This window comes from Canis aureus, chromosome 5, assembly GCF_053574225.1.
Source record: "Canis aureus isolate CA01 chromosome 5, VMU_Caureus_v.1.0, whole genome shotgun sequence".
NCBI classification, from domain to species: domain Eukaryota; kingdom Metazoa; phylum Chordata; class Mammalia; order Carnivora; family Canidae; genus Canis; species Canis aureus.
In genome coordinates, this window is record NC_135615.1 from 15,766,717 (window position 1) to 15,910,895 (window position 144,179).

The following is a 144,179-nucleotide window of genomic DNA, read 5'->3' on the forward strand; positions in this document are numbered from 1 at the left end:
GAGGCTCTGTGCATTTCTTCTTTCCATCTTTCCTCACATTGCTTAACAGCTTTTTGTTTATCTGATGTTATCTGGCTTCCCAGTCAAAGCAGAAATATCATTGCCTCCCAGATGTCCCTAACTGCTTTCTCTTCCATCCACCAGCACTGACTGCTAGCATCTCTTGCCATATTTGCAGTACCCTCTTTGAAACTTCATGGGAACTAGATTATTAGGCATTTTAAGAACTTTCTCATAAATTAGGCTTGAACCGGTGAGTCAAACTCAAGTAATGGATATTCCTACAAGTATGTGCGAAAGATAAACATTTAAGTGAGCATTATTTATCTCTAAGGGAGTTAGTCTGGTAGTCCTCTTTGAGTCTTCAGTACCAGTTTACACTCCTTAACCCCTGAGACTTCCAGAAAATTCCAGCATTATTGGAGAAAATGCTTGACTCCTTTCAGGATAACATCTTTATTTGATTGTACTGGTTTTAAGAGGTGATAATTTTATTTTATTTTTTTAAGAGGTGATAATTTTATGTTTAAAATCAGTTCTGCTTCTTTATGGTGCTCTCCTGCAATATTCAATGAATATTAGAGGTAGAAGAAGAAAAAAGAAAGAAAATGAATTCTTTCTTATTTAGAAGCAAAAATACTAAATAATTAAATATACATGAAAGGAAAAACAAACTATTTTAACACATTGAGATACTTTAACAAGTCTAAGGTACTTTCTATGTAAAAAATCATAAATTTTTATAATAAGATCTGTTATATCCCTATTTTCTAAGGTCTGGAGTTAAACCCATATTTCTGAATATCCCAGAGACAATCAAGATAGAATCCAGGCCTCCTTTCCAAATCCTATGATTTTGGAGCTCACCATCAGATTTGATATATTAACATGAATAGTCAGAACAGGGTCTGGTTGCCGTAGAAGGCCCAACACTCCCGACAGAGGGGCACATAACATGTGCTCTCCATCCATTATAAGAAAGAGACTCACACCATGGCTCTCTGCTGCTTCACAATTACAGAGTCTTCTTTGGGTGTACAAATCTTCTCTTTTATTCATGGAAAAAGGTAAACACTTCTGGAAAGCTAATATGAAACTTTGGCAGTCATATTGAATTCATTATGGGGGAGTCTGTGAGAAACTTTACAGGAAGTCTTCCAGGGGAAAAAAAAAAATTAGAGTCCCAGGGCAGTGAGACAAAGTGGGAAAGACCTCAGGAAGAGGAGGCAAGGAAGAGAGGAGGCAAGACTCTGACTTTGTGATGATGCGAGCCCTTTACTGTGTGTGGATGACTGTCTGCCCTGCCCACTGTCTTCTCCTATTCATGGACCAGATGGGGGTGGGGCAGCAGAAGGTGGAGCTGAGGGGTTGGGGTGGGGAGTGACAGGCTGTGTCTTCAGAAATGTAAGCAAAACTCCGAGCCTCCGGCAGACTGTATGGTGAAGCCAGGTTGACAGCACTTGGAATGATTTCTCTGCTTTATACAGCTTGACTTGTTGAGAGAATGAGGCCTTTTAAAATGTGCCATTAAATATCACGGGGCACCTGAGTGGCTTAGTTGGTTGAGTGTCTGCCTTCGGCTCTGGTCATGACCCCAGGGTCCTGGGATGGAGTCCCATGGCAGGTTCCCTGCCTGCTTCTCCCTCTGCCACTCCCTCCGCTTTTGCTCCCTCTCTGTCTCTGTCTCTGTCTCTCTCTCTCAAATAAGTAAATAAAATTATTTTTAAAAATACATACACTAATACATATACAGAGGCAAGTATTATATAGCTCTTCTTTAAATACACCTGCACATATTTGCAAAGATACGTATACATTTACCATTGTCTTGATTTTCATAAATGGGATCACACTATACGTATAGTAACAACTAACATTTTTGGGGGTATTGCTGTGATAAGTCCTTAACATGCACAACTTGTTTTAGTCTCAGAATAGCCCTGTAAGTACTATCTGTACCCCCATTACACAGATGGGGGAAAAAGGCACACAGAGAGAAAGTGGCTTAGGTTGCATAGCTGGGGAGTGGCAGAGCCAGGATTTGAGCTCCAGCTGTCTGGTTGTAGAACTCTTGCTTATGACCAAATCATACCATCTCTCCCATCGGTTATATAACTTTACAGTAACTGTAAAATTTTGTACATAACATTTTGTAAAATTTTTTACATAAAAATGTCTTTGGAGGTACCTGTGTGGCTCTGTTGGTTGAGCATCCGACTCTTGGTTTCCGCTCAGGTCCTGATCTCAGGGTCCTGGAATTGCAAGCCCTGAGTGGGGAGTCTGCTTGAGATTCTCTCTCTTCTTCTGCCCTTTCCCCCGCCCCACTCACAAGTGTGTATGCTCTTTTCCTCTCTAAAATAAACAAATAAATCTTTTAAAAAATGTCTTTTGTAAATATATTTCCCTATCAGTTCATTTCATCCTTTTAAATGGCCGAATAATGTATAAAATTCCATTCTGCATATACTCTGTATTTTACTTAATCATTTCCCATTGATGTTTAGATTGTTGTTTGTTTTTCACTCAGGATGCTGCAATGAACATCCCTCCTCCATGTACACAGGTCTGTGTGCACACATATACACTCCTAGAACTGATTGCTGGAAGAGACGTTGTGCCTCCCAAAACCTGTAATCAATTACTGCCAAATTGCCTCCAATTTACCCTCTCATCAGCTGCGTGTGATAGTATCAATTGCCCCCCCCCCCCCGCCCCACAATAACTCTGGATTTGGTCAGTTGTAGAAATTTTGGTTTAGCAAAGCAATTTTAAGTCATCATCAGGCTTTATTCCCTTCCCTCAAAAAGGGACAAGAGGAGGACGTTGTGTGAGTGCTTACAAAAGACCCGGCACTCAGCTTCTAGATCCACACCACCAGCCCCTGCTCTGCAGCTCTTGCATCCCCACACACCACTTACAAAGAATAAATTGGATTGGTTTTCTTTTTAAACTATGAATTTATTTAATTGGGTTATTTAAAGTAAGGGACTAAATACTTATAGTAAAGTATGTAAAGTGTCCTCTGCTTAAGCATGAAGCTTGGTGCATTTTACATTCGTAATTGACCTGTAACCACCACCAAAGCTAGACATGGGACATTTCCAGCACCTCAGAAGCCCCTCATACTCCTAGCTCTCTCCCCAAGTGTTCACTGTTAGCTTGGCTTCTGTTATGATAGATTAGATTTGCCTATTTCTTTTTTTTTTAATTATTATTTATTTAAGAAAGAGAGAGAGCGCATGAGCAGAGGTGGGGGGTGGGCAGACAGGAAGAAGCAGACTCCCTGCTGAGCAGGGAGCCAGATGTGGGGGTCAGTCCCAGGACGCTGGGATCTTGGCCTGAGCCGAAGACAGCTGCTTAACTGACTGAGCTACCCAGGCACCCCTGCCTGTTTCTTAACTTTATATAAATGGATTTGTAAAATATGTCCTCTCTGTGTCTGGTTTTGATCATTTAATATTGTGTGTAAAATTCATTCATTTTGTCACAGGACTAGGCTGCTTGTTAATCTCCATTGCTGTGTATACTTCATTGCATGGATATACCGTAATTTAGTTATCCATTTGTATTGTTTCTAGTTTGGGGCTATTCTTGCACATCTTTTGATCAATGTATTGGGTATAGACTGAAAAATGGAATTACTGGATCCTAGGGTTCATGTATGTTTCAACAGATACTTGCAGCCGGTTTTCTGAGGCGGTTGCACCCATTTACAGACCACCGGCAGAGCTGGTAGTTGGCATTGCTCCATCTCTCTCCAACACTTTATATTGCCAATCTTTTAAAAAATTTGTACCGTTCTAGTATAAGTGTACAGATACTACGTTGTGGTTTTAATTGCATCTCTTTAGTAATTAATGAGATTGAACGCTTTTTCATATGTTGATGGCCATTTCAATATTTTCCTCTGGTATGCATTCAATATTTTTGTAATATTCCTTTGGGTTATCTGCCTTTTTCCTTATTGACTTGTAAGAATTCTTTATGTATTTTAAATCTGGTTTTTTTTTTTTGTTGGAACATGTATTGCAAATATGTTCTCCCACATTGTGGCTTGCCTCTTCATTTTCTTAGTGGTAGGTTTCAACTGACAGAAATTCTTAATTTTAACATAGCCCAATTTTTTTTTTAATTTTTAAGTCAGTTTTTTGGTGCATGCTTAACAATACTTTGCCTACCCAAAGTCATGAGGTATTCTGTTGTATTAGCTTGTGGAACTTTATGATTTACCTATCATAATTAAGTCTAAATTCCAACTGGAGTTTCCTGCCTTGTTAATTTTCTCCATTCTCACTGGTGTGAGGTGGTATCTCATTGTGGTTTTGATTTGTATTTCCCTGATGGCAGGTGATGCAGAGCATTTTCTCATATGCATGTTGGCCATGTCTATGTCTTCCTCTGTGAGATTTCTGTTCATGTCTTTTGCCCATTTCATGATTGGATTGTTTGTTTCTTTGGTGTTGAGTTTAATAAGTTCTTTATAGATCTTGGAAACTAGCCCTTTATCTGATATGTCATTTGCAAATAGCGTCTCCCATTCTGTAGGTTGTCTTTGAGTTTTGTTGACTGTATCCTTTGCTGTGCAAAAGCTTCTTATCTTGATGAAGTCCCAATAGTTCATTTTTGCTTTTGTTTCTTTTGCCTTCGTGGATGTATCAGGAACAACAAATGTTGGAGAGGATGCGGAGAAAAGGGAACCCTCATACACTGTTGGTGGGAATGTGAACTGGTGCAGCCACTCTGGAAAACTGTGTGGAGGTTCCTCAAACAGTTAAAAATATACCTGCCCTACGACCCAGCAATTGCATTGTTGGGGATTTACCCCAAAGATACAAATGCAGTGAAACGCCGGGACACCTGCACCCCGATGTTTCTAGCAGCAATGGCCACGATAGCCAAACTGTGGAAGGAGCCTCGGTGTCCCTCGAAAGATGAATGGATAAAGAAGATGTGGTTTATGTATACAATGGAATATTACTCAGCTATTAGAAATGACCAATACCCACCATTTGCTTCAACGTGGATGGAACTGGAGGGTATTATGCTGAGTGAAGTAAGTCAGTCGGAGAAGGACAAACATTATATGTTCTCATTCATTTGGGGAATATAAATAATAGTGAAAGGGAATATAAGAGAAGGGAGAAGAAATGTGTGGGAAATATCAGAAAGGGAGACAGAACGTAAAGACTGCTAACTGGGAAACGAACTAGGGGTGGTGGAAGGGGAGGAGGGCGGGGGGTGGGAGTGAATGGGTGACGGGCACTGGGGGTTATTCTGTATGTTAGTAAATTGAACACCAATAAAAAATAAATTAAAAAAAATAAATAAACTAAAAAAAAATTCCAACTGGAATTGGTTTTATTAATAAACATAAGGGAGGGATAAAATTGATTTCTCCCTTACATAAATATCCAATACCCCTAGGCACAATTGATTGAATAGAACATCTTTTGCCACTGCACTGTCATAAATCAAGTGACCACATAGGTGATGATCTGTTTCTGGGCTTCTCATTCTTTTTCACGGGTCTATTTTTTTTTCTCTTGGGCTAACAATTATGTAGCATTGTAATAAACTTGATATTTGATAGTGCATACTTCACAGCTTTGTCCCTCAAAATTGTCTTTGCTACCCTTGGCCCTTTACATTTCCCTGTAAGATTTAGAATCAGCTAATTTCTACAGAAAATGACAGGTGTTTTAAATGGAACTGCATTGAATCTAGGTTCAGCTTGTGGAGAATTGGGGAGAAAAGTGTAGTCTTTATGATATTCAGTCTTTGTCTCAATACATGAACATGAGATACCCCTCTATCTATTTAGGTTTTCTTGAGTTTCTCTCAATATTTTGTAGTTGTTGGTGCAGAGATACTGAATGCCTTTAGTTCCTAGATATTTGACTTTTTAATTCTATTACACATGTAATTTTAAATCTAATTTTCTAATTGTTTGTTGCTATAAATACAATTGAGTTTTGAAAAATTAAAATCCAGTAAGCTTAAGAAATTCACTTATTTATCTGAATAGTTTAATCACTATGTTCAAAATCATAATGCCTGCAATAATGAAAGTATCATTTCTTATAAAAGTGATTTATTTAACAATTTATTTTTCTTGCCTTTCTGCATCTGCTAGGACCTCCAGTAACAGAATGAATAGAAGTGGTGAGAGCAGTCTTCTTTGTTTCCTTCCTCATGTCAGAGGTAAAGCCTTCAATATTTGACTACTAATAAGCCTGTTTGCTGGCGGTATTTTTAGAGTTACCCTTTAGCATATTAAGGAAGTTCTATTCCTAATTTTCTGTTTATCACGGGTGAGTACTGAACTAAAAGTACTACATATTTTACTTATTTTGTTTGTTTATATTCTTCACTAGAATGTAACCTTGCTGAGAGCAGGGACTTCTGTCTGCTTTGTTTCTGTTGTTTTCACAGTGCCTAGAATAAATAACTAGAGTAACGTTCACGAGGTTGCGGGGCTAAATGAGATAATGTACGTAAACCAGCAGGCATGACATCCAAAGCACAACAGAACCTCATGAATGGTAGTGGGGTTGTTGGTTTTTTGCGTTTTTTTGTTTTTTTTTTTTTTTAATCATCATTGTCCTGACTGTGTGATAGTGCCAGATGACTCGTCTGTAGCTCAAATTCTGTCCAGGGGCGTACCTGGGGCTGTCCACCAAGAAAGGCTCCCACAAGAAATGTGAAGCAAGGTACCTGTTTTACCTCTTCAGCCACGAGAACTTTCTGAAGCCTCTCTTCTTGCCCCTACAGCAATTGCTGCCCTTTGTGCCACCCAGAGCAGGGCTGGAGAGACTCCCACAATCACACAGGTGTTGTTCATTGACATCTGGCATCTCATTATCAAAATCGTGCAGGACCAGTGAGGGAGCAGCAGTTAGAGAAGAGCTCTGGTTCCAATCAAGACAGCTGACAGGCTGGTTTACAAGGCATGGCTGGAGAAAGGACAACTGAGAGCAGAAGATTCCACCAGGAGAGCAACTATCCATGTGGTACAAGGCTAGCAAGAGGAGGATGTTTCTTGAAACACTCCAGAATAAAACCAAGGAGAGACACTTTGAGATTGGCTGTTGTGGGGTGTCCCTGACAAAAAGAAGCAGGTCAGCAGAGTCCTTTTTTGAACAGGAGAGTAGGAGCATATGTCACTTAGCAAAAAAAATTAGACAAGATAAAACACCGTTAATTATTGTTGATGAAACTTCCTCAACCAGCCTAGGATTGACTCAAATAGGACATCTTTGGTGTCGTGGATACTAGTACATAAAGGAAATTATCAAGGATCCATGATCTTGCCATCTTGAGCTTGATTGGTCCAAAGGATCAGCAATAGCAGTTTATGTAACTTACTCGAATTAAAACTAAAGTAAACATGTGAAGGTCAGGGAAAGGGCTTGGTAGAGTTCTGGAAAGTTCATGTATAACTTCACCTGCTAATCTACTCTCAATAACCTATGTCTTAGAGCAGGGGTTTTCAACCTCAGGACTATAGATGCTAGGGGCCAGAGATTTCTTTTCTATGGGGACTGTCCTGCGCATCATAAGATATTCAATGGCATTTCTGCCTCTACCCACCAGATACCAGTAGCACCCCCCTTCCCCATCCTAACAATCAAAAATATCTCAAGATATTACCAGATGTGCCCCCCTGAAGGACAGAACTGCCTCTGGTTGGGAACCAATGCCCAAGAGAAAGTGAGCCTGAGAATCTGCTCTTTGCTCCACCTCAGAACCCAAATGCTTGTCAAAGTGTGAGTATCTTGTCACACTAAACATGATTCAAAGGCATTTCTTTGGGGTGCCTGGCTGGGTCAGTTTGAGACCTTGATCTCAAGGTTATGAGTTCCGGCCCCACGTTGGGTGTAGAGATTACTTTAAATGTGTGTGTGTGTGTGTGTGTGTGTATATATACATATATATATATGTATATATATATATATATATTTACAGAGAGAGGGAAAGAGAGAGAGAGATTTCTTCTACTACATGACTTGTGAATGCAACCCAAACACTTTATCCAGGATAGATGAAAAGCTGGCCTGTGGTGGGCTTATTAAGAGGAACTCTTGACATAAGAAAGGCACTACCAGACTTGTCAAGGAGTACTTGACTCTACATGATCCTTGCTTTATGCTCTAACTTTAGATCCAAACCTCTAAGTAGGATGTCATTCCATTGTAAGAACCCTCTGCTGCTCTGGGATTATAAGGAAGATAGATGGATGGAATTCAAGGCATTTTGAAAATAAAAGTATACAAGTTGCCACTCTTGGGAAGATAGGCATGAATGTCTGCACGAGGAGTGGACCTAGATACAGGGCATGTGATCCATGAGACTTATATGGTGAGTGAGTTCATTTGGGTAGAGGCTATTCACTTGTAATAGAGACCCCAAAATTGGTGCCTTAGGAAGACAGATGCTTCTTTCTCACTCATTAATAGCCCTCACACTGGGTGACCAGCTCTGTGAAACAAATTAGAGCTTTGACCCCTACTGTCAAGGACCCAGATGTCTGTCTTGTGACCCTGCCATCTCCTAGGATGCTCTCCATGCCTGCAGGACTGAAGCCAGGTCACAAGATGTTACTGAACGGGAAAGAGTGCAGGGCAGCAAATTCCTTCTCGAGCAAGTGAGGCGGGAGTGGTGCATACCTCTCTCTTCACATTCCATGGGTGACAACTAGCTATGTGACCAAACCCAGCCACAAGGAAGGCAGAGATGTGTATACATGACTTGAGTTGCATGGTCATGAACCCAGAAAGAAAGAGAGAACAGATCGGGGTGGGAGAACAGTGACTAGCGTTTACCAAGTGAGGAATTCCATTTCAAATTCTGAAGTGGTGAATCTCTACTTAATGTGTTAATTAATCTCCAATTAATGTGTTTTTTTATAATTTCCCTAGATTGTACTTGATCTCCTCAAACTTGACACATTTTCCTTGATTTGGGACCAAAGATTGTTTAAAGACAGGCATCTACTTTTTTCTGAAACACAGTCCTGGAGGAAGGGACAGTAAGCCATCTGAGGGTGCAGATTGTTTGAGAGGAGATGAGGGAATGCCAATTTAGTAGGTTTAGGGGCCTCCCTAGCAATGCGGGGGAAGTTCCTGAAGGCGATATGGGGCAAGGACTGTGGGAATGCCAACATTGGGCAGCCTAACATTTTTTTCTACCTTCCTAAAGAATTTCCGTGCTGAGGGAATTAATGATCTTCCCATCTTCCTCCTCTTCCCCCCATCTCCAACAATCAGAGCTAAGTGTGCGTAACACAAAGGCCCAGGAAAAATGATAAACAAAGACAAAGGGGCTTCCCTTGCCCTGGGTTTTTGGTTCAGGTACCTGAGCAAAGTCCACAGACCTACACCTGGCTGGGCTGGGGAAAGGAAGAGAAGGGAGCCCTCCCCTTACCTCCTGAGCAAGATCAGGAAGAGTAACCAAAGGAAGGGGTCTGTGGCAAGAACAAAAGGCAGAGGTGAGGCAGGGGGAGAGAGCAGGACTTGAGGCTTGTGTTTCCTATGAGGAACGTTGGTCCCCATTCCACCCACAGTCAAGACTCCCTTAGGCCAGGTTAGTAAAATGTCACAGCCTGCTCATCATTCCCCCACAGCCAACGCTCGCCCCATCACCTGCCATTGCGAGTACCCAGAGGATGGTAGAGGGGGGATGTGTCCATCATGTGATGAACACAGCCTGGCCCAGCCAGGGCAAACCTTGATGCCTGATCCAGACCCCCGAAAGTTCTGATGAAAGGGTCCTGGTGGAGACAGGAGCAGCAGTCTTTCTAAATGTGTAGCCAGAACTGGGAACCATTGTCATCCAGGACCTCAAGCGATTGTCTGCTACCCCATTGAGAAAAGTTGAGAAGTTTTATAGATAAGGAAACCATCTCGAAAGCGAGATGGTTTGCATAAGATCATCACAGACTAGTCATTCCATTCTTGTCCGGAAACCACAATTTAACTGCCCCTTGGAGGAAAAAGAGAATGTTTATCAGAGTGGATTCACCGGTTGCCCCTGCCTATGTGGTTTCTAGGGGTAATATGATTTAATTTTACTCTTGCCATAGTGACTGAGGGAAAGTCATTTGAGTTCCTGGGGCCCCACCTGTGTTCTCTGTCACACTCGGGTGAGCCTGCGTGCAGGAGAATTAGGACATTCAGTCACTGGTTCACACGTTGCTGATGCATAAGTATTTGGGCCACAGGTTTTTGGTCTCTCCAGGAAGCTCAGCTATTAGATGTTTGTGTCTTACTTTTTTCTTATCTGGCATAAGGCAAGGGCCTCTCCACTCTGGAGAATCCAACTGTCTCCTTCTGCTCTCAATCATTCACTACCCCCTTCTGCAAGAAAATATCACCTTGGGGACTGAAAGCAAGCTGTGTACTGCAAAGCCAGGGACATGTGAACCACAAACGGGGTTTGAACTAGAATTTCCTACTTGAGACTTCTTGTGGCCATCAGAGGACATTTGTGTACAATTATGGAAATAATCTGGTGTAGAAAAACCTGGCACAGCAACAAGACCTTCATTGTCTGGGGACCCTGACTTGTAAACAGAGGACTCCTCCCACAAGCCCAGCAACTGCTGCTACAGGGATGGGAGGAAACCGGCAAGCTAAGGACACTATCATCTCTGGAATGTTAAAGCAGGTGAAGGTGTTGTGCATCATCACCCCCCACTGCAACACATGGTCATCCCAATACACATAGTACTCGCAAAACACATGCATATGTAATGCACCCTCATGCAACAAACATACAACACATGTTCTTGTAACACACACTCACGCAACCTACACTGCATGTAACACACTCTTGCAATGTATATACATACATGCACGACACACAACACATGCATATGTAACACCTGCTCATGCCACTCAGAGTACACACACAGTGCACGTAACACACCCATGCAATACACAACACAGAGCACATGCGCATGTCACACACATTGATGTAATTCACAGTATACACACGTGTGCTCACATCTGCACCAAAGTTGCTTGAGGGACCTCACCAAGCATTTACAATGATCAACCAGCAGGGGACAGCATTGCAAAGGCTTTGCAGGACCAGGACTTTGCATCCAGAGGCAATAAGCCTGGAGGTTAACTTTAAACCTGCGTCAACTGATGGCCTGCTGTGTGCAGGGCATTGTGCTAGGTGCTGCGGGAGGTGTGGGGGGAGCACAACCAACACAACCAAGACAGCAAGAATATCTCTAGCTTTGGGACTAAGCTTCCTTCTGAAACTCTCACATGTGGGGCTGCATCTAGAGCCAGCGTGTGGCCTACTGACTCTCGTGGGTAGTGGCGGTGCTACCTTAGAGCGAGCCCTGCGCTCCACAGGTGTGTGATATTAGGCAAGCCACTTAATCTCTGCCCCTTTTCTGGAACACAAAGTGGCTGATACAGCAACAGCATCCAGTAGAAACACAGTATGAGCTACAAATGCAAGCCATGTTGGTGACTAAATTCTCTAGTAGCACCCTTGAAATAAAAGAAACAGGTAAAATTAATGTTAATAATGTGTTTAATTTAACCCAATATATTAAAATAATATTTCGATGGGTAATATAAAAATACTGAGCTATTTTACATTTCTTTTTTGCCTGAAGTCTTCAAATCCGGAGTGTAGATTCCACTGACAGCACATCCCGGGACAGGCCACAGCATAGGTGCTCCATAGGCACATGTGGCCCCTGGTTGCCACGCTGGACGGAGTGGCCTGAGGCCTTGTGGGGTGTGAGAACCAGCTGGGGAGCTACTAAAAAATCACAACCCACAACAAACAAACATGGAGCCCAGGCCACACTGTACCACTTCTATTCTGTCAGAAGCCTGAGGTGATCACCAGGTACCAAAGGCCAGGCTAGCCCTCTCTTTTCCCTTTCCCTAGTGTTTACACTTATCCTTCCCCGCCACACATAGATACACAGACACACACAAATGTACACACACATACACACAAATATATGCACACATACAGACACACACAGACACACACACAGGTACACACGGACATGCACAGACACACATACAGGTAAACACACACACAGGCACACACAGATACACAATGTCTGGGACTTAAGTCAGAGGTTTGTTAAAGTTTCCTTTTATTAAAAAACACAAAACCAAGGGATGGAGAGATAATCGGACTCGGGCATCGCGGCGTGGCTGGCCTCTCAGCCCCGCTCTGCCCCCCGGGCGGGCTGGGGTCCCCTGGGAGAGCTCCGTGCTGCCCCGCAGAGCCCCTGCTCTGCTCCTGCGCCCGCTGCCTCTTACCTCTGCCCTCCAGGCCGCACAGGGCGGTCGCCGTTGCTGAGGAAGCCGGGAGTGCCAGCCACGGCCTCGTCCCCTGACTGAGCTCATGCCCCGCCCTGCCCACTCCTCTGCACCCACAGGTGATTTTCAGGGTCCCCAGGCATCCCCATGGTGGAGGGAGCCCTGCTGGTGGGTGTGGCCTGAAGCTGTCACCTTGAGGCACAGGTGTCCGGGTGTGTGGCCGGCCCAGGGGGCCCCCCGTACCAGGGAGCCCCATGCAGGAGGGTGGCTGAAGGAAACCCCGTGTCCTCTGGCCCCTGGGGCGACAGGACAATAAAACAAATCCCATCGGTACTGCTTGTAGAAGCCAGCACCCATGTAACTCCCAGCCACCCCATCCAGGTTTGGGAAGAGGAGAGAGGTTTGGGGCAAATACTGTTTTCACTTATGCTCCAGGCGCAATGTCTCCCCTGCCATGGTGTCAGCTGGCCCTGGAGACGTCCCTAAGCTTCCCGAGCCTCTGTGGCCTCACCTGCAGAATGGAAATCCCGCTGTGCCTGGTGCTGGGGTGGGGGTGAGGGGCCTGGAAAGGCCCCCCCGGCTCCACCTGGTTCAGCACAGCGAGGCTGCGGACTGGGCCTTCCCCGGAAGCTGGCCGGTGAGCCTGCCCGCCCCTGGGGCGGTGGTGGACGACACAGACTCCCGGGTCCCCGATGAAGGACTCTACTGCCCACAGCTATGGCAGCGGGCAGGGACCAGCGTTTCTCACAGGCATTCCTGGACCCCAGCCCCCACTGGGAGCCCTGGGACCCGCCCAGGGCGGGACCCTGCACCCAGGAAGCCTGCGGGGCTGAGGATGGGCTGAGGATGCTGAGCTCCGCCCCAGAGGGACACATTCTCTTCATTCTATTGTGCAGTGCACAGACCTGCCTTATGTGCAGACAGCACTGCCTCTGTCTTCCCAGGCTGTCGGCTCCGCAGACACCCTTCAAAAGCTGGTCCCGAGCAAAGGCCAGAACAAAAGCAGTCAGCTCCTCTGTGGGCAGGAGACCCATGGAGAATGTCTCCCCACAAAAGTGCTGTGTGAAGGGTGAGTGCTGTGCACACGTAGTGTCCTGCTTTGTTCATTCTGACAATCGCCCTGAGAGGAGGAGAGGCAGAAATCAGCATTTTGCCTCTTCTGTGGATCTGGAGCCTGGCGTAGGAAGAGGTTAAGTGTTGCCCATGGCCGCCCAGCCACTTGGTGAACTGCCATGTCTAACACTGAGGAGTCTAGACTCCAGGCCACTGGCAAGACGATCTCTCATTCATTCGTCCCCACTACAATCTACAAATTGTAACACCCGGGAGCACTCAGCAGTAGCTGCCGTTAGAATCTTCTGAAGCTTCCAAGGCTGAGCTCATTTGAAAACAGGTGATATGGGCACTAAATAACTAGGCTCTGTTCTGGGTTATCAGAATGATTCCAGGGGCTGCCCTGCCAACTTGGGCGTCAGAGGGATGGGAGAGAGCTCACAGCCACCCAGGAGCAACCAGGCCCCACGGGAGATCTGCCCCCGTGAGCCAGCCTTCTGAGCAGGAGCGCGTGGAGCCTCCTGGGAGGAGCAGGTCTGTGTGTGTGGAGGGGGGGGGGGGGGTGGTCAGCCGGCACCCAAACCTCTGCTGCATCCTCAGGGGTCCTACCCTGAGGGGTTCCTTCTGTGCAGCCAAGATTGCCAGGCTCAAGAGGCCCTGTGGCCTGGGACTGAGGTCTCTGCTTCCACAAATGTGGTGCTCTGGTGGGGCTCTCACTGCACCCCCCACAGGGGTGGGTCTGTGCAGGAGCAGCAGCCTGCGGGCTCTCTCTCTTCGGGAGGCTCCTGCCCAGTGGGGGCTTCTTTCCAGTCCACCAGTATGACTGCTCGTTAACACTGGTTGAGCAGGCGCTGTGGCAAGCCCTTGCATGCATCATCCTACGTAATCCTCCCAAGACCCATTTCTGCGGTGACATGCTCAAATCACATGAGTAACAAAACTCCAATTCATCAGAGTCTCATCCACACATGCTTCCAGCCAAGAGCTTGTGGGTTATCTGCGCGTTTCCACAAATCAAGTAGGGGGCCGGGAGCGGGATCCCTTAAAAGTCCCTCCTCCCTGCCAGCCCGTCTGGGTCAAGTTCCTCGGCTCAGCTCCGTAGCTGAGCTGCTCCTTGGGCTCCGCTTGCAGAAAGGCTGCAGCCACGGTCACATCCAGGAGGGACCCGGCGCGAGCAACCATGTCCTTGGCATGAGCGAACGCTGCCCTCTAGTGTTCAAAGGGCGGCGGGTCACCCGCGGGCTCCGGACGCGCAGGGTGGTCTTCCCGGGAAGGGCAGGACCCACCGTACTTTGCCCCTCCCAGGACTGGGCCCCTCGCCGGCGGGCTCTCCCACACCCACAGCGAGGCCCCTGCGTGGAAATCCTGAGCGTCCGGGGCCGCGTGGGCCGGGGCCGGGGCCGGGGCTGCCGGCCGCCCTCTGCACGCTCAGCTCCACCAGAAGGGATGTTTCTCTGACGGGGACTTGTGTGCTGTCCTACAGTCACCTCCCAAGCCCTTTATCCCAACAGCTAATGGCAAGTGTTGATATGGAAGTATTTTCAGCTTGGATTCCACAAACCTCAAATATATTTCCTATTGTTTCCCACATCACCATCTCTTTTGGAACCTAGTTCTAAAGACAATCATCTGTACGCTAGGGAACAACACAACTCCTCATGTTAGGATTTTAGAGAAATGTTTGAGTCGAAGAAATGTAAGAGGACAAGTCTGAGTTCTGCTTGACCACCAGGAATAATCGGAGGCGGGGTGCGTGGGGAGACTTCCCAAGGCAGCAGGCCTACATTAATCTAGCATTCGAGTTTCCAGAGCAGGCTCCGGATCAAAGGGCAGAGCGAGAGCCTCTTGAATACACATATCAAGAATTTCCCGAAGATTCTTGATACTCCTGCAAGCCCTGACCTCAGGCACATGTTCCCCTTGGATACAATGATATATAAATAAAAGATGTTAACTAGCCCATGTGGCAGTTAGCGGCACTGCCATTGTAAAACTGTGTAACAAGCACAAGCACTTCAGGAACCAATCCCAGGAAGCATTTGTTTTTCTCATACATCTGTGGCTTAGCTGAGCTGACCCTACTTCAAGCTGTGCATCTCCACATTGACTGGGGTGGCCCACCTGTCTGTGTCTCTCATTTCTCCGGAATGAGGAGCTGCCCCGGGCATAGTCTCCTGGCAATGGGAGAAGCACAGTAGGGAAAACCCACCATGTGAACACGTTTCCAGCCTTTGCTCCAAAGGCTGCTGATACCTCATTGGCCAAAGCAGGCCATGTGGCCAAGCCTCAAATCAGTGGCCTGGATTTATTCTTTGTCTTCAGAGTGTGCACTGAAGGGGAGAGTGAAGATTCAAAAATAAAGATTTGATCCAAATCTCTGATCCAAACAATTACACCCTTTTGGACGCCGATGTGCCTTTGACTTAATCAATGGGTGGGACACACATGGCCATGTGGAGGTGATGCTGCACTGGCTGTCCGGTGGGTGACTATTTGCTATGTACCAGCTTCAGACAGGGGGATTTACTTATGACCAATTGCTGCTCTTCATAAAGACCACTCAAGAATAGACAAAACTGTTGAGGCCAAGTTGGCAAGGCGGATGGTCCAGTTTCCTAGGGCTGAGGGTTCAGGGTTGTCAATGAGGGGCTGTCTGTGGAGATGCTGCTCTGTGAGACTCCTGGTTCTCATCCCAGAGCTCACTCCTCGAAACGGGCAGCCTGGCACAATGAACAAGGCATATTGGAGAAACCTGCATTTTATTAACATTTTATACTTTTATTTGCCATACAAAGACATTTTCTCTGTACTGTGTGTGATACTGGGATCTACACCATGGTTCTGTGACCTTGAAACTTCTCTGGATTAAGAAAGAACCTAACCCCTCCACAGGCACCATCCACTGGAGGTACCCGAACTTAATAAAGATGGTCTATTATAGATAGAATAATTTGATAAACTTCAGCTTAGTTTTTCTTCATGGTACAACCTTACGTATATGGGATGGGTCCGAACCAGAGATAATATGGGCACAATTATAACTCTGACAGGGAATCTTCCATGTAGCAGACCTTCATCATAAAGACGGTCATTTTTAAAATAGTGGTATAAACTGTGCGGCCCGCAGGCATGATTCAAACTCAGCGTTCCACCCAAGTGCGTGCATGCAGGGCTTGTCAGAGGCAGAAATGACTCTCCTGACAGCTCCCACTTGTTCTTCCAGAGTTGAAGCCCAAAAGAGCCAACCCTACAGTGAAATTATGAAGCTGTCAAAACGAATCCTCCCAGGCCCCAGTCTGACATTTCTTCTTCTTTTCCCAATGGCGACCACAAGTGTCCCTTTGCCTTTTGACTTCCTTGCTCAGTTTAAGGTCAAACATCCAGGATCACATTTCCACTTCTGCAAAACAAATCACCTCCGAATGCAGCAGTTGAAAAGAACGGTACACATTTGTTATTTCACCTCATTTCTGTCAGCTGAGCCTGGGGGCTGGACGGAGCACAGTCTCTGGAAGGCTCCATGGGGCGAGAAGGTCTGCCTCCACGGTGGCCCCCTGGCACAGCAGGCAAGCTGGTGCCGGCTGTCAGTGGGAGGCCTCGGCTCCCACCCCAGGGCTGCGGGCACGTCCCCCTGACAGGGCAGCAGGCTTCCCTCGAGGCATCCAGGAGAGCAAGTCGGACACCACAGTGGGGTTTTTCATGATCCAGCTTCAGAATTCACACACCATTAAGTTTTGCAACATGCCGTTGGGTACAAAGTTCAGCCTTCCTTCGTGTGGGAGAAGGCTCCATAAGCATGGGAATAATTTAGAGCCAAGATCATTGGGGCCATTTTAGAGGCTGGCTGCCAGGCCTGCAACTCACTGTCAGGGGCCTTTTAAAAAGAAATCCCTTTCTCCTGTCCAAATGGAAATTAAAATCAATTATTGACACAGGCTCCCCGGGCGGTTAGATTTCAGAGTGAATGTCAGGCCACAGTCGCATCAACCAGCAGTAGCAGCACAATCCTTAGTTGTCATAAGAGGTTTTGTCTCCCACTGAAAGGATATAGGAGTGCGCCGAGAGAATGGGGATGGACCCTAGCCGTCACTTCCTGCTGGCATAAATAAGGTCAGATGTGAGGGGCAAGGGACCGCCCCTCGGGATTGGGATAAGCTGGGATAAGCTGTGTGGCATCTGCCAGCTTTCTGCAGTGGGGGTCCTTCCCTTGGGCCCTCAGGACCCACCGGCAAGACTGGCCAGAGCCAGCCCAGGCTGCGTGGGACGGAGACTCCATGGCCAGCCGTCGGGGAGGGAGGCTGTACCTGCTCAAGCCCTCTGCCCACCTGCCCTGCAACCTGGGGACAGAATTGTGACTTTCTCTGTGTTTAGAAGTCTCCAAGGGCCTGAGTCTCCCTCCCCAGCAAGCCCCCTTACCCCATCCAATTTCCAGAATTCCTACCACCTCGCTCGCATCCACGCAGGCACCTTTGGCCCACCCACCACCTCAGGATCTAGTTCAACTCATTGTCCACTGTTTCTTCTCTCTCTCTCTCTTTTTACCCATCCAGGCTTGTTTGACATGGTGGCTGCTCGATGGTGATGACTTCCTGCTCTCCTGAAGTACAACAGAGGAGTAGCCTCTCCTCTTCTCTTGCGTCTTACTTCTGAATGTTTATTGCTAACCTAGGTCGTCAGTATGTGCAAGGGACTGTGTTAGGCTGTGTGGATGCACAAGACGGACATGATGCAAACCCTCAGAAGCTTGTCACCTAGGACAAAGAGACAGTGACATCTGATACTTTAAGGACGCTCCATCACAGTCATTATGGTCAGTGCCTTACAAGAGAAATGCATCCCAGAGCGACCCTACCCGTCTTAGCCGTCTCAGGACGCAATCACAACACCCACAGACTGGTGCCTTACAATGAAAATTGATTTCTCACAGTTCTGGAGGCTGGAGGTCTGAGGTCAGGGTGCCCACGTGGTCGGGTGAGGGTCTTCTGCTGGGTGTTAGACTTCTTGTGCCCTCAAGGGTGCCCTCTGAGGTCTCTTTAAAAGGCTGCTAATCCCATTCACGAGGGCTCCACCCTCCTGACCCCGTCACGACCCAAAGATCCCACCTCTTAATCCCATCAGGCCATGAGGCTTCAACATATGGATTTTGGGGGGACACTTTCATACCATGCCACCACCTCATGTGGCCAGGTCAGGGAAGCTGTGGCAAAACCTGAGGTTTCATCTTAGAAATGAAAGGCCCGTGGACATTGTCCAGGGAAGAGAAGGGGCTCTGAGTTAGGAAGGGTAGAGGGAAGCTCTGGATCTGCCCTTTGAATCGCTTCTGAAGACTCCAGAAGAGTTTCCTCAAATGTCTGTGGGACAGTGGACTTGGAAATTACATGCCCACTGGTTAAAGAAGTGTCCTAGTTGTCACTCCAGAAACACTAAAACTAAGCCTCTTTTTCTCTTTTAACAACTTCCAGGAATTGGGCTACACACTCAAGTTTGGAAGCCACAGCCTGGGGGCTGCTCCTCATGCACGTGGCCTGCATGCTCTGGGAGGGCAGGCTGGTCATTCCAGAACCATCCCCACAGGGCCCTAGCTGGGGAGAGGGGGTGTTCGTGAAGTCTGGGAGAGGAAGTGAAGGCCAGTTATTGCATCTCATCAACTGGATGGGCACATCTCTTTCCCCCATCTCTGAAATTGGGATGAATTTATAGTCAAGGGCAACTAATAATTTAACTGACAACATTTTCTTCCCAACAAATAATGACATATCTCCTAGGTTTGTCAAAATCTGGTAATCATCTTTCCCTACCGTCCCCTAGGTTCTCCTTCCTTGCTTAGCATAGCACGCCCACCCAATTTGAGCTCATCTCTTCCGCCCCTCTTGGGAAGACCCACCAGGGAGAGGATTCTACATCCAGAATGTTCGCCACCGTGCTGCTGGACAAACAGTGCCACCTGCCACAGCTTTCTCCCCTGACCTCTTGAAATGTTTTCTTGTGGCTCCTGTTTGATTTTTGTCATTAGTCATGAAGTCTGAGTAAAAAATAAAAGAGTTCCTGGGGCACTATCTTCTTCGATAGAGCCACATCTATAAAAGCAAATCTCCATACCCAAGAAAGGGCTTCGGGAACCTTCCCTTGCAACGTTCACTGGCTGAGATTATTAACTAGAAAGGCAGAAGATTCTGCTGTAAACCCTGCTATCTGAACTGCTCAGAGCTCCATTCCGGTGCCCTTGTGGTAGGCCGCAGGGCTTCCAAGGCTGAGGGGGTCCGTCTTGGGCAGGAAGGCATTGGCATAAGCCCTTCAGGGGACCTTCCCACAAGGATGTGGGAGGCCGAGCTGCTCCATCTGTCTCCGTGGCGTCGGCCCCAGGCTCGCCCACCAGGCGCCCCTCCCCCTTCCCTGGGGGGCTTCCCTAAGGACTGGGACCTCAAGGAAGATAGTCCAGAGTTCAGTCTGTGCCTCCGGGCGGAAGGTGTGATGACACAAGGGTAAACACAGTCTGTGGTTCTCAGAACCCAGCGATCATCTGCACCGGTATCTCCACTCCGGTGTTGGCCATTTGCCTCTCCCCACATTTCCTTGTTGTGAGTACGAAGAGCACCGACGTGGAAAAATCATTTCCTTCCCCTGAGCGTGGATCTCCCGGAAAGTGAGGGTTTGCTTTTGTCAGACCCCAAGAGTGGACTGCAGGGGTAGCTGCTTACAGCTGGTCCTTTTGGCTTGGTGGTTGTCCCCCTCTTGGATTAAAGGCACTATTAAAAACTCTCCACTTGGGGCAACATGTTTAATCTTTCATTAGACAAAATCTTCGGTGCTGTTTGTGAAGTTCTGCCACAGAGCTTTCCACAGAGACCAAGAAGGCACATGGACTGCTCTGTGTTGTGGCTGGCGAGCATCCATCTCCCCGGGGCTAATGATGCCTGTAGGTAGTTTAACTGCAGCAGAGGCTGCTGGTTGCCAGTCAGTAACTATCATTCCTCTCTTTGTTACTAATAGAACTTTGATTTTGTTCAGACCTGTGATGTGCCCAGTTTAAAAACAAAACAAAAACCCCTACATTTCCCAGCCTCCCTTGCAGCTAGTTTGACAGTGAGACTGAGTTCCAGCAAATGGAATATAAGCAGAATGGTGTAAGACACCCTGGATGTCTCTTTAGGGGAAGCTAACTCATTTGCAAGGAGGATTTTTCCTCCTGTCAGCTACCTGGAAAATGTTTGAGATGGCTGGCACCCTGGTAGCCATCTTGGACCATAAAGTTACCTTGAGGATGGAAGCCACCATGTGAAGACTCTGCATGGTTGGTGCAGGATTTCTTTTTCTTTTTCTTTTTCTTTTTTTCTTTTCTTTTTTTTGGTGTCTACGGTTCTTGGTCACATTGCTTCAAAAAATGAAGAGGTTGACCAGACAAAGAGTGGTGGGTAAAAGAGCAAAGTTTATTGCATGATAGTACAAAGCTCTTGAAGGCAGAGGGGACTTGAGAGGGCTGCCACTGGAGTTTCTAAGCCTAGGAGTTTTTAGGGGCTTATTGGTGGGCTGTTTTAACCCGATTAACCCTCCATGAGCCTGTCACTCAATCAGGTTTTTATCATCTACCTATCACGTGGGAAAGGGTGGAGGGCTCCTTGCCGGGTGGTGTAAAATCCTTTAAAGGGTGGTTTCCTTTTGTCCCTGTCTTTCTTCCAAATATCCTTCATTCCTGACACTCTCGCCCTGAACCCTCTGGTTCCTTTGAAATGTGAGAGAAATGAGCTTCCATCTCATTAGGTCACTGTTGTTTCTAATTTTTTGATGTAAGCAGCTGAATCTGATCATAACAAATGTATTTAGTAATGTAAACTGTTATCCTTGAATTTCCTAGCTGGAAGATCATTGTCCATCCTCCTGGGATGCAGCAAGCTAAGGTGAGCAGCATGGACTTTAGGGTAGAGAAATCGGTTTGAATCCCTGCTCTACTGCTAGCCACATGCTTCAAGTTTTTGCCTCCCCTTCTCTGTTTCTGTTTATCTTTTGTAGAGTGACAGGCATTAAATTAGTCCATGCATACAACATACCTGGTGCACCACAGGGACCTAACAATGTTTGTTTCCTTGTCTTCCCTTCATCTCCGTGTTGAGCATTTTATTTTATTTTTTTTAAAGATTTTATGTATTTATTCATGAGAGACACACAGGGAGGCAGAGACACAGGCAGAGGGAGAAGCAGGCTCCCTGCGGGGAGCCCAGTGTGGAACTCGATCCCAGGACCCCGGGACCACGACCTGAGCCAGAGGCAGATGCTCAACCACTGAGTCACCCAGGTGCCCCGAGCATTTTATTTTAAACACTCAAAAGAAACTCTAGGTAAATGAACATTTGGGTTTAAATCTCCACAAGTTGACCCTGCTGTCATGGCTGGAGAAACACCAGTAGGGTTAGGCTAGGTTAAAAAACAAAACAAAACAAAACAGGGATGCCTGGGTGGCTCAGTGGTTGAGTGCCGGCCTTTGGCTCAGGGCATGATCCTGGAGTTCCAGGATCGAGTCCCACATCAGGCTCTTTGCATGGAGCCTGGTTCTTCCTCGCCTGTGTCTCTGCCTCTCTCTTTCATAAATAAATAAAACCTTTATTTAAAAACAAACAAACAAAAACCCCAGCCACAGTTAAGGCCGTGGGAGCATAGGACACAGGGAAGTAGCCCAAAGAGGAAGCCAGTGGAGTCTGCACGTGATCCGGCACAAATCTCTCACGTAAAGAAAAGTGAGACTATCCTGCTGAAACCAAACCAGTGGCCCCACTAGACGTGGAGAGCCGATGCTCCCAGGGTTCCATGGAGTTGTTGTCTCCCAAATGCTGACTTCTGGGTGATTTGACAGCATTTCCAGCCTGTGGGACACAAGCTGACCCCCTTGGGAAAGATTTCTGTGGAGGACTGAAGCAGAGAGGCCAACTTAGCTGGTAAGTCACACATATCTCCAAACCTAAGTGCATTTAAAAGGACCCCGAGCAAGCCAATTGTGAGAAAAGTGCTCTGTGCAGACGCTGTAGATGAATGCTTTGGGCTGCCAGCCAGGCCCATAAACACCCAGTGCCCTGCTCTCACATAAGAAAAATATGTTTGGGAGAATTCAATATTGTCAGTCTCTTGGCTGGTCCCAAACTATGAGAAGGGGGAGAGAAGTATGATAAGTTATTGGAATGGGGAAAGGACCACCCTGGTGAAAGAAATAATGGCAGGGCTCCCTACCCAGCGATGACCCGGTCGGTCCTCAGGCCTGTACAGTGGTTTTCACATTATTTTACTCTTGGACCCTTCTGGCAGGACAAAGACCCTATGGACTTCCAATTTTGCCAAAAAATAACTACATAATATTAGAATTGGAAGAAACCAGTTAATTTAGTTCAATCCCACTTCTCCACTTGTCAAGTGTTCCAGGGAGAGCAGGGGAGGTGGCCGGAGTCACAGCTAGTTCATGCAGAGCTGGGCCCGGACAGGTCCCCCGGTTCCTAGGCTGTGTGTTTCATCTTACAGCATTAATTTGGTCAAGGGACTTCTTTTTCAGTTTTATTTTCTTATGCGGATTCAGTTACCAACCAACTGGGAATAGCTCTTACTTTAAAACCCGCATTTGAACATGATTTGAAATTTCAGACTATTGAGAGGGCCTGGGAACCCTCGAGCATGGAGACCCACACATGTGGAGACTCAGAAGGAATGAGGACAAGTCTCCAGAAGCAAATGAGGAAGAGAGGGGGCTTAAGCTGAAAGAAGGACCAAATCTATTTTTTTAAACTCAGACACAACTGCTTCTAGGTTTCCTGGGCTACTAGAAATAAGTGGAGAGCATGATGCGGTGCCGAAATTGCATCTGCTTCCGGAACTGGGATACTAGAAACAAGGAGGTGAATCCCTGTAAGAGAATGACGGCCTGGCTTTCAAAACCTACAAGCTCCCAGACAGTTTCCCCTTACCCTGTACGGCACAGGTCAACCTCCATTTTCCATTCATTGGACACCCACAACATGGGCTTTTCTAGATGCTTGGGTCTTATTATATTCAAGGAGTAGGAGAGGTGCGTGGGGAAAACAGAAGCCAGGAATGGGACATGGGCAAGACCACTTGGCTAATAATGGAGCCCAAACTCAAACCCAGTCTCCAAATTGACCAAAGGCCTCTTTCCACCCTGTAGTGAGTCTTTGCAGGGTAGATGTCAGAGTTGCTTAAACACCCAGGAAATACGTGGTGGAGGCCAAAAGGTGCTGGACCTCCTGGGACCACCGGTCCCCATATTACGGCATCTGAGCAGCAGCAGTCTGTGCCACCTGCTGCCCTCTGAGGACCAGCCTTGAAGGGCTCACAGGGCAGCTCCTGCTCTCACAGCCAAAGACAACGGACAGAGGTACTTCCATGCAAAATGTTTATTTGGAATATGTGTGCTACGAGCAGGTCAACCATCCTGAAATAGCAAGTCTTTACATTGTGCAGAGATACAAGAGCTCCTGGAAGACATTCATCTGTGCCCTGTGGGCATGACTACTCTACCCATCTCCACCGCTAGTCACATTAAGGCCTCTGGTGCTGCTTGATGGGGGGGGGGGGGGGGGGAGGGCGACGACTCGCAGCTGGTGATTGGCCATTACCAGGTGTGTCTTTTCCTGGAATCCTGTCCACCTGCCTTACGTATCAGTGGTACTCAAAGAAATGATGAGCAAAGTTTCTATGGGGTTACAGAGCCTTGTTTTCACCACATTTTGGAAGTTTATTTATTCATTTATTTATTTATATATTTGTTTTTTGAGATCCCTCTGCCTAGCTTTCCTGACACATCCGAGTGTAGTGTGAGGGCTCAAATTTCAGCTGCCCCAAGTGGGAGAGTAATTCGTTGATTTTTATAATCTGTAGGTTACTGCTTTTCTCTCTGGCTGGGACATATGGTTTTCATTTCTAATTTCTGCCATATGCTTCTCAACTTGACTTGCCTTTGTCTCGCTCTTGCTGTGACAGGGAGTGTCACACGTGTTGGCCCTGCCACAGGGTGGGCTGAAGGATAGCAGGAGAGAGAAGTCTTGCTCCTTCGGCTTTGCTGCAAGCCCCAGCAGACCTGGCTTCTGTATGGAAGCAGGGATGGGTCATCTTATGGGGAGAGCTTCCTCCTCACCCCCCCAATCAAGGCAATGGGACGAATGGTTGGACAATTTGGGTTCAAATTCCAATCACTGAGCAGAGGCCACAGAACAAGGCCCTCCCTGTCTTCTGTAACAAATACAAGTGTGACAGGGGCTCTCAAAAGTCAAAGCCAGGAATCTGCAGGCACTCTGCCCACCTCTCCGCACTGCTGATGAACCCAAGGACTGTTTCAATGGGCAGTTGGTTAGACCATATTGACCTTTTTATGAGATCTCGATCTGGATTGTATTCTTAACCACTTTCTTTTTTCTTTCTTTCTTTCTTTCTTTCTTTCTTTCTTTCTTTCTTTCTTTCTTTCTTTCTTTCAACAAAATGTGAAGGCTGGGGACCTATTCTCTCTTTTTAAGCTTATTTTACCATCCCCTCCTTCTTCGCTTGGTGGGTCCCAGAGTGGACCAACCCACACTCCTGGAACAGGACCTCCCACCATGCACTCTTAAAGGTCACTTGGAATCTGTCTCTTAAATCCTGTCCTGAGTAGCAACTCTCCTCCCACAAACAGATGTACAGAATCTGCAGTTAAAAACAAAAGAAAAAGCAAATGTGAAAATCCCCCAGGCGTGCAAGAGCAGCCTGAGACTCACTCCCACCCCTGCTTCCATCCCTCTAGCACAGATGGATCTGCAGAAAATGGCCCAAACACTGCAGCAACTGCTCACCAGCACTTAGAATACTGAGAGTGTTTCTCTAAGCCCGGCTATTTAGAGAGTGGGAACTCTGCTCTACTGGTCACTTTCCAAGAGCTGCTAACCTGACACTTAATTGTGTCCTACTTCATCATTTTAAACAAAACAAAACAAAGCAAAACAGCCAAGACACACAAACACAGTCTTTGGCGGGGGGTCCCAGACGAAGTGGTGGCCTCATCATATTTTCCATCGGTTCTTTCTGCTCTGAGCTGGGAAGCAGTCGTGTCAACAGCAGGTCAGCTTCACCCTTCCTCCTCCAAAGCCCAAAGCCAAGCTGCCACCAGAGTCAGTCATCCTGCTGTGGCAAAAAGCGGTCAGGGGCTAGTTCCAGAGTCATCTGAGTTTACGCATAGGAACTTCCATGAACAGAAACACTCCAACCAACAGTCAAAGAGGATAGAAAAAGTTCTACTTAGAATTTGCCCATGGATCAAAACCCTAACCTACAATTCTAGTAAGGAAACCAGAATCTCCAAGAGTAGATGCATTTTCAGGGACTTTTAAAGAATTCCATGTGACAGGCAGCATGGAACAGAGTTCTGCAGACATGCGCCAAGAACTGCACCCCCCTTAGTGGGCAGGTTCCTGCAATCCACAGACACCTGAGGTCGAAAATGATAATGAAGATACCTGGTTTTTGGCAACCTGAAAATTTTCTTCAAAGAAAGGTAATTAGAGCCAAATTACCAACATGTTCTCTTTCCCTTCTTTTGCAAATCAAAAAATACAAATAAATTTCATAGGCAATTCCTCATGTAATGTTTAGTCCAAATGGTCAAAGGTAGAACTTTTAATTTCATAAGCCCAAAATCATGAAACACCAACAGTTAGCATACATATGAGAAAACAATGACAAAGACAAGAGAACTTTTTTTTTTCAGGCCACAAATAATAATGGAGAGTTATATATGCATCAGAAGTAGTAATAATAAAATAATAATTAGCATTAAGTTCAAAACTTCTGGGAAAGCTATTTTGGATTACAGGATGTATTATTTACCTCAGAATGTGCAAGCTTAAAACTCTAATTGTCAAAGTTATCCCCCAACACACACCAAAAAGATTTATATACAGGCTTAAGTCCAGAAATTAAGGTTCAAAGTAGAAATACTGATAATTTCAACAAAATTCAGAATGGTTTCAGAAAGATGGTACAATTTAGAATAAAAACCAGAAGACCATCATTATATTGCTTTGTGGTATACATAGGTTACCATGTTTTTTTCTCTTCAGGATCCTTTTCTTTCTCTTGAGGAATAAGCTAAAATTTGATTACTTTCATTTAAAGAAGTTTTTAGATGGGATCAACAAATTTAAGAAGTCAGAGTAGAGTTAATAGACATGTATATATGTATGTTTCTATATGTGTACATACATACATATACGTACACCTCACCTTCTTCCATTTGTAATTTAAGGAGGGAAGCACACCCCACAAAGACCTCCAGGTAGCCACCCTCATTTGGTTTTAGCAGATGACTTGAGTGATTCACCAACTATTAGAGTAACTGACCTCTTCCCTATTAAACTTTTCCTGGGGAAAAAGTTTCCGCCATTCCTAATGTTAAGACTTGGCCCATCTCATTTGCTGGGAAAGCAAGAGCCTAGTACAACTTTTCACAAGAGCCAAAATCTGGAAACAAGTAATAGAAGACTGCATAAGAGAGGTAAGGACCAAGAATGCAGATAAGTGTATTTGAAACAACTGTTCAGAACTACTTAGATTCTGTGTTGTTTATTATAGTCCAAATACATGAAGTTTTTATGAAATAAAATCATATGGTACAGATAAAAATGGGCCATGAAAGCCCAGTTGGAGTTGTTTGCAGGCCAAATTGCAGACCACCCAACAATTTACATTTTAGGAATTTGAAACATCTAAAAATAGAGAAGGTGGTTTCTCAAAAAAGAGAGAGGGAAGGAAGGAAAGAGGAAGGAAGGCGACAAGAAACCATTCAGGAAGTGTTAGCTAACAAGATACCCTACTTAGAAAGAAGGGACAAATGCATAAAAATGCTTAAAATTTGTGCAGGCTACTGCAATAGTAAACACAGTAGAATACATAGGCCTCGTAGTACTTTTGTATTGGCATATATATAATGTCTCTAGCACTTTTAAAAAATATGCAGAGACTAATAATTAAGGATCATTCTAGATAAAAATACAGTATTTCATAAACGGGGCAGGGGGCAGTGGAAAGTATCGTCTCAGGGGAGATCCCCACAGACATACCGAGATGAAACTATGTTTTTTGGTAATTCTAGTGGATATGGCAGCAAAAATAGTTGTAAGGATGTTGGCTGGTTTTGAGAGGGTTATTTTCAAATATAACCTTACAGCTACATTTGCGAAAGCATCTTTGTGAAAAGTTCGTTTTATTAACCCTGTAATACAATGTCTATATTGACATCTTTTTTTAAGATAACATAAAAGTAGCTGAGCTGTGAAGGGGTAAGGGGTGTGTGCTTTAAAGCAAATGTGAACCCTTTCTGGGTTCCTCTCACACAAAGGGATACAGACTCTTAAATAAAATAATACTTCCTTAAAAATCTGCCACCTCATAATTGTTTACATCATAGAAAAATAGCATTTTTGTAAAAAGAAATATAGTTACTTTGTTAAAATGGTCTATTTTAAACCAGCAATTACTTTTCATATAAAGAATTTCTAAACATCCATACAGAACATAAAAATAGATAATACTGAGGGCAAAGCAGACGATGGCATGTTTGCGAATGATCAAAGTATTTCATCGCCAGATAAATAATACTCTGAATACATTATGGTACAATTTTTAATCTTTTAGAAACTTAAAAGATATTGCTTTTATTCTCTGATGGCAAGTTACTTACAAATAGAGTTACTTGCAGCAGCAGAAGGCCAAATTGATTAGAAACGGGCATATAGATTCATCCCATTTCCCCTAAACTCAAAGTGCTGGAATGCCGGGCAGTTGGCCCAAGTCCCAAACTCCTTAACACGAGCATGGGCCACAGGCTATGGAGATGCAAAGGGGAATTAATGACATTCACAGTCCCTTCAAAACCATTCCCGTTTGAATTTTACATGGAACCAGATTAACACCAAACTATTTACCAGCTTGGCTAAATCCATCACTAAGGAGAGTTTATGCAACTCCTCTCTACATACAGGCATTAACTCTTCATATTATAAAAACAGATGGTTTCAATAGACTAATGCTTTATTTCCACAAAGTGATTCTGGAGGGATGGCGAGTTTCTTGGTGGCAGTGGTAGAGGATGCGACAGTACAGTACAAGCCAGCAGGCACCAGCCAACACACGGGCAGGCAGGGCGGACAGGCCAAACAAGAGGACACGCAGTTAGTAAACTCTAGCGATCCGGTGCTTCACTGGCATCTCCTCACACCCTCTCCACTCTGCTAGGGTCATACGAATCTATAAAAGAGAAAAAAAAATTAGTGGTATATTCAATTAGAGTGTTTTCTGTTCAATCCTCAAACATAAATAGATATTTTGAGGGAACAAAATTCACAGGTGTAAAGTGAACGCTTAGACATTTAAACAATATGGTTTTCACTGAGGAGTAAGAAACTATCATCAAAAGGCTGTTTTAAAAGGGCACTGTATTGGTCATTGTACATTGTACAATTGGTACATTGGTCACTACCTAATCAGAGAAATGGGACATCATTCAACTTTAAATGTAACACTAGTAGGGCACCTGGGTGGCTCAGTGGTTGAGTGTCTGCCTTCAGCCCAGGTCATAACCTCTGCATCCTGGGATCGAGACCTGCATCAGGCTCCCGGGTCAGAGGGAAGCCTGCTTCGCCCTCTCCCTCTGCCCCATTCCTTACTCATTCTCTCTCTCTCTCCCTCAAATAAATAAAATCATAAAAAAAAAAAAAAAGAAAAGAAAACACGAAATCTAGGATTGGTACAATTTGACAGCTATAAAAACTATTGTAAAATGATTTCTTCTTAAATGTGCCTGGACAACTGTGCAATACGAAGGCCGTACCGATCCCAATTTCTCCAGCAGCAAAACGCCCTACCATGTCTGCTAACACAGTCTCAGCTTAGCCATGATACGCTTACTATCCAGACGACACACCTGTGATGGCTAAGACCATGCTTACAGCGCTGAGTCAGACATTACAAACCAAATAGGACAACAGTGCCTGCATTTAGGAAAAGCAAGCAGCCTGCTCCTCCCCAAATGTGATTTGCTGCACCAAGTGCCCGCGTGGCTAAAAGCAAGTGGAGCTCAAGTGGGTTGGCTGCCTTCTGATTTTTTACACTCAGCAACACCCAGTGTGATAACATCCGATATGAACAGCTGAGCGCTACATTTTTGTGCTCAGTCAGCCTCATTGTGTGTGGATTTGGAGGGGGAACTCCTCTGAGCAAGAACAGTTTTTTCTCTGCTGGAGATGACGGGGGGTGGTCACTTCCAGCCGGTGAGAGGCCAGAAAGACGCTGAGCATCTATTGAGCATAGGTTACATCCAGTGGGCACCGAGCAATTCACCTCGGGCCAGGTACAGGGGGACACCTCTGCAGAACAAGTTCACACCCCACAGCCCTATTGATGCAGCTAACGGCCCGGAGCCAGGGAAAGAACTCTGTAGAACAATGGGCTCCTTCTGCCAATCACAGACAGTGTAGGTCCAATAAAAATATAATGTGAACCACATAACATTATTTTAAATTATCTAGAAGGTGTGATAAAGCAAGTAAAAGGGAACAGGTGAAATTAATTTTAATAATATATTCTATTTAACCAAATACATCCAAATTATTATTATTTCAACAGGTGATCAATATAAAAATTGAGAAACTTAAAAAAATATTTTTTTTAATCCTAAGTCTTTGCACTCTGGTATGTATTTTACACTTGCAGCACACCTCAGTTTGGATAAGCCCCATTTCAAATGCTCAAGGCCCCACATATGACCAGGAGCTACCATCCTGGCATGTGGAGATCTAGAGGACAGAGAGGCTACTCTGAGTAGTGAGAATCCTGGTTCCAGTGGGCAGGATTTCGGGTAGAGACAACACACTAAGGCCTGACCTTGTGGGTGTTTTGTGCATCAACATGCGGGAGAGCTACATCCAGCCTTCGCACGAGTGGCATTGCTTGGCATCTCACACCCTCCCAAGTTGCACCCCTTTGGGCCCAAAGCAGTCTCTCCTTGTTCTCCTCCTGCACCCAGATGGATAGAGTATGCCATGGAGGTTGACAGAACCAGGGTTCTGAACACTACCAGTTCCTAAGATTACACTTCCAAACTGGAACACGATCCATCTAACAGAGATGGCATTTTGTCACCTGAGTTAAGTTTTGAAGTGCTGACTTCTTAGCCAGAGGCCCAAAAGACCACTAAAAAGTTATCAGCTGAAAGGACCACCTTCAAGGATCACTGCATGTGGAAGGGCATGTGCATGTGTGTATGCTGGGTGGGGGTTAGATATACGGTGGCATAAACTGAATTCTAAGTGGGCTGCGAATTCGGGAATAGTGAAGTGGTTCCTACACACTGGGATGACAGGGGCAGGGGTGGGTTGGGGGATGGAGATGTTGATTCTTATGTATAAAATGATAAACTATATCAAGAAAAAAACATGTCCCAGAGTTTATCAGCAAAAAAAGCAACAAGGCTTTATTCTCACTTGTGAAGCAACAGTGAGGAGAAGGTAAGATATCTCAAGTTTGACTGTCATAGTCATATGATCCACATTCCTCTCAAAATGATTCTGGATACGCCTGGTGACCATCACATGAAGGAGGTGCACCCGAGCTCCTCTTCCTGAATGAAATTGTCCCTAATGGTGTCCTGCTCTGCCATTATTTAAGAGTGCCGGAGGGGACTGTGTGCATCATGAGCAGCTCTCTGCCTTTAGATTTGTGGTCACTTTATTATGTATTAATGAATGCATCAGATGGAGAAGAGGGAAAAAAATATCTACTAAATGTCAGTAACTACAGTTTATTTTTTATTTTTTATAGATTTTATTTGTTCATGAGAAACACACACACACACACACAGAGAGAGAAAGAGAGAGAGAGAGGCAGAGACACAGGCAGAGGGAGAAGCAGGCTCCATGCAGGGAGCCTGATCTGCGACTAGATCCCGGGTCTCCAGGATCACACCCTGGGCTGAAGGTGTCACTAAACCACTGAGCCACCTGGGCTGCCCAGTAACTACAGTTAAAAAAAAAAAAAAAAGTAATGGAAGAGGTGTTCCTAGTGGTTAACATTAAAATTGGCATTACCTACATGTTTGCAGATACCTGTCCAACCCTCTTCACGTACCGAATGATCTAAACCCTCTTCACATGCCAAATGAGCTAAAAATTGAGGGAGTGCTTTATTGAACTAGAAGTTTCGTGTCATAAAACATTTCCTGAAATATGTGGCCATGAACTGAGAAAGAGAAATCTTGACAAACTGGTAACAGGATTTGCCTCATTTAAAAATCCTTACAATCTTCAGGATGAGACCAGACTGATGAAGAAACTCATTTTAACTCACACTCAAAAGCGAGTGGGCATATTTTGCATGGGAGGAGAGAGGACCCATTTATTAGAGCTGAAGACTAATCCCAACAGCTCAAAAAAATGGGTCGTATAACACTTTTTCTCCACCATTATGGCAAGAGTTCCACATCTTAGTGTTCTCTTGGCAAAGACCTTTATCAAGTCAGATGATCCAAGAGGGCCCTGACAAATGGGTTATTTCAATAATGTATTTTGTGTAAGGAACTGAGCAACACTGGCCAACACTCCTAAGAATCATACTGCATTCGTGGGAAAATTTAAAAAGTGCCATGTGGATGTTTTGCAGAACAAAAATTCTGGATTTTTTTAGCTGAAACAAGTAATCTTGTCCATTGACAGAGAAGAGGGAGTAGGGGTGCTGCCCCACTGGGGGATGCCTCAGGAGGGGGGCTGGGGGCCCAGGGTCAGCATGGTCACACACACAAGGGCAGTTTCCCCCTTGCTGTAAAAAGGTCTAAATGAATGATTTGAGGTCCCTCCCTGTGTGTGGTTTATGATGCAGGCCTTCTGACATATACCTCCACTCTTCTTTCTAATCAGTGCTAGCATAAATGATTTCTAATTGCCCAGCCTCTGAAGAAAATGCTGGAAATGGAGATGCCTGTCTGCATCAGAGCTGAGAGGGTGAGACTGTTTGGGGACAATCCCCGTTGCTGCCCCTGATAACCTGCCTGGTGGTTTGACCTGGAGCAGCTCTGAAGGCATTAAGGTGACAGAAGGGAGAGGCCCAAAGGCCTGGGGGTGCCCTCTGTCCTGGGCTTAGCCCTCAGACCTTAGGAGACCTTATGGGACAGAGCTAATGGGTGAAACTTTTAGGGGTGGGGTGCTGAGAAAGTGCAAACTGTTCCTTCTATCTACTAAACCTTTTTAAAGTTTCATAAATGGTGTGGTAGCAAAAACAGATAAAATGGGACAAAGGACTTTGGAAGGTTCGGTGTAAGACACAGCAGTCCGGCTGGGTAGTTTATTTAATTATCTGGGTATCTCTTTCTTATTAGGTTAATAAAGAACACGCAGGTGGTCCAGGTGAATGTTGTTTGGGAGAGAGTGCAGAGCATGTGCGGCACGGTCTCTACAAGGTTCATCAAGGGGTGGCACCAAAGCTGGGATACTTTACTGATTTACCTCTTCACAGTCAGGGACCCAAGATTTATTTATACAGATAATTGTATATAATTGTTTGCATAGGTAATTTCCATAAAGACATAATCATTTATGATGTACCACGGGATACTGATTTTTAAGGAAAGCTTCTGGATGACTCTTTGTAAAATGAAGAATCTTCTGGTAATGATAATTGACAAACTCAGCTTTACCAATACAGGATTTTCATCATCTGACAACCTGGTATTTTTGTTTTTGCTTTTTGTTTTTTAAGATTTTATTTATTTGAGAGAGAGAGAAAGAGAGAGAGAGAGGGAGGAAGAGAGAATGAGAATGTGAGGTGTGGAGGGGTGGGGGGCAGATCAAGAGAGAAGCAGACCCTCCACTGAGCAGGGAGCCCATGCAGGGCTCAATCCCAGAACCCTGGGATCACTGCCTGAGCTGACAGCAGAGCTCAACCACTGAGCCACCCAGGCATCCCCAACCTGGTGTTTTTTATACTCTAAGACCATCAAATTAATACTGAGCCCTGCCTGCGGCCTGCCTCCTCACCTGGGCACCAGAAGTCCTGCTGGACAGTCTTCTCTCTCTGTGCTGCTGGATGCCCGTCTTCTTCCAGCGAGGGGGCCCCCTTGGAGACAGGGAGGGGGTGCCCGACCCTCAGGTCCCCCGCATTTGGAGATACCGGGCCTCCGGGTGGCACCCTCTCGGCCTTCAGGTCCTCGGCCTCCTCCACGGAGTCGGCGCTCCGGGAACTCAGGAGCCTCATCCGAGACACAGAGCTTACCTCCTTCATCCTCATCAGGCGGTCGGGGTCTGCTCTCCGAGGGGGGGAGGCCAGTTTCTCTTGTAAACTTTCGATCACTTTGGAAGTGCTTCTGAGCCTCTTTTCTGCGCCTGCCACGCTCGGGGTCCTTTCTATAAAGTGGAACAGAGTGGACCTGAAGGGTGGTTTTGTCTCCGTGTCCCTGTGATCGCAGGATGTGAACTCCTGGGGCCTGGGCTGAGGCTCAGGACTGGGGACCTTGCTGGGGACAGTCCTGTCCACGCTCACGTGCTCACTGGTCGGGGCAACCCGACGGGCACCATCCCTTTCCCCTACAAAGAGAGGGCTTTCAGTCCAGCCACACTTCCTCCTGCCATAGAAGGCGTCCGTGGACACCGCGGGGTCATCTGGCTGCGCTGAGCTGGATGCAGCCTCCTTCCTGGGGGCCTCTGGCCCGCAGACACTTCCATCGGGCTCAGGGTGCTCATTCTGCCCTGTTCTCTGGGCACCTGGCAGTAGGGACTCCACGGCCACCTCGATGCCCAGGATCCTTGCAGCCCTTGCTTGCAGGGATTCATTTGGGGGGATTTCTATGGCACTCGCTTCCCCTAAAGAGCCATCTGACTTCTCAGCACTCCGCTCTGGTGCAGGTAGCAGCCCCACAGACCTCAAGTCTGGGGCCGACAGTCCTCGGGCTTTGCTGGCAAGAAAGAGTGGGAGCCGCGGGCCCTGCTCCCCTCCACCACCAGCCTTCCGAGGGGCTGCTGCACCTGGCCCACCAGAAATGGACATGCCGGGCAGCTCCTGACTTTCCCCGGGCTGCCTCAGCTCAGCTGGCTCAGACGAGAGCACTGGCTTCGTGTCACTGGACTTAGAGGACGTCACTGCGTTCACAGGACCCAGGCTGACTGCTGGCTGGTTCATCCTGTGCTCGGCCTCCTGGTCTCTGTTCTCGGTGACCGGGCTGGTGCGTGGAGACAGCGAGGCCGCAGCCCTTCCGCCTACCACCGTCACGGGGCCCAGGGACCAAGGCGGGACGTGGGGCCGGCCCAGCTTCTGCTCCTCGCTCCAGCTCTCAGACTTACTCTTCACTCTTCCCGACCTGGGCCCGGGCTCCTCGGGTGCCAGCCTCCCTAGGGCAGCCTCAGCTCTCTGTACCTGGCCTGCCTCACCCAAGCCCCGGCTCTTGGCGGTGGTGTCCATGTGGCCTTCACACTGCCACTCCGTGTCACTGTCCTCGCTGCTCCTGCCACTGCCACTGTGACTGCTCTCCTCCTCCTCCTGAAGCTCCTTGTTAAAACTTTCCAGCTGGCTTATCAAATCCCAGGGACGCCGGCTCACTGGCTTCAGGAGAAACTGGCCAAAGAGCTGCTGACTATTGCAGGGGCCGGTGGTCTCCCCCTTCACCACCTCGCCCCGGGGCACAGGGCTGGCGTCACGGCCGCGGCCATCCACGCACGGCTGAGTGGGCCCTGCTTTCAGAACAGGTGCATGGCTTATGCAGGAGGAAGTCTTCGAGAAAGCGCTGTTGCTGGAGGGGCTGAGGGACATCTGACCTTTCAGGTGATGAGCATGTGGCCTCTGGCTCTGGTGGCTGGAAGCTAACACCCCAGGCAGGTGAGCTTCAGAGGCAATGGGGTCTGAAAATCTGGGTGTCAGTACTGCTTTTGGGGACCCTCCCGGCTTCTCGCATGGGAGGGGCAGAGGGCTTTTGGAGTCCTCGGTGAAAGTGGTTTGTGTTTGCTGATCTCTGTACTGGTGCCCTGGCCATGAGCCAGAATACTTGAGCTCTCTGTGCTTTGTAGGGTGAAGGAATCTGAGGTCATTTGTTTGTTTCCCTTCTTCTGGTTCCCCCAGATCTTGTTTCTGGAACTCTGTTCTCCCAACCATACTTCCTGTGAGAGCTTGCAGCTCCAGGTCCGTGGAAGACATGCTCAGCAGACTTTGTTCTTGCAAAGCCGGGCTCTTATCAAGCCTATTCTTTTTATCAGAGCTCTGTTTTAAGTCATTGTTGTTCGTATCTATATCTGGCAGATGTGATTCGGATTTAACTGGGATGGAAACCAAACAAAATATCGTCTCGTTCATTTTTTTCTTTGAACTTTTCTTGGTCTGAATCCCAGTTTCAAACTTCTTGAGCGTGGTTCGAGTTTCGCAGGTACTCTCACCCTGCGGGCCTGGGGAGGGGGCCGGGCCTTCTGGGTGGCCACGCGGGCTGCCACCCACGGCAGGCCACTGTCCTCTCACAGCACCATGGTCTCTTTGGTCAGGAAAGCTGCCATTCTCTGCATCCCCGGGGAGATGGCCCCATAGCCACCGGGGACCAGGACTGGCTGGGGCGGAGCTGCTGGCGTTGCCTGGTGGGGTCCTCACGCTCCGTGGGCTCAAGACGGCGCCGTCCTGTTGACTGTTGCCATGAGCAGGTGCTGGGGCAGTACCCGGACTCGAGCTGTACAACATCTCAGCAGCCTGTGTTTCTGGATGGAAACCCTGGGGCTGGGCTAGTTTAAAATGTCGTATCCGGGGATCGTCAAAGGGAATATACAGGACAGAGCTGTCATAAGCGGTGGTTGGCCGGGGCTGTAGAGGGAAGGCTCGAGGAGAGCGCGGGCTCGCACCATACTCGGTCCCGGTTCCCAGCGGCCTGGAAGGAGGCTGACCCCCGGCACTGGGCACCTCCGCGGGATGCTGCTGTTGACGGGGCCCAGCGCACACGGGCCTGGGGGCCGCGTCGTCCCCGTAGGGGTTGGTGATGTGCTGCAGCGGTGACCTGTACGACGGCGGGGGCACGTACACCGGAGGCTCTAAGCCGGAGTCGGACGCACATAGCTCCAGCCTGGGCTCGTTAGCTCTGCTCAGGTAGGAGGCGCACAGGTCTGCCTGCTGACCATCCGGAGAGTCGCTGCTCTCCATGCCCACTCGGGAGTTCTGGTGAGAGTCGTAGGACGGAGGCTTGAGGGGTCTCCCAAACTTGGGCCGGGGCAAAGGGGCCGAGGAGCCACTCTTCTCGAGGTTCCTTGTGGATTCCAAATTGGGGGCACAATTTGGAGGGTAAAATGGCATTTTAGGAACACTTGGAAAATGTCCATCATTCAGTGGAATGGGAATCTCCATGCAACTCAGGCCCTCGGGGGAAAGAACCCTGGGCAAGGACTGGGATTTCCCTTTGCTTTGAGAATTCAGCACCTGTTCTCCTTGCATGAATGGGTACAGATCTTGAAACAGTCTCTCCCCGTCACCATCAGACATCTGCCTCCCTAACTTCCTTGGCTGGTGCCAGCTCTCAAGGCTTATAGTCTGCCACTTGGCAGGTGCTGCCATTCTCAGCTCTTCTTCCCAAACTGCCTTCTTCATCACATTCTCTGTCCTTCCTCCAACTTCCCATGGACCCTCCCTCATGTGGACAGGCAGACTGTGGGCTTGGGCCATTCCTCTGCCCTCCAGGTCTTCTCGGTCCCTTGGCCCCAGGAAGCCACCAACCTCCTGTCCTCTTCTTCTCCAGTAGGCGTGGTCGTGAGCAGTCTGGGGCTGAGAGGACCACCTTAGCACGGGCTGGTCGTAAAACCTACAAAACAGACAGGCACAGAAGTTATAGCAGGGGAAGACCCATGCAGGAGAAGCATTCCTTCGTCTGCTCTATGACTGGTGCTCCCAGTCAAACACAGGTCAGTGCTTCTGCAAAATATATTCCCAACCCAAGTACTTATTGACTTTAAAGAAAACATGTCCCACTAATTATGGTTGGAAGGCAGCCATGTGTTTTGCCACCAAGGGCCTAGGAGTGGCAGCAACAGGCTGCCCACAAACACATCAGGACATTGGTGGTACTTGAGAGATGTCAGGGCTCTCATAATGTTCAAATGCCCAAGGGAACAAGGGTCAACTCGAGAGTAGTATTTCTCAAAGTGTGGTCATGGGCCACTGGGAGTCCACTCTCCCCCTGAGTCCTGACCACTGAGGTCTCCTGGGAATTTGTCTGGGAACCGGCTTTTTAGAACCCCACCCTCGGGCAGTGGTTCTTAACCTCAGCATGGGCAGGAATCACGAGAAAGGGTTGTTCAGGCACAGACTGCTCCCATCCCCAGTTTCTGATTCAGCAGTTTCAGGTCGGACTCTACAGTATGCATCTCCAACACGTCCCCAGGCGATGGGGGTCCCAGCACCCCACTCTGAGAATCATCACTGCACGTTAGACTCTAGAGGGACTTCCCAGGTCTTGAGGCCCAGCCAGCATCCCTGCTGCATCACGCTAGAGTCCCAGAGGCAGGAGACTTGGCATCGGGGTTTCTCGGGCACCTTAGATATGCCCAGTGTGCAGCTGGACAGAACCATGGCTTCGTCAGAGTTCCTGCGATTCCCTGATGGCAAGAATCTCCCCATGGGCTCACTAAATACACGTTACCAAGTCCCTCGGGTAAAAATCCAGATTTGGTAGGTCTGGGTTAGGATTCAGGTGCCCACATTCGTAGCAAGCACTCCAGGGGAGTCTCACCTTAGGTGATGTGGGAAAAACTGCTCGGGCTGACTTTGAAACTCAGCCGGAGAAGAGGGGCTCTGTCCATGCGCCAGAACCCCCTGCCAGGCAGGACACGGTAGCACCAAATGCCAGCCTGGTTCCAGCCTGCTGCCCATCACCTGGCCACACGTCAGAATTTCCCTGTGAACCTTTAAAAAATATGAAGGCCCAAGGCCCACCAGTCTAGCAAGCAGCACACCCCCAGTGTATTCCGACATCATCCAGAGTTCAGAATCACTGTTCTAAGGCAGATGAGGAGGAAATCAGAACAGCCCTGTTAACCCTGCACAGAAACAGTCAGCTGCTAAGTGACAAGAGACCAGGGCTATGACACTGGAAAACCCAGAAACTGTTATTTTGATATATATCCCGTAGTCTTGGTGTGGGTGAGGGTGCGGATTTTCGAAAAGCCTTGGTTCTCTACCAGGAATCTAAGTGCTTCCTGCTTGTTAACGCACCCTCACTCCGCTGAGACAGGTACTGCTGTCATTCCCGTTTGACAAAGGAGGAAACTGAGGCACAGATGGTAAGTCACTTAACAGTAACATGCACTTGGCACTTATGCTGTGTCAGGCACTGTGCGAAGGATGCCAAATGAACTGTATGTATTTCCACTGTTTGTTCTCCCTTTTAAGGGACTGGGGCATAGAGAGGTTTAACATCTCTCCCAAGTTGCACAGCCTGGAAGTTAGTAGGGACAGCTTCAAATTGCAGTCAGTGTGGCCCTAAATAAAGCCCATTCAGGTAGCCATTCCATTTCACAGCTCCCAATGTCATGCAAAATTCCTCAAGTGAATAATTTTAACAGATGAATAGTATTGTATCATACATACAGGATTACTTTAAGGGCCTCTCTGTAGATGACATTCTAAAACACTATGAGAAACGCTATTGCTTGCAAACACTAAGCAGGTCTCGGGTTATTTAGAATAAATCCTTAGAAAAGGAATTAATAGATCAGGGGCTTTATATTATCTCTATTGTCAAATCTGCCCTTAGATCAGCGGTTCCAATCTACTTTCCCACCTGTGGTGCAGAGGAGAGCCAATCTTGCCAGACCTTTCCCATCTCTGGTTATTACAATTAATTTGTTTCCTTATGAGATAAGTGGAAATAACTTCTGATTGGTTTTAATTTGCATTTCATTGATTACAAGTGAGGTCAGCTTTTTTTTTTTTTTTTTTCTTTCATGTGCTCAGGTGTCATTTCTGGTTCCAAACGATTTCTACAACACAGCCCACTTTTCAGCTGATGGACAATGGAGGGAGGGTGGTAGGAATAGGAGGAGCTTTGGGGCCACTGGTTCTGGGCAACAGCGGGAGGCCTGGGAGGCAGGGGAGCAACCTCAAGGGACAGGCTGAAGGGGGACCATTCCCAACACACTTGATGGAGGCTGCTGTCCTTTAGGAAGGAGCCTGGATGGTCAATAAAGAGTGAATATTTATGATGATGACATTACAGGCATACCTCACTTTGTTGTGTTTCACAGATATTATATTTTTTACAGATTGAATGTACAAGACTTCAGTGGAAGAAGTTATTGCAAATGGGGTGGAAACAGCAAGAGAACAAGAATTAGAAGTGAAGTCTGAAGATGAGATTCAATTGCTGCCATCCTGTGATAAAACTTGAATGGATGAGGAGCTGCTTTTTATGGATGAACAATGAAAGTGGTTTCTTGAGGTGGAATCTGCTCCTGGTGAAGATGCCGTGAAGATTGTTGAAATGACAATAAAGAATTTAGAATATCATATAAACTGAGTTGATAAAGAAGCAGCAGGGTCTGAGAGAATTCAGTACAACAGTGAAAGAAGTTCTACTGTGGGTCAGATGCTATCAAAAAGTATCACATCTCTCGGAGAAATTGTTCATGAAAGGAAGAGTCAATCAATGTGGCAAATTTCATTGCTGTCTTATTTTAAGAAATTGCCACAGCCACCCCCACCTTCAGCAGCTAACAACCTCAAGGCAAGATCCTCCTCCAGCAAAAGGATGATTTGCCGAAAGCTCAGATGGTGGTTAGCATTTTTAGCAATATTTTAACTTTTTAATGTTTATTTTTTTAAGTAATCTCTGTGCCCAATGCCGGGCTCAAAGTCACAACTCTGAGATCAAAAGTCGCATGCTCTATCCGACAGAGCCAGCTAGGTGCCCCAATTTGGCAATATTTTAAATTGAGGTATATACTCTGCTTATTTAGACATAACACTATGTGCATTTAATAGACTATTGTATGGTGTACACGTAACTTTAATATGGATTGGGAAAGCAAAAAATTCGTAACTGAAGCAGCAACATCTCCAAGGCATGCCATCATTAGTGTAGTAATAGTAGTAGTTAGTATTTTGGAATTACTTTTTTGCCTCAAGTCCTGCTCCCATCCCCACTCCAGATAACTTTTTAAGCAGCCACTTAAAGCAAAGCTGAGTTATGAGTTGAAAAAGCAGAAAATATTTAAAATCAATGTGAGGTAAAGCATTTGCCACTGAGCAATCAAAATGCTTCTGCATTTATTACTTTTCTTTTTTTAAGATTTTATTTATTTTTTTGAAAGAGAGAGAGGAAGAGAGGGAGCAGCAGACTCCCCACTGAGCAGGGAGCCTGATTCGGGGCTCAATCCCAGGATCCTGAGATCGTGACCTGAGCTGAAGGCAGATGCTTCACAGACTGAGCCCCCCAGGTGCCCCTGCATTTGCTACTTACACATAGTGTCAGCAGTCTTGCTGCTTTTGTTGTTATCAAAATCTTGTTTTGAGCACTTAGGATTTGAATGCTTAGCAGAATACTTCTTGGATCAGTTTCTATAAGGACTGGTCAAGGTGGAAGCCATCATCTCCACCCTCCTCGCGCGGTCCCCACCCCCTACCCTGGTGAGCCAGCGAGTCCCCAGCATGAGCTCTGGAAGCTCCATGCTTTTCCCGGAGTAAGTCCTCTGTGACTGTCTGTCCATCACAGATGTCCTGAGAAACACCAGAAGATGAACTGATTGTGGGGTCATAGGCTCTACGCAGGTCCAAGGGCAAGACTTAAACATTGCAACTTAGTAAGAAGTGACAATTGCCACGGACCCAATTAAGAGAGAGTAAAGAATCTCCTTTCTTGCCTCTGTTCTTCAGCAGATGGTGAGTGGGCTTTATATATCACATGGCTTTAATGAGTACCGTTCTTAGTGCTTATAGGCCTATAAACATTTTCCTGGGGCACTCAACTTTGTAAGAAAAACCACATTGTGTGGCTTTTGCTCATTTCGAGTGGATTATTCTGGTTTCTCAGTAAATATGTGGTGTGCTTAAGTGCCAAGAGGTGGCTGGAATCCCAAGGTGCTATTTGTCTATGTACGTGCTACGAGCATGATCAGAAGACAAATAAAGAATGACATAAATAGGGCAAGAATACAGTCAGACCTAATCCATTTTCTTCCCCACATAAAAAGGTTACATTGTATCACCTTCACCTTGTCAAAACTGCCCTATGGAGCCAACTGAAATGGCTAAGCATTCTGGATTCAACTTTTTTCTATTAGTACAACACACCAAAATCCCAATTTAAGGTAAATACAGGTCATCTGAGAAATATTAAATAATCTATATAATTGAAAATGCTAAGGAACGTATTTAACAAACATCTATCCTGTACCCAATATGAGCCTGACTCTGACAGGTTCAAGTGGCCTCCACATGGTAATAGTTCCGCTACAGTTCTCCCTCAGACAAGTTATCAAGCATGGATATCTACTGGCTTCGATATGTGATGTCCATTCTCCATTAAATTGTGTGTTCCCTCACGTGGCTTCAAAGCCAAGAACAGATTTTCTCATACCTTTGAGGAAATGAGATGAGATCAAATTTTTCTTTTTAAAAAAATGAGTCCTAATAATTTACATCTTAAAAAAGTGAACAATGGGATGTTTTACAAAAACATGCTGAACACACGTATTAATGTGGGGAAAAGGGTGGGAAAAAGATAAGAAAAACAAAGTGGAATCTAAGAGCTCAAATAAATTGTGTGGACAAGTTCAAATAGACAAGCAGGGTCTTTATACAGAGCCCCTGGGAAAGCACAACAGAGGTGAGACACACGTTACGGCTGCTAACAGCCCCACGCCTTATCACAGAGAAGAGACATGATATCAACAAGACAACTGATAAAAACTGTTTGGAAAATATCTGAAATGTGAACATGTGAAAAACAACATGTCCAAAGGAAAATAGGCAAGCCCATTCGCTGTATAAAAGGTAATAATGAAAAAAATTAGAAGACACTCATGACTCACTTTCAACCAAAACAGAAAATAGTGTCCTTTTTAAAAAAAAAAAAAAAAAAAAGTAAAAGCCTACTTAGAATGACAATATTTGACATGACTTGTAACCATGGTTTCACACACCCCAGGGCTGTCTTCTTATTGGACCCCGAGGTCCTTAGAAGCTGCACCAAACTTGTTATCATCCAGGCACACTACAGCCTAGCTCTGCATTGATACTGGTGGGCATGGGAGAGATGTCCTCCTTCTTCCATGAACGAAGTCCTGAACCCAGTTCTCCGGGGGCAGATCCCAAAGTCTAGCCAACTGTGCTTCCCTGTGGAGGTCCTGGTGGAGGGTGGGAGGTTCCACTAAAGTAGACTCCAGGTCCTGTGATTTCTTCCAGTTGGCAAGCCCACCAGCCTAAAAGATGGTCACATCCTACAGGACGTGGGGGACAGCTGTAGCACTTTGCCAATGCTATTCCTTCAGAAGCCACTCCCTATTCCAGATGGGTCCATCTTACCTAGATGCATAATCTGAGCATAAAGGTCACTTAAAGAGCCTTCTACACCTCGAAGGAGAAGCTCTCTTCTACTAGATTGGCAGAGGCATTGGGGCATCTCTTCAGAGTGGCTCATATTCACCAGTCCCTGTGTGAGATGTTTGATGTTTCTGTGATGGAGTCAGCCATCTACTGCTACAGGATTTGCTCTTAATGCTCTCTGGGACTGGAAGCCTGCAATTTTATTTTTCAGTGTTCCTTGGTATATTGAATATAATATACTGTGTAAATAATCCTCTGATCCAGGGTAATAGAAAGGTAATTTTGGAAAGGGGAATTACAAGGTCAAGAGAAGATTAAGACTCACACATGGAGGGCAGCATAAAGATCAGTCAGAAAAGATAAGGCTGCTCTGGAAACATTATGGATCAATATTGCTTATCAGCAAAAATTCAATCTGAACAAGAATTATTAGTTGTTATTTACTGTTGGTTACTAGTCACCTCCTGATGAATTTCTTAGCTGTCAGGAAGACAGGGCAGCAGGGAAAGAAGAGTTGGTGCCTGCATCCAAGGAGGGTTGCTCCAGGTCAACAGGATGGTCATGGTTGTGGCTCCACAAAGGGTACAGGGAGCATCAGTGGCTTTAGGCTTCTCAGTGGCCAACAGGGTGAGTGTGGCAATGCTACCAGGGGAGTGTGAGCACCTGGCCCGGACACTGGCTTTCCAGCCTATGCCTTCCACAATAGAACGTCACTTCAATTTGTCTCCAATTCTTCGTTTATACTCAAGGGACGGGAATAGTTCCTTCCTTCCTAAGTTTGTTGGGAGGGCTTAATGAGATAATACATTCCAACTGTTTAGTGAAGTGTCTAACACACAATAAGCCCTCTTTTTTTTTTTTTAAACAATTACTACTATTATTAACTCAATTAAAATAAGTTCTCAGCGGCACAGATCATTTTGAAACTCTTTTCCTCACATCGTCCCCGGAAGGAGGTGAGGGGCACAAAGGAAAGACAGAAGAGCTGAGTGTTTGTCTTATGTGATGGTTATTTTAGATCCGTATTGTCTTTTTCAAAGTCGTAATCAATGGGCCTTCACAATAACAGGAAATAATGATATAGTTGACTGTCATAACAAGACTCTGCCCCTCCGGTGATAGCTGGTCTCTAAGGAAGAAGCTACACCCGCTTCCACAATGATGATGGAGAACAAACCAATATTTAGTTTATTAAAACAAAGCGGAAAGAAGAGCAAGCTCTGATACATTTTTCTTGCACATAAATGCAATAGGTGAGGCAAATACTGAATTTTCCTGTTTTCTCTTTCATAAGGACACACTTTTACTGTGAAAATATCTTCACCAGTGCAGTCTATATGGTGTCATCATCAATAATGAAAAAAAGCACCCCAGTTTCTTGCTTCTCTTTCATGATTCCATCACCACCCCCATTGTGCTCATGTGGACATGTGGAGAGTGCTCTCTGTGCCTAAGAAGCTAAGCTTACAGCAGTGAAGATTGGGGAAGGCAGCCACCAAAGAAGGTAAGCCAGGGCCAGAAGGGGCTAGAAGGAACTAGTCTCGCATCTGCGTAGACAGATGAGGACACTGCTTCCACCATCACGTATAGCAAGTGCACATCAGTACAGCAGCTAGACCCTGTAGGGTTCTTTGTACCTAGTCAAGAACTCAGAGGTATCATCATCTCTGAAACAAAGTGAACTGGAACTGAAGATGCACTCAGGGCTTTCTGTGGACCCCCTTAACCATCCAGTGCCCTCACTTGAGTATCTCCTGGCTTCCTTAATGGACCCAATTCTCTAGCAAAAGAAAGAACTTGACTCACAATGCTCCTCTTGATGAGGACCCAGCTTCCCAGACAAATGAAGTTCTAGGCTGTGTTGCTGGAGCTTTCCATCAATTCTAGAGGTATCCCCCTCTTCCCATTGCTGTTCTTCTAGAAGTCACGTGTTCAAAGGGTCTAACCTGCTTCTTGTTGGGAAGAACTGGTAACAGTTGAGCAGCGCGAGAGTGCATGCTGGAGAGGGGACTGGCTCCAGGCACTTCTGGATGGTGGCAGGGCTGACCAGCAAGGACAAGGCATCTGAGAAGAAAGGTTTATCAAAGACCCAATGGAAAACAGAGGGGGTCGGAACCTTCACTGTGTATTCCTGAGCTCACCAGCTCAAACAATCCATACTTTTTTTCTGTGAAGGGGTCAGAATACCACCACCTACCTAATAAGGAGAATATGAAGCAAGCAGCTAAAAGACAAATATTACTAGTGGAAATATAATTGTGTAAAGAAAAAGATATACATGGAAACAGATGTTAAACTTGAAGCCTTCCTTTCTGGAAAACTATTATAGGCAGGATGTGACTTGAGAGAAGTTTAAAAGCCTCTGAAAAAGTGACTATTTACCATATCCAGTAGCACCATCTAGAACAGACGTTTGCTGATCAAATGTAAACCTCCCAAGATGAGGCCCTGACCACATCAGAGACTCGTCTGGATTGCTATGTCTCTACTTAGTGATGCCTGCTGCTGATGACAAGACATAATTGTAAGTCAATCTCATAGTTAACTTTACAAACATCTTTACCAGAATTCCTAGGGCCAAGCAGAGAACAATCTATTATGGTATGACTTTCAGATCCAAACTCCTGCTATGTTAAGTTATTTTACAGCTTCCTCTGTTATAGTCTTTCAGAGGAAATGCAGTAAGGAAATCGTGAATGCCCGAGAACAGTCTTTTACATATTTTAAAGGTAGCTAAATATTCTTCAGTAATGGCTACTTACATTTTAAGAATGCAGTTTCCTCCATGTATAGATAACAGCTCACTTTTCCCCTATGCCCACTTCCTCTGTTCCCTCCTTAATCTTGGGGTATGTGTGTGCGTGTGTGTACGCACACATGTGTGTGTGTTGGGAAGCAGGCCTTTCTTGGAGCATCACAGTATGTGCAACAGTAGCTAAACTTCGTGCAAACTGATGAACTAAAGAACACTCCTCATTATAATCTTTGAACACAGATATAAATGTAAGCTTCCAGAAGCATCCTCTCCATATTGCCAGAGGGAGGACAGAGATGCGAACATATGATGCACTCAAGAAGTATCTGTCGTTGATTATATGGCAAAAATTAGGACATAGTAAAAAATCTCACACCAAATCATTGGTTATATGGCAAAAATTAGGACATGGTAAAAATCTAGCACCAAATCATTTGATGTATAGAATGCTGTCTGCAGTTTTATGACATCTATGGTTTTCCAGCTATGAACCTATCAATCCCGCAGTGACATCTGACATGGCCTGTGAGGTTGCTCCTGTACTATCAGAGTGACTTTTGTGCAAAGCCTACAGCCAGTTGCATCATCACAGTCTGCTGACTGAGACCATTTAGGAGTGGTTTAACATTGAGATAAGCTCTCTGGAGTAACAGACTTAAGCGGGAAATGCCACATCTCTGGAGTTACTAAGTGAAGGACTGGTGAAAAGAGCACGTTTGGGGTGCATGGTCAGCACTCACCTCCCTCACCTACAGCCCCTTTATGGAGGGCAGGTAAAGATCAGACACCTATATTGGTTCACCCCCTCCTTCCCACCCACCGTAACCAAGGTCCCAGCCCAACTACTGATTCCTTCTCTCAAAAATATAAAAGGCATGGCCAGTGGTCACCAGGGGAGCTAAAGCATCACATAGAAGCAAACATAGAACAAAACTCACTGTGAGCCAAAGTCACTGGCAAGTAAGGGCCGCCGGTGGAGGGAAGAGGCTAGCCCGCAGAGGAAAGCAGAAGCACAGGGAGATGCAAAGCCAGGTCACAAGGTGGGACAGAGAGGGAACAGTCCCCCATGGGAATAACCCACAACCCTGAGAAAGGTAGACAGACTCCCAGTCTTGGGTCCTCGTTTTCTCATTCCCACGTCAATGAGGCCCGGCTCATCTTCACTTCCTACCTGAAGCTGCTCCATGAGACTCTCCTTTATAGTCTCACGACAACTTGCCCCTTATCACTCTGGCGGCTGAGGTCTTACACCCGCAGAATCTACAAAGGAGGGGAACCTCCCCCGCCCAGGCTATTCAGCCTCACAGGAGTTTTGCTGAGTCTGTGTCTGCTCCTTCCTTCTCTCTTCCTCCCTGGCTGTCCCCCAGGAGGCAGTCCTGTGGACAAAGCCATCAGAACTGCCACCTCAGCTGCCCAGCCTGGAAAGCCAAGCACCCTTCCTTTCCACAATGGAACCTTCCCAAACCAGCCTCACCTGGGTCCTCTCACTGGAAAAACCTCCTCTACTTCACATCTTATCTTCTCCCAATGTTCTGAGATACTCATACTTCCACAACTGCCTTGGCATAGAAGTACTAGGTTTCATCCAACTTATTAAAAAAAAAATTGGCTTGAGTGTTTAATAAATGCAAAATTCCTTAATAGGAATTAGCAAAACCAGAGATGAATTTGAAAGGGTGTCACCTTTCAGAGAGTGGACCATCCTGGGGACCAGGATTGGGTGCTGGTAGGACACCGGGGCACAGGAGCGAGGCCTTCCATCTGGGGGAGCCTCAGAAGCCCTTACCCTGATTGGAAGGGGTGCGGTGGGAGCTGGAGAGGGGAGCTCTGGGAGCTTCCAGGCAGGGTTCGGGCATAGGGAGCACCTGGTGGCTCCACACACTTGGCATCCTGGAAATGGGAGAAGACACAGGACTCGGGCTTGGAGGAGAACCTGGGGGGCCCATTCAGAGCTGGGGGCTGATGTCACAGGCAAAGGGGGCCAGGGAAGGGGCTGAGAGGCCCCTCCGTGCTTTAAATGCTCATACAGCCTTGATACACACAGTGCAACACCCCATGGTCGCCCTGTCCTCACCAATTCAGATACGTGTGTCCAAGTAAGAAGTGACTCTTGGTCCTGTTTCCACCACCTGCATACAAGAGCTTCTTGGAAAGCCAGAGGGTCACTCCCGTCCGCACACAGCACAACTGTTGCTCTCTTCCCATCTTGGGAGCTCAGTATCACCTGATCTGGGAAGAGTGCAAGCTCAAAGCACAGCCTCTTTCACAAGTTGGGAGACATGCATACTGCATGTTCGAAAATCAAGTCAAGGTTCCATATCTGAGAGGTCTGTTTCTCTGAATTTTGCTGCATATAACCGGCCCTTACGTAAGAAACTCTGTTGGAAGCTGATGTTAATTATAGAAAGAAAAGAAAAGAAAAGAAAAGAAAAGAAAAGAAAAGAAAAGAAAAGAAAAGAAAAGAAAAGAAAAGAAAAGAAAAGAAAAGAAAAAGAAAGAAAGAAAAGAAAAGAAGGAAGGAAGGAAGAAGGAAGGAAGGAAGGAAAGAAAAAGAAAGAAAGAAAGAAAGAAAGAAAGAAAGAAAGAAAGAAAGAAAGAAGAAAGAAGAAAAGGAAAGAAAAAGGAAAAGAAAAGAAAAGAAAAGAAAGAAAAGAAAAGAAAGAAAAGAAAAGAAAAGAAAAGAAAAGAAAAGAAAAGAAAAGAAAAGAAAAGAAAAGAAGTGCTATCATTCTCACCAGACAATCCTGACATTCAAGGCCTGCCCCAGATGCCAGACAGTACTGCCCTTAACAACACACACAGAGCACCGGCATTGTGTGCACGCATCTAATCGAGGCACGACAGGATGCTTTCCTTCTGCGGCTCCTCAGACAGGAAAGGGACGCAGCTGTGCTCTGACAGCCACTGCATATCCACACAGGCCACAGGACAAGGAAGTGAGAGAGGACAAGTCCCCCTCAGGGCAACTGTGAAAGGAGCTCAGAGAAGCCAATGTCCATTCCAATGAGGACAGGTCTTGAGGAGAGCTGGCCCCACCTGACACTCTGCAGCACAGCACCCACGAGCCTCCCTGGTGGCCCAGAGCCTGAGGTTTGAGCCAGGTTTCCCTCTGCTGTGGCACCAAGTGAGTGGCCCTTACAGAGTCACCACTGAACTCTGGGCTTTGTGTCCTTTGGCTATAAAATAATGACACCGCTCACATGCCATCCTACCAGAATAGAGCAAACCAGTCTTCTTTTTGGCCCCTGGGGCCTTCTAAACCACCTTGACCACCGTCTTCTCCTGGAAGCCCATGGGACCTTGAGGACTGGCCCATGGTGTGGGGCAAACCTCAACCCACCTGAGAAATCCAGGAAGAGGAGGCTCTCGTGCTGCTTCCTGGCCTGACGGCTGGGAGCTGGGGCCCCGCTGCCCCTCCAGACCTGGGGATCAGCCCGGCAGAGTCACCGTGTGGGACAGGCAGGCAGCAGGACTGCAGCTGCTCCAGTCAAGAGGCTGAAGGCTAGGATTTGGCAGAGTACCACCGATTCATCCAGATTCAGAACTCACATAAGCCAAAGTATTGTTGGGTTTTCTTTTTCTTCAATTTCCAGGCTTTAACTACTAGCACCTATTTACTTCCTCTCAAGGCACTTATTTTTTCCCTGAGAATGCTCTTGCCTACCTGTTTGCTTTTCTGTTTTCAGTTCTAAGTGACTAAAGAAAGAAAACATCTTTTCAGTTCAACCCAGGAAGCCCTGCAGCTGCTCTCTGAGGCTCTGGGCACTGGCACAGAGTTCTGCGGACATGTATGCATACTCTCCTTTTACCCTACAAGGCAACCTTCTATCCGAAGGTTAGAAGCCAACCTCAGAAATGGGGGAAAATGGCCAGATCAGCTAAGAACTGTGTCATCTGTATAAAGACATGCCCGTGCTACCCAAAGCCACTTATCTGAGCACTTTGCTCATGACAGAAAAAAAGACTGACTACAGACCCTAGTATGCCTCCCTATGTAGGAGGGATGCTGAGCTGTGAGTGCTTGCAGTCCTCAAAAACCTGTTAGCACAAAGGCCTACAAAGTCCTGAACAAGTTGTAGATGAGGCTGGGAGCCACACAGCCCACCCCGCCCCCAGAATTCTGGACGGGGTTTTACCACCCCCTACTCTGATCTCTGATCCAGCCCTCTGGGACTGAGGGAGACCCACACTGCCTACGAGGCCCATCTGCAGGGACTCCACTGCCACAAATGGAGCCTCCTGCTTTTTAACAGCTGTTACAGTGGTGGAAGAAAGAGGCACGTATGAAACACTGTGTATCCAACACCACAACAAGCTCTAAAGCCAAGGGAGGAAGGAGTGGAGCAGGTACAGCCTCAGTGCCCTGAAATCCAAGGTGGAAGGTACAGATAGACTCAGCACCAAGCTAGAAGCTACGGAAGGCAGGAAGAGAGTCGGGCACAAGCTTGTGTAGTGGTAATTAAGGCTGCTCTAACTCTCTGCCAACTCCTCTGGAAGCGGCCTCTCCCAAAATCCAAGGTGGGCATGGCATGTTTTTCAGGAAACGTGGCTGAAAAGGGACTTATGCCCTTTTCACAAAAGGCATGGGCCCATAAAAGTCATGGGCACAAGTATGAGTCTGCAGGGCAAGGTTTAAGCCCTTTCCCATTTTGGGTTTCCTCCTGAGCCCACAGAAGTGGTAACCCTCGCCTCTGGCTGAAGAAATGGTGCTGACATGGCAGCAGACGCCTGCCCTGACCACACTGGGCATCAGAAGACCAACCATCTTGGCTTCTACTCATAACCAAGGTGGCAAATGTTCTAAATTTTAAGAATAAAATCCCTCCTGTCTTCACCTGAAAGCCATCAGCCAGCAAGGAAGATCCTTTCCGTGAAAAGGGAACCTTCAACCCTGGAAGGCTGGCTCGTTCCCTTTAGACAGGAATTCACTTCCCTTCTTGTTTGCTTGGTTTTTTTGTTTGTTTCCCTAGAAGATGGGCTTCTGCTTCCATTTGTGTGTTGGTCCATTTCTTGTCAATTATGCACGATTACATAACATGATCTTACGCCGACCGGCAGGGCTCTCCTCCCCCAGGCCGAGCCTGGTCCCAACGCAGCATCAAAGACAAACACACTTTTATGAAGTGATGACACGGGCTTCCTCTAGGTTGGATAGGGGTTGCAGGGGCTCCCCTCCCATGCTGACTCTGTGGCAAGCTGCCCAAATTCCCTTTTTTAACCCCTCTCCTCCCCCAGCCAACCTGCCCTCTTTTTTGTTGTAAGAAAACACCCACCGATAGAGCTGTATTCAGATGGGACACCCACATTGGGGCCAGCGTGTGCAAGGGAAAGATGGGTCAGAAGCCAACAGAATCATATGAATATACAAGAAGAAAGGTTTTCTTCTTCACAAATGGAGGGGGAGATACACCTCTTTCGACTCTCTAATGTACACAAGATCGAAACCCATTAATAAAGCCTAATGGACTCGGAATGTGTGCTTGATGGAAACTAGCTTTTCCAGAGTTCTGAAATGATGCCTAGTGAAGGCAATACGAGGAGCTTATTATAAGGGGAAATAGAGGGTGGGGGTTAAAATGCGGCGTGTTTCACATGATAGGAGGCATCTACTTACCACTGTTTGCTCAGGGCCTCCTATGGCCAGGCCCCGAGCTCTGTGCTGCGGCGATGCCCCAAACACCCCAGTGGGAGGATGTTCTTGTCTCTCACCCTCTCCCTCCAGGCTCCAGTCAAACACAAGGCACAGAAGGATCTGATTTAGGAACCTGCTGCCAAATCCCCCAAACAAAGGAAGTGGTGGGTTCACACTGAGGCTTACCCCAGCTCCGGAGTTCTAGGAGCACAGGCGCTCTGGGGCTCGCCGTGGGCTCTGGGAGCGCGGTGGCTGGTTTCGGAGGTGCTGGCGTGTCCCTTGCCCAGCGGGGGCCTGCTGTGGGGGAGGGCGGCAGGGCCATGGTCGCACCCGTTCAGCAGGCCCCGGGCAGCTCGGCCACGGGCCCTCGCCTGCCGGCGGCCCTCTCGCTCCTCCTCAGGCGGCGCTGGGACGCGTCTCGACAGCTTGTAGCCATGAGAAATCAGGAGGTCTTCGACGCTGTACATAATGCACCGGCTTCATCAAAGCTCGGCCCCGGGGAGCAGCGCGCGGGCGGGACCCACACTGAAGGGACAACAGAGAGGGTCTGAGAGCAGTGGCCCGTCCTCCCGAACCCGCTGACGCCTCCCCGTCCCTGCGCTCCCACCGAGCGAGACTCGGGTGCGAACACCGCACGGGCCCACGCGGAGGGGGGCGTGGATGGCTCCGCCCGGGCGCCCACCCCCGCCGGCCGCCCCTCGCAGAGGAGTCTGGAACAGTGTCTAAGCAACGGGTGATTAACGGCGTCCACCGTTCCCTGGCCCCCGGCATCTGAAAACAATGGGCAGACGCAGGAGGACAAAATAAATACAGACTCGGAAGCTGCAATTACGACTGGGAGTTTCTAAAAAGAGCAACGACCAGCCACGGGCTTTACCTTGTTACACTTCCCGCTTCCACCTCGGTGCCCTACCGCTGCTCTCAGAGGGCGACGGCGGGGGCGAGCTGCCTGCCGATGGGCTTAGGGGTAACCCGGGGGAGCCTCGGAAGGCAGAGCTGAAGTCTTGGGGCTCGCTGGCCCTGCACACCCCGCCCGCACCCTGCAGCACCCCACACGCTCTCCCCCCCCGGGAAATCTCTAAGAATCACATTTCTCCCCCAGAACCCTTGGGGCAGCCACACCCCCAATCCCAGATCCCACCAGGGTCCACGGGCTCAACAGCGGCCACTCCTCTGGGGTACATGGTCCGAGGCCACAGCCCTGGCAAAGAACAAAAGGAACCCACTGGTGAGCCCGCGTGTAAAAACAGATGGGGCTGCCACAGTTATTTTTACACAAGAGAATCTTCTTTCCTGTATCTGCGGGTGGTTCGTGGGGATGGGCCGCGGCCTGGGGCCCGGGGCCTGGAGGGAGCACACGGAGGCCGGGCCCACTTGGCTGCTGCGGAAACAGCCTGTGGCAGCCCCGCCAACAATGGCCAGGAAACGCCTGGCGGTCTGTGTGCAGGTGAAAGGGAGACACATGTGCTTCCTGTCCTGGGACCTAACTGGGCCTGCCGTGCAGTTCTGCTGACTGCAAGTCCTCGCTCTTCATCACATGCTAGACGACGGGAGGCAAAAGAGTCCCGGTTGTCAGTACAGAGAGCATCAAACTTGGGAAATTGAGAAGTTCCCATCATGTGCCTACATTTTATGGAAGGTTGACAAGCCCCGGGGTTACTGTACTGGTGGGAACGTCTCCATGGCGATTCTATCATTCCTGACACTCCCGCTACCTGTCTCGCTGGGGGTTGTACCACTAGTGTGCCCCTTGTGTACCACTTGGGTCGTTCTCCTAGGAATGGAAGGGCCAGAGAGGCGATCACTGGTTCTTTGATTCAACTGAGCAAGTCACTGGACTACAGTCTGTGGGGGAAAGTGATCCCATTACAAACACAGGGCTATGGGAACACAGGGGCAAGGCCATGAAACCAGCGTCCTCATTTTGTTCAGTGCTGTACCACCCCCCCCCCCAGCATTTAGCACAGAGCATGCTCTCAGTAAATAACTATTGAATGAATGCAGAAATAAGAGAAAGGGACATGTGATCTAGGTTTTTGAAGACTGATTAGGACCTCACTAGATAAACTGCATGGGTGTGTGTGTATGAGAGGGAATTGGTATATAGCATAAATCTGGGGTACAGTTACCTCAGAAGTAAAGAAGTGACATGGAAAAAAAAAAAAGTGACATGGCCACAAAATCCTAGTAGCCTAGACCAGGGAGGGTCCCCACCAGGACTGGCTCAATGTCACACAGCCAGTTGGCACCACAGCTAACACTGGAATTTAGGTTGTATTACACTCAGTTTCTCTCTCTTACTATGTCAGGCTCTTTAAAAGCAAAGTGTACTATACTCCAAGTGGCCATGCGACACACAGAGGGTGGAAGAAGAAAAGGCCCTCGTAAAGTATGCAATGTGGGTCATTTTCCTACTGGGAGAGGAGTTGTCCTAGTTGGTCTACTATGGTCATGTCTGCATGATAATTATATTTAGCAAACCCTCAAGTGGCAATGACAACCCAGGCCAAGTTGTCCTTCAAAAAAAGACTCAAACTATAAGAGCCATAACTTAACCTTACAGGTCTGAAGTCAAAGCTGTATTGATTATTGGATACGTCTAACTTGCTCTATCTTCACAGAGGTCAGGAACCTATGGGAGGCAGGAGTACAAAGTACACCAGCTTCCACACACAGGACCTGGAGCGATGCAGGTGAGCCAAGAGGAGAGAGGATGACACACAAGCCTCACAGCCCCAACGAGTGTTCCCAGCCACCATCCAATCTCCCTGTGGCTGACACTCGACATGCTCTGATCCCAACTCAGAGCCCAGAATTCACCCCTTTCCCACACCTGTGCTAAACATCACCACTCCCCTGAAACCAATCTCTGAACAGTTACATCATTTTTCTGATCCCTATCAGATTCAGCTTAGTTTCTTTAGCGTCCTTATCTACTTAAGGCTTAATGGGCTGCCTCAAGAGGCAGCAAGAGGCCCACCATGAACACATCAGTCAGAGCAGCCACCAGGAGAAGACGCTGACATGCTGAGGAGACAGGCATCCAATGAACTGCTGCACAAAAAGATGTCCCTTTTAAAGTTGCTTTCTGATCCAGAGATACCAGCATCCTAAATCAACAGCATTTAATTTGATCACCCACTCACCAATTCAAAGCGTTGCTATAAAGACAAACATATAGTAAAATTTGACATAAATGTAAGTTATTTTAACATCAGAGTTAACAACTGGAAAAGGTATGTGTGCAGTTAAAATAGCACAGTAGCAGGTGCAATCCTTTTAATCCCAGCGTTAGTGCTGACACCCAACCCCAGCTATGACCCCTGTAGTAAGTTAATAACTGCACCAAACCTGTTTTCTATTCTGCAAAACAGCAATGTTACTATCTTCCCATCCCACCAGACTGTTTTGCAGATCAAAAAAGAATATGTATAAAAGTGTAAATCACCATGCAAACATGAGATGATTTATCATGCTACAATGACTCTAGTTTGTCTCTGAAGAATTACTTGCCTTAAGGAAAGACTCCACATTGGCTATTAATTTTCATCATGAAATTCAGACCATTTCCTAATTCCTCTTGTATCATGTAGGATGTAACTTTTGATTTCCAAGGTCATACCTGCTTTATATCACCCACATATATTGTCTTTTGTGAATCGATACCTCAACCTCCATCCAAGTCACTTAGAACAGGATTATTTTATATCCAGAACATTAAGACACAATTCCTGAGTGCCTAATACACCAGGCACTGAAACTATAGTAAAGAATGAGATCCATTCTTCTCCCTTGAGAGTCTTACTATCTTGTCGTATAGACAGCAAGAAAATAGGCAGAAGGGTCCCTAACCTAGTCTCAAGGGGTCAAGGAAGCTTCTGGAAGATTCCTTCAAAGCTAAACAAATCCTCCCCATCAAGGTAGGTCTACGCTATATGATTTTCCAGATAGTTCATTGAAGAAATTTTTTCCTTCCCTACTTTTATTTGTTGCCTTGTATCAAAAACTCATAGTGAACATCTAGGAAGAGTGGGCACAACAGTAGAGGTGTCTAGACACAATCTCAGGTAAGGAGGGGACTTCTAGCATGGGCTGGACCAGAACACAAGACACAAATGAACCCACTTTGAATCTCCTTCTAATTCCATGAATATCTAAACACACATTCATACAGAAGAAACATTTAACAAAGAACAAGCAGGTAAAAAGAGAAAGCACACTTTATTTCATCTTATGCTCCCAGGAAACTTCTAAGGTAGCCACGAATGTTTCCATTTTACAGACAAGAAAATTGAGGCTGAGATCTTGGGCCTGTAAGTACAGATCTGAGGTTCAAACCAAGGTCTATCTAGCTTCAAAACCCTTGCCACTTGCTACTCTTTTAGGCTCACCCTAAATGTTCTTCCTTAATAACAATAGAAGTTTCCTAATTTACCAAATAATGCATAAGAATAAACAAGAAAAGATGGAAGGCATAGTGGCATTAAAATGAAAAAGGAATATTTAAAAGGATATCCTACATTTAAAAGGAAAAAAAAAATCTCCTTTGTTCTCTTGGATTCGGATGGCTCTTCTACAGAATTCTTTCCTTATGCACACAAGGCACACACACACACACACCATGCATGCACACATACATACATACACACACAAGACCTGATGCCTCACTTGACTGTGATGTTTTCATGGCAGTGCTAGTATTAATTTTAAATGCTCAGTAATAGGACTCATGTACAAATAGACCGTGTCATTGCTTGGTGACCTTCAGCAGACCTCAGATCATGTTTGGTTTCAGACTCCTACAGAGCTATTGCAAAACCTGTTGTGTGAATCTGAGAAGCAAATTACATCCATGATAAATGGGAAAGGAGTGAGTAGCTTTTAGGGAAAAAAAACCCTAAATTCTAAAACAGAAATTATCAACAATAGTCACTCTTATCTACAACGCTGATAGAATTTGGACTTCATCTGAGTAGGCAATGGGAAACCACAAAAGTGTTTGGGCAAGCAGGGGAAACACTGACAATCAATCTGGCTGGAAAATAGAGGATGAGAGTGGTTAGAACAAGGACAGACCAGGGGACAAACAGTTATAAATCTCTTCTATTGTAATGTGCAGGGGTAGTAACAGAGGGGGTGGGGAGAAAGGAATAATAAGAGTAATTTTTGATAAAGTAATTTTCAACATACAGTGGATTTTAGTCTTTGGTGACTAAGAGAATGGCCAATTCATTTAGAAGAAAGACAGAAATCAGAAACAACTATTGATTGAGGATAACAGGTCATCCCATTTTAATTGAACCAACCTAGTTCCACAAAATTTTATTTTCCCCAAATCAGTGTCAGACAGATTTCCATCAGATTATTTTTCCCATCCAAGAAACCTGAGACTACTTAAAGTAATCTTATTTTGTGGTGGATTCCTAAGTTCTTTAAAGATTAGCCATGATTATTTAAGCATAGGGTTGTCCACCCCTTCACTGTAGGGATGAGTTTCTGTTTCTCCACGTTGCTCAATACATGTTGTTGTGTTATGTTGAATTGAGCCTGGGACACTGCACCAAAGAAGGGAACTCCTTGAGCTTCAGTCTTCTCCAGAAGAAGTAAAATAAGAAGGTTCAACTAGAGGTTCTATAGGGTCCTTCTGGCTCTAGAAATCTGTCCCTCTCTCTAGCTTGCTCACCCTTGTGATGAACAGCAAGCATTTCTAAGTCAGCTGGCCACAGTAAAAAGGATACAGCTTGTGGCCATGACACAGAACAAAGCTAAATAGGTCATGTGAAGACAGAACCTCTGACCTTGGCCCCATTAGCACCCAGAGAGGCCAACCAAGAAAGCAGAGCTAAATGGCCACACACTGTGAAGAGGAGGTGGCGAGGGTTGGGGCTGAGGCCATGGAGTTCAGTACCACCTAGCAACTCTCCATCCAGAGGTCCCAGAGCACAGGTATTGAACATTTCTTCCAACTTATGTCGCTTGGGACACTTGTTTTACACTGACTGTGCCAGGCACCGGTCTCTGTGCTGGAGAACGTAAAGACACAAGCCCTGTCAACTGCACCCTTGCAGATGCTCGATTCTAGGTTGTGGTGTGTCCATCATGGGCATTCTCATCACCAAAGGTTCAGATTGGCAAATGAATGTTACTTTATAACAGGTACCCTTCCTCCTCCTTTACATTTATAAAAATAAAAATTGTTTTTATTCTCATATTTACAGGTACAAGGCTTCCCAAGACAGTGAAATAAAACTATTAAAAACCTCATTAGATCAACCAAAACTTTTCTTCCTTTTTAAACTAAAAATTTTATTTTTAATGTAAAAATAACACAAATACTCATTTAAAAATGTAAAACAAATGTTTACTCTCACCAGTAATTAAAGATATGTAAATTAAACCAAAATCCTATTATTCACTGATCAAATTATTGAAGCTTTCAGAAGGCAGTATTTGAAAAACAAACAAACAAAAAACAAAAAAAGGCAGTATTTGTTGGTGGTGAGGGTATGATGAGCTGTAAGCGTTCTCCTATTTGTGGGTATATGACTGTGGGGGTGGGGTCTGTGTGCAAATGGGTATTTCCTTTCTTAAAAGTGATCAATATGTTATAAAATCTTCCAATATCTGACACCCTATGGGCTAATAACCTCATTTCTTGGGATCATCCTAATGAAATAATCAGAGATACCCACAAAGTCATCTATAAAGATATTTACTCAAGTCTTAATTATGATAAGTAAAAAATTGGACCAAATAAATGTCCATTTAAGATATGGTTAAAAAAAATCCAGATGCATCCACATGGGAGACTAGAATATGCATACACATGCATAAAATTATGTTTTCAAATATGCAATGGCACAGGGAAACGCTCACGGTACCACGTTAAATAATAAAGACAGGATTCAGTACAGTAGTAATTTCATGCATGTGCACGCACACACACACACAGGAGAAGAAACACCAAAAGGAAACATACTAAATTATCAACAGTGGTATTGGATTCTGGTTTCTTTTTTTTTTTCTTAATGTCCTTATTTATACTTTACTGCATTTTATGATGTCCCGTGATGAAATATATTTGATACAAGCATATGAAGTTGCCATGTTGCAGGAAAAAAAATGGTCAAATATAGGTACTTTCATGTACTTTAACTTGATACAATCTCACCATCAGAAAAAAAATTAGGGGGGATCTCTGGATGGCTCAGGGGTTTAGCGCCTGCCTTCCGCCCAGGGCGTGATCCTGGAGACCGGGGATCAAGTCCTGCGTTGGGCTCCTTGCATGAAGCCTGCTTCTCCCTCTGCCTGTGTCTCTGCCCCTCCTTTCTGTCTCTGTGCCTCTCGTGAATAAACAAAATCTTTAAAGAAAAAAATTAGGGGTGCCTGTCTGGTTCAGTCAGTAGAAAGGCAACTCTTGATCTCGGGGTTGGGAGTTCAAGCCCCACATTAGGATAGAGTTTACTTTAAAAATAAATATTTTAAGAAAATAAAAATAAAAATTTTTTTTAAAGAAAACAAAATTAAGAACAGTTTCTTAATTAGGATTAGGAATATATATCTTTGAAAACTTGGAACACTTCATGAAAATAAAAGAAACACCGAAGAAAAGAATAAATGAACAGTGAATTCTATAAGGTTCTAAAGGTCTAGTATATGGGACACATGTCTTATCTGCTACAGAGATTCTTAACCTGTTTCCAGTAAGCCGAAAATTACATGTTCTGCTGACTAAAATCTAATACAAGATTACAAACAGCATTCTACAGGGCTTGATTAGACACTGCTACTCTTCTAGAAAACCTAAAACTTTTCAGTTATAGTCACTGACATTCCATACTTAAGATGTAATTAATCCCTCAAATTGTTGGCAGTTAACTGTAAATATTTCTTCAACTGACAATTTTTGGTCTAATGTTATGATTAATATATAACAAAGTACTTTCTTTAAACAAGAGGTAAATAGCTAAGACCTAAAACAAAGCAGAATGGGGCACGTTGCTGTTATATGGACATTTAATGCTTTCTGTATTTTTTTTTTAATGATAGAACTATGTATTTTATTATGAGCAACAGGACTGCCATTTCTCTTTTCAGTCTTAATAATTAAAGAACTCCATAGTCCCAGCTTACATATTGGGACAGGAAGTGCTCACACACTGCTGTTAGCTACAACAGTGTGATGGCCAGCTCTTACCAGAGCCCTCAAGTTGTTAAATCTCCTAAACATAGAAAGCGTATTTAATCTGTGAAGTAATCATTTTAGTAGAGCAAACATCACTAAGTTTCTTTAAGGTGACACGCCAGAAAAAAAAAGGGGGGGGGGGTGGAAAGTTTGGGTCTAAGATCAAAAGGATCCTGGAATGCTAATCTTGCTGGGTTGGTCAGTGTTAAGGCATGGATTCCAAAACACAGAGAAAGAGAAGAAAAGTACCAAATGTTATGCACTTTATTTTTTCATAAATATTACCTGTCTTTTCCCTCTGTACATGTGTGAACACACACACACAACTCCTGTCTTCTCTTTCACCTCTAAATTCTGCAACACAATTAGTGCTTTGGTGACCTCTCCTTTTTATGAGACCCTAAGTACCTCATTAACATTTCTGAAGGATTAGCAGTCATTAAGAAAAAGTGAAATTGGTTAAGATTTTTTAAATCTTCTGGAATTTTTGGCTATTTGCAAAAATAACTGTCAAACTTAGATTAGACTGTAATCCCACTACCATCATGTAAGTTAAACTTCACACGTAAAGATTCCTGATACAGTCTATTAAACTTAGAACACACTAGTTTTCTTTTAAAATAACGTTAGAATAAAAGAGTCAAGGTCTTATAATAATATTAAGGTTTAAATTATTTCTCATAACTTGTACATTATTTTCTAATTGCAAAGTCATGTAAAGTTATTCTAGAAGTAAACATTGCGAAATTCAGTATTTAAGTAAAAAATTAAAGTTCCCAATAACCCCATTGTGCCAAGAGATAACCACCACCAATAGTTTGGTTTCCATTTTTCCTACTATTCCTTGTATACATATAGTTGCTTTCTGTCTCCCCCCCACCCCCGCCCCGCCTTTTTTTCTTCTTTGAAATATATCTTGGTGTGTCTCTCTCTTTTTTTTTTTTTTTTAAGATTTTATTTATTTATTCATGAGAGAGAGAGAGAAAGAAAGAGAGGCAGAGACACAGGCAGAGGGAGAAGCAGGCTCCATGCAGGGAGTCCGACATGGGACTTGATCCTGGTACTCCAGGATCAGGCCCTGGGCTGAAGGCAGGCGCTAAACCGCTGAGCCACCCAGGGATCCCAGTGTCTCTTCATAATAAATTATTCCATTTACATATGGAAGAAACAAGCTTATAGGTAAACTTTAGAGAGATCACCAATAAGCAGCAAATTAGAAGGGTATTTTGTGGTCTAATAATCTTTACCCGTTTGACCTGGCTGTTCCCAACTATATGATCTACGGAAAGTTTTGGTAAAATATAGTTAAAGAAAGTAAAGGTAATAATCCAAATTTTAAACAAGATACCATCAATTTAAATCAAAATGATTGAGATTCTAGTATCAGAGCGGTTCCTATAGTTTTTCGATGACTTTTAGCATTTAAAGGCTATATCAGAGTACTGGAAACTGACCTCACCTCCCCTGGGCTGCTGGCCTTAGCAAGTGAGTGTCCCTCAGCATTCCTTAACTCAATAGACTCTTGAAACAAAGCACAATAGCCACATTTTAATGAGTGAGATAACCCTTGCCATCCAAAAGGTAAAAAACAACATCTGTTAAAAAACCAAATAAACTGCAGTAATGGGTTCAGCAATAGGCCTGAAATAGGATTTCAGAGACATAGTCTTTGCTTATCAAAATAAAAACCACAACAGAACAATTGTTTCAAATCCAACGCTCTGTGTTCTAAACTCTCCCTAGATTAATTAGTGTGAAGTCTCGCCAAGCTCATTAAAAGAGAAACTCTGGACTCCTAGAGCAGGGTTGGTGTTTACTGTCCTCCCAAACTAGAGGACTCTCCAGCAAGGACAATGAGAACTTGGCGGAACCACAGACTTCTGGGCTTTCTTTACTGATAGCATTTCTAGTTTATTTTTAAACTGCACTTAAAAAAAATTATACTCCAAGGATCTTTTCAGATTTGTGGTTTTTTTTTTTAACTGAAAAACTGGTCCTTTATTTATTCTCCTTGTGTACCTCCAATCTCTAGTTACATTTTATAGCTATCGAATGATAAGCCGTATGTGTCTGGAGTCTGTGACTATTCAGATGGTCATTAGATAACTCTGATCGTCAAGCCCTCCAGAGCATGTGAGCGCTCCGGCACTTTAAGTTATATTCCAAGGAGGTAGAAAGACAGATATACATATATATACATATATATATATATATATGTATATATATATATATATTTTTTTTTTTTTTTTTTCTGGCACAGGCTTTTTCCACCCATCCAATCCCCTGAAATCTCTTGGGCTTGCCAAAGGCCTGACCTTCCATTCTCTGCAGCACAGGGTGAAGTTTGCCAGGAGAAGGCCCAGCAGATTAAGGCCTCGTTCAACAAATATTTGCTCACCCACTCTTGGGGGAGTCAAACTGTTTGCTACATGCTATCTGCCCAGAGTAACAGTTAGGGACCTTCGGGACCGCTGTGCAGCTGGTGGCCAAGACTGAGACACCTAATATCAAGGTAAATATAAAGTTCAAACCCATACAGCATTATGAGAAACCAAATGAATTTACCAAATTCCCAATTTCACATGCAAACTACCACAAGTCCCCTGAAATAAGAATCTGCACGTGATTTCTAAAACAACTATACACGCTTGCCCTGTTGTATGGTCTTAATCAAGTCATCTTAAATTCTAAACCTGCCTGATATAAGGCACTGTTTTCTTGAACTTTAGCCTGTGACCACTTAGGTCTGAATACTGAGTCTGCCATTTTTATCTAAGTATTTCTGGCTGCCTAAATCCCATGTCCCTAGACTCCCAGGAATCCTCCCCGTCTGCCCCCCCCCCACCCCACCCTATCCCATCTTCCAAATCCTCATCTCAAATCAAATTTCCTTGCAAACCTGAAAAGACAAAAAGCCAGAGAAGAGAAGACATGAAGATGTAGGGAAAACCTCGCAATTGTGTGGTCCACGCTACTTCATCCCTCTCCCAAGACAAGCCACTGGATCAGGGGAGGCACAAGCGGACAGGCCAGCATGGGAGTAGAGGGAGGAGGTGCAGGGGATGGGAGTGAGGGTGGTAGGGTGTGTGTTGGGAGGGGGAGGGGAGGTCTGCCGAAGCTAATTCCCCAAAGTCCTCTGCTCCTAGAGAGCGTTGATGAGCAAGGAATAGGGTCTGACCAGGCTGCGCTGGCGTAGAGTTTCCGTTTTGTATTTTTTTCTTCCAGTAGTGAAATCACAGCTTCTTTTTCACCCCCCGCCCCCCCAGAAGAATCCGAGGCGCTGGGCGCTGCCTCCAGCGACAAGGAGCAGGAACGGAGCTCTCAGCTGTAGGTGCGGAGCCCACCGTGGTCACGGCGCGTGGGCAAACCCTGGCAGTCTAGGGGAACTGTGGGGAGAGCGAGGGTGCCCGGGATCGGAGAGCCGAGAGCGGAGACCGGAGACCGGAGCAGCAGGCGCGCGCCAGAGCCCATAAACGAGCTGATGAACGACATTTACAGCACTCTCAGGCGGGGCTCTTTGCTTTCTCCCACCCTTCTCTCTCTCTCTCTCCCGCCTAACCCCCAGCAGCCGAGAGGCCGGGCCGCCCCAGGCAGTTGCCGGGAAGCCGCGGCGATTAGCGCCCTAATCCCCGGTCCTGACCCCGCCGAGCGCGGCGCGCAGGGCCCGGCGGAGACCCGAGCAGGGAGCGCGGGCGCGGGCTCCCAACGTCCGGCGGGCAGGTCCCGACCTGCGGCGGGGCGGGGGGCACCGTGGGAACCGGGACCTCGGGGGCTCTGGGCAGCGGCTGTCAGCGAAGTCGGGGCGCGCAGGCGGGAGGGGCGGCTGGCGGGAGCCGGCTGGCGAGGAGGGCGCCCAGCGGGGAGACGGCGACCCCCGGCGGCCCGGCCCCACCCCTCACCCCCCCCCACCCCCGGCAAGGGGCCACGCGAGCGCCAGCGCCAGCGCCAGCGCCAGCGCCGGCCGCGGTGGAGACCCGCACCCGGGTGGCCCCTGAGCGGCGGGGACGCCCCCTCCCCGCAGACCGGGCTCCGCACCCCGAGGCCGGGATGGGCACCGTGCGGGACGCCCACGGCTGGGGCGCGACGCCCCCTCGTCCGGGAGCAACGTCCGGGCTGGAGAAGTTGGGGGCGACCGCGGGACACTGGGGGCGAGGCCCGCGGAGCGCCGTGGAGCAGGCCCAGTGCCCGGCGGGGGTCAGGAGGCGCGAGAGACGCCGGGACTTACCGAGCAGCGGCTCCCTCATGCTGCCCCGCGCCGCCGCCGCCGCCGCCGCCGCCGATCCGGCCGGCCGGGGACCAGTGTGACCCGCCCCGCTTGCTGCCGCCGCGGCCGAGCATGCCCGGAGCCGCCGCCGCCCGCCCCGCCCCCGCCCCGCCCCCCGCCGCCTCGCCCCGCCCCCCGCCGCCTCGCCCCGCCCCCTGCCGCCTCGCCCCGCCCCCGCTCGCCCTCGCCCCGCCCCCGCTCGCCCTCGCCCCGCCCATCTGCCCACCCTCCGCCGCCTCGCCCCGCCCCCGCTCGCCCTCGCCCCGCCCCCCGCCGCATCGCCCCGCCCATCTGCCCACCCTCCGCCGCCTCGCCCCGCCCCGATCCCCGCCCCCCGCTCGCCCTCGCCCCGCCCATCTGCCCGCCCCGCCCCCGCTCGCCCTCGCCCCGCCCATCCGCCCGCCCTCCGCCGCCCCGCCCCGCCCCGATCCCCGCGCTCCGCTCCGCCCCGCCCGCCAGGCGGCCTCCGGGCTCGGGCTCGGGCTCTCTCCGGCCGAGGGCGGTACCCGGGTGGGGAGCCTAGCTCACCGGCTTCCTGCGGGCCCAGCCTGGGTGGGTCGCCTCAAAGCACAGGTGAGCGGGACACCCTTGTCTCTTTTCCTGTCACTTGGGTGTGGGCGGCTTCGCCCCTGTGCTGATGTACACACGCACAGAACACACACCCATCTGCTTCATACACAGATGCACACGCACTCGCGAATGACTACACACAGACGCACACAAACACACCCATATGCAGTCACACACAGATGCACACACTCATAGACAGTCACACACAAACTCACAGTCATATTCACATATACACAAAGACACACAGAAAACACAGACACAAACCCATACACACACTCTTTCACAAAAACACAATCATGGAAGGCGTGAGGAGCAGAAAACGGTGCCGGTGACAGCAGCTTAGTGCTTGGGATTTCCTTGTTTAAAAAAAGACCTCTAAGAGTCTTAGCTATAGGCCGGAGGAGACTTTAGAGGTCAATCGGTCTAGCCTCTCTTAGATAGATGGGGAAACTAAGGCTGGAACTAGGATTTGCCTAAAGGCAAAAAAGAGTAGGAGGAGGTCAGTGGGAGAGTTCAGACTAGAATGAACAGTGACTCCAGGCCACTCCATGTTTCTCTGGCCTCAGTGATTGAGACCGCGGCCCCATCCGCTCAGGGGCAAAAGTCCTCCAACTCCAGAGGGTGGGGAAAAGACATAAAGTGTTCAACTTTGCTGATGAGTTGGGAAGAGAAAGAGAGTGTTGGCAAAATCGAGGCCACAGTGGCGAACATGGATGGCAGAGCAGACTGGAATCCCCGCAGAATGGATTTTTAGAAAACCTCTTAGCGGCACCATGCATTTAGGGTTGTGCTCCCTCCACAACACCAGTAATACATGCAGTTGTTTGCACTCTCACCATGGGCCACCCCAGGCTGAGCCCTTCATATGCATTATTGTCTTGTAATCCTCAACACAGTCCTATGAGGGGGGTGCACTGGACACTGGGGCTCAGGAAGGCACACAGATAGAAGTTGCAGAATCTGGCCAAAGACCCTTGCTCTGAACCCTAACCGTGAGGAGCATCTAGGCTAAGAGAGCAAAAAGCCCAAAACACTAGTGCTGAAGAAGAAAAACAATATGTATGATCCAATGCTGTGTTGTGGATTATCTATAGTGCAGCCAAGGACCACACTGGGGAGACAGGGCAAGCAGGACAGCATGACCTGGTGCTCCAGGAAGGCATGGATACAATTTGGGGTGCTTCTACCACTTTCTTGATGTGTTCCTTCTGTCCATCTCAATTTCCTCTCCGACAAATGGGGATAATGACAGTGCTCACCTCCTAGGAAAGCCATAGTACTGGCACATAGCAAAAGTGCAGAAGCTGGTAATTCCTACCACTGGTACCTGTACTAATGGTGTTCTGTGGGCTGGAGCCACCAGGAAAGGCTTTGTGGGCGGCACCTTGGACGACAGGTGGGTTGTATTCTAGGCAGAGGCAGAGGGTATCACTTCCCGACTGAAGGAGTAAGATGAGAAAAACAGAAAATAAATCACAGAGGCTTTTGAAAAAAGTCGTAGTCCTGTGCAGTGGTGCCATTACTTCTTGCCATAAACGCATCTTTCAGGGACAGAGTGCTTCAATGGCATACCATTCCCATTTGCCCGCAATTTGTGACAAATTACTCACTGAAGTAACTTTTTCTTCTTGTGGAACACCTATAGGTGCCCAGCATCATGCAGATACATATGAAGCCAAATGTTCCTGCAAGATCATTTATCAGCCAGCAAACCTATTAGAACAATGTTATATTGTTGGGTTTCTGGGTCAACCCCACAGAAGTTTTATAATGTAACTGAAATGCTGTATGTTGCAGTAGGAAAAAAACAAAAAAACAAAAAAAAAACCCAACAACCCCAAAACATTGAAGCAATGCTAGGAACTAAGCGAAACCCACCTAAATAAAATTTAGTAAATTATGTTTCAGCAGAAAGGTTGGTAAAGGCAGATTTAATTAGAAGAAGCTAATAAGATTGAGCTGCTGCAGATTGTGAAGATGACTTTGCAATTTCAGAGATTTTTGTGGTTTCTGAGCCCTGGCTCTTTATCATGGCAGCCTCATTTCAAAATGTTTGCCTTCCCTCTTTCTCCTGCACTGATACATTACTAACCCTGCTCTATTGCTTTCCAGCCATGACTAAGGCCATTTGAAGTGAACAAGCAGAATGAAAAAAAAAAAAAAAAAAAAGGATAGAAAATGGTGGAGGAGCTGGGGAGCAAGGAGAAAGTTGGGAGAGATTTTTCCCGAAGATTTGAAAATAGAATAACGAAGAAGGAGGTAAGGTTAAAAAGATCCACGAGTCTGAGTGGGTGGTTATCTGAATTACAATGTCAGACAGAGGCAAAGGGGAGGGAGGTGCTTCCCCAAATGAGGATAAAAGTTGGTAAGGTCAGTCCCTTGGGCCAGTTTGCCACAGCCTCGAGATGGTGGACATGGCATGAGAGAAACCAGCTCTACATCTGCGTGTAGTCTTATGTTTTTTATATAAGCACATACGAATATGTTGGTTGTTATGCTTTCAGAAAAAAGGAATCTTTTTTTTATAAGTCAGGACTGGGTAATGCAAAAACCACCTGTGTAAGTTTTATTCTGACTGTAGGAAGAATCACGCTCCTTCTCCTCATCACCACCCACCCTTCTTAATGCAACCGTAGTCTCTTTCTCTTACCTACTTGATTTCAACACAGGGAAAAATATCTTCTCTGCTACTTAGGTGATAAGAGATATCAAATGTGATTTAAAGCAACTCTGAGCATGATGCTGTTAGAAACCCAGCACTGGCCGGGGAATGTGTGCCAGGATCCAGCCCCAGGTGCCCAAACATCCCGCCTTTCTTTGAGTCCTGGAGAAGAGATTTCACAGACTCAGGAAGGAACTCAGATTATTGAGTCATCAGGACAGATATATGATGACCAGAGAAAGGGCGTCTTCAGAAAAAAAGGAAAAAAAAAAAAAAGGACAAAACCCTTGTTTCTTTAATTCTCTGCCTTTTCAAGGACCTAAGATAACCCTCCTCCCTTCTTGCTTTGGGGCTCTTTTGTGATGACCTACTATAAGGTTTCCTTTAGCTGACTTAGATATTCTTTGATGTTTTTCCTAGTCTGAAAAACACTACCAGTTCTCATTTTTTAAAAGATGAACATCCTTGATAAAACCTTGAAGTCCTTCTTGTTGTTTTGTTCTAAAAGTTGGACAATAATAATTATACAAACACTGGAAAGGCTTTTATGTCCACAGGTGCCAATAAACCTTTTTTTTTTTTTTAAGATACTGACATGCTGTACATTAATTCCAAGGCTATTCTGCGTCACTATTTTTAACCATGAACTAGAAATCTGTTTCTCAAAGTGCATTCCATGGACTCCTCATTTTCGATTAACTGGGGATTTGACCAAAAGCCAAGTACCTGGCCCCGAGACACATCAGACACAATCGGAATTTCTAATCTCTACAATTGAGACCCAGGAATCTGTCCTTAAAGTAAATGTCCAGTAAATGTTCAGATACTTCTTACACATTGGGAAAGTTTGAGAGGCAGGGATAGAGCGCAAGAAATAGTGTGTCAAAAGCCTAACAGAATGCTAGGCTTCTAGCATGCTAAACATTCAAAAAACAGTAGTCATCACCATCACTCTATGATGATGAGGAGCAGCAGAGCAATGTCCTTTGGGAATAAAATGCAATAGGTGTTTGTTAACTGTTGATTTAGAAGAATTGGTACCAGCCAAGACCGAAAATTGTAATCCTGGGGATTAAGAGAAGAATAACAAATATTCTTTTAGAACCTGATACCTTCACTCTAAGAAGAGTGAATCCACATGGTTATTACATGAGAAAAATAATTTTTAATTATTTGCTATCTCTTTGTCAGCTTTTTCCTCTGTAAGGCTACAAGTTAATGGGAAACAGCCTCTCTGCCTCTCTCCCAAGCCCTGTCACCACCCTTGCGAAGGGTTACTATTTACCAGTGGTTTACAGAACATCCCAAGCATCTCCCTGCCTGTAGTCTGCAATTCTTTGCCAGATTCATTAGGAAAACCCTGCGTTCCTATCCTCTGGGGAATGACAGTGGCTGGCTGGGGTCCCACTGGTACAAGGGAGATGCACACATGGCTCCAAGAAAACAGTGGTGTGGCCAGCACCAGAGTGGTCCAGACATGGGCATCCCTCTCTACCCATCACACGCCAGCCAATCAAGAATCACTGAAAAATAACTCCAGCATTTTCTCTAAGCCCACGTGACTTCTTATTTAAAACATGGGAATTATGTGAATAACAACGAAAGAAGTTGGTTGCCAGTATGAATTGAAAGAAAGAAAAAAAGCGCTTCCATTTGGAATCATGGTGACATATTGGCCTTTTATTAAGTTGGCAATGGCTAGCGAGACAGAAATGACACCAAGTTGTGAGGGACAAGTGTGAACCACCTTTCATTCACTGTTTCTCATGTGCCAGGCACTTGGCTGGGCCTTGTCTTATGTCCTTCCATATATATTACCAGGGTGTTAGGATTTTGAAGAAGTGATTCTAGTTGAGCATCAAAGACGATGGAAATCTCCCATATAAGAAAGCTTTCTGTGACTTTGCTTATTTGCCTCTGTGAAACTCCTAAAGGATTCTGTTTAAGCTGCTAGGTTAGCATCTGGCATGGTCTACCTTGCATTCACTCTATTGGCATATAACATATGTGCTTAGTTCAGCTCCTAGATTCTGAGTTCCCAGAGGAAGGGCTTGCTCACAGCTACCCCCTCACCCTGTCCCAACCATGTTTTCCTCAGTTCTGTGTTTGGCCTCTATCAATTATAGTAAATGGCCAACGTAATGGCCACAGCTGTTTCCAAGCCCTCTGTGATGCAGAGCCTATTCTTTAAAGCACTTCCTTTCCTACCCGCCACACATCAAACCAGTATGTTCCCTGGCTTGGGACAGCCTCTACCCCACAAAGCCCACCGGAATTATTCAGACCAGCCGATACTCAGCTGTTTCCCTAGCCCTGCCTTGTCTTTTTTTTTTTTTTTTTTTTAAGATTTTATTTATTTATTCATGAGAGACACAGGGAGAGAGGCAGAGACACAGGCATAGGAAGAAGCAGGCTCCCTGCAGGGAGCCCGAAGGGAGACTCCATCCCAGGGCCCCAGGATCACGACCTGAGCCAAAGGCAGATGCTCAACCACTGAGCCACCCAGGTGCCCCCCTGCCTTGTCTTTTACACAGAGACCCCAAAAAAGGCCATGTCTATGCTTTCCCCATGCTCTTTTCCATCTTTTGATGGACACTGGTGCTCTTTCTGTGGTCCTGCATGGCGGGCCACGCCCCATGTTTCTGGGGGAACTGCAAGGAACTTTACACTGACCTTTCCATGTTGTCACTCAGTCACCTTTATATATTAAGACCTGGTACAAATCAGTCTCTCCGTTTACTACAACCTAGCACCATACCTTTGGCATCTGGATGAAACAACTGTCTATTGAATTGAGTTGGCATATATCTCTGAAGTGAAAAAATGATCATGGAAACTCACATGGTACAAATACTGAGTTATAAACCCTCACCATACGAATGGGGTCGAAATACTCAGCTGAGGATCAAAGGTTACCAAAGGAAAAGTGGCCAGCACTTTTAGCAAATGATGAGGTTTCCTTGGGTTATTTGCTTGTTTTTAAATGTTTTGAGGTTTACTTTTGCTTTTTCCATGCTCTGCCTTAAAAAGAGTCTACTGTTCTCAAACTCCGTTTATTAGCCTCTAAGTACCTGGTTGATATATATCTCAAGTAGATTGCATGCTATTTGCCTGTTTGGTTTAATCGAACAGAAATTAAATTTTCTAAAAGCAAACAATATAAAATATGCAAATGCGAGAGGACAAAGGGAACAATTAGTAGTTTGGAGGAAGGCAACCAATAGACATGAAACATAATTCAGAGAAAAGAAAACAAATCATTAGCCAAAGTCAGCTTTTCATCAGCAGTGGTTAGAAAGTAACAAAGTCCGAACCCAGTGTCTCATCTGGCTAGAATGTTGCTTAGTAAACTCCAGGATAGCTGCTGCAGTTTCTTTTGTCACCCACCCTCCCGGGATAACTTGGTTCATTTCTACCCAGTCCTTGCTGAAAAGGAGGGCCATCACCAGAGCCTGTGCCCTGTGTGGGAACCTGGAGCACATTTCCGCCATCAGAGTACAGAGTACAGTCCTCAAGTCAGCTGGAACTGCATGTACTTTCTAGTTTTTGTCAAACTAGTGAATGTATTCCTTCTCTGTCTAAACATTTCTACCGTCTTTCCTATAGTTCCAGATGCCTGGAATGTGCATCAGACTTTTGCTGAAACCACCAAATACCTGAAGGTTACCATAACTAACTAGTCACAGATGGAGTATTAAATCCGCCCCTATTTTTTCCTTCTCTATATAGCATATATTGGAGCTATAATATTCTACATTCTTGGAACAGCTGATATGCATCAACAAAACCAATATCCTATCCAGAGAACACTGCCTTATTCGTGGTCAAGGGCCACCTGTTTATTTTATCAGGGGCCACCTGTTTATCAGTTGGCACACCTATATATGAGGTTATGATGGACTTTATAGGTTGAAGGATTAATTTAAAATGTCGAAGAACATTTCCTAATTATGAATTCTTTGCTGCTACCTCATGAAATATTGTCCCATTACTGTTATTATTAACTTTTCCCAGCTTTCCAAATGAACTGTAGTGTGAACAGGGTGCTAGCACGTGTGGAAGGGAAATGCTGATGGACTGAAGAACGTGGGGACGAAATAATGTTGAAGTGATTGCAGGGTGGTAAATCTGATTTTCAGCCATCTGACATAAAATGTTAAGGTCTTAATAACTATGTTTAAAGGAATATATTTAAAAGTTAAAAGACGGGGGCCTGGGTGACTCAGTCAGTTAAGCAACCGACTCTTGATTTCAGCTCAGGTGATCTTGGGATCCTGAGATTGTGCCCTGTGTCGGGCTCTTCACAGAGTCCGCTGGAGATTCTCTCTCCCTCTCCCTCTGCCCCTCCCCCACTCACCTCTCTAAATTATTAATTAATTAATTAATTATCTTTAAAAGTTAGAAGACAGATTTTTTAGAGGTAGAGTTGAAACACCAATACAAAGACAGTAAGAAGGACGCCCCTTCCCCCAGACACCAACATAGCATTGGTTTGGGAAGACAGAATACTTTCCTCTCTCTTATAAAGGCAGGTGCGGTGGAACATCTTTAGTTCACAGTTAACTCCCACTGCTGAGTTATGACTATTTAACATTCCCACTTTCTAGGTTACAGGCTCCATTTTGTGTTCCACACTACAAATATCTCAAAATAAGGGCCTGCCTTCCGCAGCATCCTTATGTGGCGCAAAGGCCTCCCTCATCACACCAGATTGTGAGTTTCCTAAGGGCAAGATATCTGAGGACAACTGCCATTCATGACATCAACCATTAAGACTAGAAATGTCATCCTTTAAATCTATTCACATATGAATTGGTAGAGTTGTGGGCTGTTGGCAGAAGAATGAGTGGTTAGCTGTCATTGGCCAGGAGCCTAGAGGTGGGGCCCAGAAACCTGCCTTTAACCAAGTTCCGGGATTCTAATAAGCACCCAAGTTTTAGAGTAGCCACCTGTGACCTATCCTAATCTTAGCTTGCTCCTACTGGCAGGTTCTCCTGGTTCTTTGCTGGCTCTGTGGTCTCATTAACCACAAAGTGACTGGTTGCCCCATTTGAGGAGCTGAGTATATTGACAGTAAAGTGCCTCCCAATTCCTCTGTTCGTCAGGAGATGACATAACCTGAAGGAAAAAATCTTTAGGCTCCAGAGTCAGAAGAATCTGGGTTGGAGCTACATGTTGCCCTGTATGAATTGCAAAGCTTCAGTTCTCTGAGCCCCAGTTTATAAAATAACAAACTATAATCTGGTTATGAGGACTAAATGAGATACTTTGTGAACATCTTCAGTACAGAGTCAGCATTCCATAAAAGCAAGCTGTTCTTTTGCTGCCCTCTTCATCGGGTTCATGTGAGAATGAATGCGGGAAATGCAGAGCACCTGGTGCATCCTAGCACTCTGCAAACGAGAGCTATTAGTATCTTCAGTTTCGGGCAACTAAATATAACTTATGAGCACAGTTCCTTCATTTGTTGAGAACCAAGGGAGGAAACTATTTCTATATTCATTTGCTTTTTATAGGAAAAAATGTTACAGAGATACTAGATGATTAACAAATTTTAAGAAAGACTGTTCCATTTAGCCTTTGAGATGGAAAGCAAGATTGGCATTTCTTTACTTCCTTCCTTCCTTCTTTCCAGGCAAGAGAATAGTATGCATTTTCAGGTTAAAACAAAGTGTTAGAACTTCTTAAAGCTATTGAAATAAAGAATTCAGTTCAGACACTATGTAAAGCAGGGTATTTAGAGATGCCTTCATTTTCCCAGGAAGCCCAGGTAACACAGGGTTCCAATAGAACACTTCAATAAGAGGATTCTTGTTGGGGCGCCTGGATGGCTTGATTGGCTAAGTGTCCAACTCTTGATCTCAGCCCTGGCCTTGATCTCAGGGTCATGAGTTCGAGCCCCATGTTTGGCTCCACACGGGGCATGGAACCTACTTTTAAAAAAATAAAAAATAAAAAATAAATGAAAGGACTTTTATTTAATGTGAAATGTGAAGTCTCAGAGCTTAATCTGAGCATATGGCTTTCTGTGTGTGTATGTGTGTGTAGGGCAGTTAAAGAACTAGCTTTCAGGATTTAGAAGACCAGTTTTGGCCCAGTGACGAGAGGATGAATAAATGTGTTAGAAATCTTGACAAAAATACTGTGGACAAAATAGCCATCTGATACTAAGCCAAGTATATCCTTTGAAGTATACATGAGCAGGATAAATTTACATGACTCTTTCTCCAGATATTAACACCTACTGTACCTGTGGCTAGCACGTCGTTACTCCACTGCCTTTCACCCCTTCTTTCCAGTTTTAATGGGAGGGTGCCAAGTAGGCAACTGGCCAAGGTAGAAGTGATGCAACCATATTATGAATCCACTGAAAGTCTCAGTGATTTCAAGATTAAGTGCTCAAATGTATCTTGGGCCAAATTCTCTGGCCTAAACATCCGGAAGAGTCAGCCTGACAATCTAGGCCTGGTTTTCAAACATTCCCAGGTGGACAGACAGTATCTCACCTTGCAAATGAGTGGGTATAGCAAAGGTGGTGCTACTGTCCATGGCTCTGCATCCACCCAAACACACCACAGCAACAGTTTCCAGGGTAAGACAAAATCTGCAGCTGTGTGTGTACCTCCAGCTGCCAGTGATCCCCACATGGAAGAGAAATCCAAAAATGCTGTGGACTCCTCTGAGCAGGGTTGTAGCATATGTTACCTGTGGCATGCCCACCATTCCCTTTACCATACCAATCACTTCCCAATGGGTGACACTTCCCATATGTGGAGCAGGACCTGCTTATTCTTAGAAGGCAGACCCCCTCTCCGTTTCTCACATCAGATAAAGGCTTTATTTAAATTCCAGTTACAGAAATGAAGATCTATATAGACTTCCAGGAAGCATCTTATACTTCCATGGGAAAAAAGGCCTTGGAATCCAGAATGGAATGTGGGTCAGGGTTGTCCTCACCTCTGAAGGAAAGAAATGTGCTTTGGAAATGAAGAATATAATGCAAGCACAGTTCTCCTCTGCTCCCAGGAGAAAGCCCTTGTAACAAACTCTGACATGTTGCTTTCAATACATTTTTAGTAGAATTCTTGAGGGACAACATGCTCTTCTCATTAGACCTGTTAATCTGGTGTCATTTCACACAGCTTTATTCCAACTCCATGGAATGGCTTAATTGATTTAACATTCTTGTTCGTACTGATGACCATGGATAACTGTTACATAATAATTGAGCTGATGGCCAACTAAGGAGATGGAACACTCCAAGGTTTGCGACATTGTTGGATTTTGAAGCAAAGCTGTACCCCAAAGCCACTCTAGGAACTTATATTCATTCTGGATAAAAACGCTTCCATAAAATGAAGCCAGTGTCACATCAGAAATGCCAAAAACCAAACACTGGCAGATGCCAACCTGTCAGAATCATGCCATCAGATTATGGAGCAGCACACTGGAAAATTCTGAAGTGAGGAAGGGGGGGAAATGCACTCGAAATTAGGGCAGTTTGTTTTTGCTTTATTAATATCTGCTAAAGGGGGAAGAAGTCCCTTGGAAGAATTGGGGTAAATAGCAATGGAGCTGTCATGCCTCTGCATCTGCTCTATTCTCCACAGCCTGCCACTGCTGTATTCTCATTATATTATAACACTTATTCCCAAGCATTGTCATTTGTTCTGAATCTTCTCAACTGAGATGACAAATGGAGTTAGCCTGATGCTTCCTGGGGCATACGTGTTTTCACTTCTAATTTATAAATATGGTTCAAACAGGACTTTTTGAGCATTTGGTGCCTACTCAAAATCTGACAGAGTTACTTCTTTCTAGAGATAGAATGCCAATCCTTCTATTTTGTCAAAACAGCTACACTGTCAGGTGATTGCAGAAACCATAGCTAGAGCTGAGTCCTCCAAGACTATAGTCTTCCAAGACTGAGTCCTCCACTCAGCCAGATGTAGAAACAGGGTTTCACACTTCAGCAAGGGATGCATCGTAGTGCTGTCTGGTTATTCCTTCTCGAATTTTGCAGTGCAGTTGGGGAGGGCTATCTGTGTGCAGTTAGGACAAGGTAAGGATACATGTGTAGTCCTGAGTAGCATGGCATTGTGAATCACTAGAGTCTGTTTTAGACGGGGATTGACAGAAGGCCTGTTATCCTCAACTTCACAGGAGTAAAAAGTCAGCATGTGAGCAAAGCCATCAAGCTTGTCAAGGGTAGAAGGAAACAAAAGACATACTATAAGCTGGTAAGAACCAGCTGGGAAGGCTGAATTGCTCAGACCCATGTTTTATTCATTTTAAAAGGGTTTCTCAGGGAGAGGAGAAGGCACATTCCCCAGCAGAACTCGCTTGCCCAGAATTGCAGGCAAATAAATGGACATATATGTGATTGAACTTGGAAAAATCTAAGAAGACATTTGGGATTGCAGAGAATATTAACAAGGCTGCTGCAAGCCAGCCGGCGTGGTCCAGTGAGACCTGTCTCCCAGAGTCTGAGCTTCTAGTCTTCTCTGTGACAAGGTGACACATGGGTGTGGCTTCTTTCAAAAACCCTGAGCAGAAGATGGGACACAGAACTGAGTTGCCTATGCCCTTGGCAAGGAATTGCACAGAAGAAATGTACTTTTCCATGTATTTCTTCTCACCATTGCAACTATTTGTAAGCATACAATTCAGTAACAGTAAGTACATTCACGATGGTGTGCAAACACGACCACTGTCCACGTTAGAGCTTTTTCATCACCCCTAACAGAAACCCTGTAGCCGTTAAACAATAATTCACCATCCATTGTTCCTTTCAGCCCCTGGCACCTTCTATCCTATTTTGTCTTTAAATTTTCCTACTCTAGGTACCACATTAGAGGTGGGATCCTATGATACTTCTCATTCTGTGACGGGCTCGTTTCACTTAGCATAAAGATTTCAAGACTCCAGGTTGGAGCAGGTGCCAGAATTTCGTTTCTCTTTAAGGCTGAATAATAATAGTCCATTGTGTGGAGAGACCACATTTGTTTATCCATTTGCTATCGATGGGCACGATTGTGAATAAGGCTGCTGTGAACAGTGGTGCAGAAATAGCTGTCTGAGTCTCTGCTTGCAGGTTTCTCAGTATATACCTGTGAGCGGAGCTGCCGATGTTACGGTAACTCTATGTTTAACTTCCTGAGGAACTTCCAGACTGTTTTCCACATTGGCTGAACCATTTCACATTCCAACTGGCAATAAACAGGTTTCCCCATACCCTTGCCAACACTTTTTTTTAATTTTCTTTTTTTTAAATAGTCACCTGAATGAGTGTGATGCGGTATTCATGGTGGTTTTGATTTGCATTCCACTCTCTTAATAATTTAGTCACTACAGAAAGATAGGGACGGCTTGTCGGTTGAAATTTCAGTAGCTCGCCCTGGTCAACCAAACGGGGGGTGTATGTGTGAAGCCTATTTTCCTGACAAATCTCGGAGCTGCTCTGCAGGATTCCACCTTGTAGCTGTCACAACCACATAGCGCACCAGGACTGATTGCAATTGTAGAAAGGCAAACATCTGAATCAAGACAGACACTTTGCACTCCCAGCGGGCCGGATGAAGGGTTTCTTTTTTTAATACGGCAGCATCAGAGACCTGCTGCTTAGTGCAAACCAGGCAAATTACCCATCAAGCCTGTGGAGATGGTTGAAATAGATTCTTTCACGGCTGAAAAGCTAGACAAAAGGTGACCATTGCAGGGCTTTCTGCTTTTGCAGGAGAAGCTGATTGCTGTGACCGGACCGTGAGGCCAGTAAATTATACCTGTGATAATTGGAAAGACCTGTCTGCAGAACCGTCAATCAGAAGAGTTGCTTCTCTGATGATCGGCCGGTGGCAGCAGGCCCCTTTATACTGCTGCATAAAAAGGCTACAGGACCACCATGCATTCCTCTTTTGAACGAGATGTATCAGAGCGTGTCTCCTTGGTGACACTTAGGAGGATGGTGCCTCTGATGCAGGGACCGGTGCTGTCAGCACTCAGGAAAGAAGGGGTGTGACCAGTGTTCTTAAGTACACCTCGGTAAAGGATGCTGAGATGTCATAGTCATCTTTTCTGAGTGCCTCCAAAGCAGGCAACTGTATCTGAGGTGGTGGAGATGGTGGTAGTAAGAGCTCCACAAATCTGGCTTCTGCCTCTAGTTGTCAGACTCTGGTGAGACCCTTCCGGTCAACATCAGGGAAGTTGCTGGTGATCCTGGTCTAGGGATCTGACTTACTTCTTTAGTAGGTCAAATAATTATAGGAACTTCTGGCTAATTGTCAGTAGCCTACAGAAAGGTACAAGTGAACTTTAGAGTGATGGAGATGTTGCTGTTCTAGATGGGGCTCTTTGATTTTCTAAGGAAGGGAATTTCTGAGAGAAAGAATCTGATTAGTTCACTTAATCACTATCATCTCTGGGCAGAGCTATTTGTCCCTCCCCCTCCCCAAACCTCTTTCTAGATGTCTGACCATGGATTGGCTGACCGTGTGTCAGCTCACTGACTGGGTTCCCAGGGGCTGTGGCTAGGGGGCTGGCTCACATGATACACAACGCGACTGCTCCTATTCAAATACTAGAGGGCAGTGGGCAAGAGGGTTTCTGGAGTATCACACCTGTCTCGATGAGTCTAATCCACTCACGAAAACCAGACACTAGGACTTCACATTTGTCTTCCCTGCTTAAAACGTAGAATGATTTCTGCAGATTATGAGAATACGTCATAAAAAGAATTTAGCTCAGGTCTTGCTTGCACAATTATTCCCAATTATTATCCACCATTTGTTTAGTTTTTCAAACAACACCACCCTCCTGAAGAAAGAACAAGAATGAAAATAATATCTATATAGCTCTCTTGACAGGAAAAACAAATTTCTGAGAGGGTTTCCTTAATGAGTTACCTGAGTTGAGTAGTTGAGATGTCTCCTAGAGGGAGTCCAGATGGAATCAATCCTTTTACTATCCAGTGGTTTGATCTAATTGTCGCTAGGTTAAAAAAAAAAAAAAAAAAAGAACTGTTCTTTCAGAATCCTGGTCTTGGAAGAACCACCAGGTTTCTGAGTATCACTTGAGTCTTTCTTCTGAGAGAGTCAGTGTGGTTGCTCCTCTCACCCTCCTGTTCCCATCTTCAAGGAGCTCCAGGAATGGTGCCCTCCTGTCAGTTTCTGGGGCTCACAGCCTAGAACCAACTCTAGCCCCTCCCTACTTAAATGTCTTTCCCTCACAGGAAGTCATCACTTTGTGTCCTTCTGGCCCATCCCTTGTCCCTTCCAACATAGTCCTGCAGCTTTGGCAACAATGTCTGGGGCTCTGCCATTGGCCTAACTACTCCCTCAGATTCCCACACAAAGCCTGGAGAACAATCTGACACAAATCTCATGAGGATCACCCGACTCCTCTGTTTGCAAACCTGCAGGAGAGCCTCTATTGAATTCAAATCTTACATCACACACTTCCTGAATTAAGTTCCTATTCATGTGGTTCGTGGATGATCACCCCTCCCACCCCGCTAGGACAGCCCCACGTCTGACCACTCTGCAGTCCACTCTGCTCCCTTCTCAGCCTTTCTACAGGCCATTGCCTCCTCTGGAATGCTCGCTATTGTCATCACTCTCTGGGCCCCCTTTGATTCCAATTCCAGCAGCAATCCCCAGAATTATACCCCAGGTCTGCATGTACTACAGCCTTCCGTGACCTGCTGTCCTCTGGCTCAGCCTGGGTCTCCTTGTCTGTGGTAATTCTTGCCCAGCTGGCTTCCTGAGCTCCTCTCCCACATGCAACCAGGAATCTACCAAGATATGTTCTCGGCTTACAGAAAGAGGAAATTGAATTCTCTTTTCACCAGGGTAGGTTTAACATTGTACCAGGTATTGTTCATATGCCAAATTCACTGAAGAACAATACAACGTATCCTTACCATGGCCAAAATCTCCTTACTGCTGACCACCCATAGTTCCCTAGGTATGGGCACACTCTTCCTGAGGTCGAGTTTAAGAGGTATCTATGTTGCCTGGAAGGGATGAGATGTTATTGGCACCTAGTGAACACATACCACAGACCAGTTTGCCAAGTAGAGTAAACTAGAGAGTAAGGAATAAACTAGATGAAAGGTCATTCTATTTTGATATTTTATCCATCAGTCAGGAATTTTCTTTGCTGAAAATGACAAAAACCCAGTTTGAACTAGCATGACCATATCAGACATTTCATTGGATCACAGGGTTGAAGAAAGGGTTGAGCAAACAAATCAGGTAGGTTAGGGCTTGGAGTTGAATCAGAACCTGGAATTCAAATGCCAGCAGGTACCCCGGTGGCACTAGCGTGTCTCTGACAAGAAGAGAGACCTGTGTAGCAGAGACACATCCCTGCTGTATAGCCACTCCTGGAATTAGCAGACTCATGTTTGGAAGCTGTAACTTGTACAGTCCTCTCCAGCACTTCCTGCAATTCTGTTGTAATAATAAAATGTTCTTTTAGTTTTCAGCGATATCAAATGTGTGTATAACTAGGAGTCGCCAGTATATTTGTTTAGATGTTATATCTTTGAAGCCTAAGTGTAATTGTGTTTTTGCCTTTTTCTTAGAAATGAATAATTATTAACATATATTTATACATCTTACACATGATGGTGATAATAGAAACCTTTAAAAGTGCCGTGGAGCAGATGGTAGCTTTAGAACAAAACAGATCCATTAGCTGTCAAATGTAGCTTTCCAGAAGGATGAAAAACAGAGTCAGTCTTAGGTAGTGCTAAGAAAAGCTCTCACTTATTCTAACCCCTTAGGATATGGATTCTTTTGTAAAAATTCTGCTATGGGAAGACTATGACAACTTGCTATTAAGGAATGTCACAGAATGCAAAAAAAAAAAAAAAAAAGGCTTCTGATCAAATGGTCTGAAACCTAATTCAAAATGTGTTTTAAAAGGTGATGCAGGGGAGCCTAGGTGGCTCAGTTAGTGAAGTGTCTTCCTTCAGCTCAATCATGATCCCAGAATCCTGAGATCAAGCCCTGCATTGAGTTCCCTGCTCACTGGGGAGTCTGCTTCTTCCTGTCTCTCTACCCCTCCCCCCACTTGTGCGGTCTCTCTCTCTCTCTCCCTCTTGCTCATTCTCTCTCTCTCTCAAATAAATACATAAAATATATATATATATTTTTAAAGGTGATGCAGTTGATTCCAGACCAATTCCAGGTGCACAATCCAGGACTTCCAGAAATGCATAGTATTACTGTCCCCATTTATAGAAATAGTTTATCCCTTACATTAAGTATAAGAAGAGGGAAAAAAATCTTCTATTTTACAAAAGTAGAGTTTTCTAGAACTGGAGAAACCCTCAGATATAATTACAGATGAAACAACTTACTTGTCTAAGGCCAGACAGTGGTTTAGAGCCAAATATGTAGTAGAAACCAAGTGTCTTCTCCGGTGCCTTTCCACCCCACCTCCACCCAATGCTAAGCAGGCACTTTGTAAAGAACCATTTCTATAACTAGTCACTCATATTAGATTTTCTGCCTGTGTGTATATATGTGGATCAACTGAATGATTTGGTAAAAGATTCTTGAACAACATTTTACATGACCACAAAGAGTTTTCAAGATTTCAAATACATTTATTTATGGGTGTCTCACTCTATTCAATAGAAACAGCAGAGTTCTTTGTGAACGCCAGAATAGAGGGCTACAGACAGCGGGAGAGCTTTAATTTAATAGTTAAACCTCAAATGTCTATTTGCTAAGTCATCCAATCTGTGTTTAAACAACTCGATCCATAATTTTACATGGGAATCAAATGAAACTTCTGTCTACCAGCCGTAATGCAAGTCATTCCTGAATCAGTACAGAAATACAGGCATTTAGATCATAAGAAAAAATATGCAATTGGACAAAACAGTTTTAAAGAACCTAAGAAACAGGCCACTTGGGTTCCTCAGTGGTTAAGCATCTGCCTTTGGCTCAGGGCATGATCCTGGGGTCCTGGGATCCAGTCCCTCATTGGGCTCCCCATAGGGAGCCTGCTTCTCCCTCTGCCTGTGTCTCTGCCTCTCCCTCTGTGTCTCTCATGAATAAATAAATAAAATCTTTTTTAAAAAATAAGGAACCTAAGAATGTCTATTATTCATGAGGTGGGAGAGTAAATTAAATTAATTTGATATAAAATCATTTGTGCTCTGAAGTCATCACAGTCACCCAGTCCATGTTCATTCTGTTCTTTACCTTCATTAGGTCTTCAGACTGGTTGCCCTCACATCTTCCCCTACAGAAACAGTCCTGATCCTAGACCTAGCAGGACACTCCACTCCTGACACTAGAAATGCAGGCCAGTACTCTGCTCTTCACCGTTCTCTTTCTTTCAGTTACATAAACCTTTCTGTTGTTGTTGTTAATTAATCTTTGGTTTCTTTGTGAACTCAAGGTCAGTTTTTACGTTTTCCATATTTTAAGAGGAGGAACGTGGTTGTCTTTTGGTATGACCTAGGCTCTTGGTGCTAAAGACAGTGCCTCAAACTGTTAGTTAGGCTAGGCTTAAATAAAATGATCCACTATAAAATGAGCACATGGTGGCCCAGTTCTGTGCGGGCCATCTGCTTTATCTGCCGCTATTTTTATGTGACTTTGTATTGGTCTCTACTCTCCAGTAGTATTACTACATTTGTCTTTTTGTCTTTACTGTAAAGTTCTCTCTAGCTCAAAAATTCTGTAACAAATAAAAGTCATTGACTTCAATACTTTTCCATCAAGTTAAAGAGATTGTAACATGGGACACAGGTTTTGTGGAAACTCGGAGAAGATAGAGGCCAGTGAGAGCCATGAAATCACAAAAGGCTACTTGAATCACAAAATGCCCTTATTGGATGAGAAGAAGGAAGGACTTCCAAGTGATGAGCCAAAGAAATAAGAATGAGTTTCAAGAACCAAATATGTGTGTTGGAAACTCTATGTGTAAGCTGGAAATGGTGGATTGACATGAAGAGTCCCTCCAGTCACTGCAAATAGGCCAAGAAGCCTAATCTCCAGCATCACTGATGAATAGTTTACCTATTCTGTCTAAGAGTGCCCATGGATCTAAAGTGATGGTGCCCAGTCCATGGGCTTCTAAGTGCCCTGCTCACTTGCAAAGCAGGAATCTATGGCAGCAGAGAGAATTAGTCAAATTCTAACACCCATCTAGGCTTCCCTCTAGACAGTCTATTTATTTAAATGAACTCCTTTGAAAGGTTAAAAATTGCAATGACATGGCAAATTGGTTGGGACTGTAGGGACAAAACATATAAAACTCTATCTCTTCCAACTCTTTTGAAAAATGGAAAACTCAGAATTTTTTTTTTTTAGCATCAAACTGTCCCCAGAAAAATAAACCAGTACATTTACATTTTTTTAAAAAAAGAAATTTTCCTCAAAGAAAAATGAACTCATATAAAGTACACAAAAGATGAACTGCCCAGCAAAACAATTAGAAACAAAGTCTACTTATTGTCTGCCTCTTTTGGGACATTGAACTTCTCCCCCTCCACAAAAGACTGAGTTGTCCTTTGGCAGACAAATCCGTGTAAATGGTGTGTCAGCTGTGCAGGGCATTAACCCAAAGGGTGCATTTTACTGACAGGGCAGAAAATAGAGTCTACTACTGAGTTTGAAATGAGCTGCGTTAGATAAATCAGTCAAGAGGTCGCTTCCTTTGGGTTTGCCTGCAGGATGATGTCAGTTGGCCCAAGGTGGGAAGCTCAGTTATCTTAGCTTCGGATTTGCAACAGTGACTTTTGTGAGCTGAGAGCCACATCACAAAGCCAGATCCTTAACCGCTACCCCTCGGGTGTAAATCCAGTCCCGCTATTGAAAAAAACTGTTTGGGGACACCTGGATGGCTCAGTGGTTGAGTGTCTGCCTTCAGCTCAGGTCGTGATCCCGGGGTCCTGGGATCGAGTTCCACATTGGGCTCCCCACAGGGAGCCTGCTTCTCTCTCTGCCTAGGTCTCTACCTCTCTCTCTATGTCTCTCATGAATAAATAAATAAAATGTTTAAAAAGAAAAAAGCTGTTTGATGCTTTTTTCCAACTGACAAAAGGTATCCTTGCTTTTTGACCATGGTCCTTCCCATGGCTCATACCTTGGATGAAGAGATGGGGATATCCACCTACCTTTTCCCAGCCAGTAAATCTGAACTCTTTTCTAATCTGAGGCATGTGATTTTAAAATGTTCATACTTTTTATAAACAAAGAAATTCAATCGACCCCATAAGTCAGAAATAGCTCTCTAAAGGGCATATTGCCATCTCTCGCTTTTTTTTTAAGGATACAGTAAATTTCTTAGTTTTTGGTGGAATTTTATGTCTCACTAAAGAACTCTGCTGTTCCCTGTCAGGAGAGCAGGGTGGGAACAGTGGACTGAAACCCAGACTTGGGCTCTGGAAACTTAGGCAGAAATCCTGGCTCTTCTGAACTAGGAATGTCTGTACAACGGAGGAAGCCCCTTTCCCCATTGGTGACACAGAGTCACAGTCCAGGCTCTCCACCCCCATCTATGCTGTACTGCAGGCACAAGGCAAAGTGGTATGTAGAGTCTGGGAGGAACTGAACACAACTCAACACCTTCTTTCTCCTTCCTCCTGAACCTGCCAGTCAACATACACCATGTTAGTCACTCCTCAAGGCTGGTGGCCATGGGTGTTCAATAGCAACACTGTCTGTAGCCAAAAGCAGACCTAATTTAGGGGCCTGGTATTAAGCCCACTTGGCCAGTAGACTTGAAACCACGTTCTCCAATATCATTTTATCAGTAACGCAATCCCACACTAGACAGGTTCCAAATGTGAGAAGAGAAAACTCAGGGGTGTTTTTCCTTCATCCCTATTCAAAAAGACCTAGTATGGAACCAGGAACCTCACTGAACATGAGTAAATTTTTGCTTAACATTAATGAAGGCATGGCAGGGTGGATCTGGTGGGGAAAAAGCAAAGTAGCCTAAGTGTGGACATTATAAACAAACAGTATGAAGCAATTGATCCAGCTTCAAATACCCAAAGATAGATCATCAGTATCAGTGCAGAAAATCTTAGTATTTCTCCCCATGGGAAGTTTAGGATAAAATGGTCCCCCTTAGATGTGCGAGAACACAACACTGTTGTCAGTCTGTGGGTCTCAGCCAAAACTGAAGGAATCCTCTCTGCAGGCTTCCTGACTCCTTTGTTTACTTAGAGCAAGTGGCAAGATCTGCTAGCTCAGTGTTCAGGTTTTAAATCAAATAGTTTGGAAGAAAAAAAACAACAACAAATAGTTTGGAAGATAGTAAGATAAAGGCCTTGATTCAGTTTCTTCCTCTTAAAAAACAAAAACAAAAACAGTTCAAAAACACTGTGATTCAAAAGCAGGAACTAGACGAAGTCCATTCGGCTCCCAGGCCTTGAAATCTATCCCAATGAGGGAGGTGATGTATAAAAAGTAACTCTCGTTAACAGAAATCAAGAAGGGTTTTTTTCCCCCTCTTCAGAACAAATTTTAGAAGCCATGGGTGTCAGAAGGGCTCTGGTTCCTGAGCCTGTGGTTAGCATCTGTGATGGGTACAGTGCCCTGGAGAATGTTAGACTGGCCGCTAGACTGGGAGGCAAGAAACTGGATTTTCCTAAATCATCCCATGTCCTTGATAAGTCACTGTCCCCATCTGCATCAAAGTTTCCCCAACCGTGACATGAAGGGCTGGGCGGCTTTCTTCCTCTGGTGAGGCTGGGCCTTCTGCCTCCAGCTGCCTCTCTGCCGCCAGCCGAGCGGAACCACAGTGGTATTGGGGAGCAGCTACCTGCGAGAGCGCAGGAGGGGCATCTGTCTCTCAGCATCTCGAATAGCACCTCTTCTCTCCCCGCTCCGTTTGGCTGCCCTATTTGGCAGCCACTTGCAAAACTACTGCTGTGCTTCCATCTGTCGAATCTCAGTGGAACACCAGGGAGAAGGGGTGTGAAATGTGGATGCTCCTTCCATATATATATATATATTTTTTTTTTTTTTTTTAAGTTGCTGCTAATGGCTATCTAGGGACAGAAATGTTGGAAGACCTTTTTGGAAGTCCTTTCTGAAATACATTAAAAAAAAATCTAGAGTTCACTGGATGATCGTTTCATAGAATATAGGCTAGCCACCACCATTTTTGTAGCCAGTGACACCATCACCGTTCTGATTTATCCAAAAGAGAAGTCACTGTAGATGAGTTAATCACTTGGAATAGAGCAGCAGGTGCCAGCTGTCTAGCAAACAGCAAGACTTTCCTGTATTGGGGGGCTTTTAAAGTATACACACACACACACATCAACTCTGCTGTAAAAAAGTTATTTGCAAAATATGAAAACACAATTTTCAAAAATAAATTCAAAATGACTGGTTCATTTCATTACCAGTTACATTTGTGAAAATGATCAAAAGGATATCTGGGTCCTAGTAGTTAACATCAAAGATCCATAACCTGGTTAAATTTTACCAACAACCAGAGAATAGGTTGATATTTTCCTTCTCAACCTAATAGGTAGTTATTTAAGTATTATCATCTTTAATTTAGGGGTTATTGGCCAAAAAGCTGCTAGTCCAGCAGTGTGATAAATGGTGTACTGTAGGTTCCTTTGTTTCCAAAGCCAATGACACTAAAAATACTCTAAGAATACATCAAGGTCCAGAACTCATCCTGGACACCACCTGCTTACTTGCTGATTGTTTGAGGAACTTTTTAGGAGAAATATTTGCACAAGGGATAGGCAGCCACAGAGGGATGGGTGGACAGAAAAGGGTTAAGGGAAGAGAGTGTGAACATTCTAGATCTTATCCTTGTCTACTTCTAAATCCCTTTCCATACTCTTTCAAAAGTCCTAACAGCTCATGAGAAGCAGGACCCTTGAAATTGAAAATCAAGTCGCTGTAGTACATCCGGGCCTCTGGGACATAGTTGTCCTCACCAGGCAGAAGGGTGGGCCATGATTAGCTCATTGTCTGTTAGCTTCTGCTCTAATTCACAGGTTATTGATGAATAAGATCCGGGGCATGAGAGGGAATTGGAGCTGGGCCAAGGCAGGATTGGAAATGGCAGCCTGGCTCAAAGAAGCCCTAGAGACCAGGGAGCACTGGCCTGGGCCCTCCCAGCCAGCCTGGGCCACGCTCATGAATCTCCTTTCAGGGCCACAGGTACCGATGCTTGCATTCATTTTCATGGGTAAACAAAGGCATTCAAACTGGAGGAGTAACAATATGGTGACTTAAGCCGACGAGTATATTTGTGAGAAGCTCTGCAATATGATTTCTGACAGTTGTTTGGCATAATTAAAAGATCACTAAACAGCACTAAGAAAAAACTTTTCAAAAATAAATGTGGATTCTGGATGAGATTCTAATGGCATAATGGAGTTTCTGTTTAAATTTATCTTTAAAGGAAGTTCCTGTCAGAAGGAGGGGGTGCTAACACATGGGAACTGACGTCAAATTTTCTCGGACGGGTGTAGGAGTTAAGAAGGTGGAAAGGCATATAAAACTATTCGAAATTTCCTCCTGACGGCAATCACCATATTCTAAACTCTATTCAAGTTCTCCTCAACCTCCTTTATGTCTAAAATCACAGGGTACATTTTCTATAAACCAGAGGGATCCTCTGGAAGGAGAAAGGTGAGTGGAGAGTGGAAACAGGGGTGAGGCAGGGAGGTGGGGAACGGGTTGCGGTATTTGGGGTTCCCAGTAGGGCATGGTGGCAGGAAGGGCCCAAGACGTGCATTTGCATGGTGGTGCTGAACCGCAGCTCCTGGCAGAGCAGGGCAGCTGGGAGCCGCCATGGTTGTCAAAACCACCACAACCACCCGTCACTCCCCATCCAACCCCCAAGCCCACAAACAGGAGCCGGGAGGCCACCCTGGGGGAAAGACACACCTGAGGGCTCTCCTCATGGACACCCGCATCCATGGCAAACATCCTGAGCAAAGGCCTCACCTCCGAGCACGAAGCCCAGCACTGTGTCACACAGCCCCCCACCCCCCGGGAATGGTCCAAAGTTTCTAGAAAGAAGCCTTTTCCTTCCTGGGGGCAGGATTAATAGCAGTGCCAGAGCTGGCATGTGGGTTGCTGGGCACTTGCAGCTCGACTGTTGTTGGTTTTGACTCTCTGTGAACATCCCCCAAAGCCTGTGATGTATAATAATTTGTCCTGCTGAGGCACTAGAACAGTCTGAGAGCAACTGTTTGGAGTGAGCCAAGCCATTGAGCTGGTGATGAGCTTAGGCTACTGCTTATTATCTACATTTCAACTCAGTTTCCCCCAGGTTTCTGCTCAGTAACTCTTGATGTTTTTGTTATTGTTGCTGTTTTCAAAGATTTATTTTTCATTTTAGGGACAGAGAAAGAGCACGCGCTGGAAGGGTGGTGGGAGAATCTCAAGCCGACTGCCCTGAGTGCATAGCCCCAGGCCACGCTCAATCTCATGACTCTGAGATCATGGCCTGAGTTGAAATCAAGAGTCTGATGCTCAATCAACTGTGCTACCCAGGTATCCCCAGAAAATAGACACTTTTGAGAAATTAAAAAATAATGGAAGGGACATACTATAGAAGGAATTCAACATCATACGTGCTGATATGCCAAGGTCCCAGATGTTAAGTCTACTGTACTTTCCAATTTTGTGATGTGAGAGGCCTGTGCTCTGATAAACATCCTGCGACCAAATGAGAAAAGGAATCTGCCTTGAGCAGAAACTAAGGTGTCACTCATGCAGGGCATGGTTTAAATGTGGACAAAACCTGCAGATGGTCTCCTAATTTCTCCATGTAGATCCCAATGGCCTGCCTATTCCAGGCTGACCTTCTGGTGCTGCTCACAAGCCCATTGTTGGCCACATCTGGACACCCACGTCAGTTTGGATCATTTGGAACTGGCAACTCCTTGAAATCGTTGGTGCAGACGAGCTGCCTGTGGAGAGGTGTCAGACGGACATAAGGCCCACAGCGGGTCCCGTCAGGACAGCAGAATGGAGAAAGGGACTGGGCAGGGTGCTGAGTCAACCAGGAATATCTGCGAGTAGGATTGCTCAGTGCTTTGCCTCCCTGGGTTCCTGCAAATACCTCCTGAACTCCAGGCCCTGGTGTGTGACCCTCTTGAATCATCAGGGCAGCACTCTGACGCTCAAAGTCTGGTGGCAGCAGGAGAGCTGGGAGGGACGGAGTATGGCTTAGGGATGCAGCAACTACTTGGAGTCAAGGCTCTTTAATAAGCATCTCGGAAGTAAGCTCCAAACTCGTCCCTTGTGTAGAATATTGTTTTATTGGCTATTACTTGCCCTAATTAGACCCTCGCCTGAGATCGTAGGTATCTGGTTAGAGAGGGAGGGGACTGACCTCATGCTATCTTTCATGGCACTTTGCTGGGCCCACAGGGACTCGGTGAGTGTCAGATGGTCCTGCCATGTGAAAGAGAAGAATGTGATACTGCTCTAAGGGTCACTATAGGATGTCATCAGGAAGTTGCCTTCCTGCTTTGTCCCCACTCCTATTGAAGCCGAGGGGAAAACTCATAAAGTGTGGACGGGGGAGGGGCTGCTGAGAAAAATGGAACATATTGGGACACATCAGACCACCAGGTGCCGTGAGGTTGCTATCACTGCCCTAGAAGCTCTATAGAATATTCGTCTTCTGGTTGAAGGCCCGGGAGGTTTGCTGCTGCCTGCGCCCTCCCTTCATGCCGTCTTGGGGGAGGTGGCTGGTGGTCTTACAGAAAGAAATTGGTCTTCTTCCCTCTGTAAGCTAACGCGCCATCCTGGCCTTCGTGAAGGCCCACCCACTCCTACCTTCTTGTCTTGCCCACGCATCGCAGATTTAGCCTGCCCGTTCTCTCCTTTTCATTATCTAGTCTCTTGCATGAATTTCTCTCCCCCTGATCTTACTGAGGTGTGGGGTAGTTTCCCATCTTTTCCTCCACCCACACTCTGTCTGAAAATCAGCCTCCAGAGTCCCTCACTCAGGAATGCAAAGGAGAACATCCAGTTCTCAGCAGAGAGATGTTGCATCCAAACTGTCGGAGGAGGATGTTGGACCCAGTGGTTCAGACTTCAGTCCGGCTGAGTTCAGGCTGGTGCATCGTAAAACCGTGGTGGAATGCTGAGTAGCCTCTGATCAGTTCATCCTCTTCCCTAGTATTCCGTGTGGCCTTGGGACAAACTTCATGTCCATTCTTTGTGAACTCTGTGTCCTTCCGTGGTCCATGCTCTCATTTTCTCTCTCCTGCCTCAAACTTACAGTTCCCAGCATTGCCTGATGGATGAACACGTGACTCTCATCTTTTAAAGTTATTACCTGATCCTGGATCTATTTCTCCACTTCTAGTTCAGTATTGCTGATAGATATTTACTAATCAATTATTAAAGCTGATTCTGTCCCTTAGTGAACCGTGGTTTATAAAACCATCATCGTGGGGATCCCTGGGTGGCTCAGTGGTTTAGTGCCTGCCTTCAGCCCAGAGTGTGATCCTGGAGTCCCAGGATTGAGTCCCATATCAGACTCCCTGCATGGAGCCTGCTTCTCTCTCTGCCTCTCTCTCCCTCTCTCTCTCTCTCATGAATAAATAAATAAAAATATTTTAAAAAAAGTAAAACCATCATTGCATATTAATTCCTGGGCAAGCCTCCCCAGTGGCCCTGTAATGGGTGCCTGTGTCCTAGGCACTTTGTCTGTATTGCTCAGCACTAGCCATTACCTATAGCCTGCTCCTAGCTTGTCCTGTCTCTAAGCTTGCACCCCCACCCAGCCTACCCTAACTTGGAATTTGGGGTTGAAAGTATACACTTGGTACTCAAATCTTTTGCATGTCCTATGTCCTCATATGGTAACATTTATCTTGTTTTGCTTTCATTATTTGCTGACCCCTGGCCCTCCCAGGCCAGACCACAGACCCCTCTTGGGCAAGGACTGTATCTCACTCATCCTTGGATCCTAAGTGCCCGACACAAGACAGGTACTCAGAAAATATTTTGAGCCACTTGGGTTAGCAGTTGAGGTCTTCTAAGGGAAAGACCTTATAGAATTCAAAAGGCCCAGCCTTGCCACAGCCAGTACTTTTTCCCAGAAGCAGTGGTGATGACAAATGACCAAATTAGCAAAAGATAGGCTGTTCACATTCATCCCAGAGAATTGTTTTGCAGGTTTGTTTGTGTCTATTTGCTTATTTGTTCACTTTTAAATAAAGTAGAACTTCTCTCTGAAACTCATGTCGAGTCAGCTGACTACAATAGTCAGAAAAAAAAAAATGCTGTGTTCCACTTTTTTTCCTCACTGTCAGTAAAAGCCAAGGTTTAGTGCAGGCAAGTCATACAATCACCTGAGGAGCTACAATGAGGAGAAGCTTCCAGAAAGATTCGAGTACCCTGGACCATAAAGGCTTCCTTTGCCTGTCACTCTGCCTTGGTGTGTGCATTTTCCTAACCCACCTCCCAGGAGACTGGGGAGCATGCACCTGAGAGCAGAGCCGTGGGGGCATACAAGTCACAGCAGCTTAGGGACGAATCCCCATCTCCCTGAACCTGTTTCCTCACCTTTTCGATGAGAATGCTGCCTATCCTACAGTGTCGTCACAGGGATTAGTGATCCTGTAGATGTGTCATTATGATCATTATGATTGTGATGATTATGGAAACCTCTGGGCATAGACCATATTCTCAAGCTGACACATACTGAAAATCAAGGCATCTCTAATGCATTATTCATCACACCTTGACATGACTTTTCTATAACATTCAACCAGAGTATCTTCGATCTCTTTCTTTCTCATTTGCTATTCTGAGCTCAGAACATAGGATAACTAGCTCATCAGTTCAACAAGCTGGTTTTTTTTTTTTTTTTTTTTTTTTGCATTTGCTTGTGCCAAGATCTCAGGTTCCTGAATGTACCTTGTTTCCTGAGGTTGAAGGTATAAACTGATGGAGGCTCAGGTGGTGTCATGGAATTTCTCAAATAGATCATTAAGGCTGCATGGCATGTATGCAACGTGTGTCTATTTGGAGACACTGTTGGAAGGTGAAGCGAGCAAGAGCTCCGATTTTTCCAGGGAGCAACTGTAGAATTTTAATGAGCTTTGAGTCCATTTCTCTGCTGGAAATAGCAGATCTCTAAGCATTTCTTCAATAGCATTACAGTAATTATAACAATTCTGAAAGGAATAATTTACGGGGTGTATTTTTGTAAGCTCGGAGAAATAAGAAAGGCCACATCCGCTTCTTCATTTGGTAAATGCCTAGAGTCACCATCAGATAGATGTTTAAAAATATTAATGACAATAATGTAGATGATTTGGTTCACGATCTCCACCAACATCTTGAGACAGTACTGCCTAATTCAACTTTCTGCGATAAAGAAGGGTTTGGATTTGAGCTGTCTTGTATGGTGGCCGCTGGCTACATGTGGCCATCGAGCACTTGAAATGTGGTTAATGAGACTGAGGCCTGAATTCTGAACTTTATTCAGTGTTAACTCATTAAATTTAAATAGCTGCATGGGCATTGGCTACCATACTGTACAGCGCAGCCCTAAGGCATCAACTGAAGCCCACTCCAGCCACCCTGAGGTTTAGAGCATCAGTGCACATAGTGGGGGGTACCCAAAATGCACCTGGAGAGCCACGAAGCCCATGTACTCAGGCTGAACTGAAGCCTCCTGATTTGATTCTCTGATTATTCTTTCCACAACAGACCAGGGCATTCAACTAGAGAGAGAGGCAGACACAATGGCAGCAACTGGAATGAAAAAGGTTGAACACAGACTAGGACTCAAAGAGAAAAACTGTCTAGGATAACTGAGCATAAGGACAAGTAGCTTTTATACCTCAAAAGTACAGTCTTTGATGCATTGCACCATCAAAAGAATGTTAAGAGTTCAGGGACATGAGCCTCAGAAAGGAGAGAAAATGAGCAAGCTTCATCTAAGACCTTTGTCCATCAAAGGCAGGAAAGATGTAGACACCCTGGCACACAAATGGTGACTTTTGGTTATCTGAAGAGTCCAGCTACTGGGTGCATCTCATTCCTCCCATTAAGGAAGAAATTGTAGTTCCCTGTGATGTCCTCCTGCTCTTGGGATGAAACCCTGGACAATGACCATGACTCCCTGGGCTCCTGGATGTGGCTTTGTTGGCCCCTCCCACCTCACCTCATCCCAGCCTCCTGACTCCTTGTTCTCCAGCACCTTCTGTTTCCTGAAGGTGCTATGAGCCTTCCTCCATAGGGCTTTGCATGTGATGTTCCCTCAAGAAGGATTCTTTCGCCCAAACTCCTTCTTCTCCCCACTCCAGATCCTGGTTCACATACTACTACTTGGAAAGCCTGCTTACACCTTCACACCTCCACCTCCTCCCCAGCCCAAGAAGACATGGCTCCTTGGTTATCATGCTTCCATCTGATCTCCTTTGCCTGGAACACCTACTTGAGCATATATATTCATCAGGGAGATTATATGACTTATTCACTTGTAAACTCTAAGAAGCAGGGATTGTGTTTCGTCGATTCATCCACATTTGTTGTATCCCCAGTAGCCAGCTGATGCTTAATAAATGCTAAATGAAAGAATGAATGAATTCTGGTTTCTTGGTTAGCTTTTTTTGTGTGACAGGTGTCCTCCAATTCCTAACACATTTACATCTTTTTTTATAAAGTCTCTAGTCTCTGGAATGACTCATCTCTTTACCCGCCATGCCAAAGTTCTTCCGGTCCATAACTTTTTGCCATGCAATCTCCAGCCTAAATATTCCACCCACCACTCTGTTATTTGCTCCACTTACTACCTTCGCCCCCGAAGCTTCCCATTTCCTTTAGACAGTTGGCTCTCGTGCTGGCAAGCTGAACTGCATCTGTGCTGCTTTCCTTAACGGTGCATTTTCTTGATTTTTTTCCCTCCCACTGTTTCCTTCATTTGATTTCACTGATAGCCTCTGAACTCCCTGTTTGCAGTCTTCCTGCCAGGAGAGCTGCGTTGTCTTTTGGGATTTTTAGTTCCTCCTCCACCCGACTTTTTCTATTATTTCTTCCATAGACTTCCTCTTCAATTTCCAACCTGCCTACTTTTTATTCTTGTCCTTCACAGTATTAAAAACTGAAGAAGATGAAATCTACAGTTATCCCCCATTCTTCTTATTCCTTGCCTTCGTAATGTAAAACGACAATATGAAAGAAAGGTCTCAGATAATCATTTCCAGAACCTTCAGGGAAATCCTATCTTCCCATTTTTTGTCTCATTCCAGTCCCTCCCCCCACCACACACACACACACACACACACACATCAGGGGTAAAAACAAACCAACCAACAAACAAAACTTCCAGTAGTCCTAACCATCCCCTCCCAAAACCCAATCAACTTCAGGCCTCATTCTCTTTTTCCAAATTAGCTTCTTTCACTGGTTAAATGATTTTCTCTATCTCATAGAGTTTATTTAGTACCAAATTCTTTTTTTTTTTTTTAAGATTTTGTTTATTTATTCATGAGAGACACAGAGAGAGGCAGAGGCACAGGCAGAAGGAGAAGCAGGCTCCCTGTGGGGGGATCAAGTCCCAGGACCCAGGGATCACAACTTGAGGCGAAGGCAGACTCTCAACCACTGAGCCACTCAGGCATTCCCCAAATTCTTGATATAAATTTCAATTGTCTTTAGCAAGTATTTATTGAGCATCTACTATGCTCCAGGCACTGTGCTAAGGAAACAGTAATGAATAAAATGGAGGAAATCCCTATCTTCATGGAGAGTACGTTTTACAAAGAGAAGTATAATACACATGAGCATAAAATAATTTTACATAGTGAGAAGACCAACAAATAATGTTACATGGTCATTGCTACATACAATGATAAAATGTCTGAATTTGTAGCTCGTAACCCACAGGAGTGTGACAATTAAGTGAGCTTATATGTTCATAATGTATAGAGGAGGATTCATTACTCGGTGGAACCTGTGGCTTTGTTTTTTTTTTTTAAGATTTTATTTATTTATTCATGAGAATACACAGAGAGGAGAGAGAGAGAGAGAGAGAGAGAGAGAGGCAGAGACACAGGCAGAGGGAGAAGCAGGCTCCATGCAGGGAGCCTGACATGGAACTCGATCTCAGGTCTCCAGGATCACACCCTGGACGGAAGGCGGCGCTAAACTCCTGAGCCACCCGGGCTGCCTTGTGGCTTTGTTTTTAAGCACAGACTCCTGCCATAAATGTATTTAAAATTATTAGTGTTCTTATTATTGTTATTAGATGAAAGGAAAGATTATCCACTCATTCAATTAAGTGATATTTATGGGGTGTTTGCTGTGGGCAAGGTACTCACATGCTTGTGAAATGGTACAATGGAGAAGAGAAAAACTGCCACATGATGACTTCAAAAGCAGGACTGAAATAATGAGCCAAGTCCACTGTGGCCCCTGATGGGGAAAAGCCAACTGCGCCGGGGGCCAGCCAGCACACTACCCTTCAGACCACTCTTGGTGACTCACCTCCTGCCTAGTGAACTTCTTGTGGCTCTAGATGGCAGAGCCCTGGTTATGCTCTTGCCATAATATTTAGAGGTGTATGGGAAGGGTAGGAAGGCCTGTAACTCAGATTCATAGACCCAGAGTTGGAAGGAACTTCACATGTCATTTGTCTATTTCACAGATAAGGGATATATATATTTATAAGCATATATTTATATTTATAAATATAAATATAAATTATATTTTTATTTTTAAATATATTTATATATTATATAATATACAAATATATTTATATATTTATTACTACATTAGATATTATTTATATTTATTTACGAATATATATATATTTTAAAGATTTTGTTTTACTTATTCATGAGAGACACAGAGAAAGAGAGGCAGAGACACAGGCAGAGGGAGAAGCAGTCTCCATGCAGGGAGCCCGATGCGGGACTCGATCCCCGGGGTCTCCAGGATCACACCCTGGGCCGAAGGCAGCGCTAAACCGCTGAGCCACTGGGACTGCCCATATCTTTATATATTAAAAATATTTTATATATTTTAATTAATATGTAAATCACACACGTATACACATGTCTACATACACAGACTTAAATATTCAGTTCTTTGGATCCCAAACAAGCTGCTTTTCTACTGTTACTGGAATGATCTAGAACTAGAGCATCAACTTTTTTTTTTTTTTTTTTTTTTTTTTTTTTTGAGCATCAACTTTTTGATTCAATTCAGCCAACGTTTTTTGCTGTTCGGTTATGTGCAAAACAGCTTGCAAAGTATGATAGGAGGCATGAAAATGAGCATGATCTTGTTCCAGATTTCAAGGAGCCTGCTGTATCACACAGGAGATAGCAATTCAGAGTGAGCCCGGTTGGTGCTACAGTCAAGGCGCAAAGTATCACGGAAATGCACCAAAAAAATCTAACTCCAGCTTGACTGGCTCCCATCAGAACTAGTGCGCAGACAGAGTTGGGGAGGAAAGGGCACCAGGGATGGGGCGACCAGGAGGGAACTCACAGAGGCCCTGGAGCATAGGACTCGTTCCAGAAAGGGCTGTGACTTTAGGAGTGCTGGAGCATTGGGCTCCCCGGGCTGGAGAGGGTTGCTAGTGGGAAGGGAGAGTGACACAGCTTCCAGAGAAGCTCCCCCACCCCACCCCACCCCGTGGCACGCTGTAGGGGTTTGCACTTGATTCCATCCCAGGCTTTGAGTGGAGGAGTAACTTCCTCAGAGCTGTGCTTTCTGACTAAACTCACAGGAGGGGAGAGAGAGGCAGGCTGAGGGTGGCTGAAAGACGGCAGCTCATTCGGTTACTCACTGTTACCTGTGATAATAATAGTTAACATTGATTGAATGCGCTAAAAGCTTTGCATACATTAGCTTCCTTCACTGTCATAACGTTCCTGAAGTCTAGGAGCTTTTATTATTTTGATTTTACAGATCAGGAAACTGAAGCTTAGGGAAGTTAATGTGCTAGAATAAGAGGCAGATTGGAGAACCAACCAAGTAGATTCTATTTCTAAATCCACCCTCTGAAGGGTGGTGCTATGTTGCCCTGGATTGCTAACTCCAGTTGGCGATGATTTTGTTGAGGAGTACCCAGGGGAGAGGTGAAAATAATTTTTAGACTCTCTTTTATGGCTGGTATCAAAAAGGATGACAAGAAGACAAAAGCTGAGCTTCACTATGCTTATCACCAGCCCCGTATTGTGGGTGACATTTAACCCCTAAGGGGCTCCTTCTGCCAACTTTCTGGCCCAATTCTTCACCTTCAGGTTGTATGTGCTGAAATCATAAATACAGTTTTAATAAGAAAAGTAAGAATCAGGAAGGTAAGACTATTATAAAATAATTCATATAATACTTTTTGAAGCCCGTGGGGTGGTTGTTTTATGTTAATCACCTGCCATTATAAATTAACAATGGCATTAATTGATACTACTGCTCTGGATAAATATAAAAGATTAAAGGCTGATTTTTTACAATTTATGTGCAGAAGTCCACAGTGGTGGTTTTACATTTTATCTCCTGAAGTGGCTCAGGCCCAGCATTCACCCAAATATGATGATCCTTCCACTCACTTACATCCTAGTGGCAACATCCAGGAAGGGAACACATCACTCCTTTAGGACAAAGCATCCCATGACACTAAGACCCCAGCCGGTATTTCTATTCCAACACAATTCCAGAACATTGAAAACCATTATTACAGATGATGTGTTAGACATCTTCTCTTATTTTAAACAGATGTTTTACAACACGGAAGGGTGCATCCTGTAAAAGCAGTGTATTCTGTACAATTTGGTCACTGTGAAGCCTGCAATAGCACAAAGGGTTAATTTGGATAAACACTTTGGACCCTGTGGATCTTTGAGCTTGGATGACATGCATGGTGCCCATTCTCCCATTTAATTTCTCAGTTATTATCCTCCTGGCTGGACATGCTAGGGAGGTGGCCCCCAACTCAAATGTAGGGAGGCCAGAGCTATGTGCAAGGATCCCTCCACGTTGACACCCCCCCCCCACCCCCCGCACAGTGGGTTTCTGTGCACTTCTCTTCTGTGGTCTCTTTTCATCTCCATGGCAGCCCTAACTCTTTATTAAGACTTGAGAACAGGGACAGGGTCTTGTATCTTTCTCCCAGTGGGACTTTTGACTGGCTTTTTGGTGAGCTTACACAAATATTTGTTAGATGAATAAGTCTTTAAATTAATGAACAATTGACTGAAATTGGAAAATGGTATCATCCAAGGACATCAGTCCTGAAGCCCCATCATTTCAGAATGAAGACAGAACTCTTATTTGCTTTTTAATTACATAAGGGACAACTTCCTGAAAAGTTTAAAAATGTTGGGCAGTACTGTCTAATGAAATATGTACCCTATCCTGGTAGGTTCCTCTACTGCCTGGGACATCTTGGTAGGTTATGTTCCAGAAAAATGTCAAGAGCCCTGTTTTGTGCCAAGAATAGCTGCATAGGGGGTGGCTGTCGTGGGGTGTCAGTACAGTGTAGTTAGCTTTCAGAAGTTTCTTCTCTATTCGGGCTTGGAGCCGGAACAGGATAAGCATCCAGCCTTATGATTAGTGAACACTGCTTTACAATGGAGAGATGATAATTTTATCAGCAAGACTCTAGGCATGGAACAATATTATACACTCCAAGTGGGAGGCTCACAGGACAAGGTGTGCCATCGTCCCCAGAATTCAGTTCCTCAGGGAGGGATGATGGCAGGGATCATCCCCTCCTTGGAGTTTCCATGGAGTCCATGAGAGGAGATTTCTGCCACTAAATGTTCTTCCCCAAGTCAGAGTTTTCCATCCTGGGTAATAAGTGCCTTCTTCATAAATACATGACAGCCTACATTTTGATGGAAGAAAAACCTCCCATATCCTCAACGTTAAAAAAAAGGAAATTAGCTTGCACATGCTTTGGGCAAGTTCCCATAAACCTGCTCCCCATCAAACACTTTGGGAGTAGATATTTTTTCACTGAATCTGGGTGCGCTGAGCGTGGAGTCCTTGGCCCAGCCGGGTCGGCTGAATGCACAAACCAGAGCTGTCGACAGAGGACCTCAGAGCTGCTCTCCCACTATCCTCCAGGGCCCGAGCATCTTCATTCTTCCCCAGGCTGCTGCCTCTCTCACATGCCCTTGTGCTCAGGGATCTTTAGATACTTCGTTGTTTGCACTGAAATCATGCTCTACCAGGGCTCTGCTGAGTGCAGAGAACACCCATGGGCCCAGCACAGCTTTGCTCCACGGGACAGGAAGACTTCCTATCTCAGGAGCATCCTTCCAAACTCTCCAAATGAAAGTCTGGACTTGACTCATTAATAACCTTTCACCTGGAAGGTCCTGGGCTGCAGGTTATCAGGTGAGGCTAGTTAGGGTGTTTGAGGAGCCTGCGGGGGAGAGGGAGCAGGGAAAGAAGGTGGACCCCCAGGTCAATTGCCAAATCTCTGTTCCCCACTTTCTTGCTTCTGAACAGGTGGCAAGTATTCTGGAATACCAACCCCTCACTGCTTCCTCTTCTTCCTCACGGCCTCCCTGCCCCACCCTGCTTCCCTTTGTGGGTGCTCCCTCATCTGTGTCCTACCTCCCCCTCCTTTCCCCTCTCCCACCCTGACCCTCTCCCCATGCCCTGCCCCCTGCCCCCCTTTCCGTTGCTCCCCCCCTTCTACCCATCCTCACCATAGCAACACTAACGTGTTTGCCCTCCCTTTCTGCGCCTCTCTTCCCTCTCTCTGAAGCTCCATCCATTCTCCGAGTTTCACTGATACCCGGGATCCTTGGAGCCAGGATCTCTATTCCCTCCTCAAGTCCTCCTCTCCCCTTCCAGCGCCAGGGCTGTGTCTGCCTCCAAGAACGCATGGGCACAACCCTGCTCTTCTCAAACTCCATGTAAAGCAAGCCTCCCTGCTCCCAGAGACTCTCCAACTGCCTTTCACCATTAATGGTGTCACCGATTTCCCAGGCTCCTAAGTTCAAAATTTGAAGTTACCTTGATTGACACATCAGCCAGTCATCTAGTTTGATTTTTCCTGAAATCCCCCCCTCCTATGTATTCCTCCCACGCTGATCTCCTTGCTGCTTGCTGCCTTAGCTCTGGTTCTTGTGACCTCAAACCTAGATTATCTCTGAAACAACTGGGCTGCTCCCACTTCTCTCCCCACCATCCAAGGGCTGGCAAGGGCACTGTCGCCCTGACAACCTGGGCTGGTGGGGGGTGGGGGGTGGGGGGGTTGGTGGGGGAGCACGATCAGGACTTACTGGGGACCAGCTGTGGCTCTGCCCTCACTGTGCTGCCCCTCTGCTGACCCACCGGCAGGGAGGAGAGGCCCCAGGCCCGGGGCTGGGAACAATAGCCATAATTTGATCTTCAGTAATTCTGCAAATCCATACCCAGTCCCTGCAATACCCAAGCCTACCCCAGGTACTGAGATACAAGAATGAACAAAGCAGAGAAGTCCCTGCCTCATGGAGATTACTCGGTCCCAGGAGAGGCAGAAAGTAAATAAACATGTAATGTGACAGGTGGTAAATCACAGGACGTATGTATCAAGAATAGAGCCAAGGGGCACCAGGGTGGCTCAGGGATGGAGCCGTTGTCTGGCTCCCTGTTCAGCGAGGGGCCTGCTTCTCCCTCTCCCTCTGTCCCTCCTGCCACTTGTACTCTTTCTCTCTCTCAAATAAATAAATAGAATCTTAAAAAAAAAAAAAAGAATAGAGACAAATAAGGGAAATAAAAAGTGAATGGGACAAATGGCCCACAAACACATGAAAAAAATGCTCGATGTCATAATGGAAATGCAAATCAAAACCACAACAACATAGCACTTCACACCCACCAGAGCAGCTACAATCAAATGAAAATAGAAAGAAACCAATATTGGTGAGGATGTGAAGACACTGAAGCCCTCATACACGATGGCGGGAACGTGAGATGGTGCAGCTGCTGTGGAGCACAGTTTGGCAGTTCCTCACAAAGCTTAATGGAGAGTTACCACAGGACCTAGCAATTCCACTCCTACACGTTCACCCCCAAGAATTGAAAACAGGTGTTCAAACAGAACTGTGCCCATGAATGTCACAGCTGCACTGTTCATGGTAGCCAAAAGGTGGGAACCTCTCAAATGTCCATCCGTGATGAGTGGGCGAGCAAAATGTGATGCTTGCACCCAGTGAAATATCCTCAGCCATAAGGAATGAAGTGCTGATTAATGCTACATCCAAGATGAACCTTAAACCATGATGCTAAGAGGAAGAAGCCATCTACGAGAGGCCATATACTGTATGATTCTGTCCAGATGGAACGTGCAGAATAAGCAAATCTATAGAGATAGGAAATGGATTGGTGGGTTGGTCCTCAGAGCCTGGGGGTGCTAGGGAAGCGGGGACCAGATATCAGATTTAAAGGGTACATGATGATGGAAACGTTTTCTGGAACTAGATGATGGTCATGGTTGCACCGTGTTGTGAATGTACTAAATACCACTTAATTGTGCATTTTTAAAATGGTTCCAAATTAAATTTTATGTTATGTCTGTTTTACCACAACAGGAAGCAAATGGCAGTGGTCACAGGTGCTCCTCTGATAGGAGAGTCCAGGAAGCCTCTCCTATGAGGGCAGAAGCCTCTCTGCAACCTGAGGCAGGAAGGTGTGAGCCCTGCACTCACCAGGAAAGGCAGGGAGAGGCACAGCCTGCAGACGGCTCTGAGCACTGTGGCTGGTGATTCGACCCCCTTCCTTGTCTCACCCCCCAGGCCAACAGCACCATGCTCCTCCAGTGCCCAACACCTCTGGCTCTCAGCATCCAGCACTTCCCTGCAGCCCCCCATTGCCACCGCGCCGACCCTCCTCCCTTGCCCCTTGCCCACAGAACTGCCCCTTCTGGCCATTTGTAGGCTGGACAACTGTTTGGGGCCCAGCACACAGACCCCTTCTCCTGGGGCACATGTTCTGATACCTGCCAGAGCATGAGCACTGAGACTTGGAGCAGAGAGTCTACTGCGTATAAGCCACGTGAGGCTGGGTACTCGTCCCTTCTCTGGGCTTCAGTTTCCTGCCCTGTATGTAACATAAGGGCTATCGAGAGAATAATAAAACGACACAACTGCAAAGTGCTGAACTTAGTACCTGGTGAGGGGTGAGCTCTCAGGAATGGCAGCCCTGTCATCACCTCAATGTCTCCTATAATCTGAAGTTCGAAATTTAGCACTTCGTTTCGGACTGATTGTGTTGGGTCATTATTTACTGTACGGAGGAGTCAAAATACATGACAGACATCGTGACAGTACTTATCTTCCCCCAACCCTGGTGACTATTCCAATACAGAGCATGTGGATCGAATAAATGTTTGGTGACCGATGATTGATTGATTGAGTGATTGATTTGTCTCTATCATCTAATAGGAATAGAACTTTCTTCAAACTAAGACATAAAGGGAAACGTGATGTGGGGAGAGGGGAAGATAGAAAAGGAGGGAGAGAGAGAGAGACACACACACACAGAGGGACAGTGAGGGAGGGAGAAAATCTGCAAGTGAACAAACACCTTTTACGAATAACCTTTTACAAATAGATGAAAGACAAATCCTCAATGTTCTATCCCTGGAGAAAGGTATGAGTTGAAATGTATTTAAAAATGAGATCGAAGGGGCGCCTGGGTGGCTCAGTGGTTGAGCATCTGCCTCTGCTCAGGTCGTGATCCCAGGGTCTGGGATCGAGTCCCACATCAGGCTCCCTGCATGGAGCCTGCTTCTCCCTCTGTGTCTCTGCCTCTCTCTCTTTGTGTCTCTCATGAATAGGTAAATAAATTCATTTTTTAAAAATGAGATAATACAGCTACATTTCCCAACAATTTAGAAGTGGGAGACAGACACAGGTAAGGGTGGCACCCAACTGCTTGAGGAGAAAGCAGCAGGGGAAGGATAATCTGTTTGTTGTATCAGGTAAGATGTGATGCCCAGATCAGACTGGGCTCCCCCACCCCTTGCCCCTGTCACGTGACCTACCTCCAGCCACTGCCCCACGTGAAGGAGACCAACCCAACCACTGTTTCCTATTTTTACCACCTCCACAAACCCAAAGGTGGTTTGCTGCTCCGCCAAGGAGACGCATCTGTTCCCCCAAAGCCCCAGCCCGTTCTCTGCCAACAGAGAATTGCCAGTGCAGTTTTCTTTCCGTGCAATTCTGGGGTCAGACTTTATTCCCCTTTCAGAGAAGCAGACACAAGCCCCGTTCAAGAGTAAAAAGCTACCAAGCAGCTGGCTTCCTCTAATGCGTGCAGATGCAATTTTCTTAATCATTTCTTTTCCCCTAACAAACCAATGCAAAAGAAAAAGAAGCTGTTTACCTGCAGATCCCTGATTTCTTCTCGAGACGCTAACACTGGGTATTGAGAAGCAACTCAAAAGCACCTTCTGAGACTTCCTTAAATCCCCAATCTGCTTCTGGGAGCAGCTCTAAGTTTGAGCTGTGAATAGAGGCTGTGTGTTATTTTAACCACAAGGTTTCTAGTCAGTAGGGAGGAGAGATGGAAATGAGGTACGTTGGCAAGCAGAAGCACCATCCACCTCGGGTGAAATGAGCTCGCTGATCTGATGTGAGAGCTTGGGGACAACTGGAAGAACCCTCAAACCCACTTTTCCTAAACTAGAGGTTAAATAGCTGTGGAAATTCCAAATGAGTAAGATAAGACACTTCTGGTCTTTTCTTTAAAAAAGCCATGTTGGTATGCCCTGTCTGATACTGTCTGAGGGGAAGCCCTGCACAGAGCTGGCCGGAGCGGGGGGCGGGCAGGGGGCCAAGGCCTCGGCTAGAGGCAGAGACACCTGGAGACAGCTTTGCTCCACACAAAAAAGGAGTCTTCCAGTGGTTAAAAAGTATAGAATGTCAAAGGAGACTGGCCAAGTCACATCTTTTGTATAAAAACATAACCAGTGTCTGGACACCTGGGTGGCTCAGCAGTTGAGCATTTGCCTTTGTCTCAGGGTGTGATCCTGGGGTCCTGGGTTCGAGTCCTACATTAGGCTCCCCACAGGAAGCCTGCTTCGCCTTCGGCCTATGTCTCTGCCTCTCTGAGTGTGTGTCTCTCATGAATAAATAAAATCTTAAAACAAAAACAAAAACACAACCAGTGTGATGGCAATCCATATGAAGTTATAGGGTGAGGGGATAGCTAGTCTGGAATATGTGATCATGAGAGATTAACATGTGTGAGAGTGTGTGTGTGTGTGTGTGTGTGTGTGAGTGTGAAAGAGCATGAATATGTGTCTGTGTTCTCACTTCCCAAACAACTTAAAAAGCAAAGATCCAGCCTCAGCTCAGACCAGTTGGAGATCTTCCTCCTCAAGCGTCTTGGCAAATGCAAATGCCTCCTTGGCCTTGGAAGAGGAGAATGATTTATCGCATGCAGATCAAGAGCAAAAACTAGAGCCGCCGGAATGGCCAACAGACCTTTACAGCCAGCCCTTCACAGATGCCAGAGGGGTTTAACTCCACTTTTGGAAAAACTCAGCAGTGCTCCCATTAAACAGGGTCATAACTCAGTTTTATATAGAGTCTTTCATCTCAAAGGAGCTCGAGGTGGGTTTACACCAAAATATAAATTATCCTGTGCACAGTCACCTCGGGAGCAAACCACGGCTCCTGCCTAGCAGCAGCTGGCCCCGACGCAAGCAGTCAGTTTGGAGCCGCAGCGAGACAGCAGGCGGGCGGCCAGGAGGCTCTCCGCGGGAGGAATGAGTGGGACCTGCCTTTAACTTGCCTTTAACCTCTCTGACCCGCACCCCCTGCCCCCCGTGAGCCCCGCCAGCGCCCATCCCCAGCACCTGCATACGCAGCCTCAAAGGACCTGAAAACCACAAGCCAGGAGTGAATGAGGGCTGCGCTTTCAGATCTGATCCCACGTTGCTGGGGTTGGCAAAGCAGGACTCTTGGGCCACATGCACACTTTTTGTAAATAAAGTTTTATTGGTACACAGCCACACTCACTCAGTGGTGGACTGTCTGCGACTGTTTGGGTACTATAACAGCCCAGGGGAGTGGATGTGGCGGAGATTGTAGGGAGGGTGTTTGGTTTTGGGGTGGATGTAAGGAAAAAGGAGGGGCGCCCGGGTGGCAGTCAGTTGAGCGTCTGCCTTTCAGCTCAGGCTATGATCCCAGGATCCTGGGATCAAGCCCCATGTTTGGCTCCCTGCTCAGGGGGAGTCTGCTTCTCCTTCCCCTTGCTCTTGTGCTCTTGTGCTTGCTCACTCTTTCTCTCAACTAAATAAATAAATAAAATGAAGAGAAAGAAAGAAAGAAAGAAAGAAAGAAAGAAAGAAAGAAAGAAAGAAAGAAAGAAAGAAAGAAAGAAAGAAAGAAAAAGTCTCTTGCAATAACCTCTAAAGATCAACCTGGGGAAGATATACCTACTCATATCACCCAGCCCATATTCAAGCCCAGAGTCTCCATTCGAATTATTTGTTTATCAGAGAAACTCTTTTACTCAGGCATTGCCTAGGCACACTGCTCCAGCTTCATCCCCAAGGAACTGCAACGGCTGTGTCCAACTGTTCTCTTCAATAGAAGCCCTGGAAGCACCGTCAGGCCCTCTCCATGGCATCCCCAAACACACCTTGTCTTTGAGACCGTCTCTGAGTCTCTCCAAACAGTTAGTTGCTCCCTCCTGAAGGCTCTCCTCACATTTTGTTCATTTTTCTCTTGTATTTCTTGTAGTTACAGGCTAGTGATCTCTATGTTTGCCTTTCGTACCACACTATGTATTTTCTGCAAGTAAGAATGATATCTTATTTAACTTTTCCCAGACCCTAAGACTATAAAAGACACATCAGTAGACTCCACTCCATTAGTGGTTACTACAAAAATAACTGAGTCAGTCTTACTCCACTGGAACCTAATGGCAAAGGAAATGAATGAAAGATTGTCTGACACTCCTTGAAAATGAGGTGTTCTTAAAATAGCCCTCCCAGGGATGACCCAGGCTCTGTCTTTCTAACACTTGTCCCCGAGTGGGACCAACTTTTACACACTCTTTGTTAGTAGTTTCTTGAATTTTGAATTTGTAGATGAGCTTCCTTGCAGAAATGTCAATGGTAGTTACAAAAAGAATCTTTGTAACAACTAGAGCTGTTCCAAGACCTGGAAGGATCTGGCCCTGGGTGAAACAGAGGCAGCATATTCTTCTCTAAGCTTCCTTTCTCATGCTAAGGTTTGGTACAGCCTAGTTTCCCTGGTGTGACCCCATCAGAAGACAGAGCTGCCACATGGCTGAAGGATGCAGATTTGCCTCCAGCAGATCTAGGGCGCAAAAGGAACCAGTGTTCTCACGTGACAGGAGCAATGGCACTGTACCATCTCAGTAGCTGTGTCACCACTCTTGTAATTTGTATCCTCTTTAATGGTCACAAGGGTGGGGAGACCTAATAACATTCTGGAGCAAACAAAATTTGGCCATGTGGTCACAGTGGACGGTCATCACATGTGTGGTCACTCAACGTCTTGTGAGTAGTCATCCTTGGCTGAACTTGGGACTTCCTACACTGAGTCCTCATCTCAGTCTGCGCAGGTTGCCATGACAAAATACCATGGACTGGGTAGCTTCAGCCACAGAAATGTATTTTTTCATGCTTCTGGAGGCTAAAATTCTGAGATCAGAGTGCCAGCACAGCCAGGTTCAGCAAGAACTCAACTCCTGGTTCGCAGACTGACCGGTCACCCTCTCCCATGGCCTTTCCTCGTTGTGTGTACGGGGACATCCCTCTCTTTCTCTCTTTTTCTCTTCTTATAAGGCCACCAATCCTATCAGATTGGGACCTCACTTCATGGCTTCATTGAACCTTCAGAACCTTTTTTTAAATTTTTTTTTAAAGATTTTATTTATTTATGAGAGGCACACACACACAGAGAGAGAGAGAGAGAGAGAGAGGCAGAGACACAGGCAGAGGGAGAAGCAGGCTCCATGCAGGGAGTCCAATGTGGGACTTGATCCCCGGTATCCAGGATCAGGCCCTGGGCTGAAGGCGGTGCTAAACCACTGAGCCACCCGGGCTGCCCTTAAGAACCTTTTAAAAGGTTCTTAAAAGCCCAACCTTCAAAAACAGTCAGATCGTGGTTAGAGCTTCAACATATGAATTTTTTGCAGGAGGGGAAAGGAACACAATTCACTCCATGGTAGTGATCCTTCCTCAAACTAGAAGCCAGACTTTCTCTTCCAGCCTCCTTTGAAGCTGGGGTGCAGGTATGTGTCACAGGCTGGGCATTTAGCTGCCTTCAACTTAGTAAAGACCAGGAGGAGGCAAGAAAGGGGGTGAATCCACTCTGCGGGAGGTCAGTGCCAGTTGGCAGGGAGTCATCAGCTCTCAGAGACAGCTCCAAGGAAGACCAGTCATGGTGTCTGGTACAGATTATCTGTTGTGTGAGTCCAGGGGCCTGGCCCTGCCTCCACAACAACAGCAACTCTTCCCTGCAGCAAAACTCGTACTGTGTTCCCTCTTGGTCCTACAGCTTCCACACCTGACACTGGTCTCCTAGAGATTCTGTGACCTATTAATAGTCTTCAATAAATCAGTTTTTAGCTCACTATAGCTAGAGGTGCCATTTGCAACTAACAATGCACTTGTGCATGGCTGATGCGGGTACTTAAAACCAAACCATTTAGTTTTCTTTTGCTTTCTTGGCCAGAACTTCCAGAGGATTTTCTTTATTTGCCTCAGTGCCATTTTGAATGGATATTTGGCAATGTGATTTTGTACTTATTCTTGATTTGTTTGCCCTGGGGCTCATTCCTCATACTTTCTCTACTGCACTTGGGATCATAATGGGGAGGGGGGATGCTCACCCTTCCAAGTTGTGTGTCCCAGACTCTCCAGAGACCTAGTTTCCAGCTGGGTTCAACCAAGGAGAGGTGTTGGAGGGAGATTGGAAGGCTGGAGTGAGGAGAAGCCAGGGTACCCCCCACCCCCCACCCCCAGTGCTGTGGATAGCATCTCCAACAGGGCTGCATCTCCTCCTCAGTGACCTTGGCACTGTGGGACCAGGCCCAGTGGGCCCAACTTCTACCAAATGACTCTGGCTCTGTCCTTCAGCCTAGGGATAGAAGTGACTTCCCACCTTCGCTAATCTTTCAATTGCCTCACCAGTCTCATTTGGCTTTGGGGCTTTTCCATTATCTGTGTCACTACCTCGTTGTATTAAATGTCTTCTGTTTTAGATACATAGAGTGGTTCTCATTTTCCTGGTTGGTCCCCAATTGGTACAGCTATCTATGCCATCTCTGTTTTAGGTAAAAAAAAAAGAAGAAGAAAAAAAAAAATCTGCCCGGGGGCGCAAGTGGGACCCTGCTGTGCAGCATGTCATTCTGTTGGGTGAACTTCCTCATGTTGCTTTGGACAGCATCATGTCTCCAAAGTTGACAACTGCAAGGGCAGTGCTATCAGGCTATCTACATAATTCTTCTGGTCTTTTCAGGGCATTTAAAGAGATCTGTTGAGAGAAAAAGTCATTATTAGAAACAGCAGCTAATTCCTTGCCTCACTGACCAGAAGATCCCATGAGGATAAAGCAAGATAAAGCAGAATGGGTGAGCAAAGCCTGATACATACACTGAGTGTGTATGGAGTTTAGAAAACTGCCTGGCTTTTAGAAAACCAAATAACTATAAACAGTTTCTACTTTAATTCATAGGGTGGAAAGGTCTGCATACATGAGGTATTCATGATGGTGCTACTTATTAAATAAACCTAAATGTCCAACAGTAATAAAATTAGAATTTTCATCATGAGATGCTTTGTCCCATGGGCTAATTTACAACCAGTAGCAAAAATAGTTATGAAAATGACATAGCAACTTGGGAACTGTTCACAGCAGTGTACAATAAGTAGAATTCACAGAGAAGCACCGGATGGCTCAGTAGATTAAGCATCTGCCTTCAGCTCAGATCATGATCCCAGGGTCCTGGCATCGAGGTCCTGCTGAGCAGGGAACCTGCTTCTCCCTCTCCTCCCCACTTGTGCTCTCTCAGTCTCTCTTTCTCAAATAAATAAATAAATAATAAAAAATAAAATCCTATGTGTTCTTGTTTCTAGATAGGGCCTGAGAGTCACTACAAGTCCTTACTACCTGGTGTCTCAGTATTTCCTCTTTTATTCTCTTTCTACCTTTGTGTCCTCTTCAATATGCCCCAAGTCCTGGTAGCTGGCTGCCACTCGAGTCTGCCTGTCTTCTTCCTGTCATTGCTTAGGGTGGCACAACCAAACATACATAGGAAAGGAACAAAAGAAAAAGAGAGAGAGACAGAGAAGGAAAAGGGAAGAGATCAGGGATCATGACCTGGGATGGTGACCTGAGCTGAGGCAGATGCTTAACTAATTGAGCCACCCAGGTGCCCCAAACATGTAAGATTTTAAATTGGGGTTCAGTCACATGTTGCAGCTTTCACATTTAATGCATTATGCGCACTTCCACATCTGGTCCTCTGGAATTAGCATAGAAGGGGGCAGACCTTCCTTGCCACTGCTAACAGCAGAAACTGGAGCTAAGAGATGTGAAGTGACCTCCTCCATTGTACACAGCTGGAAACATCTTCTCTGACTCGGAGTCCAGAACACTGCCTTCCACACATGGTTCCTTCCAAAAAACAAAGGCGGTGGTTGAGCAATCCAGTGTCCTCGACAATCAGAGATTCTTCTTCTCCTGTTCAGCCTCAAGTCTCCTTGAGCTGCTTGGACATAGCTTGTGTGTCTGCTCCTCTTTCCAGATCAAAGTTGTCTCTGCAGTGGGATCTTCTTCTCTCCCACTGGGGAAGCTTCTTGCCTAATGAAGTCTGCTTGCTCTCTGCAAGTAGATTCCCAGGCTGGAGAAGACCTGCTCACAGAGAGCATCCAGCTGCTCTTAGGAAGGGCTGCACAAAAGAAGAGCTTCTGCCGAGAGGGGCGAATTATAGGACCTATTCACAGGGCAGTTGTAGGATTAAATTTTTTTAAATGTGTGTATTGGATTTAGCACAGTGCCAGGCACATAAAAAATTGGCTAGCTAGCTGGTAGAAAGAGTCTCACTGGTAGTAAAAATGAGAATGGCAGCAATTAACTAGGGATTACGGTTTAAAATAACCCCGTGAAAATGTTTTCTTCAGAAATTAGGAGCAAGGAGAAAGATTTTCTCCTTTATTCTCCCAGAAAGTTATTTGTTTCCTCATTCTAAGTCACTCATACCCTTTCTTTTTAGCCCAAGCTGCAAGAAGACCCCATTAGCTCAGGTCCTTTTCAGTTTTTTCTGCTCCATCTCTCAGCCTCTTTATATCTTGCTTCCTATCTTAGGTCTTAGAAATCGTTTGATATTAAATCTGTTTTGGAAAAAGGTGGAATAGAAATTAATTGATTACAAAGCAAATCAGATAGTGACTGTACATAGCTCAGCAAAGGCATCTATACTCAGGCATGTCCTTTGTCTCCCTGTTAGATGGTGAATCAGTGTTTCCACAGTGAGTGTTTATATACTGAAAATAATTTACTTCCTAAATTACTAATAATTTGCTTACTAATAACTTACCAAATAAGTAATATTTAGTAAGTGCTATTAATTTAATTATTACTCAATAAATGATTACTACCAATAAAAAGATTAACCTTAATGGAACTATTTTTTTCCTACATTTCTCATGTTGCTCCCTGATGAGACAGGTTCATGCTTCATTGATAAAGAAGCTCTGCGTGTGCACTTCTTCTTTTCCTAAATATGCTCTGCCTATATTCCAAGGCGCAATTCCTATCTTAGCACCATCCATACAGTAATTCATTTATTTATTCATTTGGCAGGTATTTACTGAGTACCTGCTGTATTCCAGTTTCCATGTTATAGTAGGTTCCCCATGAAGCTTGCAAATGCTTCATGGTCAAGTGCTCCTTCATATCCTAAGGGAGATTACTGACTGAGCCATCCATCTGGTACTTGATGTCTCCTCTGTGGCTTTGTAAACTGCTTTTTAATGAATGGTTTCCTTTATTTACCACCAGAGTGTGGTCCTCCCTAGAGCAAGGACCTTATCTTATGAATCTTTGAAGTCTAAGCACCTACCCAGTACATTGTCCTATGCATATTAGGTTCTCAATAAATGGTTTTATTAATATTGGTATTATGTCATTATGGTAATCTAAAGTAAAATAAATGGATACCACATGAGAAGTGAAATTTGATGCCTCCAGTTTCAGAAAATTTTTCATGCCTACATATTACAGCATATCCTAGGCCCAAGATTAGAGGCTTATAGAAGCGTCCAAACCACAGATTAGAAACACTACAGGCAAACATATGAGCAAAACTGGCTGTGTGTGTCTAAGGTTAGATTCTACAGCCTAGACTATACTTGAACAAATGAATGGCCCACCTCCACATTTAAATAGGCACTGTCTAGAAAAGCCTCCTGGATGTGGTAATGACAGTGGTCGTGATTGTACCTTCTAAGAGTGGACAAGCACATCATGAACAAAACCATTACTAAACACTAAGTTGAACAGAATCTATCCTGTATGTTGGCCAAGGAGAAGCCATATTTTATAGTAGGAGGGATGGAATATGATAGTTGCCAAGCAAAGCCTGTTCATCTGGATGCTAAATCAAGTGGCTAGTAAGACCAGTGATACTTAGTTTGGAGGTGGATGTGATGCAAAATAAGAAAAGAAAAAGCCAGTATCTTGATGTATACAGTGTCAGAGCAGCCAAGTGTTTTCATGGACTCCAGTGGTGAAGACTCACAGTGCACGTCTTGGGAAGAAAACTTTTTTGGTTTTGTTAGACCAAGTCAAAGGCTCAGTAGCTCTATCACCTAAGTACCAAAACCTTGACTTGACACAGATTCCTCTCATCATGGTAGTTCTCAAACTTGACCTATCATCAGAACTTCATCACCACCTGAACATTAAAAAAAAATTAAAACATGTAAAATATGTAAGAAGCTGATTGTTGGGCCTCTCCTCTGGAGATTTTGATTCAGTAGATATTTTTAAGAATTGCTCAGGTGGTTCTGGAAATTGACTGGTTTACAGTCCACTGATTTAGAGCTCTGCCCTCTGTACTACACACCCCTGAGGGCTGAAAATTGGGAAAGAGGTATTGCCCCTGGCCCACCTTCAATGATGAGTGATTGGGAAGACAAAACTTGCACATCTGAAGAGGAGAAAATACTGACAGTGAGAAAGGAGGCCTCAGGGTGGATTTAAATGCTACTCAAGATGTCTCTGGAGTACAGAGGGGGCAGGGCATCCCTGGTAAAAAACAAAAATAAAACAGAATTAGCAAAGCTATGGAAAGAGATGAAGCCAGGAGCAGGGAGTAGGGCCAGCTGACCGGCGTGGAAGGGACACAGACTGGAACAGATGGAAATAAATCTGGTTTCCGTATATTTAACAAGTGGCTATGTAATCTCTGAAGAACACTATTCTGAGACAGTGACCCTGTGGAAAGTGTGACTTGAACCAATGATTCCCAACCAAGCTGGAGTTAGAAGACATTATAATTGTTGGTTTGATTTCACAATGTCCCACTTTTTCCCTCCATATCTCTCCAAAGAGCTCATCAGAATGGAATCCAGACCCTAAGTAGATCAAGGTTTCCCTTTGTGAGGTTTTGAAAATACTTCCCGAGAATGTCCAACTCTAGGATGAAATAGCACTCGGGTAAAAAAAAAAAAAAAACTATGAACCATATTTCCATGTGGGTACATACTGTCTGAGAGAAGTCACATCTATAGACCCCCTTCCCAGCCATGTCCATGTGGAAATATGGGAGAGAGGAAGTCTCTCAGGGAATGTCACATTAGTCCTCATGGCTTACCTGGGGCCTGATAAAACCTCCTACTTCTGGTGGTGGCTTGGAAAATGCATCTAACACAGTTTTCTGAAGCTCTACTGTGAGCCAGGCATCATAATGAGTGCTGGGATAGACAGCCAAACGTTCTACCTTGAGGAGCTCACCTTTTGGCCACTAGATTTAAGTCCATATTTGGTTGTGAGTCTAGCACCTTGACAGGTTCAGAAAGATCCTAAGAGCTGAGGATGGTGATTGATGAGTAGCAGAAAGGGCTGAGACCCTGCAGACGATCATGAAGGGCCCCCTCAGCTCAAGTCAAACTCATATGTTTGACTATGGCCATGAGAGCAAGGCTGATACCAAAACAACAGGAAGAGAATGGGCAAGAGTGATGAAGAAATCCATCCCTGACTTGTGGCGTCGGCAAGAAGTGTCCTCAATGACAGTCTTTTCAGATGTGGCTTTGGTTTTTAAGAAGGAGGTACGGCAAACAGGAAGGCAAGAACAGTTCAAGTAGGTAATAGAAAGGAACCCCAGGGAAAAGTTAAATGATTGTGATTTCTTTTCAGGGGAGGAAAAGGCAGAAAAGGGATTTAATCAAGCATTTAAATATAGGAGAGTTATTTTAAGGAGAGAACACTTCTCCATCTTAAAGTGATTTAAATGCAAAGAAATGGCTTTAATTTCAAGAAGAGAGGTTAATTGACTTCTATGGCAGACTTTTGGACTCGAAGGGTTATTAGAGATCAAATAACTGAGGAATTGGTGGAGAGACCTTTGAGATGAGGAGAGCCAGACCCTTAGCTGGGGTGACAGTCAGTACTCTCTGGCAGGGGAAAGATGAGGTGGGATGGGGAGCACGGCCTTAAAAGTGCAGTGGTTCAGGCTCTGGCATCCTCGGAATTGAAGGTGATTTTCACAGTAATCGCAGCAGTGGTAGCTATTATAGGTAGTTTTTGTCTAGTACTTTCCACGAGCCAGTTTCAACTCTAGCGGTAGAAACATTAATTCCCGTAATCCTCAAGACAACGTCATGAGGTCAGTTACTATCCGCATACGACAGGTAAGGAAGCGGACACGCAGAAGTTAAGTTGTGAGTTCAAGGTCACACATCGGGAGGGGCAGAACCAGGTCAGGGCCCCACGGTCAGTTTCTGAATGATGGGCGCTAACCCACCCTGGGAACCTGTATCTCCCCCATGACTCCAAACAAGTGGTCCCCTTCCCATCTCTGACTCAGTTCTTCCAAAAGCCCTGAATAAGAAGCGCTTTATTTCACTGTAGTCTATTCTCTATAAATTGTCAAGCTTGTGGTTGAGGGAAGAAATCTTTTTGAGACTGAGCCTCACCCCGAGACCTTTCTCTTCTATCCGAACAGTAAACAGGCAATAGTGGTGTGACCCAGGACGTGTAGCTCACCTCCTGATCCTGCTCGGGACCCATTGCTGGCTGTGAACCAGGGTTCAAATCCTGTATTAATTTATCTCCACGCGCCTTCTTCCAAAAATGATCTCAGGCCGTTCAGGGCTAAAAATCAATCCTTAGCTTCAAGTAAACCAATTTCTGAAGGACTTTCAGATATATTTACCTGTTGCTAACCAGGTCTTATGGAAAACTCAGCTCACATCCAGTTTCGGGTACAATCAGACAAGTTAAGGAGAAGAACAAAGTTCTCTTATCATGGTCATTTTTGAGGAGTGAGAGGTGGTCTTAATCCATCTAAGGCAGGCTGTTTTCAGGTTGGGGAATGGGGTGCGAATGAAGGAAGGATGGTTAAAAAGAACTTTGTTCTCAGATTATTAAGGCCAGTTTTTCTCAACAAAGGACAAATGGAAAAACTGATGGGAATGTCACGGCTTTCCAGACAGTTTGAGAAAAAGAGATTGTGAAAAGTGAAGGCCAGATTTTCATCATGGCACCTCTTAACTCGGGGTCCAGCATGCTTATAATTGTTCATAATTTGAGGGAGGGGATTTCTAACATGACCTCTAATCAGAAGAAAACTATTTATTATTTAGGAACATTTGGTGTTTAGGGTTTTCATTTCCATACCCCTTGCCCTGCTCAAGTTTGCTCCACGTGAAATTCATCTTTCAGCTCCTACTTCAGGAAAATGAGTCAAAATGACCAGGGTCTGACTCCTGACTCTCACAACTTCCCTCTGCTCATGTTGAAGACCATGTCTAAAGGGTAGGTGAGGTCATCTGTGATTTCGAATGAAGCTGCCAGTGAGTCCAGCAGAGAGAGGCAGGGACCCTGGCTCGGCTGGCCCATGACCCACCACCCCTCACCCCAGTAAGGCCAGACCCTCACACCCTATTGTAACACATCAAAGTGGGCCGGCAAGGAGCTTCCTTGGGCTCTGTGTCCAATGTCTCCATCCAGAGATGGTGCAGAATCCATGGAGAGTTTGGACACCACAGCACATCGCAAGGAGGGTGGCAGCTGGGCAGGTCTGCTGGCAGTGTGAGAGTCAAGGTTGATCGCCTTTGTGACCAGTCACCTGACCTTACCATCAAACAGGCCCTGGATTGGATTCCCATTGATGGAACAAAACAGAGTGGGTAGCAGGGATGGGGTGAGGCAAGAGGAAGCCTTTAGGAGGTGCAGACAATGTGGTAAAGTGATATGACCCTGTGTCTTACCATTTTGGAGAGGCACCAGCCTTTCAAGAATCACAGAAATTATGCATTCTTTCTTCAGAAAAAATATACCACACATACCCACAGCATCCTTTTTTAAAGATTTTATTTATTTATTCATGAGAGACACAAAGAGAGAGGCAGAGACACAGGCAACAGGAGAAGCAGGCTCCCTGGGGGGAGCTTGATGTGGGACTTGATCCCAGGACCCCAGGATCATGACCTGAGGTGAAGGCAGTTGCTCAACCACTGAGCCACCCAGGTGCCCCTCCCACAGCAGCTTGCGCAGTTTCAGAGGGCTTTTCAGGGACACCCCGAAGCCCAGCTGTGGACATGAACAAGAGCCCCAGTAGAGAACCCCTCCCCGAATGGTCAGACACACTCTCCCTGGGAAGGCAGGTAGAGGTTTGGGCTGGCTCTGTCGGCCCTCCTTCCTCAAACGCTCACTGTAGTCCCAGGGGGATAGAATACTCTGGTTCTGGTGACAGACCTGGCTTGCCTTGCAGCTCAGTTAACAAGCTGTCTGCTTTTAGCCATGGTCGGTGACCTAGCTGAGCCTTAGTTCCCTCCTCTGAAAAATGGGGATAATGGTAGTGCTTACAGTGTGGGATTGCTTGAAGGTTAAATGGGAAAGAAGGTGCTTTAGCAGGCCCAGCGCTCAGTATGTACCAGCCAGAATCGGGTTCCATCAACATCCCACCCCCTACACAGGGACCATGAAATGATCAGGGCTTGACTGTATGGAACACTGTCATTGGCAGCCACTGGATGTGACAGTGCCACCAGACTCACACTCAGGGTGGCCTCCTCACTGTCCCAGGCTCTGCACACTGTTTTGAGAGGGGCAGGAGTGGCTGAGGATGGGCATGCAGCCTCTGCTGCATCTGAGATGGGGGTGTGTAAGGAAATCCAGGGTCCTGGACAATTTTATATCACTGTGCTTGTTTGCACAAGCAACACAAAACCCCACAGCATGACCTGTAAAGTACACACTGATGCAGTAGAAACACTTGAGAAGCTCGCTGCAGCCCCGCTTCGCATTTTGCCAGGACAGCCGATGACAAGGGAAAAGGCATAAGGAGATTCTTCTCGGCTTTTTGGTAACTGCATCCCACCTGTCACCCTGCCAGGCTCCAGAGGGATCATCGTGAAGCCTCAAGCACCGAGGAAGTCCCAGTTCAAGTGATTCCGGCCTTTCCCAGGGGCTCAACTCACTGTGTCCCATTTTTGAAATGTTTCCTCAACAGCATCCATCAGAAGGAGCCCCATTTCTCCCACCCTCTCTTTGTATTTAAGATAATCACAGGCCTGGGGGTTAAGAGAACAGGGAGGCAGAGGGGCGGACCACGGAGGAAGAGGGGCAGGGACATGGAGGGGACCAGAAAGACCTCGTGCATGGACAGAGGGCAAGGCATCCCTCCGCTCCGCAGTTTCGGAGTGGGTAGGACTCGGTACCTGGGGTTCTCTAGGTGCAGATTCAGCACGGATCTCCCTAGCCTACGAGCACTTATGAAACAATTTCAGGCTGGAACCAAATTAATCTCTCTTCTAGTGAGCAAGATCACTCCTCCCTGTTGTCAGCAGGAGTGGGGGGAGGTTGAGCCCCACTGGTGCCAAAGTCAGGGCTTGGGGAAGGTGCTCCCAGTGGGCGGCATGCAGGTCACTCACAGGCAGAGGCGGAAGGCGCAGGGCTTAGGGTTAATGAAGGAGGAGGACAATAATCCATCAAAAACATGCCTCTCGTCCTGGAGTCTTCATTCTAAATCTGCTCTCTTCCCCCCTTGAAAGTAATCGTGAGACAAAATCCCCCACAGAAGGGAGAACAGAGGCACCTCAGGCAGCTAGCTTACCCCCAGACCCTGTCCTGGCATTGGCAGTTCACTGCAGTGTTGTCATTCTGGATCCCACCCCAGAGGAAATTTGACTCGAAATTTTCCAGCTGTTGGCCTGTAGGGCCCTCCCACATTGCAAACTACACGGTGTAGAGACAGCCTTTACGCAACCTCTGCTGACCCTGGGCAGACTGAGGAGGTTTGATCTGGAGACTCTGAGGCAGCAGGCAAGAAATGGGGGCGAGCCCATCTGCGGACCCCACCTCAAGCTACACGGCAGATCTCACCCGATATCTGGGAGCAGGGAAAGCTGGGAAGGCCACAGATGGGAATGCCACTTGAACCAGGCAGCTGTAAAGAGGTTGAAGTGGAGAAAGCTCACCAGAAGTCCCTGGATGCTTGAGAAAAAGGAGTAAACATTCAGGCCAGGAAAAAGGTGGGGCTTCTCATTGTAGAGCTCAGGAAAGGCTGGTTCCCTTTGAAGCAAGGAATGCAGCTGGCATCTTCCCATCTTGGGGCAGAGTCTTCTCTCCAAGAGGCTAGTCGTAGATCCAAAAGGCACAGGTGCCAGGGGCTGAAGCACTTAGGCAAGGCTGGCTGGATGCTTCTGTGGGGTGACTGCCGAATATAGGCATGAGTTAGGAAACTCTGGAAATGGGCCTTCTTTACAAAGCCAAGGTCGTCATGTGCATACACACATGCTTACACACACACACACACACACACACAGACACACACCACTCACATGCATACCACACACTGCAGATACATACATATATGCCATACATAGATACACACATACCACACACACCACAGACACACACACCACACACCAAACACACCACACACCACGTGCTCATGCACTGCACATACATACCACATCACACACATGCAGTCCGAGGCTTACTCTGGAGAAACAAAGTCCTCCACATGGAAAGTCCCCAAGGATTGTCACTGCAGGGCCTAGCCCAATGAGTGGAACCATGTACTCCTAAAGGAGAGCATATTTCATGTAGTTCCTAGTCTCCTGTCAGCCTCAGGGACCTGCTCTGACAAACCCACTTCTTGTAGCCTTGGGCAGGTCACACAAAGGGGCTGCCTAAAGGAGGCCCCTGAGATATGGAAGGTTAAGTGGAGGTAGGGAGCTGGGAGGTAGCAAGAAGTGACCATGTCTCTTGACACATGGTCTGATAAGGGAACAGGTATTTTAAAGTAGAAGTACCCTAGGAGATGGCAAGTGTGTATTGATGTCTATTGATCACATAAATGGTTAATATTTATTCTCAAAAGTAGCTTTTATTATTGTTGAACCCCTTATTATCTTTCAGGCATTTTGCTGGGCACTTTACATAGATTACCACTAATCCTCATCGCTTGATGAGTGGGTGCTACCATCTTTATTGTGTCGATGGAGAAATGAGGGCAGAGGGTGCCTAAGATGTGGCATATATAGTAAAAGCAGAGCTTGAACATGTCTGTCCACCTCCAGAGCCCAAGTTCTTTACTTCAGAACTATAGTGCTGTTGGGAGATTTTGACTGCAACCTATGACACAACGTACCAGTGAAGTCTAGGGAGTGAGATCAAGCAGATGAATGTGGTGTCAAATTTGTTTCTAATTAAATCTGATACAATTTTTTTAAATACATTGTTATATGCTGAGTCCCAAAACAAAAAATATTTCCAACCGCCAGCGACAGCCACCACTTTCTCGAGGGTTTTACCATCAGGCTGCCCATATAGATATCTAAATGTAGAAACGCAACTGTTGAAGGGGATTAACCCTACAGCCCCTCACTGCTGTTTAGGCAGGAACTAGAAAGAGCTCACCCTCCTTTTGTGAAGACCGCTTGTCTGAAAAATACCTGTTGGAGGGTCAACTACATTAAAACCTAAAACCAGTTGTGTCAGAAAGCTGCCACGAAGCCATCTTGCCCTTAACTGATACTTTGTGCTATTAATGTGGTCATCCAACAATATTGGTGTTGACTGCACGCAATTCTAGGGTATGTTTCCAAAGCAGTTGTAGTCTTTTGCTCCTATCACTTAGGTGGCTCGACGTCTTCCACCCTCATGTTGAGACCAGTGATCCAATGGGGACAACCCTATGACCTACCATAGTCAGATGTTAGATGTAGTCTTGGGTTAATGCCACACATGTGTGTTCTAGACACTGCCTCCTACAAGTCCTCTGTTCACGCTAAGCTTTAGGCAGTAACAGGGTCAGGTTGGTCAAAGATAATATGGCAAGGCAAAAATTTGACTTTCTTTAAAAAAACAAAAAATGGAATCAATGAAGTAAGAATCACCAAGAAAGTTCAGCTGGGCTCTTGTAATTCTGACTCCTGCCTCCCTGGAGATCCTTCTTTTTAGAGCTACTTTAGGCCAGCCTACAAGGACCTGCTCTTTCATAAGGCTTTGACCCAAATGTGGACACAAACTCTTTTCATTTATTTCCTACAATGCATTTGCAATAGCACTGGAATTGTAAACTAAAAGGTTTTTGGATAACAAAAGAGAAATAAAGAGACTAATATACGACCAGACCATGTGGCATCTGTCATCTCATCCATCCTAGGGTGCCTGCTTCTTTTTCTTGCTCCTTGCCTGTCTCCAAAGGGCTGAGGTCATATTTGTTGCCTGAATGCATTATCCATCATGTTTAGGCACCTTAAAACTCAAACTCTTGGGAAGAAGATCTAGAGACACAGGAGTTCCCTCTCTCTTATGTCCCCTTGCTCTTATCTAAATGATCCATTAATTTACTCCTTTACTCATTAGATCTTTATTGAGCATGTACTATGTGCTAGACATTTGAATAGGCTCTGAAGATGAAGTGGTGGACAGACACTTCTGCCATCATGGAGCTGCATTCACTGATCTCTAGGGTTCCTTCACAAGTCATGCTTCCATCACGAATAATTTTGATGTTTCTTCAAAAGTTTCCCTTGGTTCTTGACTCATTCGTTTCCAGTCACTTTAGTCTTTGTGTGAAGGGTAAAATTCTGAATTTAATCCTCAGAAAGAATTCCAATGGCCACTTTGGTTTTGAATGGAGCGGGGTTGGTGAGCAACTGGATGGCCTGAGTTTCCTTGGTTCTACATGTCAAAAGCACAGACAGTGCCAACACACTCTCTGAGAGGAGACTTTTTTTTAAAACAATTTTTTAAAGTTTTTATTTATTTATGATAGTCACACACATTGAGAGAGAGAGGCAGAGACACAGGCAGAGGGAGAAGCAGGCTCCATGCTCATTTGCACTGGGAGCCTGACGTGGGATTCGATCCCGGGTCTCCAGGATCGCACCCTGGGCCAAAGGCAGGCACCAAACCGCTGCGCCACCCAGGGATCCCTCTGAAAGGAGACTTAAAAGTATGTTTTGTGATTCTTCATTACAATTCGTTACCATCTTGGCCATACCTGCACCATAATTTGCTCTTTGAGTTTCTTGAGGTTTCAATGGAATCTCACTGGCCTTGGAAATTTGTCAACTATACCAAAATACCAATAGTCCAGGAAGTTAAGTGAGGGTCAAGGCCAAGGAACACTGGCTCTCAATTCAAGTCTGAGACTAGGAACAAGGCTCATGTGGGGTGAGAGGTGAGAAAAGAGCCAGAAGCCCCAAGAGCCAAACTTGGGGAATGCTTTATACAAATCCATAAAGTCAAGGGCAAGCAGGAGTTCTGTAGGACAAGAGGAGGGGTTCTAAGCTTCTATGTCTAGAAAACAAGCATCTAGGATGATATAGGACATGAAGCCAAAGTGGGTGCTACCTTGGAATTGACTAAGAAGCTAGATTCTGCTGCTGTATGATCTCTTATGCATCTGGAGTGGCCAGACCCAGTTCAGCAGGTGGCGAAGGAGAAGCATAGCACACAGCTCAGGATCAGGGGTGCCTAGGCTCAGTGTCAGCTGAGCTACTACATTTAAGTAGTTCTCATACCCACCCCTTCCCTAGAGGTCAGCCCCAAGTCCCTAGCTCTGTGCTTGGCCTCTCCCCCATGGCACCATGGGATATTCAGAGGTCTCAGTCACACCCATTACTTCTACCAAATGGAAGGAACAAAAAAATAATGGACATGCTTGCATTCCATTTTTCTTAAGTTTCCCATGATAGTTCCCATAAATTTACAGCAAGTAATCTTATATTTTATTTAATCTTATATTTTCGGGATCCCTGGGTGGCGCAGTGGTTTGGCGCCTGCCTTTGGCCCAGGGCGCGATCCTGGAGACCCGGGATCGAATCCCACGTCGGGCTCCCGGGGCATGGAGCCTGCTTCTCCCTCTGCCTATGTCTCTGCCTCTCTCTCTCTCTCTCTCTCTGTGACTATCATAAAAAAAAAAAATTAAAAAAAATAATAATCTTATATTTTCCTATGTATTCTAGACTATACTGTGTATTTCATTATCTGACTGCCAGGAGGATAACTTCCCATTGGGTTACTAATTACTATTTTTATTGCATTCAAGAGACTTCGCTTTTTTTTTTTTTTTTTTTTTTTTGGTGATTTGTTTTGCCTTGTAATTAGATGTCGTGAATAAATTAGAAGAGTTTTAATGTGATCTTGGGGTTTTCTTTATTAATCACACTGAAAGATGAAAGGATCATAGAGCCAGCAAGATAAAAATATAGGATATAGTTGTTACCTCATTTTCCTAACATAGCGGTTCTCAAGCTGTGGCTGATGAACCTCTGGGAGTTACTGAGATCTTTCCAGGAGTCCATGGAGCCAAAACTATCTTCCTAATGATACTAAAATGCTATTTACCTTTTCCTTTCTCTTGACATTCTTACGGAAGCAATGGTGGGTACAACTGTTTATGTCTTAGCACAAACCAGTCATTAGCCATTAAATTCTTCATCATCACAAACTCAGAGGGGAGAAAAAAAAAGAGCCTCAATTAAGGACACCCTAAATGCAGCAGTAAAATTAGTAATTTTATTACATTTCAAACCTGAAGCAGAGTATAAGAAAGAATTTAATATAACAGGATTTTTTAAAAAATATTTTATTTATTTTTTTCATGAGAGACAGAGAGAGAGAGAGAGAGAGGCAGAGACACAGGCAGGGGGAGAACAGGCTCCATGCAGGGAGCTGGCCGTGGGGCTCCATCCGGGGTCTCCTGGACCACACCCCCGGCCGACGGCGGTGCCAAACCGCTACCCGAGCTGCCCTATAACAGGATATTAATAGATCATTGGCGTAGTTTTGGATTCTACGTTGCAATCGATCTTTAAGAAACTGCCATTGGTTAAATTCTGATGTAGTAAACAGAGAAGAATATACAAATTATCTGAAAAGGCTAGTAAAATGCTCTTCCCTTTTCAAGCTACTGTAGCAAATATCCAGCATCTTCTATAAGTCAGACCACGAAGGAAGTTTGCAAAGTGTAAAACAATGCTACTCTTCTCCTCACTTTCATTTTGGAAAACACACATTGTACTTATTTTTCAATGAATTAATAAATTAATATTTATAAATGTCTCCATTTTAATTTCTAATGTGATAAATATTGATAGATATAACCTAGTTAAACTAAAGCTTTTAGGGGTACTCAATAATTTCTAAGAGTATAATGGGGTCCTTAGAACAGAACAGTTGAAAACTTATGCTAAGATGCCCACATGTATACATTCTGTTCTTAGCAGGGTTAAAAAAAAAAAAAAAAATCTTGCCTGATTCACTAAGAAGCAGAAGTCCTTGAACTGTTTGTAACAAGAAGAATCCATCTAAACTAATGAGGGCCAGAATGACATCCTAGTTTCCCCGGGGGCCACCAGCAGTGGGCCTGGGGAGCCTGGATGAGCATGTCAGAGAGCAGGAATTTGGGATTCAAAGGATGGATGTTGCCAGCACCTTGATGATATCAAGATTGCTTTGAATTATAGGAGCTGTTCTACCATTTCTGTTCTTAAAGTCACATTTCCTCATTTTTACATAATGCTATGGACAACTGGGCCTGGCCTTTCTCCTGACATGCTTGTTACTCTTAAGTCTCCAGGAGAAAAGTTCTAACATCTCCAATGTGCAAAAATATTGTCTGAGACAAGGAATAAATTCTAGTATTTTAGAGAGTCAAGAAAAATAAATGACTTCCTTCTAAGATTTACCCCTTGGGGAGACTTTAACTAGTACCTATAGTATAGGTTGGGCCCCAGTGCAGAATTAAATAGGCTGCAAACCGGGTGCTGTGAGAGCCAATGGTGCTAGCCAACAATAGGTACATGAGATTCCATAGTCTGCTGCATCCCTGCCTGAACCAACACAGGGTTCTGGATCAGTGGTTCTCGAAGTGTGGTTCCTAGGTCAGCAGCATCTGTCATAGCTGAGAACTTGTTGGGAATGCAAATGCTTGGCCCCCAACCCCGACTTCCTGATTCAGAGACCCTGAGAGCAGGGTCCAGCAGCCTGTGTTGGGACAAGCCCCCAGGTAACTCCGATATACATCAGATACGAGTACCACTGCTCTAGACCACCAGGTGAAAGGGATGATGTTTGTCTTGGACAACTCCAATCCATTTCAAGGCATCTTATCCTTTTCCCAATTGTGCTCTTCAACTCCCAGCTATCTCTCCTACTTCATAAGAGGATAAGACCTCATTCTTATCTCCACGCCAACCCTTCCCAAATTGAAATGTGAGCAAATAAGGTTTAAAGTATCAAGGTTCATTTAATTAAGGAAAGAAACTGCTAAATATGAAATTCAGAAGCACTGCTCAGACAGAGACTGACTACCTTAGCCTTGCTTTTTATCTGTGATGCTTAACCATTAGGTTCCAGCTCTTGTATGGGTTTTTTCCTCTTTACAGAAGTATTTATCTTTAATCTCTCTTTAACCTATGTGTAACTAATACAAACATTCCTGACTGAGCAAGTGAACCTTGCACTATTGCTCTAATTTCTTCTGCCAATTTTAGAGCAAGAGGTACGGAGAAGATCCCTCTACATTCATTTGTTGCAACACCGAGGAAAAGAAGGAGGAGCTTAGTGGCCAGCCTGTTGGGCTCTCTTGGCCAGGACCATGTTGTCAACACCTGCTGTATTTCTGAAGTTCATTCAGCATCTGAGGTAGAACTGCTAAGCCTGGTCAGCTGTATTAAAAAATACTCCCAGCCAGTTAAATGCATTACCTCTACTGAAAGAATAATTCACATTTTGGGTTCTCCTGTTGGGGATGAGAAGTCTAACTCCCATGGGAAACAGCACTGGCTTAGAGAGCCAAATGGATCAAGATTCAAGAAACCATCCCCATAGTCTTCTACTCCACCTGACAGTGCTGCAGAGAAGCAAGGGCAGTACTGCTAGGCACCTTCAAACTACCTTCAGGTATGGGCAATTCTGAATCTTCCTGCATTGATGAATACTGTTGGTATAGTTCACCTAAGGCACCAAGCAAGACTTAACTTTGGATACTGGCACATACTAATCTTTCGTCTAAGATATGCCATTGGTTGCCACTTCTGTTTTATTTGTTGCCATTAAATATATAGTGAAATGTCCAGGATAATTTCATCAACATGGGAACCATTTCTGAATCCCAAATAAATGCATATACTTACCCCACCACCTTCTTCCAGAATGTATATCTGCCTGTCACCAAAATTATTGCTGTGTATGATTTTGTTGGAGAGGGATGTGGTAGTTCTTAGTCTGGCAAGGCTAAGATATGTGCATAACCTTGAAAGGAAGTTTAATTTTAAAATAGTAAGCAAATCTAGTTTTCTCTCCTTTGGTACCAGAAGAAGAAAAAGATAGGATGGAAGCTGTCAGACACAGGGACTTCTGTGTTCTTAGCCTACACTCTCCCATTGAACATCTGTAGTACACACGAGTCATCTAATATTGAGGAAAAGAAACCATAAAAAGCCATATCTATTGTCCTTTTGGCAGAACCACCCTATGTTAGATACAACATCGTGTTCTTTAAGATTCTAGAAAAAGATTCAATTCCTTCCTCTCTTTCTTCTAATGACACAAAAGAGGACACCTGAAAAATTATGCAGGCTCTTCTTTCCTTTATGATAGCACTTACCTCATATGAGGTGCTGTTGAATCAGGGTTCTTAGGGGCAAGTAATAGACACTGGCTATGGCTCTTTAAAGCAATAAGGGATTAAGGGGATATTATCTGGGGCTCTCATAATTGGAGGGAAGCTAAAAGAACAGTCTTGGGATAGAAAGAACCATGAAAGACCTAGTGAGAAGCATCAAAATGTATAAAATAAGGCAACAGCTTTGTTATAAGCACAGTATGATCAAGACATCACTGTGACAATGACTGGCGCCACTGTGATGAATCTAACTTCTGAAACTCCTCTCCTTCCTACATCACAGGCACAGAATCCATAGTCCCCAAGTGTAAGCATCTGATTGGTCAAGCCTAGCTCAGTCACTGACCCAAGCTGACACTCTGGCTATAGCAGAAGGCAGATGGAAGAAGTATTTGGCCCCATTGGCCTCCACTGTGGGGATAGGCAGGGAAAGGCAACAATCAGGATGGCCTTCTGGCCAAGAAATTCTCAACAAGAGAATGTAATTCCCATTAAGGAAATCGGTGGCTGGTGGGAAGGAAAATGGATATATTATAGCCCGTAACAATCAGATATCCGTCTTTCCCTCAAAGGAATGTAAGCATTGAATATTGTGGTGATAATCAAATCCTGGCATGAGCACTGTGAACTCTTGAAGGGTAGCCTTGGTCCCGTTAAGTTTGATTTCCATGCACTTTGATGGCAAAATTTCCTCATCACACATTTTCCTGATGTTTCTTGAGCTCCTAGACGAGCAAGGAACTGCTTGACAGTCCTCCCCTGTATTACCCAGGCTGCACTGCAAATATTGGGAAATAGTTTGTATTCTATCATTTTTTTCACTATTCCATCTCCGAGCTTGGCTTCTTAGAAGGCACAGTGATTTTAAAGGCATTTATCAACCTAGTTCCTGATGTCGGTAGCTTCTGTGAGTGTCTCAAAACAGAGAAGTAAGGAATGTTCTGTGGCCACAGATGAATCAATCTGCTGGAGCAGAAGGAAACCGACACAACCCGATGAATCCTACCAACTAAGAATCGATGTCATGTCAAAGGGAGGACAAGTGGGCCACCATAGTGCAAAGCTTCTTCTACTTCTCATTGACCAAATGGCACACACATTTCATGATCTGAGAGCCACTATCTATAAGATACACCATTTCTAAGAAAGAAAAAAACAGTCAAACTATGAGACATTTTCGTATCGTGGAAAGTTTTTACCTTATGTGTATTAAAAGGATGATTTTAGTTTTATTTAAACACAGGTTTTATACTAACATGCATGTATAAAAGAGGAAAACACAAGAGAGATCCATTGAAACATCTTCACATTCCTACTCTAACTCTTCCAAACTGCTTTTTGATTCAGCTTCATTCACTAAAAGCTGTTGTTTTCCTACATAAACTACCTTCTGTGTCATGAAGAGTTTTAATGCCACAGTGCACTCTAAAAGAATCCATCAAAGAGCTAGAAGCCAACTGTACTGATCTCCTAAGCTGGCTCTGCAATTATTTAGATTTGGTCTTCTTTTGAACTTCCTCTTTAAGAATTGCTAAACCCATCTGATTCACCAACTTTCCCTCCCTTTCTCCCCCACCAAAGAATCTGGCCCCTAGGGATTACAAAATGATTGTCCCTGGGATTTTCCAGACTGCTGCCACCCATGCTGCAGACTTTGATGCTGGTATTTTTAAGAATTAGTCAATGACACCAATTTACATTCCCACCAACAGTGCATGAGGGTTCCTTTTTCTCCACATCCTCACCAACACTTGTTATTTCTTGTCTTTTTCATTCTAGCCATTCTGAAAGGTGTAACATGATATCTCATTGTGGTTTTTATTTGCATTTCAATTTCAATTTGAAAATCCATTTCAAATTTCAAATGCTATTATGGAAAACAGTATGGAGGTCCCTCAAAAAAATTAAAAATAGGAATATTCTGTGATCCAGAAATTCCACTACTGAGCATTTGCCCAAAGAATATGAAAATACTAATTCAAAAAGATATATGCACTCCAATGTTTATTGCAGCATTATTTACAATAGCCAAGATATGGAAGTATCTCAAGTGTCCATTGTTAGATGAACACATAAAGAGGATATGGTACAAAATATAATGGATTATTACTCATTCATAAAAATGAATGAAATCTTGTTATTTTCAACAACATGGATAGACCTAGAAGGTATAAGCTAAGTGAAATAAGCCAGACAGAGAAAGACAAATGCCATATGATTTCACTTATATGTTGAATTAAAAACAAACAAACAAACAAAATAGACTCTAAAATTTAGAGAACAAAGCAGTGACTATAAGAGAGGAGATGATTGGAGAGATGGGTGAAATAGATAAAAAGAATTAATAGATACAAATTTCCAGTTATAAAATAAATAAGTTACAGAGATGAAAATTACAGCATAAGGAATATAGTCAATTATATTGTAATAATGTAGTAACAATTTATCTGCATTTACTGTGACTACATTTATCATAGTGAACATTGTCTAATGCATAGAATTGTTGAATTAATATGCTATACACTAAAAACTAGCATAGCATTGTGTATGCTAATTATATTTCAATAACAAATCGACTATTTAAAAAAAAGTCAGCAATGACAGTGGGGTAACAACTGAAACCTGGTCTACAGTGACTATAAAATACTGATTGTAAGATGCAAATAGTGGAGAAATGTTAAAAAAAATATATATGAAAAAAATATATCATACAATTTTAAAATCTATTAAATATGAGATGTAAAGGCAACTTTTAAACTCAGAAATGCTACAAAATGAGAGTTATTAATGTTGCCTTGTAACACTTATTGTCATGCAGGACATAGGCAGCACAAGTGCATATTTTTATGGTGCCATTTTGACTCTGCCATTTTGATGAGTTTGTTTTGACATTTATACTTGTTGCATAGCCCTAACCACACCACTAAATGTCCAGTTTTGTGAGTTACCAGGAAATGTAGACAACAGAAACTCACCTTCTCCCATCCCTATCCTATTGCTCATCCTGTTCCTGTTCTAGAGTCTAACCTATCCTTCACCCTACTTCTTCCCTGAAGTTAAGCTTCACCCTGAGGGAAGATGGAGTGGAGTCAAGGAGGGAGTAAGGGTGCCTTGATTTGAAAGAGCTGACGCCAGAGAGCAGGTGGGCTTTGGGTGTCAGTGGGCACAGGGAGTGGGAGAGGACCACAGCCTGGGCTGTAAAAGGGAAAGTTTAGGGTTAGGAAGAATGTGGTAAACAAAGATCAATTCACAGGTTAAAGAATAAGGGATTGAATCAAGATCTAGAGTATCAGAGTATAGGTGAACTTGAGTATGGTCAAACCAGAGTAAAGATGGTTGAACTAAAGTCAAGTCAAGGTGGTTAGCATTGGCTAAGAGCACATAGGGAGCATAGGGAGTCCAGTGAGTTAAGCAAATTAAGCCACAGGCAGCGCCAATTAACTGAATACAATGAATCAGCAAGCCTTGGTTAGAGACTTCATATATACCAAGTGCCAGAGCAGATGCTAGTTCGGGCATATGCTGGCCCAGGTCTAAAGAGATGAACAGTAGGTGAACTACAGCTGGTTGAGGGGAGAGAATTGGGACCCTGATTGTGTCTGATTATTCCCAGGGCACATGTGGGGTTGACACAGGATCTAATTTTTTTTTTTTTTTTTTGAGCATCTTAGTGCAATGAAGAGTTCTTTCTCTGGCTCTCAGAATGATTTCCTCATCATTTTCCATGGTTATTCCCCGGAGTCACCCTGACTATCCTCAGCAGGACAGCTAAGTTCCAGATGTAGAAACAACCCTGGATGTGTTTTCATCCAGCATTGTTGAGCCCAATAAAAGATTATGACAACTTGAAACAAAAATGAAACCTTCTTTAAGGCATAGCCACCCCACTTCCACACATGCAGCTGGAGTTTCCTGCTAACGTGATCCTTGGGTATCTATCTGGAGGTCCTGGCCAACTGACAAAACAATTTGCTCATGATGGTGGCTTAAGGACAAAGAGGAAATCTCTTATGGACTGCTGGGGCAGCAAAAAGTGTCCAAAGAACACAGCTTTGTGTTATTGTAGCCATGGGGAACAACAGGTCTAGAGATACTTTTATTTTCCACTGTGACTGTTCCAAAGATGACAAGCTCTGCAGGAAATCCTGGGTTATATATGTGCACATATATGTATATATATATATATATATATATATACACACTCACATATATATGTATTTATGTATATATGTATATATCAGCAGCATATATATAAAATAGGAGATATATATATATATTCATATATTTCTCCTGTTGGTGCTATTCAGTCTTAATCAAGTCTTATATCATCAATGAGGTTCTCCACAATGGAAAAAAAAAGACAAACAAAAACCCAGGGTGCAAAACCCTGCACACAACTTGCTTTTGACAGCATTTCCCAATGCTCTCCAGGAGAGAGGAAGCTACGGAAATGTTTGTACAAGCAACAGCAGGGCAGAGAGCTAGCAGGAAGCTTAGTGTTTCAGTGATTTTTTTTTTATATATATAGCTTAGTTTAGTTCATTTTGGTTACTCCTTTGCTCGTATCAAACTGTAAGCTTTGGGCCTATAAGCCAATCTTTTTTACAAGTTGAAGATGAAGGACACAGGGTATAGATATGGTACAATTGAGTATATTCTAATCTCCTGTGAAATAAGCTAAATTTATAAGCAAAAAAAAATCCTCATGGGCTTATTTACTTCATACCAGGCCAGAATAACTTCCATGACTTTTTAAATAATTTCCTTGATATTATCTACTTTCGCCTGATAGGAAAGTCACTCCCTTGAAAGCATCACATAATATAGACTCCTGTGTTAGCAGATAGTTCTGGAGAGAGAGTCTCCTGCTGGCCTTGAAGAAGTGAGCTACCATGTTGGGAGGGAGCCATATGGCAGTAGACTATGAGCACCCCTCAGCTGGTAGCCAACAGGAAAACTGGACTGCAGTCCTACAGCCACGAGGAACTGAGTTCTGTATGAACTTGGAAGAGGAGCCAGAGCTCCAGAAAGGACAGAAGGCTGGCTGATGTCTTGATTACATTTCTCTATTACAAACCCAGCAATGAAGCATCTTCTATAGACATGTTAGTGTTTCTGAAGGGCCTATCATACAAAGTGGATTTTGTTAATAAATAGTGTTCCAAATTGCCCTCCATGGCTGTACCAATTTACATACCCACCATAACCAGCCATGTTTGAGAATGCCCAATCCCAGGACCCTTTACCAGCAATTGATATGAACATGCTTGAGATGACTAATGAGGTTGTGCACCTTTTCATATACTTATTGGCCACTTGGTTTTCATTTTCTGTAAGGTACCTTTGTATCTTTTGCACACTTTTCTGTCAGATTATGTATTCTTTTTTACTGATTCATAGAAATTTGTGATAAATTCTAAGTAGCAATCCTTTTTCTATTGTATATATTGCAAATATATGATAGTTCCATATCAAAATCCATAGTGCATTTTTCCCCTAAAATTTGTGTGTGGTCTCTTTTTTATCATACAGAGCTTTTTAAAATTTTTAAAAGATTATTTATTCATGAGAGACACACAGAGAAAAGCAGAGACACAGGCAGAGGGAGAAGCAGGCTCCCTACAGGGAACCCGATGTGGGACTTGACCCCGGAACTCTGAGATCACGCCTGAGCTGAAGGCAGACGCTCAACTGCTGAGCCACCCAGGTATCCTCCTATAGAGCTTTTTAATAACTGATGTGCAGTCAAATTTCTTAATTTTTATTGAATAAGTAAATTTATTTACTTATTAATTCTGATCATTCAACAGTTAGTTTTGATGTGGGGTTCCTTTCAAAGCCTTCCTACCCACAAGATTATAAAAAAAGATTCTCCTGTATGGTCTTACAATATTTTTGTAATTTTGTCCTTATGGTTTTACTTCTATTCCACCTGGAATTTCATTTTGCATCACCCACTCCTCCACCCACCCCAATCTGGAGGCCACCCTCGCCATTCACCTGATGTTGCTTTGTGCAAGCTCTCTAGTGATTTCTACATTGCTGAATCAAAAGGCCAGAACTGTTCTGGCCTTGTTTTATTTTACTTCTGAGCAGCACTGAAAGGGGTTGAGCACAGTTTTTTCTCAAACGCTTTCCTCCTTGGCCTCTGGGACTGCATGCTTTCCTAGATTTCCCTTCAACCCCTGCTCTCCTTTATTGGCTCATTTTCTTCTTCCTTTCTCAAAATGTTGGTATTTCCAAGGTCTATTTCTGAGTGTCTTTCTGTCTTTCCCTTGGAGACCCAAGTTTCATATAATCTCTATAATGATTCCTTAATTACATCTCTAGCCTAGATGTGTCTCCTAAGCTGCAGGCTGTGCACTCAGATTCTCACCTGACATTTCTGCTTGCATAATCCACAGTCATCTAAAATTCCCTTGTTCAAGACTGAACTCTTGAGTCTCACCCCCTATTCCAAATTTGTTTTCTCTCTAGGCTTCATCACAATCTACTCCTTTGGCTCAAACCAAGACATCATCCTGGGTTTTTCCCTTTCTTCCACCGCCATAGCCAATCAGTCAATGGGTCCTGTCAACTTTATCTACCAAATATGTCTTGACTTGATCTGCAACTTTTCATCTCCACCAGCACTCCCTCATCAGGCCACTGTTAGCCCTCACTCATGCTTCTGCATCAGCTTCCCTGCTTCCATTCCCTCTCCATGCAGGAATGGTCTCCTTTTAAAAAGTAGGTCATTATAGTTCCTGCTTTAAACTTCTCAGTGGCTTCTCATTGTACTTAATAAGCCAAACATCCTTCCAAAGTCGCTAAGCCTGGGGAAGCCTGGCTCCTGACTCTCCCCCATCATCTCAGGCTACTCATCACCTTTCCATGGGTCCTCCCCAGATCTTTGAATAAACACAGATCTTCACCTCTGCAGGGCTGTCTTATTTCCTGGGGCTGCTGTAACAAATAGCCACAAACCTGGTGGCTTACAACAACAGAAATCACCTCTCTCACAGTTCTGGGGGCCAGAAATCTGAAATAAAGTATTTTAGTGATGAGAAAACAGGGTTTAGAAAAGCCCCCACAGATTAAGGAATCATTCAGTTTCTCACCCTCAAAACTAAATATCCACAAGACACAAATCATTTTATAAAGACAAAGACCAGAGAAAAAACTTGTCATACAGAGTCATTCAGTGAAGCAACTAAACTATAACCAGATTTAAAAAAGAAAAAGAAAAAAAGAAAAAAAGGCTCTATTACTACACATGGAAATTACTGCAATGCAATGTCTGTGGATTTGTTACATTTGTGTTTATACAAAAGGAGAATTTGAGATCTAGAAGATAGGGCTGATCCATATGTATTGCCTCATAGGAGGAGGATTTCCTTAGACATGTTTGAATGTCCAGTTCTGTGTTTCACTCTAAGTTTTGTCTGTCCCCAAGGCTTTTAAATCAACCAAAGAAAGGGATTATAACTATTTATGATTCTGCCTACCAAACACAGCAGGGCTTGACCTTCTTGCAGGGGAAGGTCTGGCTGCATTTACACTTTCATCTCCCTGCGGCTGCTTTGAAAGGGTCTGCTTTTCTTCTCAGAGGCATTTCAGATCTGGACAGGCACACACTTTGGAGTTATCTTCTCTTAAGCAGATAATTCAAGGATTAACTTATCTCAATAAACACAGTGATGCTAGAAGGACAGCTAATCACCTCCCAGGAGACTGGGAAAACCTCAGGGGAGAAAGAGAAGTTATTCTAGGCCTCCCCCATGAAGTAAACAGCATAACGCTCGAGCATCCCAAGAGGTTCTGGGCCACATGCATCCACCCAGTGCCATGGTACAAGCAGGGAGGGTTCTTCAGGGACTGTTTCTGCTCTTCCTTACAGTAAAAGAGCAGGAGTTAGTGGTGATTTCACCATGCGTAGCTGGAGAACATGAATCTGTGGTTTCCTACAGCCCCTTCCCACCTCTACCACTCACCCTTCTAGGGCAAAAAATGATTCCACCAGCCATGGCTGAAATTGCTGGGATCCATGCAAAGGTTTCTGCCAAACCCGGCTTTCCAAATCCCAACGAGCAGCTGGTGGCCAACATTTTCATCTACTTTGTAGATATTTAGTCTTCAAACTTCCATATTCTCCCACCTTCTATGTGTTCTCTGGGCTACTACATTTAAGGACTACTGCTGGTTGGGTGCTAGATGCTTCATACATAGTATAAGAGCTCAGTGGGTGTGGGGAATTTTAGGCAAACAAAGTCAAATCTTTCTTCACTACAGGGTTCTCTGAGCCTCCAGCAGACTAATCTATATGTTAAATCTTCAAGAGATGGCTATAGTGTATAGGATTTCCCAACCCTGTGTGTTCACAGCACACCCATCACCTTGCAGTCTACTAGTGATGCATAGAGCACAAGGTAGGAAACCTGCATTGGCCTCTCTGTCCTCTGAGCTCAGGAAAATAGGAAGAGAGGGAAGCCTAGTATTTACTTCCAGTCTGTGTATGTCAAGAGCTGTGTGTGCCTTTTGCAGGCCCTGTGATTAGTATGCAGAGTCCTTCAGCAAGACGGGTCTTGTCCAGGCCTCTCCTTAGATGAAAGAGGTTATCATCTGCAGCCATAGGAAGATGCAGACATTTAAAGCATTACAAGCATCCAAATAATTAAACTGCCCCAAAAGAATATTTTCATGATCACCCATTTAAAAACATCAGGCCATTGTACTGAGTAAGAAACAATCTGCCGTGGTGTGTGGTGCATGGCAGTGGTGTGATCTGCCTGCTGGGCCATGAAGGACCAGTCAATGAGGTCATGTTGGCCTTGGTCATGGAGATGAGGACAGAGTGGGGGTGGGGCACCCATGGATACATCACAGATGACTCAGTCAGAAGACACTTTGTGCTGCAAAAATCTCTGAACTTCATGGAACAAAAGTCATTTACAACTAAATAGGGGCTACTGCAGATTTTCAGGCTAACAGAAAAATTCTGGAAAGAAAGGACTAGCGGAAACCAACTAGTGCTCTTGGGGGGCACGAACCTGTTTGCAATGGTAAAGGAAAGGAGCATGCAGATGAATTTCTAGATTTTGAAAAGAGAATTGATAAACTGTATTATTGCTTTAAAAAAAAACCTTTTGGTTTTAAAAGAGTTTTAAAAAGTTGCAAAGATAATACACAGCCTCATATGTCTGCATGAAGCCTACCTAATTGTTAACATTTGTCAAAATTAGTGAACGGTATTGTTACATCTTTACTAAGGCCCAGACTTGATTCAGATTTCTTTAGTTCTTACCTGATGTCCTCTTTCTGTTCCAGGATCCCATCCAAGATACCAAGTTGCATTTAGTAGTTCTGTCTACTTAGACTGCTCCTGACTGGGATAGTTCTTGAGACTTTCCTTGTTTTTGATGATCTTGACAGGTCAAGTATTTTAAAGAGTGTTCTTTCATTTGAGTTTGCCTGTTGTTTTTCTTATGGTTAGACTAGGGTTATGGGTTTTAGGAGGAAGACAACAGAGGTAAAGTACCATTCTCATCACATCTTATCAAGGGCACATCCTAACATGATTTACGTTGATGTTGACCTTGACCACCTGGCTGTGGTAGTGTTTATCAGATCTCTCCACTGTAAAGTTACTCTTGCTGCCTCCCCCTTCTACACTGTACTCTTGCAAGGAGGTCACCATGTGTAACCCACACTTAAGGAATGGGCATTATGCTCCTCCTCCAGAAGGGAGTATCTGCATAAGTTAATAGGTATTTTTCTGCATGGGAGATGTGTCTCTTTCCCTCCACCTAAACAAATATAATGCATTCGGTCATTAATTTGTATCAGAATAGACTCACTCATGGATATTTTTATTATACTTTGTACAAATATGTGTAAATAACATTATATTATTTATTTTGTTGTTCAAATTAGTCCAGCTTTGATCATTAGGGAGCTCTTGCATTGGTTTCTGTGGCTCTTAGACATGCCTCCACTGGTCTGTGTGTGTGTATGTGTGTATGCATGTTTTGTTTTGTGATGTTGTTTTATTTTTGTTTTTGTTGTTGTTGTTGTTATCGTTGTTTTTTGAGCCTGCTTTGCTTTTTAGCACCACAGAAAGCTCTAGGCTCATCTTGTGTATTTCCTATCCCTGTCCTTTTGAGAAATAGCTATTCTCTATGAAATGCTGTTCCCTTCTATCAGAGAGTGGTATGAGAAACCAAGGCTAGATCTTGGTTGAGTGTGCTTGCTATTACTGGGGAGTCCTTCCTTTGAGGTTCTCCTAGCAAATAGACAAAGAAATCATGTGTGTATGTAGGCATCTGTATCAAAATTAAGCAAAACCTAAATTCATGCTGATGTCCTCACTTCTAATCCAGTATTACATGGATTTATTCTAGCCTTCTCTATTTGTCTATAACCTTACAATCCCAAAGCAAGAAACCTGGCTCCTGCTGTCTGCCATACATTCACCTCACTATTCAATTTCAGGTTTTAAGAAAATCTTTTATTTATTTATTTATTCATGAGAGACAGAAAGAGAGAGAGGCAAATACATAAGCAGAGGGAGAAGCAGGCTTTCCTGTGGGGAGCCTGATGCGGTACTTAATCCCAGGACCCCGGGATCACACCCTGAGCCAAAGGCAGTTGCTCAACCACTGAACCAGCCATGCGTCCCTCAATTCCAGTTTACATATCTAGTGGTTTCAGAACCCTGAATCCATCCTCATAGAAGACAACTTTACCAACCAGAGTTCAATGATTATGAGCAATTCCTTTTGTCTTTGATCTTATGGTCTTCACTCATTTCCAAGGGTCCATGATCAACACCTTTTCTCCCGCCCCTTCAGTGATGGGGCTTACATTCATGCATGCCTATATTCCAAAATGGGATTCCCTGCCTCCTAAATGATTTTTTAAAATTTGCTTACATTAAAGTTAACTCTGTGCTGTGAAGTCCTATGGGTTTTGACATATGAGTAAGTGTAACATATCCACCGTGATAGAATAGCTTCACGGTCCTAAAAAGCCGAAACATGAAAACAACCCAAGTAGGACGGAATATTATTCCGCCTTAAACAATGAGGAGATCTCACCATTTGCAACGACACGGAAGGACCCAGGGGGCACCATGCTGAGTGAAATAAGTCAGACAGAGAAAGACAAATACTGTATGATCTCACTTACGTGCAGAATCTAAACAAACTCACAGGAAAAGAGATCAGCTCTGTGGTTAACAAAAGAGGGGGGTGGGAGGAGGGAGGAAGGGTAATCAGAGGAAGTGGCCAGAAGGCACAACCTTCTAGCTGTCAGGTGAATCAGCACTGAGGATGAAACGTACGATATGGGGACTGTAGCCAACGCTATTGCATGCTACACAGGAAAGTTGTTAAGAGAATAGATCTTAAGTGTTTCCATCACAAGGGAAAAATATGTACTTATATGAGATGATGGACGTTAACTTACAGTGGTGATCATTTTATGATATGCAGAGCCTTGTGCTGTACACCCTAAACTTACACAGTGTAGTGTGCCTATCCTATCTCAATAAAACTGGAACAAAATGTCTTTATGAGACGCAGGATATGGTATGCCATGTGCTGCCATTTGTGTTAATAATTAAAGGAGTGAGGGGATCCCTGGGTGGCTCAGCGGTTTGGCGCCTGCCTTTGGCCCAGGGAGCGATCCTGGAGTCCCGGGATCAAGTCCCACGTCAGGATCCTGGCATGGAGCCTGCTTCTCCCTCCCCCTGTGTCTCTGCCTCTCTCTCTCTATGTCTATCATGAATAAATAAATAAATAAATCTTTAAAAAAATTTAAAGGAGTGAGCAAGGAAAAACATTTCCCGTGCTTCACTTATTGCACCCCCTCCTGTCCTTAGGTGGATTTTTTTTCCATCTTCAAAGTGAGCAGATATTTTAGATGAATATGAAATAATACTATATACGTAATGTAATCTTTAATTGTGTACATAATATAGTTGTAGTATATAAAAGGCTGTTCAAAAATACTACTATTATAAAATGTTTTATTTTGTACCATGCCTCTGTAACATATTACGTACAATATGGCAAAAACAAAACAAAACCAAAACCAAAAAAAAAAAAAAAAAACCCACAACATTTTCTTTTAGATCTTTGTGCACTTTCAGAGTAGAGAAAGCTTAATTCCAGAAATTTCAGTACTCTTGAAGAGGTCAGAGCCTGGCCATGGCCCGGGAGCCATCAACACTGTAGCAAGTGGCAGAGCCAGTGTTTGAATGCAGATCCAACTTTTCTCTGTACCATGTGGCCTTCCAGCATTGCATAAATCTGGGGGCTTTACAACTTAGCAAAGACCTCTTTGCCCTGCAACCAAATCTGGCCCTACCCCATTTTTTAAGCCTAAACTATGTTTATTTACAAACTCTAAGTTTTACAACAAAAGCATCACTATGCCCACTCTGCAGCCAAGATCAGAGCAAAATGCAAAGGAAAATTTATCTACCCCCACGCTTGTAGTCAAGTGCTATTTTTCATTGACTACAGCTTTATGATCTCCAGAGCGAGTCTCATGGAGGTAAAACTTTTATGACTTACATTAATTCAGTGTCCTCAGCTGTCATGTTCCTCAGCTTGTTGTCAAGACACAGAAGTATATTTTTAGGATATTTCTAAGGAAAGCAGAGTGAAGACTTATCAGACAAAATTTACGGCACGACTTCCTGAGAAGGTAAAGCAGGTGGATTCTGCTATGCACACGCAAGTACACAGACACAAACACACGGCCTTGTACGTAAGCAGGACAGGAGATAATTTCTTTGGAAAAGGGCACACATTACAAGAACATCCTTTTGAATGTATCTTATTATGATTTTCAGGGCTGGGTTTCCTCTTTGGAAGTCACTTCAAGCTCCATCGGGCATGGCACAAGGAAAAGCATGCTATGTTAGTATGGAAGGGAGGAAGCCAGAGGGGGAAGGGGTAAGACAGAAAGCAGATGGGAGGAAATGAGGCAGAAAAGTGAGAGGGAAGAAGGAAGGAAGAAAGGATGAGAGACCCAGGGAGAGAAGAAAGATATTTCTCAGGTACTTGCATTTCAGGTAATGGGCCGTCTGTTTCACCTACACTTTCTCACCTATTTCTCATGGCAACGTGACTAAAAGGATGACCAAAGTAACATCTGTGATGCTAAAAAGGTGGGGGAGAGGGTGGGAAATTGGTGGAAAAAATCAGGAAAAAATTTTGCCTTGAGTAAAGAAGCCAGAAGAAAGATCCTTATCAGGCAGCAAATCATTTCTCACAGTTTGACTTTTTTTTTTAATATATAAACTCATTAAAAATTTCCAACTCTAACATGTCTTCTACAGTTCATAAACAATAAATGTGTAACTTTATCATTGTATTATTAGTCATTAACCCTGAACATACCCAGAACCCTGGGCTCTTTTACCTTCATAGACTCTTCCTCCATTAAAAAAAAAAAAATTATGTTTTATGAGCTGTTGATAAAAAGACAAATATGTTAATATTATCTATTGAAACATCTTCTCTGCCCTAAAAGTTCATTTTTCCCTTCTGGTTTTAAGAAACAGTAAGACATTATTATGGGTCCCCCGAAAGCATTATGGGGCGTCAGCACTGCCCCCCCTGTGCTGAATGAGTAAGTTCTATCCAGACAACATCTTTTGCCAACTCCTGAGAGAGCTCACTCATGTGACTACACGGTTCCTGGGTTTTGATTCCTGGGGTGCAGGGCCAAAGATGTGTGAGACCAGGGTGTGAATTTGTGTTGTGAAATGCCTGCCAGGATTTGAGTTCAATTGATTGACCTTCACAAGGTCTTTTCTGAAACACCAGCTGAAAACCGGTGCCACTGATCTCATAAAGTTTACAAAAACAGAAGAGCTGGGGTTGACTCCGGAAGACAAGTTCTGCGCGTGGCTGGTGCAGCCCATCTCCGTCCTGTGCACCCTGTGCCCGAAGGAAGGGGACCTCCCAGAGCAGAGCGAAGTGACCTGCAGTAGATAGGGTATCAGGAGCAGGGACTTGTCATTCTTCCCTCCTTGAAGATTCTGAGGGCACAGGCGTTGAAAAAACAAAACAAAAAAAGATAAGGTTAAGATAAGCATGCAAGCAAATTCCAGAGATTTTCCTTTTCTTCTTGAGAACTAAATACTGTCCCCCAAAGTCTTCCATAATTTTTGCTACGAGTTATTAGGACAGTCTTCAGAATAAAGCAAGGCATTTGTTTACCAAATTGATCTCTCATTCAAATACAGTATTTACTCTTTTGAAAATCAAATCCCTAGAGAAGTTCACAGAAGAACTTTAGGAGGCATTATCTTTTAAAGTAATAAACCTCTTGTAATGCAGCCCTTCTGTGGGCTGCAGGGTGGACTAGGGGGCGGACAGGGAGTTCCCTTAAAAGCAGACACACCAGAGAAGTACAGCAGAAAGTCACTGTTTTTTTTTTTTTTTTTTTTTTAGCTGAACCCCATGTTTCTAGACCACATCTCCCAGATCTTTGCGTGACTCATGTCTTATCTTTAAGGTCTGACTCAGCTATTTCCCCTAGAAAGAGAACTTTCCTGATCACCCTACGGTTGCTCTTTATGCCACTTCTGTATTTTATTTTCTTGATGGTACGTGTAATCATTAGAAATTATTTCGATTTGTTGATTGGTGGCTGGTTCACTTTCTTGCTGTTTATCTTTCACTATTGAAATTGAGATTTTTTGTTCACTGCTGAATTTCCAGGGTTGAGAATCATGCCTGGCATGTATTTGTTCTATGAATGAATGAATGAATTTGAAGTCCCCTCTGAATTTATTGACCATTGAATTCAGGAACCACAGGAAACAGACTTCTGAATATTTTTCTGGAAGTAACAAGTGACCAGATCACAGGGTGTTAGAGCTGGAAGTCCTGGACAGTCATCCGACCCCATTGACTAATCTTACACATGAAGACAGCGCGTAGCCTAAAGAGGTAAGACTTGCCCACAGCAGAGCCACTCAGAGGTTCAGAGGGCCCCAGCTGTTTCCAATTCCTGAGGCAGGCCTCAAACCACAATTTTAAAATAAAGACACATGAAAATCAGACAGAGTACCAACCAAAGTCATCTTCTCTAAGATAAATAACAGTCTATTCTCACGCAGCTGATATTAATCAAGGCAAGACCATCTGAACATCAAAAACAAACAAGGGTCTCTCTTTTTGAGCTTTCAGCTCAAGTCAGTGATCTTGCTCACTCCCGCCCTTGGTTCCCCACTCCGCTTTGCTCAAGACTCCTAACAATGAAAGAGCTTGAATTTACTAAGGGTAAAAATTCAAGAGCTAAAATTTGCTAAGGGTTTGCTGTGTCTTAAACATTATGCTAGGTGTTTTTACGCTCTTCATCTCCAGGAAGGAGATAACCGTTTTCCCCATTTTATAGAAGGGGAATTTAGGCTTAAAGATGTTTGATAATTTGCCTGAGTTCACACAGCTAATAATGATGGAGCTGGGGTATGATCTCAGGCTGTCTGGTACCACAATTTGGATGAAAAGATTCCTTTTTTAACTTAATTTTTTGAATAAATAATGCATTCACTGTGTTCAAAATTCAAAAACTATTTATAGATTTTATTTTTTGTATATTTTTTATTGGAGTTCGATATGTCAACATATAGCATAACACCCAGTGCTCATCCTGCCAAGTGCCCCCCTCAGTGCCCATCACCCAGTCACCCCAACCCCCTGCCCACCTCCCCTTCCACTACCCCTGATTCGTTTCCCAGAGTTAGGAGTCTCTCATGTGTGTCACCCTCACTGATATTTTCACTCATTTTCTCTCCTTTCCCGTTTCATCCCTTTCACTATTTTTTATATTCCCCAAACGAGTGAGACCATATAATGTTTGTCCTTCTCCAATTGACTTACTTCACTCAGCATAATACCCTCCAGTTCCATCCACGTTGAAGCAAATGGTGGGTATTCGTCGTTTCTAATGGCTGAGTAATATTCCACTGTATATATAGACCACAGATGGATGGATAGATTTTCTTTAAAAAAAAAAACCCAAACTCCTTTCTACTCATAGCATAGCCTCCCAGTTTCCCTTCCCATAGACCACCAATATAATAAGCTTCTTGAGGATCCTTTTAGAGATATTTTATGCATATACAAGTCAATAGAGGGCTGTGTGTGTGGAACATGTATATGTCTAACATTTTCAACACCAAAAAATAGGCAAAATCCTACAATGGAACCCACATGTTCCCATCTCACTGCTTCAAGTAGTATCAATGCAAGAACAACCTTGTTTCAACCACACTGGCCTATCCCCTCCCAGACATCATAGCATTTCACCCATAAATATTTCTGTGTATATATCTAAAAGATGACTATTAAAATATAACCAAAATACAATAATCACACCTAAAAGTCAACAAAAATTCCTTAATATTAAAAATGTCCAGTCCGTATTCAAATGTCCAAATACTTCACAGATGCCTTAGTTTTTCAAAACCATATTTGAATTTGTTGATAGGCCTTTTAAGGCTTTTTTAATCTCCAGATTCTCCCTCTACTTTCCTTCTTTTATGCTCCTTGCAATTTATGTGTTGAAGAAATCATTTGTTTGTTCAAAAAATTCCCAACAATCTGTATTATGTGAAAGGGAAAAAATTCTTTTTTCATGGTAGCATAGAATTCATCCTCTTTGTAATTTTTCATTTAACAGACTTCATCAATCTATTGAATGAATAGATTGAGTGCCTAACACTTATTAAGTGCCTAACACTTCTCTAAACACTGGAAATAGAATGGTAACCAAAACAAACACACACAAAGAAAACATCCCCCCTTCATGGAACTTACATTCTAGTGGATTGACATGGACCAACATAAACAAATCAGTACAACTACACAAACCTGGATTATTGTGTTTATCAGAAGAATAAAGCCAAGAAAAGGAGAGAGGCTGAGGAGAACTACAATTTGAAACAGCATGAGCAAGGAAAGCCTCACCAAGATGGCATTTGAGCAAATTCTGGAAGCAGGTGAGAAGTTGAGTTTTGTGGCCCTCTGGGGGAGGCCCTCATAAGCGGAGGTGGGGCAAGTGCATAGTTGTGTACACACTAGGGTAACCAGCCCTTAGCCCATGAACTGCAAACGTCTTTCACTCAGTTTACCTTTTCTCTTTTGCTTCTTATATGGTGATCCTTACCATTTAGAAAATGTTGACTTTTAGAAATGTAGTTGCATTTAAGTCTTCTCCTTCATGTTTTCCTGGGCTTTGCGTCAGAGTCAGAAAAAGCTTAGATTTTTAGTCACCAGGTTACTCTACTGGCCAAGATTATGGAAGTTTAGCTACACTTATAAATAACCACAGACTCTCAATGGTTTAACATAAGAGAGCTAATTTCTTGCTCACACCATATGTCCCGTGCAGACCAGCTCAGCATCTCATCAAGCAGGGACAAACTGCAGGTGCATCCATGATCTCTGGGTCAGGAGGACTTGTGGCAAACTGCACAAACAGCACTTATAGGCTTTGCTCACATGTCACTGGCCGGGGCGAGTCCTGTGGTCCGCCTGCACCTGCAGGGCAGTGCAATTGCAGGTGAGCCCATGAGAAGGAAGGGTCTGTGAACAGCCCTGATGACCACCACAAGCTCCTCCCCCCTTGCTGGAGTCAAGGTGAAGAACCGCTTTTTGATTAACCCCAATTCTGTGACTTTCCCTAACACATTCACAAGCCAAATAATACAATACAGACATACAAGTAGATACGTCTGACTGGTTTATGTGGTCGATTAGAGTATCTGTAGGGAGAGATGTTTATACAGCAGCACTTGCCCTCACAGCACCGTGGCCCCACCATTCTCCAGCATGAGGAGGCTCCATCCTTCTCACTTCAGGAGCCAAGATGACACTGTTGCCCACTGATTAGGTTAGCCCTCTGGGGCGCCACATCTGGAACAAATGCATAAATTAATGCTGGTCACTTTCAGATAAAAATAAATAGCCTGTATCCTACAGACCCAGAGAAAGGTGCTGTTTGTTTAGACAGTGGATTTTTTGCAGATTTAGTGAAGCCAATGGATCTTGGAACTTTCAACATAAACAATGAGGAAACTAAAATAAATCCTTACAGAGCAGAAGAGATAGGAACATTTTCTTCAACATGAATCATGAGCTAATTATTGCTCCTAAAAATGTAAACTAAATTAATTTATGCTCAGTCAGCAGCTAGAGAACAAGAGGGGTCCAATACCTGCCTCATGTTCAAATGTAGGATATCTGGAGACATGAGTTGTGTTCAATTTTTCTGCTTGCTAGAATCAATCTCTCTCAAGCTACCTCAAGTAATGGGAGGTTCTTTTGAGGATACATGAGATCAAGAGGGACCTCATGGGAAGGTAAAACTGGAAACCAGCATGCCCCCAGACATCTAAGGTATCCCCAGGATCTCAGCAGCAGCAGGAATGGGATTCTACATAAAAGAACCTCCAGGGCAGAGTGGGGCTCTGAGAGTTAGTGCTGGTGCCTTGCTGGGATGGGTAACAGTGGGAATCTCCTTCATATCCTGCGATCCAGTGCTAACAGCATGGTGTGCGGTGGTAAAGGAGTCAATCAAAGTGTCAGTTGACTTTGAGAATCCAGGCCACATGCCCACTGAAGAGATATGGATGTAAGGGCAGAGATGTTAGATGACCACTTCTCACTTTATTACAGCAGTACGGCATGAAGAAAGACCAACCCCAGTTTTAGGTTAGCCAGTTTAAAGAAGATGAAAAAATAATAATAATAAAGGAATCATGACAGATTGCACTATTGGATCATTTATTCCAAATATTTGCTGCTTCCTTCTTCTAGATTCACCCCTAGAGAGACCCTCCTTGGGAGGCTTCCTCATGGGGGGGACTTTACATGTTGCCTATGGAAGTCAGGTCTCACGTGGGGGGTATCTTTGTCTAATGGAATTTGCACCTTGTCTGAACAGATGTTTCAAGGGTCACTGCATGGTTCTGCCACTGCTTTGTTCCCTCTATCACAAGACTGAGATAGAGGCTCCTCCTTCAGCCCATATCACAGAACAAAGAATATAGAGTGAAAGCCAAAGCACTGTCAATATGTATATGAGCAAGAAATATTTGATGTCATAAGGCATTAGGATTTTGGAAGTCATTTATTACTACAGCATAATTTGGCTTAAGCTGATGTATACAGATATCAAGACCAGAAATGTGGTGCTGATCTAGTAAAAACCCCAGAATACATAGAACATTGCCTGAAACAATCTGTTGCCTACAATAAGAAAAATGGACCAAATGAACTTGTGGTTTTAGTTAGGAGATAGAGAAACAAAACATCAGTACCACAAGTTTGCTCTTATTGCCTGTGTTTGACAAGGCACTACAAGAAAGAGATAAGCTTCCCAAAGATTTCCATGTGAAAGCAGAATCAAAATATGAGCAATCCAGTTGTCCCAAAGCCAGTAGCAGAACTGGGGTGAAAATGGCAATGAGCTAAGAACCAGGTGACAGTGGTTTCAGAAGTCATTCATCTCCAAAGCCTTCTTTCACTCTCTGTTCCTGTGCCATTTCTTTCTTGCCTCTCTGGAGAGGGTAAAACAGAAAGTCACAGGGCTAATGACACCAGTCCCTATTGCAGGTAGAAGTACTGAATGCTTACTGCAGACACATCTCAGCCCCTTCCTCCCATTCAGCACCTGGAACACAGGTGGCCAGACTCTTCCTCTGTAGCCAGAGGATCAAGAGACTTTCTATGGAGAATCTTACCAGCCGAAGAGGAAAGCTCTTAAGATATTGACACCAGAGGTCCCCAACAAATGGTCGCCTAGGTCACATGAGAGCATGAAAATCAACAATCATGATTTTGAACAATCATGAACTCGGAGCTTCTAATCAGCCTTTTATTCCTCAACTCAAATTGCGC

At 44.9% G+C, this 144,179-nt stretch overlaps 1 protein-coding gene and 2 long non-coding RNA genes across 9 annotated transcripts; 2 read left to right on the top strand and 1 right to left on the bottom strand.

Annotated features, from left to right (window-relative positions):
* Positions 1–24,818: 24,818 nt before the first annotated feature.
* JCAD (junctional cadherin 5 associated) lies at positions 24,819–102,417 on the bottom strand. Of its 4 annotated transcripts, none has more exons than XM_077896957.1 (4): positions 102,298–102,417; positions 51,488–51,826; positions 33,398–37,176; positions 24,819–28,619 (listed from the first exon to the last, which is right to left on the bottom strand). In XM_077896957.1, the coding sequence occupies exons 2-4, from the start codon at positions 51,766–51,768 to the stop codon at positions 28,585–28,587; spliced, it is 4,095 nt and encodes a 1,364-aa protein (XP_077753083.1). In that variant the 5' UTR covers positions 51,769–51,826; positions 102,298–102,417; the 3' UTR covers positions 24,819–28,584. The 4 variants fall into 4 exon arrangements, with proteins under 4 accessions (XP_077753083.1, XP_077753085.1, XP_077753081.1 ...); XM_077896959.1 differs by lacking the exon at positions 102,298–102,417 and adding an exon at positions 63,712–63,847 and having other exon boundaries at positions 33,633–37,176; XM_077896955.1 differs by lacking the exon at positions 102,298–102,417 and adding an exon at positions 63,712–63,847.
* On the top strand, positions 51,515–54,745 carry LOC144313730 (uncharacterized). The gene is made up of 3 exons (XR_013379363.1): positions 51,515–52,529; positions 53,923–53,994; positions 54,206–54,745. It is a non-coding gene; the product is annotated as an uncharacterized LOC144313730 (long non-coding RNA).
* Positions 64,155–101,311, top strand: LOC144313729 (uncharacterized). 4 transcript variants are annotated; one of them, XR_013379360.1, is made up of 5 exons: positions 64,155–64,323; positions 66,433–66,579; positions 85,977–86,142; positions 86,387–86,616; positions 87,332–93,414. It is a non-coding gene; the product is annotated as an uncharacterized LOC144313729 (long non-coding RNA). The 4 variants fall into 4 exon arrangements; XR_013379361.1 differs by lacking the exon at positions 85,977–86,142 and adding an exon at positions 100,503–101,311 and having other exon boundaries at positions 64,160–64,323; positions 87,332–87,486; XR_013379359.1 differs by lacking the exon at positions 85,977–86,142 and having other exon boundaries at positions 64,162–64,323; positions 87,332–93,413.
* Positions 102,418–144,179: the final 41,762 nt, after the last annotated feature.

Excerpts from the sequence above, each read along its gene's own strand:
- JCAD (XM_077896957.1), bottom strand. The coding sequence starts at position 51,768 with ATGTACAGCGTCGAAGACCTCCTGATTTCTCATGGCTACAAGCTGTCG. Across the intron at positions 37,177-51,487 it reads CCTAGAACTCCGGAGCTGGG|GTTTTACGACCAGCCCGTGC; the intron begins GTAAGCCTCAGT and ends TCTGTTTTGTAG. Across the intron at positions 28,620-33,397 it reads GCAGGACTTCTGGTGCCCAG|ATTCGTATGACCCTAGCAGA; the intron begins GTGAGGAGGCAG and ends TCTCTTTTATAG.